Source organism: Carcharhinus amblyrhynchos, chromosome 16, assembly GCF_965287045.1.
Source record: "Carcharhinus amblyrhynchos chromosome 16, sCarAmb.v2.hapA, whole genome shotgun sequence".
Classification (NCBI taxonomy): domain Eukaryota; kingdom Metazoa; phylum Chordata; class Chondrichthyes; order Carcharhiniformes; family Carcharhinidae; genus Carcharhinus; species Carcharhinus amblyrhynchos.
This window is the reverse complement of record NC_137339.1, coordinates 44,223,332-44,367,510: the sequence shown is the minus strand read 5'-3', so window position 1 is coordinate 44,367,510 and position 144,179 is coordinate 44,223,332. Positions and strand designations below refer to the sequence as shown.

Below are 144,179 nucleotides of genomic sequence, written 5' to 3'. Positions count from 1 at the left end.
TTCAGCTTTTAGCATCACTTCGGCACCACTCCCCACTCACCTGACAAAGGAGCAGCGCTCTGAAAGCTAGTGGTGTTTACTACCAAATAAACCTGTTGGACTTTAACCTGGTGTTGTGAGACATCTTACTGTGTTTACCCCAGTCCAACACTTGTATCTCCACATCACAAATGCACTTGGTTACAGGGATAGGGCATGGAGGAAGAACTGGGTGGGATGCTGTTCAGAGATTTAGTGCAGACTCAAGAGGCCATTTGTATCAGACTTGATGAGTGTAGTCACAGTGTGCTTAGGTCTGTACATGACCAACCATCAAGCAGAAGCTGCAGTGAGGGGATGCTCTACAAAGAGCGAGATGAAGGAGAGCTAACCCCAGATGACCTTGCACACCATGGCTGGGAATTTTCCTGCCACGCTCACGCCAAGCTCGGAGATTCCCGTCCGAGGTCAGCAGACCATTACATGGTTCTGTCCCGCCCGCTATGATTTCCATGGCAGGCGGGGCAGGAAAATTCCACCCTATGTATTATGTGACAACACTTCTCATACCTTTGTCAGAACCAGGAGCAATGCCTGAGGTGACTCCAAACAGGTAGTTACAGAACTGTGATATCACTTACAACATGACCTGGAGTTTCATACCAGGGTCAAGACAGTGCGATTAGTGATTGTTAAGCTCAAAGTTACACAAGACCTCTATGGGATCAGATCATTCGAGGCAAATATACTGTCCATCCAGTGCCACCCATAATGCCATACATTGATAACAAAGGACAGTATGAAGGAAGAGATGATTACATTGTCTTCTCTCTCAGGAGGGAGAAACAGGATGAATAGATAAGCAGATATGCCAGAATAGTGGGATTCTCGATTGTGCAAATTGTGGGTCCCCAATATAAATGGAGAGAGGTGCAGGAACTACAGGGAATAGCATTCTATCAATGTGTTTTTGGCGTGTGGCCATCTTGTCGGTGAATCCCACTATCTTGAACACAGCCACAATGTCTTTATTCTGAGGCAGTCTGCTCTTCCCAACATCTTAACAGCTCCGAGAGTGATTGGGATTGCTGCTCAGCAAGAAAGCTTAAGCTCTGCACACTTGGTTCATGTCCTACTCTGACATCCGAGTGTGTGAGGAATTCACATCATGAGCCGTGAATCCAGTGGATCCTGCAGCACAGAATTCGGCCATTCAGACCAGTTGGTCCTTGTTGGTTCTTGGTGAACTCAGTTCATCCAGTCTCACTCCCTGCTTTTTCCCCGTACCCTGCAATATTTCTTTCTTCAGGTGCTTAAACAGTTTTTATTCGAAAGCCACAATCGAATCCGTCTCTACCACATGCTCAGGCTTTATTCTACCTTTAGTTCTTTGACCAATCAGCTTAAGTCTGTGTCCACTGGTTCTGGGCCCTTCCTTGAAGTTAATCATTTCTCCCAGTCCATTTTTGTCCAGATCCTTCATGATTTTGAACACTTCTGTCAAATCTCCTCTCGACCATCTCTTCTCCAGAGAGAACAAACCAACTTCTCCAATTTAGCCACTCAGCCCCTCCTGGGCCCATCCTTGCATTTTTATCTACAAAGTGTGCCCTGATGAAAGATGGGATAGTGGACATTAGATGGAACTACTGCTATAATATTGGAGTTGATCATCACTTCCACGCTGGAAGGTTGGGCTCCAGGTTCTGTGTGATTTTCTCTGCCTCTTTGGAATCAGACTCCTCCATGCAGCTTGCCAGTGATAGGAGGCTCCCTGTCAGGCCTATCAATGCACCCAGCATAGTGGTGTACATGCCCATCAGTATTTTCATGTAGGTCACCTCATCCACTTAATCAACGTCTGTACCTGAACCCTTGAGCTGCCTCACCCTCTGGGAGTTGGCACAAAACACAAACATCCCCCCTGGCCTGGCAGCAACCCATTCATGTCTGCTGTCTCATCACATGCACATCCTGACCCTATTGATGCAGCCAGAGTTCACAGAGTATCTAAGACGCTGACTGTAACCATCCAATCAAATGCAAACTCTTCAAAACTGGTGTTGAGTTGCTCTTCCTCCTGGGGTTAATGAGGCTGGTTCATGTTGAAGATTAGGGTGTCTTAAAACAGGAAATAAGAAGGAGAGAGCTGGAGTGAGAGAACATAAAACAAGAAGTCCCTAGTCCAAACTCTATATCACAAGCAGCATATATTTCATACCAGATAACAAAGTGATGGTGAGATAGGAGTTAAGGAAGGTAATCAGACTGTAAAATAGCATCTTCCAGCATACACTCCACAACACTGGATGGTACAAATTCTATCACAGGCAGCCCCAAAATGAGCAGCACCATCTGCTGAATCTGGATCAGGGAATTATTGTGCTGCTCCTCACTGCTTTGACTGGCTCCTTCTAACTGTGGGCAGCATTGTCTTGCAAGAGAGAGAGAGGGCAGAATGATTTTATCGCACTCTGTTTGGCTGATGTGCCACCATATTTGAATCGCAGGAGCTCCATAGAAGCAGCAGGAGGATTTGTGTGAGGCCGGCATCATTGAAGGGTTTGTGAAGGTGAGGCAGAGCCTCTGGATCCTGGGTGTGAGTCCTGAGTGCCAGAGACTGTGGCGAGGTTGATAGGAGTGCTGTACATTGAGCAGTGTGAGAGTTTGGCAGTGCTGTGGGTACGATCAGTCCTGCCCAAGGTCAACAAACCTTAGGAAGTTCCATGTCCCGTTTCGCTTGCTCCAATTCCTGTGGCAGGCAGGACAGTAAAATCCTGTTTCATGTACCCATACATGATCCAACCTGTTGGAAAATACAGGAAAATAGTATGATAAAATGCAAAGCAAATACTCCTTATTCCAGATAAAAGTTCATATTTTCTATACTTTCATTGGAGAAATAAATCCTTCACACACTTACAGTGCTGTTAGGGAGTTCCAGGATTTTGACCCAGTGATGGTGATGGATCGCTGATATATTTCCAAATAAGAAGTCTAATTGGTCTTCTTACCCCAATCCAATGCCAGCATCTCCACATCATGATATATTTCCAAGCCAGGATGGTGTGTAGCATGAATCATGGAATCCATACAGTGCAGAAGGCGGCCATTCAGTCCATCGAGTCTGCACTGACCACAATCCCACTCAGATCCTATTCCTGTAACCCCACATATTTACCTTGCCAACCTTGCTGACTAGGGTCAATTTAGCATGGCCAATCAACCTTACCCGCACGCCTTTGGACTGTGGGAGGAAACCCACACAAACATGAGGAGAACGTGCAAACTCCGCACAGACAGTGATCTGAGGCCAGAATTGAACCCGGGTCCTTGGCGCCGTGAGGCAACAGTGCTAACTACTGTGCCACCACGCCATCCAGTGGTGAGGATACCACAAGGAGCATGCAGAGGGATATAGGTGAGATAAGTGAATGGGCAAAAACTTGTCAGATGGAATATAAATGTGAAATTCTTGAATAAGAATTATTAAAATTCTTTGGCGGGAAGAATAAAGGAACTCAATAAAAAATAAAATGCTGGAAAAATCTCAGCAGGATTGGCAGCATCTATGGAGAGGGAAATGAGGCTAACATTTTGAATCCATGTGATTCTTCTTCAAGAATGGAGGCAGTTGTTCTTCCTTCTTCCTCCCTGAAGATGTTGATTCTGGCTGGTATTGATTCCTTGGGTAGCAGCTACTCACCAGCGCAGCCATTCTTTGTGTATACTGAGTAGCTGAATAACAACTGGGAAACAACCAAGTGCTCCATTTTCCACCCCCTCATAACACAGCAGTGAAGTTTAGTTAATAGGAGCAGAAATCCAGTCTGGTTCACACAGATACGGATCAAACCCAGAGCTTCTTGATTACCTGGTTTGATACTACACTAAGTAGTGCTTTTAATAAGGGAGGATTAAAGGTACCCGAAGAAACTGTAGTTGAGAAGATATCTAGATTATTAGTGAGTGTCTGTCGAGGGAGCACAATTGATTATTTCTGTAGCATTGTTCTGCTGTTGTTATATGAGTAAACAAAAGCTTCTTGGGGATTGGGAGGCAGAGGCATGAACAAAGAAGAAAGAACAAAGAACAACACAGGACGGGAAACAGGCCCTTCGGCCCAACGAGCCCGCGCCGCCATTTTAACAATGTGCTTTTCCTCTTCCACCCTTGACCCATGTCAATGCTTATGGCACCCACATTGGAAACCAGATTAAAGGGAGAATAATTTAGGGACAATTTGTTACACCAATCAGCCTAAGAACACATCTTTGGGGTGTGGGAGGAAACCGGAGCACCCAGAGGAAACCCACGCATCCGCAGGGAGAATGCGCAAACTCCCACAGATACTGGCCCAAATCCATGTATCTGCACAGCAAATTACCCTCACTAAATACAATATTAAAACAAAAATGAATCATGCAAAGCTACATTATAATCATAAAATGTGAGCTTCTGAAGTCTGAAATTTTTTTTTATTATTAATGTGAAAATATGTTACAAGAAAATTCCTTTTATGTCAATACCACAGCACTTAGCAACCCAAAATCCACCATAATTTTCAAAACACGCATCTCCTTGTGGGTTACCAAAACCTAATTCATGTAGACATTAGACAAGGATCTTTATTCCATTTAACCTGTGATTGCAAGCTGATGCCAATGCTGTGCTACTAAAAGATCTTTCCAGCATTGAGGAGAACCATACTCAATGGGTGAGATTTTCCAGGCCTCCCTTCTATGGGGAAACATACCGCGAGGAGGGAGGGAGATTATCCAGCCCATCCAACAGAATTTTCCGGTCCCATTGAAGGTGACCTCCTGCAATGGGTTCCTCAAAAGAAGAGCAGATGAGCCATACAAAGCACTGTAGATTTCAATGGGACTGGGAGATTCTGACAAGGTATACAGGCAGCGATCCTTAACATGACAGAGGTCCAATGCTGCAATGCTCGTCACGACCACTTGCCAAATGATTGGCCCCGAGACAGCCTCCAGTAGTGTGGGTGGACACCCAATGCCCTCAGCCCTCAAGATCACTGTCACTCTTAATCTTTATACCTCTGGATCGTTCTAGGGCACTGTGGGTAATTTTTGTGGAGTCTGCCAGTCAGCTGTACAAAGCTGTGTCAAGCTTCTGACTGATGCTTTGTTCAGACAGTTGAGAACATTCATTCATTTCAGGAGAAACCTAGTCAGCCTGGCCAAGTGGGCCTGAGGCTTTACTGCAATTACAGCATTCCCCCATATCCAAGGTGCCATTTACTGCACGCATGTCACCAACAAAGTGCCAGCCAGCCAGTTGGACACCTTTGTCAACAGGAAGGGGTTTCACTCCATATTTGTGACCATAAAACTCGGATTTTACCAGTCTGTGCAAGGTACCCTGTCAGCTCCGATGATCCCTTCATTCTAGGCCTTTAAACTTCACGCGGGGCTGCCACTGGAATTGGCACCCACCGATGCCCACCTCCACCGACCCTGCTGACCCATTGCAGACCAGATTCACTATGGCTGCTGCTGAATGGGCAGCCGGTGTAACATTATGATCTTTAATTGATCTTGGATAGGATAGGGAAACTGGGCCATTTCCAGTCCCACCAACCATGCATGCACATCACATGTAAAATTCAGGCAATTGTGTTATTAATACAACTTCCATTAAACATCTTATTCTTCAAAAATGCAATCCACTTAAGTAAAAGCATTCGGAGGTCACATCAGTGCGAAAGAGTCAGCTCACTGAGAAGTGTGTTTTCTTCACCAAAACATATCTTGCATTGAGGCATTACAGTGGCATCAGTGTTAGCTAATTGTAAATGAAAGATTGTGAGAATTAGAGGACTCTCTGAGCATGTAAAAACAGACAAAAGCTAGTTCAGCAAAAACAATTCATTTGATGTAAAGTATTTATGTGGTTGCTGAATAGTTGTCAACATTCAGCCTTCCTATGCCAATGCCCACTTACTGCCAGATGCTGCAAGACTCAAGCAGGGAATTGGCTGAAGATCTGGTAAAATACACAACATGGCTATTTATCCAAGTGACTCTGCTATTTGTATCGTCCAGAGAAAGGTTGACTTTTGATGTGATTAAAAAAAAGCGTGGATGAAATTTGATACCAACCAGGGATGTGGGATGGGATGGGGAGGGGGTAGTGAGTGGTGGGGAGGGGGTAATGAGTGGTAAGGGGAATGCTATTTAATCCAGGGAGAAGATATCGGGTGGAGATCCTGTCACCTTAATGATCCCCCCGAAGTGTCAACAATGGCCTTCCTCCTCAAAAAGGCCAATGGAAGGCTTACGTGGTCATTTTAGAGCCTCATCCTGCTAAAGCTGCAGGGACCACACAATGTGGATAGCCTGCCAGGTCAACAAATCCTGGAGGGTCCACCCATCAATGACCTGGTGGGTGAACCCTCATTAACTGGCATAGTGAATCCAAAAGGAGGGACCCTGGCCGAATCAGACACCCCCTCCCCCCACCTTTGACAACAACCCCTCTTGTTCCCCCTCACTGAGGCATCCCTGGCTGACCCTGGCGATCTGCCTCAGTCACCTGCACTCTGGGGTTCCAGCAATGAAACATTTCAGTACTGGCGATGGCCACTGCTTTGGATAGCGCTGCCAGTTCCAGACAGCTGCCAGCCTCTGACTGGCTGTTAGCTCTCAGGGCACTGGCAACTCTGGCAGGAATGGAGCTGGGCATCTGAACAGCAGCTAGTGGTTTGCCTAATGGGACTTAATTCTAATGGGGCTCCTAGAAATGGTCACTACAGGCTTGTCACTGCACCTCCAGCTGATGGACGAGCCCGCCATTGTGATGGTTAAATTTATCCAGTGTGTCTGATTTTTATCAGTAATGCTTAGTTTTAAGACTACAATCCAACTGGCTGGAAGAGATATTAATTTTCAAAACTAGTCAACATCAAGCTGTATATCAGAAGAAATTCTATAATTTAAAATACACTGCCAATTACTTCCATAATGTTTCTGAATTTCTCAATTAATATTTATTAAGCCATTTAATAGCATTAACCAATGTGAGGCTAAGAATCAAATTCAGAGCTGGTTCTTTATGATTTAATGGATTTGTGCAGAGGATTAGTTTACACGGAGTCATTTTATTTGAACATTATTGAATTTTTATCAAATTGTTCTCTAAATTTCAGTACTGATACTCTTCTCAGATTTTTATGTTCCTGTTTTCAGATTTCATTTTGCACTCTTTCCCATTCATTAGAATGGTTTCAGATTTAAGTCTATATTCAATATAGACTTAATTAATCATGATTAATTAATCACTTTAATTAATCATGATCTCACACATTTTAACACAAGGACAGTGTTCTCATTTGTTATTTTTTTTCTCATAATAAATTATTTTATAAATAAAGCCCCCTTTCAGTTTCTGATCACTGCCTGGACTAAAGGGAAACAACATTGTAAAGTTTAGCCTTCTCACTGAAACATTTGATTAAAATTGACTTTTGATAACATGCCAAGATAATCTAAGAGAAGTTAAGAGGATATCCTTGCTGGTTTTAAAGTAATAATGTAGATGCCGTGATCTGATAAATGGCTGTGTTGTTTTTCTCAGGGCTTATGGTTGCTGCAGCACTCTTGACGCTTCCCTGGAATGTGAGGCTAGCTAAAGTAGCCAACCTTTCCACTGGGCTGTGCTCATTCAATTCAAGATTTAACTCAGCAGGTTCTTGGTTTTTAATAAGTTCCATCTCCCAACTTCTAATCCTTAACAGTGACATTTTGAAAATATTTTTATTTGTGTTCATGCTTTTGTTATGGTTAAAAGTGCAGTGTGCACGAAAAACGTGCAACAATATAAGGAAACCATGTGCTGTCAGCAAAAGATAAAAGATCCTTGTCTTGGGCAACTTTACCATTGTTAGGTTCCTTGTGGGTTACCCTGTGAAAAACAACTGAATCTGTGAAAGAAAATGGGTTTTCATAGTCAGCCATTATTAAGCAGTACAAGTGATGTGCCACTGTAATGGCTCAATCAGAAAAACTTAGTGGAATTTTTTTTTAATATTTGGCTATTACCTAGTTTATAGCAGTTATGGCAACATACTTAAGAGTGTTAAATAGCATTACATTTTATTAATATGTCTAGCAACAGTCTGCACTGACTCTTCAGAGGAGCACCTTACCAAGTCCTCTCCCCACTATGTAAACCTGAATATCTACCTTGGCTAATCCACCTACCCTACACACCTTGGGATACTAAGGGGCAATTTAGCATGATCAGTTCACTTAACATGCGCACTTGGTACACGAAGGGGCATTTTAGCATGGTCAATCCACCTAACCTACACATCTTTGGACTGTGGGAAGAAACCGGAGCACCTGGGGAAATCCCACACAGGCATGGGGAGAACATACAAACTCCACACAGCCAGTCACCCAAGCTGGAATCAAACTCGAGTCTCTGGCACTGTGAGGTGGCAGTGCTTACCACTGTGCCACCATGCCACTGTTATTAGTTCTATTAATATATGAAAGAGTAAGCATTTTTTATAACTCAGTATTGAATATTCGGTGTGTATTAAATGTATGTGATCTTATTCAAGAGTCATGGTCAGTGAACAAGCCCAATTTCAATCTTGTGGCCCAATGAGTTGAAGGAGGGCCACTTGTGCCCATTCACTAGCCTAGGTTGCTCATCACTGATGTAGATCCTCATATATATAGGTTTTGTTGGGGTTTAATCCCAATAACTTCTCACTACTTTTCCTTCACTAATATTATTTACTTTTTTAAGTTCCTCACTCATCATGGACCTTGGAGTCTCACAATTATCTGGATGTTTTCTCTATCTTCCATTGTGAATGCAGATACAAAATCAGTTGTTTAATATTTTTGTCATTCATTATTTTCCAAAACAATTTATCTTGTGAGCCTCGAAGGAACTCATGATACTTATGGCTGGACTTTGACTATCTTGTGTGAACCTCTGCTGCTTGAATGTATCTGCCACATCTGCAGCCTCAGAGAAGGGACAGGTTGGTATTGTCGGTGGCTGTGAGGATGGCTGTTACAATTCAGCCAAGGCTAGTTTCCAGTCACCAGAAACCATTTTTTGGAAACCAAGGAAGAGCCGTTAACCATGGCGTACAGCAAACAAGCCCGTACCCGGGGATCTAGAACAATTGCCCGGGTTAAAGCAACTACTTTCAACTTCCCGTTGCTCACTTCCCATTGTGTAGGCTTCTACTCACTCAACAAGTGAGTTTGTATTCCACAAAGCCCACAGGATTCTGTGAACTCCGGGCTATGACCTAAAAAGCAAAACATGTGCCTGCTTTCTTAGCATCAAATGTCAGTTCAGATAGACAAACAAGGGGGAAAGATAATGGGGGAGGTGGGGATGGGGGGGGGATGTGAATCTAGATGAACAATTGAACTCTCTCTTCCATTTCCTCCCACAATGCCACCACATCCTTCCATCAAGAATATGTTGTGATGAAGTGCTGATTTTCCTGGTATTCCCTGTGCCCAGGAAATGGCAAAAATGGCACAGACAACCTCCCTCATTGGATAAATGAACCCGGTTTACACAATTTGTGACAAGGTTAAGACTGGGGCAGACAACAACCACAAGGCCCATCCAGCTTGATTTGGTGGAGCAGGACTGTAGGAGTTCATGTTGATGGTACAGGGATGCTGTGTTTATGTTACTGGATTAATGAAGCAGATATTCCACTAAGAATCCAGACAGTGCTAGTTTACACGGCAGCTTGAGATTTCAAATTCAATTCAATAAAATGCAAAATAAAAAACTGATAACAGTAAAATTAGTCATGAAGCTGGTGTACTGTCATAAATAAACAACTGATTCACTTAAGTCCTTTAGGAACAGAAACCTATTGCCTTTACCTTGCCTGATTTATATGTAACTCTAGTCCCACATTAAGATAATTAATTGTCCTCTGAAGCCATGTGGCAAGTAGCTCACTTGAGTCATCAACTTCTGGATACAACTGGAAATGGGAATTAAATGACAATGCACCCTGAGAATTAATCTTAAAAATATTCTCATTTTCAATCAGAGTGTTGCAGGCTGCAAATGTTGCAAGAAGCTGCTGAGAAAAAATGACCCTCAGAGGACTGTTTCTACAATTATTTCTGTTATTTTGTTAATTTTGTTGTGACTGTTGCTGAACGATTTTGATCCTGTGGAATGGATTGCTCTCCATTTGAAACACTGAAGTGTTAATATCAAACACTTGTAGTTGAGCATGGTATAATTAAATACAGAGTAAAGCTCCCTGAGCCATGACTGCCGGAGTGCATCCCTTGTTGTACTTCCCTAATTTCTCTAACATGGTTTACCAGTGTAATATCAGTTTTTTTGCCTTCATCTGCCATATGAAAGCTGTAATAAGAATTCAAAGCTAACATTGTGACATTCACATAATGGGATAGAGTTCCTGTGAATTTGTTCTTGATTTAGCTAACACTGTTAACAGTTCTCTCTCTATTCAGGCACTTTGTCCATCCCCTGTTATTATTCGCCTTCTCAGGGTAGCAACCCCTACTGTCCTTGCTTAACTACCATCCCATCAAAATTGTCAGACTGCTTAACCAGCATGCAGCACTGAGCAGAAATATTCTCCAATTTTTTTTATTCAGTTGTGAGACATGAGCATCGCGGGCTGGCCAGCATTTATTGCCCATCCCTAATTGATAGTCAACAACATTGCTGTGACTCTGGAATCACATGTAGGCCAGATCATGAAAGAACAGCAGATTTCCTTCCCTAAAGGACGTTAGTGAACCAGATGGGACAATCAACATTGGTTTTGTGGTCATCAGTAGATTCTTAATTCCAGATTTTTTTTATTGAATTCAAATTCCACCATCTGCCTCAGTGGGATTTGAACCCAAGTCCCCAGAATATTAGCTGGGTTTCTGGATTAATAATCCAGCGATAATACCACCAAGCCATCACCTCCCATTGACATAGCATGAAGTGTGAAACCTTCAGTCATCTCAATAGACTCCACCCTAGCTCCAAGCTCTATCCCTCTCTATGGTTTAGGCTGAGTTAAACTGTGTGAAACCCTGATGTCTGATTTGACCTTAAGGTGAGCTTCTATTCACATATCTGCACCATCACGAAGAGAGCATTGACACCATTGGCTCACATGATGATTGGCATACAATTAAATTACCTTTGATGCTTCTGGTGGACACCCCCAACACACATCGTAACACCCTATCAAAAGTACCATCAGTGAGACTCACACAGGAAGAGGATGTGAATGCCACTGACACCATTTTGGAGGCAAAATTGCATCCATTGATGGCTGACAAAAATCACTGTTGCATTTTGCAGCTTACATCTCCGGAATTCAAATCAATCTCACTGGATGAGTGTCTATGGTGCATCTTACTTTAAAGTGGATTAAAATGAGATCCAGCTACATCTATTATAAATAATTACACAGTTTGGGGGCTGCTTCAAGAATGTAACACACATCCTAAACCAGGTACAATCATGTAGCATGGAAAAAGGCAATCAGCCCTTGTTGCCTACTCTGGCTCTTTGAAGGAGGCATTAAATTAGCCCCATACTTCAATTCTTTCTGTATATTAATACAAAATTTTCCTTTCAAATTATATATATATATATTCAGTTCCCTTCTCATAACAACTTGCTGCATATATATAAAAAAAATTCCCAGTTTCTGGTTAATTTGTCAGTTGTCTTAAACCATGTCCTTTGGTTATTGACTCTCTCTCCTTTAGATATAGTATTTTGCTTATTTTATCAGAACCCTCTTAATTTTGAATACTTCTGTGAAATTTCCCCTGGAACTTCACTGCTGTATAATTATAACCCCAAACCTAGCCAATCTTTCTATGTAACTAAAGTTCCTCAGTTCTGATAAAACTCTGGTAAGTCCCTTCTGTACTGTAATTTCTGCTTAGTTCAAGGTCAAACAAGAATGGGTGTTACAATGAAAATGTCAAATGACGAAATAGTTTGTTTTTTTTCCCTCCTGACTTTATTTTTTTCTCTTCTGGTGTCTCTGGATTAAATATCTCCTTCACTGAGTCTGAAAGATGTGTACTGTTGAAGATATAATGGGAGTTGAGACCAATTGCTTCTGATCATCAGCCTCATCCTTTGTATTTCAAAACCAGTACCTGCATAAGCCACAGGCTCAGGGTAGAAATGCTTAGCAAAGGTTCTGACAATACTCCAGCTATAATACTGAAGACTTGTGTTCCAAAACCAACTACATCCCTAGCCAAAACTGTTCCAGGACAGCTACAAAACTGGCATCCACCCAACAGTTTAGATACTTGCTCAAGTACGTCCTGTCCACAAAAGACATGACAAATATAACCCAACCAGTTCCTGCCCCACTATTCAACACTCAGCTACCAGCAAAGTGACGCAGGTGTCTTTGATAATGCTAACAAGCTACTTGTACTCACCGATAACCTGCTGATCAATACTCAATTTGTGTTGCATCAGAGTCACTCGGGTCCAAACCTCATTACAACCTTGGTCCAAAAGAGTTGAATTCCAGAGGTAAGGCGAGAAGGACTATTTGAAATACCAAAGCAGCATTTGACTGCGCATGGTAACAAAGAACATAAGTCAATGGGAATCAGAGTGACAGACCCTACTGCTGGAGTCATACCTAACACAAAGGAGGATGTCGTTTGAGGCCAATCTTCTCCACCCAGGATATTATTGTAGGAGTTCCTCAGCATGGCTGCCTCTTCAGCTGTTACATCAGTGACCAGCCCATCACCACCTTCTCAAGAACAATTAGTATGGATCTTAAATGCTGGCCTTACCAACTACATGTCCATCCCATGAATGAATGAATAAAAAGGGAATAAAAATAGCACGCTAATCAAGCTCAGTCTGACAAAGCTGGGTAATAATGCCTCTTCTGCACTGACCAAAAAATGTTTGTGCATCCCTCCTCCTCTACCTTTCCATTCAGCAGCACAGACATTCAGAACTATGGAAATAATGGGATGAGATCATACACCTAAATTCTTCTCATTTGCACTCAGTGTTATTTACAACAAGGTAAAAGAAGCAATGTACCGTGTTGGGATCAGCTCATCCCTGTAGAATTGTTATACTTGAAGATGCCTACCGCTCGGACAAAACTTACCCATATATTTATTTTGGGAACCCTTTAATGCTAAGGGAAGCTACTGAAATGGACTTTAACCTGAAGAAAGTGAAGAGGGCCTGCTAATCTTCAAACTATGAACCTCCTTCCTCATGGGAAAGGGACTTTAAAGAAGCATAGTATTCAAGATAGACATGCTTTTGTACTCAATCTCAATGGAAAAGGAGGCGAGATAGGAGAAAAAGGGACCGTAACAGCATTGAAGAAAGTTAAAGTCAAGGGTGAAGGAATTCATCCAATTTGGAGGGTGTTCACAAGATAAAAAATTTAGTCAGTTCAATTTTGTTGCTAACTTTCCCAGAATTCAGAAGTTGGAATCCCATTTCATTGTGCCCCCCACCCTCCACCCCCACCACTATGATCCCATTGAATAACCCGAATGGAATCCTGAATATTTAAATCCTTCATGACCAGCAACAACAAATTCACCGTGTCAGTGTCACACCTGGAGGGATTAACACAACTCTTTTGGTGTGAAGATACATTCTGATTGAAAAGGCATGCCCTGAGCCCTCATGCATTCACAATGTATGACTTCACCAACTGAACATCAATATATCCAATGGATTTGTCATTGAGAAAACTGGTGGGGTTTGGAAGAATCCATTTTGCGTGATAGATCAGGAAGGACAGCGAGGCCAGATGCTATGGTTCCTTGCTGCATCCTTGCATTAAGGAATGGATATAGATTCTCCAGATGCAGGAGGTCTGGTTGCTATGGAGACTGTGAACATGAGTCTCAGCCTCTCAAAGATCCTGACTTGAAGGAGAATATGTTTCTGCCTACCGTGAAACTTTGAGGGTGGATTGTTAGTAATATATTTTCCTCTGATTAAAGTCTTCTGACGAAAGTTCCCTTTACCATTTCCCCAGATTACAATCTGATTCCAACCATTCTATGATTCCTCTGCGAGGACAGCTGTCTGTGTCTTGCTAAATAAACATACCACTTCATCTGAACAAACCACTCCAAAGTCAAACAATGAAGTCAAACAAAGCATTCGCCTCTAGTTATTATTATTTTTTGTTACTGTTTGATAGATGGACTGTAAATTTATGCCAAGAGATGTAGGGTGTTGTTCAATTGCAATAAGAATTCTAGGAATGGGCTGGTCTTTATGTCATGAGCATTGGGAAAGAATGTATGCGAGTTTTTATTGCTTTCTAACTGCAAAGGTTCCCTGGATCAACATCCTACATTTGAGTTGACCTTGAATGACTAAATCATAAGTTTGATATGTGTTGCTAGCCTAAGATTAAACTCAGCTGCATCATTAGTTCTGACCTAAGGTTTATTGGTGGTTGGAGAGCACATTTAATTGATCGTGAATCCCCCAGTCCCAGATTGCTGAAGGCTGACTCAAGCCTATTATGCAAAGTCTTAAGGCCTGTAGTTTGTGCTTCTGAGGAGGAGTTGCACTGGACCACTTCTATGAGATAGTCTTCATATGGTGTCATCTCTTTTACATGTACCCATCCACTAGTGGCATTGCATACAACTCATTTCCTGGAACGAGCTTTACAGTGTTAGATAAAGGCAAGAATGTAAAGGAAATATCTCCAATTAATAATGGACAGGAAGGATAACAGTGAAAAATGCCCCGTCATGCAAGTATGTGAGTTGTAAGAGGTGGCATGCAAGAAAGTTTGGAAATAGAGTTCTAAGCACAGGTTCCAGGCTGTAATGTTAAGGAGCCATTAAAACGGGACCTGCTGTGCAAAGTGACTGTTTCATTTAAGAACTGAGATTGATCTATGGACAGGGCATTGCAGTGTAAAACTGAGAAGAGGACCCTTGCTGCATCTGTCCTCATATGGTTTTGACACTGGCCAAATTTCTTAAAGTGAAAGGACTCTCAGTTGCCTGGTTACAGGTTGGGATTGCAGCATTCTGACATTTTTGGTGCTTTTTACTGCAAACAGCCTGGAAAAGGCACAGCAATCTCCTGGAATGAACTGTGAATGGGCTGCCAAAGTCTGGCAGAGAAAGCACTGGATTGTTTTACTTAAGGAACCTGCCATTACTTTAACCTGCCATATGATCTCATTGATCCCATTAAAACACATTGAATTCTTAATGGATTTGACAGGGTAAGTGCTGAAAGGATGATTCCTCTCAAGGGAGAGTCTAAGACCAGAGGGCATTGTCTGAGAATAAAGGGGTGCTAATTTAAAACCGAAATGAGGAGGAATTTCTTCTCCCAGAGGGTTGTCAGACTTTGGAACTCACTGTCACAGAGAGCAGAGTCCTTTGGCCCAATTTTACTATCATGTTGTGCCCGTTTTTGGACATGAAAACTTGGTAAAGTCAGACATGAGGTGAGTAGCATGATCCAGGCCCACCTTCACGCCGGTTCCCCCTTTACCAAGGCCTGAAAATGGCCGCAATCGGGCTGCGCATTTAAATTGACTTAATGGATTGCACCCCCAACTTTACCGGCACTCCCCCCTTTATCACCGCATTCGCCCATACAGAATTGGTGCGAATTGGACATGTTCCATGAAAGTCCGATTCGGGTGCTCCAGTTAGTGAGGAGGTAAGTGCCGAGCATCCGACGGCTCTCTGCTTGAGATTGGGGGGCAGGGGTGAAGGGGGTCCACTGCCACTCTGCCTGTAATCAGTGGGGGGGAAGTGGGGGTCCGCGGCCACTCTGCCTGAGATTAGTGAGGAGAAAGGGGGGGTCCGCAGCCATTCTGCCTGAGATCAGTGGATGAGAAGGTGGGGGGGGGTCCACTGTCACTCTGCCTGAGATCAGTGGGGATGGAAGGGGGTGGTCTGCTGCTACTCTGCCTGGGATCGTTGGAGGGGATGTGGGGAAGGGGCCTGCGATGAGCCTGGGTGATGGGATTGGGGTGGGGGAGTGGAGGAATAAGGGGTCAGTAATGTTGTGGGCCTGGGGCAATGTCTGCGGAAGCCAGGGGAGATATATTATCCAGCCCGGCAGGATGTGGCAGGAGAGCCACATGCTATCATTGTACAGTTGGAGGTGCCGATTGGAGCTGCAGGATTTTGGGTGCGTTAAGCCCCACCCACAGGTTTGTGCAAAATGTTTTGGAATGGCTGATTTTTTTTCAGGCAAGGGGGTGCCTGAGAATGGGTCTAAAAGTCGGATCTGAAACACTCCCAGTTTCAAGTCTGCCCAGCACTTAGAATTAAAATGGTAAAATATAATTAAGGCTGAGATGGACAGATTTGTGATTAGTAACGGAATCGAGAATTATAGGAATAGAGCAGGAAAGTGAATCTGAGGAATATTGAATCAGCCATGATCCTGTTGAATGATGGAGCAGGCTTAAGCAGGTTTGAGGGTTTGAATGGCCTTCTCCTGTTCCTACTTCTGCTGACTTTATGGCCTTATGCTTTGAATTCCTACAGCAATAAGTTTCCTTCCTGCACTCTGGGCTGTCAGAATTGACATGCAACATTTATAGAACATTCTGTGTGGAGTCAGTTGCACTCTGCACGATGGGAAAGACTGTATTCCTGTGAAGCCATATGTCCACTCCATCTGCTTCTCTCTGGCAAGAGAGGATGAAATGTATTCTGCTGTCTTGGCATGCAGATCCTCAATGACCTTGTGAATGCAACAAACTGGGAAATTTTGTAAATATCACCAGCTTCAGCTTGTAAGTCTGGAAGGAGCCAGGCATTTAAAGACACTTGGAAGCTAATAGCCACTGGCATTGCTGTCCTTCGTCTGCACTGAAGGAAATTTCCCTCAATGTTGAGGTGGGACCATACTTGGCAAAACATACAGGTTAACAATGCCTGGTATCCTGACAGCATTCACGATGCTTTCATTCTGGGGCTGTCCAATGCAGCATCTGCACTTCCGTCACCTCAGCAAACCCATTGACTCCTACAGCCTATTCTCTATAAAGAGTCCATCCCATTCTCCTGGTTTCTCCACCTCCACTGCAACTGTTCTGACGATACCTCCTTTGGACATGACTGCCTTTTTCCTCAACTGAGTATTCTGCTTCACTGTGATTGACAGGACTTCAACCATCTCCGACTCATTTCTGCATTTCTATTCTCACCCCTACCCTCCCAGAACCATGGTGGACTCTCTCTTGTCCTCACTTTTCACCCCACCAGCCTCCGCATTCAACAGATCATTTCCACCAACTCCAGCATGATGTCACCAATAAACCCTTCCCTTTACCCACCCTCCATCAACATTCCACATGATCACACCTTCCATGGTATCCTGGTTCACTCCTCCATTGCCTTAAACCCTTCATCCCCTTTCCATGACCCCTTCCCACAGCAGCTTCCCCTGCAATTGCAGAAGGTGCATCGCCTGCTCCTTTACCTCCTCCCACTTCACTGTCCAAGGATCCAAACACTCCTTTCAGCATTTCACTAACATCTCCTTCAATTGATCTACCTGTATTCTCTGCAGTCTCCTCTACACTGGGCAGATTAAATGAAGGCTGGATAATGGCTTTGCAAGACATATTTGTTCCATCTGCAAGGATGACCTGGTTGCTTGCCATTTCAACGCAGCTCTGTTCTCTGGTGCCCACATGTTCATCCTTGGTCTGCTGGAATGCTCTAGTGAAGCCCAACGCAAATGGAACAACACCTCGTCTTCCAATTGAGCACATTACAGCCTGCTGGACTCGGCATTGAGTTCAACAACTTCAGACAGTAAACTAACCCCCTCCATCTTAAACCATGCCACCTCCCCACTTTTGTAGTTTGTTGTTAGTTGTTTCTCAGCTCATTGGCCCTGCCCCAGTGCAACCCCACCCCACCCCCATTTAGCCACCTGGCTCTAGCTCCCATTAACACCTTCTCCCACCATTAGTATCTATCATCACTTTTTGGCACCGTTATCACTCCCCTTTGCCTTACGTCCAGGATAATTTGGTCCTTCGCTCTAAACAACTCCTGATCTTCCATTCTGCCCCACCACCTTCACCCCTTTCCAATTCTAGAAAATCTGTGTATTTCTACCTTCCTTCAGCTCTGTAGAAGGATCATTTAGATCCAAAACATTAACTCATTTTCTCTCCACAGAAGCTACCAGACTTGCTGAGTTTATCTAGAGTTTTCTGTTTTTATTTCAGTAAGCGAGAGAATGGCTGCTAGGTGATAAGGACTACGCTTTGAATAGATGGTTCATAAACCCCATGTACAACCTATGCTCACACATGCATATAATGAAAGCCATGCAACCAAGTGAAATGTGATATGCAGACCACTTAAGTGCTAAAACAACACTCCTGCAACCCGGGCCACTCTCAAGAAACCCTGCAGTACTCAGCAGAGCACGTATTAATGTTTGTTGTGGCTTGCTATATTCTGCATGATCTTGCCAGTTTGAAGCCACACCCCATTCCAGCTATGTGGAAACCAGCTGAGGAGGAAAGAAGGAAAGGATTTATGATCCATGAACATACTCCTTTATGGCCAGGTTATCTGTGATTGACAGTCACTTGTGATAATGAACTCTGTTGACCAAGATCAGGAAGAGATTGTTGGAATTTTTTGGGCTCGTAATGAGGAATCATGATACCGATGTCAAAGCAATCAGAGTAGACGAAGAATGATCTTTTTAAATTGGATAAATGTACACCAGTGAAGTTGATCCATGCCTCTGGAGCAAGATTAACATAGAAATCCATGATCACTAATTCACGTACTAACTTTGTTAACACTTTCCTTATTTAAATATCTGTAGAAACTCTTATGGCCCAACTTTATGTTACTGGCTAGCTTTTCTCACACTCTAGTTTTTCACTTCTTATCAAACCTTTTTATCATTGTTTGATGTTCTTCATTTTATTATGCAGTATTCAGTTTTATCTGCTGATTTACTCTCAGGATTTGTGTTCCCTGCCCCTTCCTGTCAGAATCTGTTTATCATTTCCCATATTAGTACTGATCTCTCTTGCCTTGTCTCTGCTTTGTGATTGACCACATCTTCCCTTGCCCCCATTTTTTAGTTTAAAGCTCTTTCTACTTTCCTAGTTATGCAACTTGTGAGAATATCAGTCTCATCATGGTTCAGGTGAAGACCATCCCAAAGGTCCAGCCCCCAATTTCTCCCTTGTTGGTGCCAGTAATCCATAAACTGGAACCCACTTATTTGTCGGTTAGGATTATAAACACTGGAGTTTAGAAGAATGAGAGGGATCTCATAAAAGCTTATAAAATTCTAACAGGGTTAGACAGGGTAGATCCAGAAAGAATGTTTCCAATGGTGAGGAAATCCTGAACTAGGGGTCATACTTTGAGGATGAGTGTTAAACCTTTTAGGACTGAGGTGAGGAGAAATTTCTTCACCCAGAGAACAGTGAATGTGTGGAATTCACTACCACAATACCAGAAAGTATTTGAGGCCTAAATATTGTGTGATTTCAAAAAGGAATTAGATATAGCTCTTGGGACTGAAGGGATCATGGGGAAGAGGCAGAATCAGGACATTGAATTTGATGATCCACCAGAATCATAACGAATGCGGAACAAGGTCAAAGAGCTAAATGGCCTACTTCTGCTTCTATTTCTATGTATGACATTACCTGCAATCCTATGTGCTTTAACTTTACATAGTGGTCTGTTATGTTAGACCTTGCCAAAAGCCTTATGAAAGTTTAAACAAATCACATCGCCCAATTCTCCTCGGTCAACTCTATTGGTTACGTGGTCAAAACATTCCAATAGATTCGTCAAGCCTGATTTCCCCTTCATAAATCCATGCTGACTTTGAGTATATCACTGTCTTCCAAATGCTGAGTTATGAAATCTTTGATAATGGACCCTAGCAACTTCCCCAGTACCAATATTAGACTCGTTGGTCTATAGTTCCTGTTTTCTCTCTAGCTTCCTTTTTAAATAGAAGGCTTACATTAGCTACCCTCCAATTTGTAGGAGGCAGGCCAGAACAATAGAACCATAGAACACTACAGCACAGAAACAGGCCTTTTGGCCTCCCTGGCTGTGCTAAACCATTTTTCTGCCGAGTCCCACTGAATAGAACCATAGAACATGACAGCACAGAAACAGGCCAGAGTCTAAAGAATTTTGGAAAATAACTACCAAATGGATCTACTATTTCCAGGGCCTTCCGTAAGTACACTGGGATGAAGGTTATACCTTACTGGAACGTAGTAGATCATTGAACCTTTTCCTGCACTGAACCCACTGATGGTCTCCAGCTGCACTCACTGCAGCTGTTATATGAATCCAGGCATTTTCGGTTGTATTTTTGGTTGTGGCCAACAGGGGAGAGAACTCATCTCCTCTTTTAAATCTCTTCCACCAAAATGTGAAAACTCTGATCAGAAAAATCCTTTGGGAGCTGGACCCACCCTTCCCCTGTGTCTCTTCTGTGTGACATTCTATGAATAAAATTCAGATTACAATGCTTGCAGTCAGCATTAGACGCTTACACGCACTAACCATTAACACCATATCATCAATGATTACTGGTGCAATTTGGTGTGAAGATGGCTCTGCACAAATGTGTGTATCATGTATGTAGTGGCTGTGACTCCAAATTAGCATGCAGTGCTCCATTGCAACCGACAGTCTTATTGGTTTACTTACACTGTTATGCTGTGACAGTGTTGTGAGGCACCTGGTCAAGGATTAACAGAATAGGTGCATCATGATAGATGGACGGATAATTAGGATGGTACTGTTCATTATTCATCCAGCCACTGAATCTCGGCTGCTATCTCTGTGATTGCATAATATGTACACTAGATAATGCTGACAAGACAAGGAGTGCCTTGGATACCACTCCTTGATTTCAGTGGTTCAAAGGAATATATTTTGATTAGGTAATTGGGCGGCACAGTGGCACAGCACTTAGCATTGCTACCTCACTGTTCCAGGGACCTGGGTTCAATTCCCGGATTGGGTCGCTATCTGTGTGGAGTTTGCATGTTCTCCCAGTTTCTGTGTGGGTTTCCTCCAGGTGCTCCAGTTTCCTCCCACAGTCCAAAGATGTGCAGGTTAGGTTGATTGGCCATGCTAAATTGCCCCTTAGTGTCCCGGGATGTGTAGATGAGAGAGCTTAGTGGGCTAACATGTGGGATACCAAGGATAGGGCCTGGGTGGGATTGTTGTCGGTGCAGACTCGATGGGCTGAATGGCCTCCTTCTGCACTGTCGGGATTCTATGTAACAATATCTCCTGTAGGAAAATCCCACAATGGGCCATCCATTTCAGGATCAGCTAACAGTTGGACAACATTTATAGATCGGACACTCACCGTCCTAGGCAATAACATCTCCTCAAAAGCACAAGAGCCTTGCCACTGACAACCTACCTCTCAAATCACCATTATGAAGGCAAGCTTTTTATCTGCATCTGAGTCACTCTATAAAGGAAAAACACACATAAACTGGTAGAATTCATATGTATACTTTATACTTTAGAATTGAGAAAGTGGACGTATGTTCATGGATAGCCATTTTTACCCAGAAACCTTAAAACATATACACGGACAGCACTATTTTATTTAAATAGCTGTTAAATAGACCTTGCCTGTGCCATACACTGAAATAACACCACTGCCTTTCAAGTTCTCTTCACACAAAGAGATCATGAAAGTTTTAAAATTATTCTTTCAAAGGAACTTCAGGAGCATTTATGATGGTATTGTCTCTCCTTATCTCCTTATCAGAAGCCGTTCTTAGAGCTTAGCTCAGCAAATTAGAAAAACAGACTTTAAAAATTTATATTCCTCTATTAAAAGTTCAGGAGTCTTTGTATAAAAATTAAAACAATTGGAGGTAAACTAGAAAGATATTAATAACACATTTAAGAACATAATGACTTGATATCAGATTCACAGCGTGGATAATAAAACCATTTTAACAATTAAATAATAGTAAATAATAAGGACAGATCTGAGAGGAGGAGTTATTCGAAGAGGTAACACGTAGAAGGGTATAACTGTTTAAGTTTCCTTTCAGAAAATTATAAATTTTGCAGAACGGTACTGGGAACCGTCCTAATATTTTTCCAGTTGTTGAGATGTTGGATATCATAGAGCAGACAGCTTGTGTATCCAACAACAGATTCACTCAGGGTGAAACATTACTTTGAATATTGGTGTTATCCGTAACTGAAGTGAGCTGTAGCCTTGTATTTTTAAAGTTCTATTGGATTCAGTATCAGATTGAAGATCTTTTTTTATAGTCAATAAGTACAGTCATAGAATCATAGAAACCCTATAGTGCAGAAAGAGGCCATTTGGCCCATCGAGTCTGCACTGACCACAATCCCACCCAGGCCCTACCCCCATATCCCTACATACTAACCCACTAATCCCTCTAACCTACGCATCTCAGGACACTAAGGCACAATTTTAGCATGGCCAATCAATCTAACCTGCACATCTTTGGACTGTGGGAGGAAACTGGAGCACCCGGAAAAAACCCACGCAGACACGAGGAGAATGTGCAAACTCCACACGGACAGTGATCCAAGCCGGGAATTGAACCCAGGCCCCTGGAGCTGTGAAACAGCAGTGCTAACCACTGTATTACTGTGCCGCCCACAGTCTCTCAGAATACATGTGAATGAGCAACTGTGATACACAGAATCAGTGAAGAGCAATAGCTCTCCATGCACAAGCTATCAGGCTAACATAAACTCAAATTGGTGTTGCAATCCAAAAGGGAGAAAAATGCCAGGAAGATGGTCCAGACTGGGCTGGGTCAGCCTGGCTCAGATTCATAATTTCCACTGAAGAAATGGCCATGGATCTTACCAATGTGCCTGAGCAACTGGTGGTAGTGAATCACTGGTAGCCGATGACAGAGGCAGTGTTGATGTTGGCCTGTGGTGGTAATTTTGTGGAGATCATGCTGTCATTGCACTGAGCACAATGGGACATTCACCTGAGAGGAAATGCAGTGATGGAGTTGCATCATGCCATAGATAACTGAAATAGACTATCCATTACAATTTTGATTACTGGACAATTGGAGAAACAGGTCATAGGGTAGGCCATTCCTTTGTGTCTTCAAAGAAAATGGCAAAGAACTCAGACATTGAAGGAACGAGTGTCTTACTCCCCCACCCACCCCCCTCACCTCTCTCTCTTGCTTCTTCTCTTCATCCAACTTACAATTTTTGAACCCTGTCCTCTGATTTTAACTACTCAGGTGCTGAATAAAGATCAAACAAAAAGAACTCAACCCCATGCTTCTGCCTCCAGAAGAACAGATAAATCATCCATCTGTAAACTTCCTCACACTGGAAGCAGCAGGACCACCCAATTCAGCCTGAAATACCCAAGTTACTAACCTTCAAAAACTGTAGAGCTCTTTAGTTTGACTGGACTCTAAATTACTTAATCTAGCTTTCTTTCTCCACCATGTATTCTTATGTATGGACTTTGTGTGCTTGTAAAAGTGTTGTTTTACTTGGGTTAAGTATAATTAAATACTATCTTCTCTTTTTAAAACCTCAAAAAAACCTGTCTGATCACGTCTTTTATGGTTGCTGCAGGTAAACACGTAAAAGACTCATGGAATTGGCAAGAATATCCTTTGTTACAGTCAAACAAGGAGAAGGAAAAGAGGGAAGCCATTCAACCCTTCCTCAGTGGATTCTAATACCCTGCAAGCTCATTTGAACACTGATATATGCAAAGATGATGGCAGCAAGCTGACCTTGCAGGACCTCAGTCTGAGCTTTCATTGCAGCACCTAGACATTGCGTATCTTCTGCCTGCGCTGCAATGAAAGGTAAGACATCAGCCATCAGACACTGCATTGTGGTTGGGTCTGCAAGTGTGCCAATACTCCTGGCAAGCACTGCCAAACTACAATGGATGGGCTTCAAGCTCTCCACAAAGGCTTCTGTCAAATTGGTTTTGGACTTCTTCATGCTACTTGACATTGACTGCCAGCTTTCTGACAAGCCTGCCAATGTGGCAAGCATTTAACACTATGTACAAATGAACCACCTTCAGTTGACTGCTTCATCTAAGTCCTGGGCAGCAGAGCTTAGTGAAACCTCACCTTCCAGTGAGTTGGAACTTTTGCTATTCATTTATCTCTTGTTCTGGCTGGAACACATTCAAGTCTGGAGTTGAAACAAGCCTATATACTCTATCATCTAAAGTGTGTGTTGTGTCAGTGTTCATGCTAGTGACTCTGAGTGTGAAAGTGAGTGATAATATTTCTTCCCCATCACTGTCTTCCTGCTCTTCCACCTCTTGTTCTTTCAGCACAGTCTGGTCAGGCTGCATTTCTTGTATATCTGAAAGAAGACTGTACAAGTTAAATATCTGCTGAGAGCAGCAGGTGTTCAGTCTTCCAGTGAAAAGCAAGTGGTACAGGCTTATTCCATCTGCAGCTAGTAAGTCAGAAGGGATAATGAGGTGAGGAGAAACCAGGATGTGAGAAATGAATTAGGCTGGAGAGCTTCAGCCCCACCACTGGCTGGGGCCTGGGTCATACTGCCTCTAATGATGGCGAGCCCTGCATTCTCCATCGGGGTGAGGGCATGAGGCCCTGCCTGTCCCCACCTGTTAGGAACTGCAAACTCTGGTTGTGTACCACCTTTTCCTCTAAGAGTGAGACAGAAGTATGTCAATAAGTGGAATCCAATCTGTTTGGATGATGTGGCAGTCTTGGTTGAATAGTTGGATTGTGTGAGATGTGGATGTTAAGCTTGCAGTTTAGCTCACATGAGAGTGAGGTAAAGCTAAGAATGTGTGGTATGAATTGTGATTGGAGATTGTTGATAAGTGAATGATGAGGGTGTGGTGAATTGTATGTGAGCCGGGTGATACAGTTAATATGATGTGGTATTTGAAGGTACAAAGACTGACCTTGGCCACTTGTGTGAGATGATTGAAGTTCTTATGGTATATCATTCAGTCTATTTGGCTTGACAACTGGCATTGATCACCACAGTTATCTGCTCCCAGTACCTTTGTGAGCTATGTCTGGGGGCCCTCCTGACCTCCCCTCTTATCTCCACCTTCTGCACCAAGGCCTCCAGTGTAGTGCAGCATTGGAAAACCTTGATGCCTGTGCTCTCCCATGTGATGTCAACCTTGCTTTTCCCAAGTCAAAATCAGGTGCAGGATATTCCTCCCCCTTAAGTGGTGCAGGCCGGCTTTAACTTGTGCTAGCCTCTCACAATGTTTTCCCTCCTTCTCAGGCAGGCAGCCGCTCAACAGCGCACTTAGCATCGTCCCACACTATAATCATTTAAATTAACAAGCGGCACAAAACGTACATGCTGCCTGGATTGGGAAAACAGGCCCAGGGTAATGCAGCATTGTGAAGCAAAGGCCTGTTTTCAGGCTGTGCACAATTAAATGATGTGGAGATGCCGGCATTGGACTGGGGTAAACATAAGTGTTTACCACATTAAATGGTCAGTGACTCCAGCCAGAGACTGGAATTAGGACTTGACTAAATGCTGAATCAAAGAGAAGTGCGACTCCTTGGAGGCTTCAGCTTCACTCTGATTAGTGAGCATTTGCATTTGATTTCACACTATAATTTTAATGTAGGTTGTAGTGAGAATGCTCTCCCATAAACATAATCCCTGAGCTGGTTCAACTTCAATATATATTGTAACTTTACAAAGCAAAAGCATAAAGAATGCCATGAGCTTTTCAGGAAATGAGTTCCTGTAAAAAATGATGAAATGTGGGTATTTGTGGTCAGATAAAAGTAGAGATACAGAAAATGACCATTTGTTTTATTACATTATTTACTACTGAACACTTAGTGACATACTTGATTTCACACAGTAAGTACTATTTTCCTGAAATCCTTCCAAATAGATTGCAAAACATGTCTCAGTACAATGTGTGATAACATTCATCAGGAGATTAGGGCATGGTTGAAAGGAAAATGTTTTTATGAAATGGCCATTAAGAAGATTAACACCAAATTTGGCTTTTAATTTCTTTGCCTGGAATCTCACCCATTGAAAAATTGCACTATAGACAATCCAATGAACATTGCTCAGACTGTTGAAAATAGGTTGCAAAACTATTGGTTGGACAGGCTTGAACTTCCATTTTGGGAGATACAACCATTGAAATGTCCACGTTGTAACATTTAAAAATTGATCCTATTTCTTCTTAAGGCTTGACTGAGTTTTAAAAGTAGAAGCAGATTTGTTTTAATTGGCTTAGAGTATCTGAAAGGGTAATAGAAGCAGTTCCTGCCATAACATTCGAAGAGGAGTTGCGTTTATACTTGCTAAAGGAAAAGAAAAGGTGAAGAACAAAGGGGAAAGGGCAGGGCAAAGGAATCATTTGGTTTGGATTTGGGTCAGGCAGGAAGCTTTCAAACTTGAACCTAACCCTTTTTGAGCACATCCACTGCTATTTTTAACATTAAGGAGTTGGGAAGCAGGTGATCAAACAGCTCTTTAGAAGCCTTTTAGAAGGTTGCGTATTTCAATTTTCACAAGACTTTTACTTCTAACTAATGTTGACCAGGTTTCCCAGACCTTGGGAAACCCAGCAGGTGAAAGGAAGTGACAAGGCCTGTACCAATCAGGTAAGAACCTTCACAGCACTTCTTGCAGATCAGATTGAGCAGCCATGATTCCTCTAACTCCAACAAGCTACCCTGTAAGCTAATTCACCTCTCATCTCCCTGGTCCTTCCATCACCTGCAAGCACCAAGCTGCTCCAATATTCCCGTGATCACTGATCACTAGCCACCGTTACTCCCCCATGCTGTGTCCTAATCTACCTGTTGCAGCCTGGTGTCACAGGTTCTGCCAGACAGGAAGCCACCTTGTCAATTTGTTAAGAACCTTCCTGGTGTTACTTGTGAGAGTGTCTCAAAACCCTGGAGGATAACTTGAAACATTGGTTCTTGGTGGTGTATATTTGTTTGGAATAATGAGAAGAGCAATTTACAAGCCAGTGAGGAACCAGCCCAGTCAAGTTAAAAAAACACACAAGGAAGACCAATATGCACTATGATTCTTAAGTATACGAATAACTGAACACACCTTGTTATTTAAAATTACTGCTTGTTCCCAAAATGTACCCACATTCTCTGAACCCACAAAGACACCCCTTTTTCACCAAAAACATCAATTTTCGTAACTCTATCAGCCAAATCCAGCCAACAGTTACCACACAATACAGTTTAGACTGACCAAGTTGGGGAAAATGTCTTTTTGTGGTTCAGCGAATGCACAAAGCTACGGCGATGGATTTCCCAGCCTGTTGTGGGCCGGGAGACATAAGAGGAGGTTATGTAGCCGACTCCACGTGTCTCCAGCCGTCACATTTCCAGCATTGTCAGCTCGGCACTGGAAATCAGCATGGAACTGACAAAAATATTAAAATCAGCATTTATATCTTATTAGTGGGCCCGGAGCGGAAGCCTCTGCCCTCCCCCCTTCCCCCTGCCAACAGTGTTTCAGTTCAGCGGGGTTTAAAACAACTCCCCACGAACAGGGAGCTGGTGGCCCAACCCCGCTGGAGTAAAGAAAGGCCATGGAGGCTCCCCCCCCCCACCCCAGGAGGTAAGGTTAAGCTGGGGTGCCCCTTGGGTATTACCAGCCTGGCAGTGCCAGCCTGGTTCCCTGGCACTGCTCAAGGGGAAAAGTGGCAATGCCCAGGAGGCACCTTGTCTCTGTTCAACAGGCACCGAGCATTGCCAAGGGGAAGTGGCCAGGGTGGGGGGCACGTGGGGGGAGGTGTGCAGGACCTTTTGGGGGCCGGTCCTCCAGGGGCAAATGGCGGGGATGGGTTTGCAGTTAACACTCTGCTCTCAGATCAGTGACAGAAAGAAAGCGGTCAGGACTGGCCATTGGGGTGGTGTGGTTCAGCCTGCTGGGAGGGCTCTGGTCTGTGGTGGGGGGGGGGGGGGGGGCGGGGGGGTGACGGACTCCAGGAGCTGGGTTCAGCATTGTGGAGTTGTTGAGGAAATCGGGACTGCTAGGGTGGGGGTGTGTGGGAGATCAAAGCAGGCTAGGTGGGGGGATTGAGGGGGGACAGGGATCGGAGCTGGCCCGGACACATCTGGGATGCCTGAGATCGGGGGATGGGGGTGTTGCATACCCAGTGATGCGGGGTCATGGAGCTGGCCAGCAATCAAGCTGGCCAGCAACCGGGAGGCTGGCAGTGCAGGCTACTGACAGATCAGCGCGTGCGCAGTGGCCCACTCTACACTATGCTGCCGAGCTCTTCAGTGGAAATAAACCCCATCCCCAGTCTTTCAGTGTGATTTATGCTATGGCACACTGTGATGCACAAAGTGTGGGAGATTCATTTTGAAAATCCTGCTGTAAAAGCAGCGGGATTAACTCCAGTTTTTACTTGAATTCCGCACTTAGAATTTTTTTGGGAGATTTCTACCTGTGTCTTTTACAGGAGATTATCTACAATCTGTTGTGGCTCTAAAAGTTCAATGGAACAAGCCTCTGTGATTCTGATCATATATGGAACTGGCCTCCCTGCAGATTAGCTGGAGATGGCTTACCTGGCTGTTGGATGGAAAACTATTCTGCTTCTCCAGTGAAGGTGCTACCAGTTATAACATTCTGATTATTTGATAATCCACCCTATGGATTAAGCTGTCTACAAATCTCAAATCCCTTGCCTTTAAAGTTATCATTTGCATAGCTCCACTGATTTCTGGTAAGCAATCTTTCTGATTATAGCAATTCACACCTCAATTTATCTGGACACCGGCTAATCTTGTTGCTTGTCTGTTATTTTGTTTTCCTCTTCATTAATTTACTTAACTTCCCAAACTTCCAACACAGCTAAGTTGGTTGGTGGGTAGGAAACCTGTATTTCTGGATCTACTGTTCTGAGCTTCCATTTCCTGCTCTGAATGCATGGCTCAATATTCTTTGAGTTATTGTATAGTTCTTTGGAAGAACTGGAACAGGAATGATGGGCTGAATGATCTCCTTCTGTGCTGCCAGATTCTATGACAACCCAAAATTGCATTGTTCTTTTTGTCCTGCAGATGATCTAATGCTATGATTTGGTTTTTCCAACAGGGAGCCAAGTTCAAAAGGAGTGCAGATCAGAGGCAGTATTATAATTCATTTGTTTATCTTTTCATTAGAAAGAGCTGAGACAAGGACATTCCAACTCTCAGAAGCATTTCACTCTGAGGAGATGAGTCATACAGGCCAAAAAGGTCTTGCATTCAACCCAAGCCTGTGCTGCGTTAGCTCACTGCAGCCATAGTTTCATGGGGTGTGCTAAAATTAGCAATGGGACTGTTAGCTACAGAACAGGAAAGATTAAGAAAAGTCCCTGAATCTATGACCATGTTGGGAAGCTTTCTTAAATTGAAGTAGCACTGGGCTCAGCTATGAGACCTCCAGTGACCGCTGACACTCACTATTTAGCTCATGCACGCAAATTGCCAGTAATTGTGGACTTGTGTTATAATATGAGCCAGTGTCTGATCTCCTCGAAGCTATATTTTTCTGGGTTCTGGTTTCAACCACCAGTAGAAACAACCTCCCTGCTTCTATCTTATCTATAACCTTCAGAATTTTATAAGACCCCTTTATTCCTCTAAATTCAGTTGAGTATAGTCTCAGTCTACTCAATCTCTCCTCATAAGCTAACCCTTTCAATCCCAGAATCAACCTCTTGAATCTCCTCTACTCTCCTTTCAGTGCCAGTATATTCTTTCTCAAGTGAGAAGACTAACACTGTATACAGTTCTCCAGGTATGGCCTCACCAGCACATTACACAGCTGCAACATAACCTCCCTGTTTTTAAACTTCATCGCTCTGGCAATGAAAGAAAACGTTCCATTTGCTTTCTTATATAGCAACAAATTTCAGCATTACAGTCTTTCGAACATATCATCCACCCACAAACTTTACAATTATCAAACAACCATGTAAATTATTTTTAATCTAAATAATAATTGACCATTTGTTTTGGGCCCAGATGCCAGTATGAAGAAGCAGAGTTCATATCTCCTTTGCTTAACCGCAACCAGGGGGCTGAAACAGTGGGAGCCAAGGCCGGTTGTTGGTTCCAAGTCAAGGGCTCCAAGTTAAAACTTTTTCAGAGAAAAGGGTAGGTTATAGGCATAGACGGAAAAAACAATTGTTTTGCAATATGGTAATCAAACTGTTAGGGTACATTTATCAAAGATAATGGGTACAGATTACAAATATGCAAATTCAGAAAGAACAGAAAAACATGGAGAAGGACTAGGGACATCTGAAACTCACGTGTTACAGAATTATGAGGACCAGTTAGCTGAACTAGACAGGGTATCTGTAGAGGAACATGATGGGGTTGATTCTGCCATCCCGATGCGCGCGTGTTTTGGTGCATCAGGATGGGAGGATCACGTGTCGGCCATTTTGTGGGATTTGCGCATGTGTTGCTGATGCATGTGCATCTCCCACAGCTGGAGAGGAGGCGCAATAGGGACCATGCTGGGAACCGGCAGGAAGAGAGGTAAGTAATTTATATCTCTTTTTAATTTATTTTAAATGTGATTATTGGGCCTGGCACAGAATTCTCCAGGCCCGATAACATTCCCCATCCCGCCAGGAGCATTTCACTCTGGCAGGGTTAACAGTGGCTCTCCATGTTCAGGGAACTAGCAGGAGACCCCGTCGGGGGCAGTCGGGGCCTCCAGGGGGTCAGGTGGGGGGACAGTGGTGTCCCCAGGCATGGGCATCCTGGCAGTGCCAGCCTGTGCCCCCAGAACTGCCCAAGGAACGAAGTGCCCATGCACAGGGGGCGCATTTGCACTGCCCACCGGGTTTCGGGGAGAACCAAGGGGGTGGGGCCAAGGCACAGGGCTTATGGAGCAAGGGGGTGGAGCTTAGGGGCCAAAAGGTGATTGGTCGGGATGGGGGCTTCAACTGTCACTCTGCATTGGAATCGTTGAGGGCTGGAGGGAGGCCAGCGATCGGAGCAGGCTGGGAGGAGGTACTCTGCTGGGGGGGGGGCGAGGTGGGGGTCTGCTGCCCGGGGATGGGGGGGTGGGGGCTGCCTCCTGTGGGTGGTTATCTGCTTCCCATGCAGAAGTGGGTGACGGGTAGGGGGGGGGCGGCAGGGGACTGCCACTGTGGGGATGGGGTGGGTGAGGTCAGAGATCGGAATGCTCCAAGTTGGGGAAGGGGGGGGCGGGGGTTGGGTTGGGTGGGGGGGGGGCAGATTGGGGTGGTCGAGGCTGGCCCGAGAATGCTTTTGCGGGCCGCTATGGAGCCACAATCGTGCCATCGGGGTGGGGGGAGGTGGAGCGGCCACAGTGCATATGTCCCAGTGATCAAGCTAGTCAGCAAACTGCGATCTGACAGATCGGGGCCACTGTAAAATTCCAGCTGTAGTATCAGTTCAGACAGTAAATCCGATAGTTAACGTGTCCACAGGAAGAGATGAGAACTACTGAAAGAACATCCCACAACAAGAGGGAAAGACGAGGCAGTGGTCGTACAGTATGAGATATCAGGTAGGATGGGGACATTGTTTGACAGATTCTCAAAATATCGGTAAGACTATGAAAGCTCCTAGGAATAGATGATCATGAGATTTTGGAGGCTTCCAATAAATTAGATGAAGAAGTTATAAAATACATCAAACAGCAAGAACTGCATAGTTGGAATGAATTTGGGGTATACATGGAGGTACCAGATAGGAGACAAAGAACTCTTTCTCACAGATGGATTTGCACAGAAAAGGCCCTTCCTGAAAGAACTTTTCAGGCAAAGGCCAGGCTTGTGACATAGGATTTGACATAGGGTAAGCATTCTCCAAGGCGGCCTTCATGACACACGACAGCGCAGAGTCGCTGAACAGAGACTGATAGCCAAGTTCCGCACACGTGAGGACGGTCTCAACAGGGATCTTGGGTTCATGTCGCACTATCTGTAACCCCCGTGACTTGCCTGGGTTTGCAAAACCTCACTTACTGTACTGTCTGGAGACAATACACATCTCTTTAAACTGTGATCAGTGCTCCTTCCACTCACATTATCAGCCACTTCAGGTCTTGAACAGCAGGTTAGGTGTAAGGATTCGCATTCTAATCAGTAATCTCTAAACTGTCTGTGCTTTATATGCTCTGTCTGAGGCCAGAACTCTCCATTCACCTGACGAAGGGGCTAACCCCGAAAGCTTGTGAGTATATTATCAAATAAATAGGTTGGACTAAAACCTGGTGTTGTCAGACTTTTCACTGTGTTTACGCCAGTCCAACGCCGGCATACCCACATCCTGAGGAAGGGATTCAGGGTTGGAAGTCAGGTTTCAGGCACTTTCAAATATGTTGGGTTGGAAATTGGATAGACTGATTCAGGTATCATTTTACATCAGCAAACCTTATCTGGAGAGTATCAGCCCAACCTTAATTAGCCGTGGTAGGATTTCACAAAAGGGTGCGGTGGTTCCTAAGAAAGAAAAAGAGGAACTCCAAAGTTTGATTAGGCAACGGAAGTGGTTACTTTAGACGTACCAGACCAGACGCTAGTTTTGATGTCCTGGAGTTGAGTACAAAAGTGAATGATCCTATAGTGAGAGAACAATGAGAGCAAACAAAATGTTATCCAAACTAAATGCAGAAGTGCATTTTGAGGTTCCTGTTTTTGGGTGATCTGAGGCACCTGAAACTCTGAGTTTGTAGTGATGCATCCTATGCCAATTTGTGATGGGTTTTCAAGCACAGGAGGTTTTATAATATTTCTTTTGGGGGAAAATGGAAAAGTTGCCCCCTTGTATTGGAAACAAAGGCCACGATTCTCCCAAAAGCACTGAATTGGCAGGAAAACTGTTTGAGATCCCGACTGTTTTCTCAGTTCAGTTTCTCACCCGAATCTCCCACTCTGTGCACTGCAGATGTCACAATCATGAATATCGTTAAAAACCCGGGGGGAGCGGGACCTATTTGCACCAGAGTCTGACAGTTCTGGAACTCTGCGCATACGCAGTGGCTCTGATCTGTCAATCTCGATTGTTGGCCAGGCTGGGACTCCGCACAGCACTGCCCCTCCAGTACCCCCCACCCACGGCCTATCGCAGCCCCCACAACAATTCCTGGGCCAGCCCTGAAACCCCCTGTCCCGGAGCACCCTGATGTACAGCCCACCATCCACCCCCCACCCCCCCCCCCCCCCCCGACATCAGTGGCAACCCCTCCACCCCGTCACCCTAGTAGAGCCCCCCCACCCCCACTGACCCCACCCAGGGTCAGACCCCCAGCAGGCAGACCAACCCCACCCCTCAGCCTGACTCAGTCGCTGCCCTCCCTCCAACCTAGGCCAATCCTGTCTGCAGAATGGCAGCGGGACCTCGCCAACCCCACTGATTGCCCCTAGGCCCCTCCTCCAGCAGGACCCACCCCCTTGGCACTGCCCGATGCCCACTGGGTGGTTCCAGGTTACACACTGGGCATGGGCACTTTGCCCCTTGGGCAGTGCTGGAGGCACAGGCTGGCACTGCCAGAGTGCCCATGCCCACAGGGCACTAGCCCCCTGCCACCCTATCCCCTAGCGGGACCAGGTTGTCCTCTTTTCATTCTGGCAGGATCTCCTGCTAGTTCCCCGAACATGGAGATCTAGTCCAAACCCCACCAGAATTAAGTACTCCTGGCGGTGTGGGAGATTCAATTGGGACCGATAAGTTCGCAATAATTGGATTTAAATGACATATACCTATTTTAAAAAGATTCAAATGAGTTACCTGCCTTCCCACTAGTTTCCAGTGTGGCTCTGGGAGATGTGCATGTATTGCCGGCATATGCGCAGATCCTGGAACAAGGCCGGCAACGTGCATCTGTCACTGTGACCTGCCAGAAAAGTTGCAAGTCATGATGGGAGAATCGCAGCCAAAGAAAATAAGGAGAGTGGTAAAAAGCACATTAGTCACCGAGACGCTAAGCCTTGTAGATGCAGTGGATATGGCCTTTTCCCATATCCCAGATATTAACAGAGATTTTGGGGTTAGGGGATTTAGGTAAAATACACATTGACTATCACATTGACAATAAATTCCTTTGGGAAAATGTGCACTCCATAAAAACTATAAACGGGAAAAGGTTGAGGATTAACATAATCAGTTTAAAGCAAATGTTGAACAAAGAGGAAATATCAAAAATTAAATGGATCGATAGTAGCTATCAGTTATTGAATTGTTTAACTAAGAGGGGGCCAGTTTAAAGAAACTTTTGGACATTATTAAGGAAGGGCATATCTTTCTATGAATGGATATTTTTAGGGGAAATAGAGTGTATTTTGTGTTTTCTGTTTTCCTGTGGAAACAATATTCATCTATTTTTTCAAGGAAGGGGAGACTGTTAGGAATGGGTTAACAGGCCTTCCAATTAAATCCTAATTTGATGTCAATTGTTCAGTAGAAGTCACTGAAATATAAAAGGGCTACAAGTAGTACTGGGTGTTCGTGGGTAATTGCGTGTGGAGTTAGATCAAAGAAATAAGTTTGTGAAGAAGCAGAACTCGCGTCTCCTTTACTGAACTGCAACCAGGGAGTCAAACATCTGTCAGCATGCATTGTGGCCCCTGTCTGCCAGCCTCCCGATTGTTGGCCAGCTCAATTGCTGGCCAGCCCCGCGATCTCCACATTGCCGGCCATGTGGTCAATCCCCCGCCCAAAGCCCGATCACTGGCCCCCCTGAACATGCCAGGATCCAGCCCCTCACCTCCCCGGCCCACCCCGATCTCCTGCACTCCCCCCTCTCCACCCATACCCACACAACTGGCAGTCCTGACTCCCCTCCCCCACAGTGCTGAACCACGCCCCCCCACCCCCCACAGCCCCCTAGGCATTGACACTTAATCCCTTGGGCAGTTCCAGGGGCCCAAGATGGCATTGCCAAGGTGGCAATGCCTAGGGGCATCCTCTGGTGCCTGACCTTCTGGAGGGGCCTCGATTGCCCCTCTTCACTTTCGTGTGGAGCTATACTAAACTCCACTGGAGTGAGCTACTATGGGGGAGGGAGGGTGGGGGGTGAGGGTGGGGGTTACCAGGGACAGGCAAGTGGGCCTGGCGATTTCAGTCCGGGGCCCATTAATAGCATTTAAATTAGATTCAATTGAACTGCTGAATACATTAGGCAGAATACCTTAACCAGAAATCCAGCTGCTGGACACTTATGGAGGATCTGGCATCCAGCGGGGAGCCCACAAAACTGCCTCTATTATTTATAGTCATTCATTAACTATTATAAATAACTGTGCCAGTAGTTTGCTGTAACTTCCCAGAACAACTTCAGTAATGATCAGGGAAGCTGCAAGATGTTTAATATGGAGAACAATTTACAAGTGTTAGAATGACCTTTCGAATATATTAAATTGCCACTGGATCCCAGTGTGTCCTGGTCTCTAACTCCTTGAGATCAGATAATTATCTGGGGAAGTGTAAATTTGAAGGCTCACCAATATTGTGATCTTTTAAGATTTTCTAGTGACTTACACTAAGGTTAAAAGTGTCTTTGTGCAAACTGTCACAGGAAAGTATTGCAGTGCTTTGTGATAAACTTGCCATGCTATCAATACATTGATTGATCGATTGTGTCCATCCGTGGGATAGTGAGGCATTTCTGGCTATTATAGGAGACATATTAGAAGTTATGGTACCAGTCATATAACATAGAACATTACAGCGCAGTACAGGCCCTTCAGCCCTCAATGTTGCGCCGACCAGTGGAACCAATCTAATGACCCTCGAACCTAAACTATTCCAATGTTATCCATATGCCTATCCACTGACCATTTGAACGCCCTTAAAGTTGGCTAGTCCACAACTGCTGCAGGCAGGGCATTCCACGCCCTTATTATCCTCTGAGTAAAGAACCTACCTCTGATATATAATTACCACCCCTTAATTTAAAGCTATGTCCCCTCAGTTGGCTCAGTTGGCTATGTTGGCTCAGTTGGCTAGGCAGTTTGATCCCAGTTCCAGCTGAGGTAGGCTTGGGGCCTACCTCCACGCCCAGCCCGGCCCTGAGTAAGTCTAATGGCATAAGCCAGATAGTTTGGTGACCCTCAAATAATTGACAGTACTACCTGGGGAAAACTGATCGTAAGTTAATTAATGGCATGTCACAGTTGAATTTAAACATGAGAATGATGGTTTTCACTTGGTGAGAGAGTGTAAAATGTTTGATAGCAAATGGATTTAAATGAAAATAAAAATCGGGAGAGTTGTAAAATGGTCGATGATTCATCATTACCCATTTTACATTACCGCACAGTCAGAATTTGTATTCTGTGTACTCAATGGTTGTTTTAAAATAAAAATGTATTTTGGTAAATATTATCAGTTCACAAATATCAAAACCATGTTTGTGCATTTAATAACTCACCTCTTATAATTGGGTTTAATCATTAGTAATGAACTCCAATGTTTACATTTTCATTTAAACCAATAAAATCATTAAACAGCAGAAACTTTTATTAACACAGGCATATTTTATTGAGCATCTAACACACTCTGCAGCACATTCAGAAAACCCTTTTAAACCTCATACACCATTCACACATAACCAGGTGTGCTGAATGGTCTCTTATTGATATATTTAATTCATTCACCAGTGAAACAGTAATGAAAAATTGAACAGTTGAAATTTCTTGTGTTGTGGGAAATTCACAACTTCAGAGTCAGAATTGGAGGTTCAATAAACAGTTTTATTTGGACAAAGCTTTGGGAGAAGCATTGGCACTCCACAGTACAGGCAGCCATCTTCTCAATTACACAATGGTAGTTGAGCATCTTTTATACTTCCTAGATAATAGACAGTACAGACATTAGCCGTTAGCACATTGTTACAAGTTGAGTAGTCAGTACGAACATCAACAGTTATACACGGACATTGATAGTTACCACATCATTGTACATAGAGTAGATACATTTTGCAGTTATGTTCTCTATCAATCTTATTATCTACATTTATGCAATAATGTCCCCATTGGTGGCTGATTTCATTATCAAACTCATTGTTCTGGGTCTGCTTTAATCTCAAGTTTAAAGTGCCTCAAGGTCTGACCTGTTTCCTGCAGTAATTTAAACAATACAGGTTTTAACTTTTTGTGTAATGTCTGTGCCCAAAGTCAGTGCCTCTTAATGTTCCTTCCCAGAGTCCACTTTGTGTGCCAGGTAACCATTTTGTGTTCTTTACTTTGATTTCACTCCAACAATCCCTCTTTTGGTCAGAATTATTATTTAATAATCCACAGACCAACAACAGCAGCATTGTTCACAGCTTCATTTTCTCTCTCCTTCCTCATAGTTCTTGGTATCTTCAGTGATTTCCATCATATATTCTTCTTCGATGATTACACTAGCTCCTGGCACAATTCGAGTCATCATTATTTTGCAACAGACATTAAGGCACCCGACAATTAGGCACTAGACAATTACTGTTGCAATGAGAATGATCAGTCCATACATTAAATAGGATCCCCAGGATCCCCCCACTAGCCATTCAAGCCAGCTACTCCCTTTCTTGTGTCTTTGTCTAAAGTTGTCAAGCTGTTTTCTTATGTTGTTAATGACTTGGGTGATGTTACAGGATTCATCTGTGACATGTGTTACACATTTGTCTCCTTTTATTGTGCATGCTCCCCCTGCTGGGCCAACTGGTAGTCTACTGCATATCGGGTTTGCTGTGCATATAATCTTAATTCAGCCATTTCTTGGTTGACAGCCTCCAGTGCTTTTGATGCACTGTTTCCCAGGACTGTTAGTTCACAGATAACATGGTTCCTATTTTTGGCACTAATTACACCTGTTGCCCCCCCCCCCCCGCCCACCCTTAGAGATAGGGCTCCAAGGAACCCGTACCCCAGTGATGATCCCAGTGTGCCCGGGGTTTACCAATCAGCGCATAATTCTTTGCTGATGGCCCAGTTACTATCTTTCTCTGGATATGCCCCTTCTGAGGGCATGGAACAGTGAATGGTTCTATTGTTCCTACTGCAAAAAGGATCGTGTGGGTTGGTGTTGCTGTCATGTAGGTGCTGTTGAAGAGGAATACAAATCCCTTTTTAGCTCGGTAGCACTTAATGTCCTGATTATTGGTTTGTGTATACCGCCAATTGCTTGGTTTACTTGACTCCCCCTTTGATCCCACCATTTGGTAAGTATCAAACAGGTATGTCCATTCGCCTGAGTTGAAATGAGTCCCATTACGCTGTCCACAAATGAGCTGCCTCCCCACGGTTACATTCAGGCATCTCTGCTCGTTACAGGTACAAGTAAACTGACCGCTATTGACCTGATAGCGTTGACGGACACACTGCGTCAGTACCAGGGATCATTCTTTGGGACCAAGGTATATGCACATCCGCATCCCTGCCCCAAAAAACAAAGCAGATAGCTTGCATTATCTGAGCAAGTTCTTCCTCCTACCCCCTGGAGCCCCTGCACACAGGATCTGTGGGATTTACAAGTTCCACGCATCTTCCCTGTATACCCCTTTTATATTTGCCAATTTGTCCTTCACAGGGTACGAATGAGGTATCTGCTGTATATAAGTCATGGGGGGCCACAAATAGGGCTTCTACAGATTGGGCTAACAGATAACATACAATTCGATTCCCATGTAAATGTATATGAGCTTGTAGAATAGGTTATTCTCTAGCCCAGTCAAGTTTACAGTTGCAACAACACAAAGTAATACTGTTACATACGCAGTCTTATACATGTGTGCAACAAGCAGTTATCAAACTTATTACTTCAACTTTCCTATTTTCTAAATATTATATTGCCAACCTGAACACGTCAGTTACTCTTGCTTGTAGTCATCATCTGTTTTGGGGAAAGCACTCTGGTCACTTTTATTCATTCATTCATTTTTTTGTGTAATTTCAGCTCGGTCCAATGTTTCCATACACCTTTCCCTCTTATGTCTAGACAGGCACAAGTGTCTCCACTAATAATAACTTCATATGGCCCATTCCATTTTGGTGCAAACCCTGGTTTTTTGGGTAATGTTTTTACTAGGACAAGACTTCCTGCTGTTGGAATGTCAGGGAGCATTTCAAGCTCTCTCTGTGCATCTTTTTTCTCTTGATTATCTTTTACCAATTTGCACATCCCTTTTAGTTGGGCCATTACTTTATCATTTTGTCTCCAGTCATTAACAGTCCCTTTGCTTGCTCTCTGTGCTTCCCACTTCCCCTTTTCCTCTTTCGAGGTATCCTCATGCAAGTCCCAAATATCTATTTTGTCTCCTGTCTGTCCCATTACTGCTATTGGCAGCTCGCCAACTGCCTCCTGCTCTAAGACTAATTGTGCTGCTCTATCTGTAGCTTGGTTCCCTTTGAAATTTAACCAATCTGGGTTATCTCTTCCTGGTTCTTTCTGCTGCGCTTTAATTTTTATTACTGTGGATTCTTGGGGTTTCTCACTAGCTTTTAGCAATGCCTTGATCCTTTGTTGGTGTTTAATAGGAGTTCTGGCTGTGGTTACGAACCCCCTTCTATCCCATGCCGTCATATAGTCATGTATTACCCCGAATGCATACCTACTGTCTGTATATATGTTTACCTTTTTGCCTTCAGGTAACTCTAGCCCTTTGTGAGTGCCACTAGTTCTGCCACTTGTGCAGATAGATCTCCGTCAATTCTTTCTGATCTGTTTCTAATTTGTCATTTACTACTGCCCACCCTGTCCAGGGTGATTCTTCCACATATTTGTGTGAATCATCGACAAAAAGGGTCTCCTCAGCTGTTGTTAAAAGTATATCCTTTAAAATCCTACCTTCTTCTACGTCCATATCTATATCCCCGCAGTTGAGTGGCTCTCCTTTGCCTAAAATTTGTCCTACTGGGTTATCTCCTGTCTCCCTTATTATTATGACTGATTTGCTTGGAGGTAGGGGGACAGCTTCCCATTTAGCCTTTCTCATGTTTGAAATGGACCTTAACTTTCCCGTGTTCAGCATTTCCACCAAGGTGTGTTTGGTGTGGAGGATTATATTCCCTGTCATTATTGGCTCGCTAACCTTTATAGCCCAAGCGACACAATCTAAGACGGCTATGCATCTTGGCAGTCCAGTGACTACTGGTCCTTCTGCTGTTGAATAGTAACCTATGGGTCTCCTTTTATCGCCATGATCTTGTATTACCACTGCGGAATAGAACCCTCTTTCGTTACTACAACATATGTGGAAGTCTTTATTGGGATCTGGTAATCCTAGCCCAGGGGCTGATATCAGTTCTGTTTTTAACTTGTTATAAGCCTCTTCCTGCTTGGGTCCCCATTCTACAGGATTTAAAGCTGGTTTTCCCCCTTTGACTAGTCTTTGTATAGGTTCTGCTTCATTCGATTAAAAAGAAACACTAAAATCTCTCTCCACCTGGTAGGGGAATGTTTGTTTCACTTTCTGGGGTGATTCAGCAACTTTGGGATTTTCAGCACAGGAATGGCTGGACTTGGCTCCCCTCGCATGACCTGTGCCCACAGAGGGAGCTCTGCTGTGTTTTCTTTAAAGAAAAGCCCTGATGTACAGCTTCTGCCACCCTCCAATTTGCATATATCAGATGTCACACTCTGGGGGTCTGTTCTGCATAGATTTGCGTGGAGCTTTGGCGTGACGCGTTTAGCGCGAGTATAAAAGTTTGCCAAGTGATCAGTGGATATGCAGAGTTGGAACAGAGGGGTGTGAGAAGAGCAGACAACTTTTCAGGGGAAAGAGAACATGGCACAAGGTCAGAGAGCTTCAGGAGCAGAGAAAAAGAAACCTGTTGGAGTGAATGAATGAATGAATGAAGTTGTTGCAGTGAAAACAAGCGTGTGGGGAAGATATTACAACTTAAAATCTTAGCCTTGAGAAAAAAAAATCTGTTGAGAGTTTGATGTTTTAAAACGGTCTGTTACGTTACATATTAGGCTACTAGAAATTGTTACTCTTCAGAAACTGAAGAAGGTGGAATGATTGATACGAGCGATTTTGTTAACACTAAAGTTAGGGATAATCATATCAGGTTTGCGGATTCCCCGTTATTGTAACCGTTTCGTTTTGCTTCTTCAGCTTTGGCAGTGGCTCATACGGATTTTCAGTGTGAGGTCAACCACAGAGACCACAGGACAGCCGATTTTGGTTTCAGCCGACTCATCGTGAGACGGGGGGCTCCCTTCACCATCACCGTGAGTCTGTCCGGCAGGAGCTACCAACCCGACCAGGATCAGATCTCCGTTATTGTGGAAACAGGTAAGGGAGTCCTGTGTGTGTGTGTGTGTGAGAGAGAGGTGAAGGCGACAAGAAGCATTGGTCTCCTGTTTTGTGACCCCCTTTGTTCAGATATCATGGAAATTAAAAGGAATCCCCCCCCCCGTATCCCGAACGCTTTAAAGCCAAACCAAATGCTTGAAAGTGTTGTCAAGAAAGGGAATTTGGCAGCCAAATTTGCGCACAGCAAGCTCCAAAACACAGCACATGCGAAAGTATGACCTGATCAGCCCTATCAGTTGATTGAGGGATATGGGTCAGTTCACTGGGAGAATTCTCCTATAATAATAAAAGCAGAAAATGCTGGACAAACTACTGTTGGGTAGAATTTATATCTGAAAAGATTCTCAGGCCTCCTGTGGTGTGTTTCTCAGTGGAAGGAGGTGGCACGCCATTAGCCGGTGGTGGGATCTTCAGGTCCCACCACTATCATTGATATTTTTCATTGATTCCATCCCTCATTGCCAGGAAATCTGCAGCAGGGAGTGATATCGGTGGGACCAGAAGATCCTGCTGGCATGAAGAGCCAGAAGAACTCTGTTTCTGGTCACTGATGCCATTAGACCTGCTGAGTTTACTCAGTATTTTCTGTATTTATTTCAGATTTTCAGCATCTGCAGTATTTTGCTTCGGGAGAGCTCTCCTGCTCTTCTCCAAGATGGTGCCCATGGAGGCTTTGTGTACAATCGAGAGAGTAGACAAGGTTTTGGTCTCATAGAATCATAGGATCCCTACAGTGCAGAAGGAGGCCATTCAGCCCATTAAGTCTGCACTGTCAATTATCCCATCCAGGCCCCATCCATGTAACCCCATATATTTATCCTGCTAATCACCCTGATGCTAATGATAATTTATCATGGTCAAACCACCTAACCCGCACATCTTTGGACTGTGGGAGGAAACCCACGCAGACATGGGGAGAACATGCAAACTCCATGCAGACAATGATGAGCCGGGAATCAAACCCATGTACCTGGCGCTGTGAGGCAGCAGTGCTAACCAGTGTGCCAGTGTGCTACCCTTTCTCATTTGAATGATAGGTTAATGTAGTTTATTACTCTAACTACTGCCAGTGTAGGGTTAGAAGAGTTATAATTGTTTCAAATTCAAATTTGTTAAATCATCTGATAAAATAGCAGAGAGACATCTGATATGAGCATTTGTACTCTATCCTATCAAAGCAATTTCCACATACCAAATTCCTTCCATTCTGCTCACCTGGCTGTACTTTAGAAGGGTTCTGAGGGAAAGGTAAATACAAAGTTCTCATGTGCACAGAGCATAGTTCCCCCCACTTGCTCAACATGGCAGGGTAGAGAATCCAGGCTACATTATTCCAACCCTAGCTCAAATCCGTGCTCCTATTAGTCAAAGCTCATTGCTGGCAGAGTTGAGGAAACATGTTGCTTGCAATGAAATTATAAAGTTATTGCTAAAGGAAAGGTTTGTGTTTACCGAAAACTCAGCACAAAGTAAAAATCTCTTGCCAGAATTAGCTTATACTGATTATTATGCCATTTTGAACAAAATTGCCAGTGTTCATATTGAAAGGGTGTTTACAGTAGGTGGAGATTGAGATTGTGCCTTCCAATGCCTATGCACTTCCAACCTGTCCTAAATAAGTTCAAGGATTCTGAATGCATTAAAATTCCACAGGAAAATTGAGGATGTGCATCCACTAGAACTGCCGAGCAATTGGGTAATAGACAGAACATAGGGAAATGGAGATGAATGCTGTGAATTCATTGCTTCTCTGTGCTGAATAATATTGGCATATTTGTATCATTGTGAAGTAGCTTGCATGATTATATAACTTCAGAGCCAGAATGGAGTGGAGCAGAGTGCTAAAGACTAACGGAGCAAGTTTGTCTAAGTAGTTTGAGAGGACATCAAGAATGATTCCAAGACTTGGACAGAGAGGATTATACCTCATGTCCAAAGAAATGAATAAGGGGCATACACGTATTCCCTTCTCCCAGCAGTTACTCTAAAGCTGCATTTTTCACTTAGACTTGAACATTGTGCTGAGTATAAGCCCCTAGACCTATAGTTAGAGTTTTAGATTATGAGAGAAAATCATAGACACTTAATCCCTTACAGTAACTGAGAAACCAAAATATATGGTCCCTGTCGATTATTGTGAGGCAGCTGGTTTCAGATATGGTTTGAGATAATTGGAAAGATTGACCAGAAGGGTAAGACAGTTCAAACAATCAAACAAACAATTAGTTGTTTTGTTACCCTTGTGAGCACCAGTAAATTCCTGTACTAATAGGAAATTGGGTGTCTTATCCTGACCAACTGGAGAAGCAAGTGTCAGAGCAATGGTTTAGCCCATGCAATGTGAATCCATGTAATTTGCAATTCAGCAGGAGGCAGAGGACAAGGCAGAGAGATTTTTTTTTGCATGACAAAGTGGGTCACAAAACCAGCAAGTGTTTTTCTCAAAGGCTTGTAAAATGAGCAATATTCAAAGTTGTCAATTATACCTTCCACATAATTTTCCTCTTTATGGAATGAAGACCTTGTGAACCTTCCCAGGTGTTCAGTAACACCCATTTTCTGCCTTGCCGATGTTGAGTGTTCTCTCAGCTTCTTCGGTTCCTCCAGTCTAACCTGGAGTAAAAAGTGTGCCTACGCAGCATAATTCTGCCCAAACCTTTCACCGTTCCTACAGAGTGTCCCAAACATTTGTGAAGAATGTCTGTTCATCTGCCATGCAGTCTTGCATATAATCAAGTAGCCTGTTGGAACTTTTTGGTCCCATTCTCTTCCCTTTTATTTACACAAACGTTTGTTATGCTATCAAAACAATCTAGGCGCCAAGCCCCTCAATGCCTGTTGAAGTAGTCATATGAAAAGTGGTATAGATGAGATGCAATTTTAATGCCTGCATCAAATGCAATTTTTTTCCATTATAAAGACTGAAATACAAAGCACAAGTCAAAAATCAATGTTTCATGTCAAATTCTACAGAAAACGCCCAAATGATTTCTGTGCTGTTAATCCTGTCTGTTGTTTTAATTAACTTAGCTTGTCTGGACATGTTGTCCTTTCAATGTGAGGAATGCAGTGATTGTGTTCTGCACAGTCAGTTTTGATTTTATTTTTAACCATACTTCCTAGAGGGGCTAAAAAGAATTCAGTTATCATGAGCAAAGAAAAATGTGTTCAGAACTCTTCTATCAAAGGTTGAAAATTAACTTGGAAAACTTGTTGGTTGCCCATTGGAAAATTTCGGACCTTGCTTGGGACTGGCTGCGGTTGGGGTGAAGCCAAATATATGTAAGGCCATTGTTAGTTCTGACAATTTTTCAATGGGAAGCCCACCTTGTCAGTGCAAAATATGTTCAGAACTAAATTAGAAATAGAAAACACAAGAGCATTGAGCTGAAATCACAGTGTGATATTAGGAACAAATATATAAGCACATTGTCTGTAATTCCTTTGTTAGCTATCTTAATGGGAAGCATATAGAGGAATTTTAGGTAAATACATGCAAGCTTTTATTTGTACTATCATACCTAGTTTTAAAATTTTGGGCTGAATTTTGTGATCCTGTGATGTTGGGCATGAAGGAGGGGGAAGCTGGGGAGCCACATTGCCACAGCTGTCCGATGCATTTGCACCACTGGGCATGTTTCCTTGGGTGACATGAGAACCAGTTTGCCTGCTCACTGCAGAGAGCAAGACAATCAATTCATACACTGCAGACCACAACTGGGGAAATTTTGTGGCTCTGGCATTTTACCAGTGGTGGAACAGTACCCCAGCCATTTGCAAAGATGGCCAGCTTCATGAAGGTGGCATTTCTGTGGCAAGCTGGGAGATTATTGGGGACAAGAATCTCCATGCCCTAAAGAGGCAACCACCTGAGACCCAGATGCTTCTGCCAGATGGTTTTCTTTTGCTCTGAGGGGCCCGCTGGTGTGGCCCCTCTAAAATTTTTATTTAGATTTATGCTTCCAAACCCCCCATTTGAGAGTCCATTGAGTTCCCTCATAGGGAGCCACCCAACTGCCCTTAATAGGATGGCAAGAATGGAAGAGTCTAATCAGGAGTTTGGCCAATCTCCCTCCATGCAAATGTGGGCAAGAGATCTTTGATTTGTCTTGACAATGGGGTCCCAAAGCCTGTGGGGAAAATTCTGTCCTTTCAGTAAATTAAATGAAAATGATACATTGTGTGTTGAAATTTACTCTTTTGCCATTCCAGTGTCAGTCCATCTTATTATTTTGCATCATCATTTTAACATGTGTACAATAACACTATACTTAGAGGGGAAGTTATACAATTGAAAATTTGTGTTGCAAATGGCTTTTGTGCTAATAATTCCTCGTTTAAAATAAATTGGAATTAATCTTCTATTCATTTTCATCCCAAAGATTTACAGATTACATGTTAACTAATGGTTCTGTAAGGATAGTGCTTTGAAGTCAGAGAAGGACAGGCAAAGCCTAATATTAGAACAGATATTAACAATATTAACACTGTTACAAAATTACTGGGCAGAATGTCCATCACTGTACCTTAAAGTGGTAGATTAGTTGCAAACTGCTCTGGTATATCCAAATATTGTGACAATGTCTAAAATGCATGTTTCATGCCAGCTCCACCTTGGCACTGCTGCAGGGCAGAATTGGTACGTTTCTTAAAAGCAGGATAGATTAAGCTTAATACTCAACAAGTAGCAGCAATCTACAAACACAATAGTTTGGGGACAACATTTCAGATTCACCTGAGTCGTGTTGGTAATATTCCAGACTTGGCTCATTGTTGATATCTCTCAAGCAATAAAAATTGAATATGTGACAAAGGAGTAGATTTCGATATTTTACAATAGCGTAAAACATGTCAGAACAAATCAACAGACTGTCTTACCTCTCACATGATTTTTTAAAATTTCTATTAAAGTCAGTGGAATATAGGCAAACAGCACACAAAGTCAAGATCTACTGTAGCATATCCATCTTAAAATGTCGATGAAGTTCAAAATAAATGATCTAAAAATAGGTGAAGTGTTTAAAGCTGTTGATTCAATTTATCCTCAGTGGTTAATTCTTTATAATGTGCATTGCCAATTCTATATTTAGGAAACATTTGAAGCTTCAGAATAGAGAAAAAGAATCAAGATTGTAAATCGTTGCATTCCTCAGAAAATGGAGTAAATGCACAGCAGATCCTTTTAGTGCATGCAAGTAGAAAGGTCAAGGTGACATTTTGGAGGTAAACATTTGGCAGAACTGAAAAATGTAAGAGAAATGTGCCTCTTGATATGATAATCCGCTCCCTTGCTTTTTTTCCCCATATCCCAGCAATTTATTTCTCCATTGAAAACCTAATCACTTCTCTTTTGAAAGTTACTATTGAACTCCAGCAGAAAGTGTATTCCAAATCCAAATCAGTCATTGTGCCAAATATTTATTCCTCCAGTCGCTCCTGCTTTTCTTGCCTAACGATCTGTAACTTGTAGTTATCGTCCCTTCGACCATTGGAAACAATTTATCTTTTTTTACTCTCTCTAAACTTTACTGTGTACTTCTATCAAACGTCTTCTCTTCTCAAAGGAGATCAATTCCATTTTCTGGTACATCACATAACTATAATCCCACTACCCTGGAACCAGTTTTGCAAATCTCTTCCTGTATTGGACAGATGATGCTAAAGTGTGCATCTGCTATTTTGGGCAGTTGCAGCAGCTGTTCACACCTCATTAAAGTGTGATTCCTCCACTATACAGGTTATTTGCCATTGCAAAGTTTCAGCTGCACTTTACAATCGAGTTTAAGCTTGGTTCTTCACACACTATGAACCCTTGCTGTTGCCAGAATCAGTTCTGGCAAAGAAATCTCACATCAATATCTCAAAAGAGTCACTAAATTGTGGAAGTCTGAAGAATATTGCTGACTGCCACAAGAGAATTTGTATCTTTTTTTGTGAAAAGTTGAAAACTAAAGGATGACCTGTAATGATCATCACCTAAAGAAACAGTTAAAGCAACTCAAAGAACAAAATGGTGCGAAAATAACTAAAGGCAAGATAAATTTACTGTAAAAAGTCACATAAAAATTACGTGTATGAAATCAAAGGAAAATGTCATTCATAAATCTGCCACTTCTCCCTTTTTCTTCTCTTATTTTACAGTTACTAATGTGGGTAAAATTTACACTTAATGTTAGTCTGTTTTATTTGGGTACAGATGCTGACTAGTTTACTGCATTGTTCCAACATTCCCTGTTTCTATTTCCAATTTGTGGCATTTGTTAGTTTTCATTTGTTTTACCTGCACCCTCATTGAGAGTGTTCCCAGTGTGCCTTTTAAAAGCAATAAAAAGCAGGATTCAGCTTCAGGTTCTTCTCTCAATTTTGTGGTAATTTTTCAAAGAATGTGTGAAATGGAGTGCTGAGAATCATTGAATTCAATAGTCAGCACAAGATGACGGAATCAACAATAGTGCATTCGCCTAGTTAATCCTAGAAATGAGTCATTTCAGTTGTACGTTAATTCACGCAATCTTGTCCCCTCAAGTTCAGTGAAAAATCATCAATTTAAAGTATAAATCAGCTTAAATCATCCAAATAGCAAACACAATAATGAATAGAATGCCTTTCATCTTATAATCATTGTGAAGTGCTCAGTTTATGAAACATATTTGATTTATAATATTATTTACACTGAGTTGAAGTGAATCTTAAATGTTTCACTGCTTTTGGTAGAATTTGACATGTATGGTGATCTCATACAAAACTATCTCAACCTGCTGATGAATGATTAAAACATTTGTCCTAACACTCAATTTCTTTTTATTATGACTGTTAGAAATTTATAGCCAAGAGGTATTAGAAAATAATGAAAAAGATTTACAAGAACAAAACCAAAACTGAAGGGTTATAACTCTCTGATTCAACAGGCTTAGACTCTTCTGAAACAAGACTCAGGGGCGATCTATCAGGTGTATGAAGGAATTGTTAACCAAAACCTTTGCTCCAGTTAAATAATGGAATAAATCTTTTAAAGCAAATCATGTCTTCATCAGGAAAATGCAACAAAATTGTGAAATATTTATGACAGCTACAAGACTGACTCTCTTATGCTATATCACAAATTAATACTTCTATTCCCCTATAAATCTACTATAAAAAGAATACAAGCATAGATTTTAATTATTTATATTTAGCTAATGGATCTGCAGGGGTGTTTTTTAGCCATTCATGCTGGACAGGCATGGAGAGGGATCAGAGCTTAAAGCTTGAAGTTCCTTTTTACTGTTATGTGGTTCTTTCTTCTCCTCTTCAAGAGTTCCATAATTTTTTCCTTGGCTCAAAGACATGCAATTTTGCACTGACTGTAGGCATATCATCCAGATTGGTTTATTGCAGCTGCCTGACCTTACGGCAGAGTCCTAAGCCCATGTAACATTTAAAATTGGACTTCTGGCTCCCTTTGTATTTGATTTCTGTCCATTTGATCAATTAGAATGACTTTATTATCATGAATGTGTTGGTACAGCTTCCTCCTTGAAAACAATCACCATACTGTATCCTGCTCACTTTATCACCCATCGTAAACCAAAGCCTTTGTCACAAGTAAACAGAGAAATCCACATACTCAGCCAGGAGCTTAAAAACCTTACTTTCAGAAGTTAGTCATATTTCCCATCAGGTCATAGTGATCTTTTTGATGTTTGGCCATTTTTATATTAGATAATAGCTCGTTGGAGACAGAATTCATTTGGATAGCTGTTGAGAGGACATTTCTGTTCATGGAGGAATCTAAGGCTAGTGACTATGAAGTCAACTAATAAATCTAATGAATAAAATAGTTTAGTAGGATCCTTTTTACCCAAAATAAAGTTAGAATATGGAGGTCTTTTTTATTCACTCATGGGATGTGGGTGTCGTTAGCTGGGCCTGCATTTATTTGCCCATTCCTAATTGTCAACCACATTGCTGTGGATCTAGAGTCACATGTAGGCCGGACCAGGTAGGGATGGCAGATTTCCTCCTTTCAAGGACTTTAGTGAACCAAATAGGTTTTTGGAATAATCAACAATGGTTTCATGGTCATTATTAGACTTTGAATTCCAGATTTTTTTTTCCATGAATTCAAATATGAACATCTGCCTTTCTGGGATTCGAACCCTGGTCCCCAGAGCGTAACCTCCCCTTGGTTTCTGGATTACTAGTCCAATGACAATACCACTATGCCACCAGAGGAGTGGCAAATAATATAAGTGCCTTTAGATAAGTAGTTAAGGGAGGAAGGAATAGAAAGAATATGCAGATGAGGTTTGATGAAATAGAATGAGAAAAGGCTGATGTGGAGCATTGATGATATGGATATGCCGGCGTTGGACTGGGGGTAAACACAGTAAAAAGTCTGACAACACCAGGTTTCAGTCCAACCGGTTTATTTGATAGTAAATTCGCTAGCTTTCGGGTTAGCCCCTTTGTCAGGTGAATGGAGAGTTCTGGCCTCAGACAGAGCATATAAAGCACAGACAGTACAGATTACTGATTAGACTGCGAATCTTTACACCTAACCTGCTGTTCAAGTCTTAAAGTGGCTAACAATGTGAATGGAAGGAGCACTGATCACTGTCTGGAGACAATACACATCTCTTTAACCTGTGATCAGTGCTCCTTCCACACACATTGTCGGCCACTTTAAGACTTGAACAGCAGGTTAGGTGTAAAGATTCGCATTCTAATCAGTAATCTGTAAACTGTCTGTGCTTTATATGCTCTGTCTGAGGCCAGAACTCTCCATTCACCTGACGAAGGGGCTAACCCGAAAGCTAGTGAATTTACTATCAAATAAATCGGTTGGACTGAAACCTGGTGTTGTCAGACTTTTTACTGTGGAGCATTGATACAAGTAAAAGCCAGTTGGATAATATGGGCTGTTTCCGTGCTGTAGATTGTTTGTTTATTATTAACATAATTATGTCAGGAAACTAACAGCATAAAAAAGTTAAATGCTTCCTGATTTAACAGTTTGAAAATAAATTATTTTAGTTGTGGTTGAGCGGAGACATTAAACTGACACATCTCAGCCACTGGTGTAAACAGAACATATTACATAAACAGAGAACAGTCAATCGATTCCTAGTGGGAGTCCCTGCAGTGAAATGTCCTCATTAACTAAATATATGGTTTTAATCTTCTAGTTTGTTGTTTGTTCCTTTGAAAACAAGCCCATTACATTTAAATAAATGTTGCTAACACTCACTAGTACTTGTTTCTACTTGGGTGCCCATTTAGAACTTTAGGCTGCAGTATGAAATAAGCAACACATCATGCGCAAGTCAAAAGCAAATCTCGATAATGTGTATATAACAGAGAATCCAAGATTGCCAGATCAAAGTTCACCCAGTGTTTCATGTGCCCAATATCTCCATTAAAATAGACAGACCAATATGTACTAAAAGTACTGTACACTTATAATGCAAACAATATTCAGACTCTCATGTTTCTCAGCACTTGGATTAGACAGTGGGCTAACTGCACAACACACCTCGAAACCAACTCTTGTAACATACTGGTGTCAGTATGTTTGAAAACATCAGCAGCAAAAAGGTAAACTCACCATATTAGTAAATCCAAACCCTTAAGAAGACTCATATCATTGATGATGCCACAGATTGCATATCAGAAACTGGCATTGTAGCTACAGATCACCAGATCTCAATTCATTGACCATTCACTGTCCCTAGTCCAGAGAGACAACCCTGTCTGAGAGGAAAATGTTGATGTGATGCAGCAATTTGACATTGACTTAGACAATGGGTTTGTCAACAGATCTGTACCTGATCATTCAGTGTTGCTTTGTTTATGGAAATTATTCAATATTTTGATTAAGCAATTTAAATAACACAAAAAGCAAAATGTTATTGTTCACCGAATTACTGAATTCTTCTGCACAGAAGGAGGCCATTTGGCCTATTACGTTTGTGCTGGCTCTTTGAATGAGCAATGCACCCAGTGCCACTCCTCTGGCTTCTCCCTGTAATTTTGCACATTCTTCCTTTTGAGATAATAATCAATTCCTTAGTGAATATCTTGATTGAACCTGCTTCCACCACAGTGTCAGGCAGTGCATTGCAGATCTTAACCACCTGCTAGTGGCTAATATCTTTTCTTTTAATATCTCCATTACTTCCTTTGCCAATTACTTTAAATCTCTGCCCTGGCATTCTCAGTCCTTTCACCAGTGGAAACTATTTCTTTTGATCTACTCCATCCGGACCTGTCATGACTTTGAATACGTTTATGAAATGTCCTCTAAATCTTCTCTCCACCAAGGAAAACAGACCCAACTTCTCCAATTTGTCTACATAACTGAAATTCCTCATTCCTGAGACCTGAGAAAATACTCAAGCTTCTTTTTTGTAATGTCTCTACAATGTCTTCACATCTGTCCTAAAGTGTGGCGCTCAGAACTGGATGCAACTCAGTCATCCAGTTGAGGTTGAATCACTGTTTTCTTGTACCCTATAACCTTATTAAAGTCAGTGATACAATATGCTTTATTAATCACCCTCTTAACCCTGCTCTGCGATCTTCAATGCCTCATGCATATGTACACCCATTTCCTTCTGTTCCTGCATTCTCCAGCTGATTAAAATATTAATTTACAAGTCCATTCATATTACAAGACATTTAATTCAGAAACTCAGATTGTCATGAACTATCATGGTAGTTTAACTGAGTCCTACTTTCACACTGAAAAGTTTGCAAGCCCAGCCTAGTTTACAAATTGGGCATTTTATTCAGATTTACTGTACAAAGAAATAAAATAAAAGAAAAAAATAAAGTCCAATCATTGTTCAACCAATTCAGCAGTAAATCCAGAAACAATTTTGACCAGAGAACAGGGGAAATTTAAAATTCCTATCCCCAGAAGTTGTGGATTTTCTTATATTCATTCTTGAGATGTGGATGTCATTGATTAGGGTAGCATTTGTTGCCCATCCCTAATTTCCCTTAAGAAGGTGAGGTGAACTGCTACAGTCCATGTGACATGGGTCCAACCACAGTACTGTTAGGGAGGGAGTTCCAGGATTTTGATCCAGCGACAGTGAAGGAATGACAATATATTTTCAAGTCAAATGGTGAGTGACTTGGAGAATGTCCCCATATGTCTCCTGCACTTGTCTTTCTAGATGGTAGTTGTCTGGAAGGCACTGCCTATGGAGCCTGGTGAGCTCTTGTGTCTAGTGGATGGTACATGTGGCTGCCACTGTGCGAGAGCGGTGGAGGGGGTGAATGTTCCTGGACGCTTAATCAAGAGTTACTTAGTCCTGTTTGATATTGAGCTTCTTGAGTGTTGTTGGAGCTGGACTCATCAAGGCAATCATAGATAATTCCATCACATTACTAACTTGTGTCATGCAGAAAATGATTTATAGGCTTTGGAGCATCAGGAGATGAGCTACACACTACAAGATTCCTGGCTTCTGACATGCTCTTTTATTATGTGCCTAGTCCAGTTTAGTATCTGGTAAATGGCAACCCCAGGATGCACATATAATGGGGGATTCAGCGATGGTAATGCCACTGAATGTCAAGGGGCGATGGTGGGTGATTTGAAATTCAAGATTGAGATTTTCAGATTTACTTCAGTGGGAAGGGACCAGAAGTAAAAGCATGTAAATAGAACTGAGACACAGATCAGCCGTGATTTAATTCAATGACAGAATAGGCTTAAGGGGCTGAATTGTCAATGTTCCTAAACATTTATAGATCAGCTCTTCAATTTTAGAATGAAAACTGAAAGTACTGGAAATACTCAGCAAGTTGCAATAGATGAGGAACTTGTTCCAGGAATTGCCAGCTATGAAAACAGACAAAAGTATGCCTTAGTGCACCACTAGGTGCAGGAAGAGAATTGGAACTCAGCATTTAGGTTGCATTTGTGTAGAGTGAAGGAGGTTAATGATATTAAATCACAACTATTCGTGAAAGAAGAGATGCCTCTACCCATCAATTGTTCAAACTTGCAATCCTTCACATAAGAAAGGAAGACAAAGTTTTGTTAAAGCCTTGAATAAGATGAAGTTGAGTGAAACTGCAGACCAGGAATAATTTTGTGATAGAGTGAGTCAGTGCTGCTGAAAAGGCAGGTAGAGTATGTTCAAGTGATGGCACATATTACTGAACGTGGACCTCAGGAAGTAACAAGAAAAGACATTCGAGGAACTTTGAACGTCAGGAAATACCAGTAAACCTTGGTGGAGTTACAACCCCAAGGGTGGAATTTCACTGGGATCCAAGTGGAGTAATTTGGAACTGGAGATAATTTCTGAAGAAGGAGGTGTGACTGTGAAATGAGTTGTGAGAGATCAAGCGTAAGGAAAGAAATGGAAAGGTGAACAAGATAAAAGAGACAAAACATAAATCCTGTCTCAGAGAAAAGCAGAACTTTCTCAAGGTGGAAATATGTGGAAGAGAAGTGGCAGTGAATTAAACACGAACAGAAAAAACAAATGTTGCAGATGCTGAAACTCCAATAGAAAATGTTAGAAATTTTCAGCTGGTCAGCATATGTGGAGAGGAACAGAGTTAATGTTTCAGGTCAATGATGACATGCACTTCCACACACACACGCCTAACCTCCCTTTTCCAAGGACTTTACTCTGCATATGTATTAACTTCCCCAATCCTTTGGTTTTTTTAAAATCATCACCAGTCTCTATGCTTGCCTCACCATGATGCTGCTACATTTGGTGCATATTTTGATTATTCATTTCTATTTGCAACTTTTCCAAGTCTGCCCAGGTCACTCTTTCCTCTTTTTTTTCCATTTTTTCTCCCGAGTATAAATGCCAATATTTATCCCTGACATCAACAAATTGGCCCAGGTTCCACTGTAAACATTAACCTTCAATGTCTGCAGTCAGTGTTTGAGGTCTGCTGCATCAGAATGACTCAAGCAGACATTTTAAACAAACAGATATGAAACTTGAATCAACATTAAATCTAATTTTTGTCATGATTTGGCGTTGTGCCAATGCTTCATCTGTGGAGGCAAAATTTGATTGCTGTTCATCCACTCTGAGTCCAGATCAAAACCTACACCAAAACATGGACGACCCCCCAGAAAATTAAGTACCTACATCAGAATATTGAAAAGCTCACGCCAGAACATGGGAAGTTCATACCATGACATGAATATCAAAGCAGAATATGGAAAATCCACAACAGGACCTTTCAAATCTACAACAGAACACATCAAGTCCACACCAAAACATACCAAACTCACACAAGAACATGCCAAATCCACACCAGAACATATCAAATTCACACCCTGAACATGGAGTGCCCACAAACGCAAGGGCAAATTGCACAAAAATTCTTTCTGAGATTAAAAATAAATATCTTTTTAAAGAGACATCAAAAAAGGCAAAGAAAGTAATTTCGGGCATTTTTTTTCGATATCCAATTTGTTTAACTTGGACCACCTGCCTTTCTTTGATGAATAAAAGCTGTGGTCAATGTTTTGTGTGTCAATAGCTGGAATTAAAATAGCTGCAAGCAACCTGCTAACTGAAGTTTGCCTGTATCACACAATTGCTTAATTTGTCATCCAGCTGACTTGAGATTTTACATTAATTTGATATTTTAAAAGGGATCAAGGCAATAACAGCAAAATGAAATCTGAAAGTGAGATTTTCTTCAAGGAAGTATTTGGGGATTATTGGGTGATGAACAGGCCATTGGGTGGTTTTGGGACTGAAATCTTGTCATTCCTATTTAAGATTAGTTTGTTTGAAGCATCGCATGGACAACTTGCTCTACCCTGAATATTGTTATATTTAAAATGACAGCCTGACTAACTGGAAACTTTCTCAACATGCTACATAGGGATTAGGTTAAATTGTATCTATATTCTGTTCAGAATCGAGGTAATTTGAAGAAGCCAGGAAGGATGAGGAACAAAAAAACAACAGATCTGATCTGTGAAAGATGTCTATGACTGTTGCACGCACAATGAATTGCTTTGTGCTTTTGAGAATGTTTGTTATTAAGCAAAAACAGCTGCCATTTTGCACACAAAAACTTCTACAAACAGCAATAACAAACAATAACCATAGAATCCATACAGAGGAAAAGGAGGCTATTTGATCCATCAAGTCTGCAAAGATCACAATCCCACCCAGGCCCTTATCCCCATAACCCCATCTATTTACCCTCCTAGTCCTCCTAAAACTAAGGGACAATTTAGCATGGCTAGTCAACCTAATGTGTACATCTTTGCAATGCATCCACTATTACTGATGTTACTAGGCAGCAGATTTTGCCATGCCACTGGGAAGGCTACTTGCTTTATTTCAATAGTGCGATGAAAATTCTCCAGAACCACTAGGCATTGCCAACATGGATGCTTCTAGGGTTTAAGGTCTCATTTGAGGGATGGTACTGCAAGGAGGATGTATATAATCAAGAGAAAGGCTTGTAAGAAGATGTAAAGTAAAGGGTTAACATGAAAAGTGCATGATGCTAGGGGTGCTGCCTTATTCAGAAAATGATTATTAATCAGGATGGTATGGGGGCACAGTGGTTAGCACTGCTGCCTCAGTGTCAGGGACCTGGGTTTGATTCCAGCCTCGGATGACTGTGTGTAATTTGCATGTTGTTTCTGTGGCTGCAAGGGGAAAATATGTGGCATTATGGTTGGGGGGGGGGGTGGTGGTGGTGGGGGTGGGACTGAGTAAGATGCTCCATCAGAGCAGACTCAATGGGCTGAATGGCCTCCTTCTGCACTGTAGGGATTCTATGAATTCTAATCTGATACAAATTTTAAGAGTCTACCATTTGCTGATCCAGAAGTTAGCCTTTAAAGACCCATTTGCTAAGGTCCTTCCACAGGTCTGTTCATACATTCTCCAGGTCAATCTGGATGTTTGCCATTGAGCAAAGGACAATCCGCTTGTAAGATCATGCCTTTTCCTTCGTGGTTTCAGTATGTCTGCCTTGTAAACACACTGATTACTCCTAGTGGCTAGAACCACAACCTCAGTTTTTGGTGGGGAAAGGCCTAGTCACTGAATTGAATAAAGCACTAACTATGACCTTGTAACTGTAGGCGGTGTGCTCCCTGGTGAAAGAAGCAAGATGCATATGAATTTCTATTTAACATCCAAAAGATGTTTTGCTTCCAAACATTTTATTCTAAATGTCTGATTATTTCTGAGCAAAAACAACAGTCGATAACACTCCTATGAAGCCCCTGGGGATATTTTGCCATTATAGGTGCTTTATGAAGCAAATAGTTGTTGTATTACAGGCTCTGTCAAGCATTGCAAATGTGTTGATGGTTTCCATCATTTAAATCCCAAGATCTTTTACTGCTTTGGAGCATTTCCCAAAGTGGGTTGTTTAGCACAGAATTCAGAAATATATAGAATTTATTTTAGTTGAATTTATCATTGCTCAATTCCGGCCACTTTGGCCTCTTTGCTGCTGATGTTGTCACAGTGGATGTTCAGCTCATGCCTATCCACCTTGTGATCTACTACATCCACCTGAGAGGGAGCAAAGAGAGCCTTAGTTCTAAATCAGAGAGGTAATTACTGGAATTCTCCAGTCTGCATTCCTCATGAGCACTTTGAGCGAGAATGGAGAATTTGGCGCTCAGTCAAATCTCCATCCACTGCATCAGGGCTGGAGAATCCCAGCCACAGATGAGGTTGGAGAATTTCACACAATGTCTCTGAAAGTGCAGCAGATTTTATGCCGAAGTGCCTGAAGTCAGGAACATCTAGCTCAAAGGTAGGACATGGTCACTGAGCCAAAGTCAACGGGTCTGCCAGCTGTATGTTTCCTGCCGGCGGGGGATAGCACATTGTTTGCTAGCAGCAGGATACTCTGGTCCCGCCACTGTCAATAGGAATTCCCAGTGACATCACCTCACGCCGCCGGGAAACCTACGGGCAGGGATGTGCTGCCAGCGGGAACGGAGAATCCCGCCGGCATGAACAGCCGTGGAATTCCAGCCAACATGTTTTATAAGTGCCTGGCTGGACCAAGAAACACCATCAGGTTGTGAGAGAGAGAAGGGAGAGTGAAATCAGCTGATTGGTACTACATTAGGAATAGTCTTAAAGGGTGACATCAGCAATAGTCTTTCCATCTTCTCTGGTAATTGAGATCGCAAGATGGTCAGTAGCTGCTAGTAGACAAAATATGAGAATGGGGAAAGAAATTTGGGGTGACTCATGTGACATGCTGGCACAGTGGTTAGGGTGGCATAGTGTCACAGTGGTTAGCACTCACGGCGCCAGGTGTTGAGTGAATGTCTGTGTGGAGGTTGTACATTCTCTCCGTGTCTGTGTGGGTTTTGTCCAGGTGCTCTGGTTTCCTCCCACAGTTCAAAGATGTATAGGTTAAGTGAATTGGCCATATTAAATTACCCCTTAGTGTTTCAAGATGTGTAGATTAGTGGGGTAAATATGTGGGGTCATGGGAATAGCGCCTGCATAAGATGCTCTGTCAAGGTGTCAGTGCAGACTTGACGGGCTGAATGGCCTCCTTCTGTACTATAGGAGTTCTATGATTTCATGAATCTATGACTCAGCGTATGTAATCATGTAATAGACGCATGGTCATGAATTCTCACTCAATAAACCACTGAGCTTTGCCAAGGTACTGCAAGAGATGTCAATTAGAAGTGAAATGTTTTCTCACATTGAGGGAAGGGAGTTGGTAAGTGAATTATGTTGCAGCAATTCACTTGTATTCACCTCTCAGTTGCAATAGGCCTGAGATAATAATCTGCCTACCCTCTGTCTGGGGAACAATTAACACATGGGAAGAAAATCCAAAGGAAATGCGAGATGGGAGGGGAAATAGCTGTTATTGGAAAGAGAAAATAGAAGCAAGATTTAAGTGAAATTGCTGGACAATAATTTATTTGCAAGGCAAAAGTTATCTTTAATAAAAGCTGACAATCATTAGCTGGTGAAAGTGTAGATCACAATCCTTTTGAGCAGTTATAGTAAGCTCCTAATAGTATCATTTGTGCTAAAAGTGGAATTCATCGAACTCAATAAAATTCTGTCTTTTACCTTTCAGGTTTGGCACCTTCAGAAAGATCTGGGACTAGGGTTCAGTTTCCACTGTCAAGTTCACTAGTTGAAAATAAATGGAATGCTGCCTTCGTAAGAAGCATTGGGAAGGAACTCTCACTGTCCATATGCTCACCTGCCAATGCCAAGATCGGGCACTATACATTAAAACTGCTGTGTACAACACAAGGTCAATCTGCTTCACTTGACCTCGGAAAATTCATCTTGCTCTTCAATCCATGGTGCTCAGGTATAATACTTTTAAATGGATTCTGTTGCAGGCTTTGATGTCAGCCTTCTCCATGATCATAATTTTACTCTTCAAGTAACCAGACCAAGTCACAGAGTTCTTTTAAACAACTGTTTTAATCAGGCTATATCGCTCGGACCCTGAAAAGTCACAGCTCACATTCTGTAGCTAACCAGAGTGCAGTATTCCGAGATACACAAGTGGTCATAGTTCAAATTCGATTGCAAGTAATAAGCATATACCAATCGCAACCACTTTACGCTTGCTTCATTTTAGGCTGGAATTCTCTGGCTGTTCATTCTGGCAGAATTCTCCGGTCCTGCCGGCAGCACACCACTGCCCAAGGGTTTCCTACTAGTGTGGGGTGACAACAATGGAAATTCCCATTGACAGCAGAGTTCCAGAGAGCTGGGAAGCCGGAGAATCCCACCCCACCATATCCAATCAGTGTGAAGGGTTAATACGTCATTGTTTTTACAGGTTATCATAGTCCAGCTTGTTCCTGTGTCTGTGGATTACTCCCTTTTTCCTAATTCCAGATGTCTGATTTAATGAGTTTTGCTCAGGCTAATGGCCTTGGTGCATTTCTGTGAAGGCTCTTATAAGAGGACTTTTTTTTTCATAGCAGCTTGTGTGATTATTAACCCTTTCAGATTCCATTGTGAAATCATAACTGCATGATAATAAAACAGCCCAGGAGATATGTGCAGCAAATGTGGCCTTACTTACATCCTAAGATCAAATTAAAATCGACTGTTAATTCTTAGGTGTCAAATTATAATGGGAACGAGTATCACGGTTAAACATTCTTAGTTCAACAATTTTGAACAATAGTATTATTAATCAATCATTAGTCATCTGCATTCAATTGCTCACATTTCAGAGTTCATTTGTAATGTTTATTGAGGTTAAAAGTGGGCTCATGGGGGATAGAATATTTTTCTTTCTTCGTTAATTATCTTGGGCTGGTACAAAATACATGTAGAATCAGCAGTGTCATTCTGATTCCACCTACTCTGCCTCAGTAGCATTCAAGTGCAAGCTCAGGGCAGGGATCCCTTTCATCTCTCAAGGCCAAATATCTTTCAAGTCTCTTTCATTAGAGGTTCTTAATTTGAGCAGAATTATGAACAGTTCTGAGATTAGGACTGGATTTCAAACCAACATCCCAATTTACATTCTACCTGTCTCTGCTGGCCTCAAATCAAGACCATCGAGAGAGAGAGAGAGCAGTGTTTAAAAACCACAAATACCTGAACTCAGCAGTATCGTCCGAGTGTGAAGATATTTGGTTAACATCAGTAGGTGCTGGTTGTTAAGTTAACAATATCAGCAATATTGGCAGTTGTTATAATGTTGGTAGGCTATTGATACCTTGCCAACTGCTTGGTAATATTGTACATGCAGATCCTCTTGGTCAGTTTCCCCAGGGTACCCCTCACATGTACTATTTATAATGGATATTTGAGACATATTGAATTGAATTGGCTGCCATACAATGCTGGCATCTACATAGCACTCAGAAAGTGACTCATCCTCCTGCCAGCTTCATATTGTGGTCTACAGACACAATTTACTATAACTGTAGGGTGGCTAATCACTGACATTTTTTTAAAATTTCAGATGATACCGTCTTCTTAGACGCTGAGAATCAACGCAGGGAATATGTACTCAATGATCAGGGCATGATCTACGTGGGTTCAAAGACATACATTTCAGACATGGCTTGGAATTTTGGGCAGGTACTGAAAAATGTAAACTTTCTTTGTTAGTGAAAGAAAAGTAACCGATAAGCATAAGGAATGGATGTGCACACATACAAAATGTAGTCATTTCAGTTTTGCTGTTCTTGTGGACTTCTATTAACCTCACTGTATTTTCAGAGCAACCTGCTGCTGAGAAGGTTAAGAGGAGATTTATTGGAGGTGTTCGAAATCATTAACGGTTTTGATAGAGTAGCTACAACAGTTTGCAGTGAAGGAAGTGGCAGTAACCAGAAGATACAGGTTTAAGATATACTCAGATATCAGACTAGGAGTTTTGTTCACGTGCAGCGAGCTTTTATGTTTTGGAATGAGCTGCCCAAAGGATGGTGAAATCAACTTTCAAAGAGGAATTGAATATACGTTTGATGGGTAGAAGATTTCAGCTATAGGAAAAGAAAAAAGGAGTGGAACTAATTGGATAGTTGAATGGTTTCCTTGTATTCTGCGATCATGAGTGACACAGTGGTTAACACTGCTGTCTCACAGTGCCAGGGATCCAAGTTTGATTCGTGGCGTAGGTCACTATCTGTGCGGAATTTGCACATTCTACCCATACCTGTGTGGGTTTCCAATGGGTGCTCCAGTTTCCTTCCATAGTCTGAAAGACTTGCTAGTTAGGTGCTTTGGCCATGCTAAATTTCCCCCTCAGTGTACCCGAACAGACGCCAGAACGTGGCAACTAAGGGATTTTCATGGTAACTCCACTGCAATGTTAATCTAAACCCTACTTTGTGACACTAATAAATAAACTTTAAACTAAACTTTGTGTAATTCTGAGCTAATGTTTACTAGTGATTCCTCATAAATCATGTACATCTAGCCATTATTCTTTGTTTTGCCCGGACCTCTTCACAAAGTCTTGGTGAAGTCCTGTATTGTTGATTTCAACTGCAGCATATTTGAAAGAAGATGCACCTAAATTGCTCAGATCTGAGATTTTGGTTGGATAAGAGATATGGAGCAAAGAGAAGAAAATGGAATTGAGATTTTGAGCAGCGAGCATCTCGTTGAACGGCAGAGTAAGCATTCCACTCACCAATCTACTTATGCTCCAGTAGTCCGAGTTGGAGAAACTTGGTTTGCTCTCACTGGAACTATGGAGGTTGAGGGGTGACCTGATAGAAATCTACAGGATTATGAGAGACATGGACAGAATGGATAGTCAGAAGCTTTGTCCCAGCATGGAAGAGTCAGCTACTAGGTGGCACAGGTTTAAGATGCAAGGGGCAATGTTTAAAGGAGATGTATGAGACTATTTTTTACACAGAGTGTGGTGGGTGCCTGGAACCCATTGCTGGGGGAGGTAGTGGAAGCTGATACGGAAGTGACTTTTAAGGGACGTTTTGACAAGTACATGAATAGGATAAGAATAGGTAGGTAGCGGGTTTTGGTTAAGTTGGGCAGCATGGTCGGTGCAGGCTTGGAGGGCTGAAGGGCCTGTTCCTGTGCTGTAATTTTCTTTGTTTTTTGATATGTTTTCCTTGGATAGAGATTTGTGTAAATTGTACAAGAAAGATCAAGGGACCAATTCTGAGCTTCAAGTAAAAGTTGGTTGGAATTTGCTTTGTATTGATTTAAGATGTACCAGAGTGTGAAGTGCAAGTCGCATTTGATTTCCCCCGTCCAAGCTTATTTGTATAAAGGTTCACAATTAGAGGGAAAGTATCTCAAATGAGTCTAGGGACTCATACCATTGTTGAAGGAGAATGTTTTGTGCAAGTGAAATTAAAGGGATAGCAGTGAACAAGGACCATACCGAGAGGAACAACAGTTTGGAAAACTTTTGAGAGGTTGCTAAAAGGCATCCAACCTATTATCAGTTGTTGCTGCCTGCTGGCAAGTGAAAGAGCAGCCCCAGTGCCTGATATCCCTCTCTCAATGTTGCTAAAACGTAAGAAAAATAGCATGAAATGCTTAAAACAAGAGTTTTCTGCCATGCCATACTACAGCAACGCCACCATAGAATAATTTCATACTATGTCAGAATGTGGGTATGACTAAATTGTGGGCCTCAGCTAGCATTTACATTGCTGGGCACATGCTGACCCCATGCTGCACGAGAGTTGCAGCTCCCCTTAACAACAGATCATGCGCGTGGCCTCTGCCTGTCTCCTATACAGACCAGGAGAAGGCAGGCTTCACTGTTATTATCAAGTAGGCTTGATTGACCTTGGAAGGAATAGTTTTGTCACATCTTGTGAACACAGACAACACTGCTTCCGGAGTCCAAGTCACTGAATGTATTAAAGAAAGAAATTCCTTGATGCATAGGATGTGAAGGACTATGGGGAGAGAGTGGGAGTGTGGCGTTAAGATAAAGAAGGGCCTTCACAACACACGACACACGATAGCGCAGAGTTGCTGAGCAGAGACTGACAGCCAAGTTCTGCACACATGAGGACGGCCTCAACTGGGATCTTGTGTTCATGTCACACTATCTGTAACCCCATGACTTGCCTGAACTTGCTGCCCTGTCTGGAGACAATACACATCTCTTTAACCTATGCTTAGTGCTATCTCCACTCACATTGTCTGCACTTTTAAGACTTGAATAGCAGGTTAGCTGTAAAGACTCGCATTCTAATCCGTATTCTGTAAACTGTGTGTGGCTTTATATGCCCTTCTCTGATCAGAACTCTCCACACACTTGACGAAGGAACAGCATTTCTGAAAGCTTGTGGGTTTCCTATCAAATAAGCCTGTTGGACTTTAACCTGGTGTTGTGAGACTTCTTACTGTGTTTACCCCAATCCAATGCTGGCATCTCCACATTGTTAAGATAGAGAATCAGCTATGGTCGCATTAAATGGGGGAACAGGCTCAATTGGCCGAATAGCCTATCCTGCTCCTATTTTCTCTGTTTCTATATTTTCTTCACTCTCCCATTACTTCCTTCACACAATGCTTTTCAAACTTTAACAAAAGAAAGAAGTTTATATAGCATCCCTCACAGCCTAGGGATGCCCATAAGCACTTCAGAATCAATGAAGTGCTGTCACTTTTGCAATGTAAGGATCACACTGTAGTTAGGTTGCTTCTAAAGAACACTGCAGCATCAGTGGTGAATCAAGCATTCAGATCTCAACAGCCCCCAAAACAAAAGGGGAGTGCTGGTCAAACAACATCTACTAAAGTGAGCTATGTTACTATTCTCAGTAAATACATGGGGTTGGATGTAGTCTGGAGACCACTTGAGCAGTCAGACCCACTGGCATCTCTCTGCAGTTCCTACTCTTTTCTCCAGCTATGTTGGCCGTAATTCTCCAGTCTCACATGCCCCACTGCCACTGCCAGTGAGAGTGGAGAATTGGACACTCAGACAAATCTCCTTTCACCGCAGCAGTCTGGGGAATCCCAGCCGCGGGCGATGTTGGAGAATTCTGGTCAACTTCAATGTTTCTATTGACAAATCTGATGGTGCCAGTTAAGATTGGGGCTACAACAAAAATAAAGATAATTGGGACAAAGGCTTATTAAAGAAAAGCCCCAAAATCAGGTGCTTTCTGCTCCCTCAGTATGATAAACCAAGGTTTCACACAGTGGGATCAAAGTTTAAACTGGGTGTTTATCTAACAGTTACTGACATTAAGCATTCACAAATTTCACTGCTTAAAATAGATGGATGCTAAACATTTTATTATTGCTTCTTGCTTTCAGTTTGAACGCGGTATTGTGGATATTTGTTTGAAACTGCTGGATAACAGCTCAAACTGCCTGGAAAATCAGGACGAAGATTGTTCTCAAAGGCATGATCCAGTTTATATCGGCAGGATTGTGACAGCTATGGTAGGAACTGAAACTGAATGCCTTCTGCTTCTATTAATAGTTTAATTATCTCTGCAGGGAGGAAATTAGCTGTTCTCTATAAATTTATCCATTGTTATCATAGTAATAAATGACCATTGGATGGATTTGATTGTTTCTTTTAGTTATCCTAATTTGGTAAGATATTCAAAACTTCATTACTATAATGACATTTTAGGTTAAAGACAACAGTGAAAAGATTGAATCTGTGGATTTATTCTGAGTGTTACAGCTGAAAGTTGGAAGCAGCTGCACATTATCCCTGTATAAGGGCTGATGGTATTATAAGTGACTTAGTAAACAAGTATTCATTATTGATATCCAAATAGGATGAAACCTTCTTCAAAGCTTCACGATAACTGAGTTGGGTGTGCTGATGCCGTTCCTTGAAAAGAGAGTCTTAAGTTCATGCTCTTCCCAAATTCGGCTGGCATGTGATAGGCAAGTGCACGTCCCAAGGGAATAGAACAAGAGAACATCAACTTAGGTTGTTCTCGGCACTCCTTCCTACCAGGCTTGAGCAGAACAGCTGGAGTCTGAAAATAACTTAAATTGCCAGCCTACCAGAGTTAACTGAAAATATTGAAATGATTAAAGAAAGTGCAGAAACAATTCAGTCTTACAGATTATCTTAACCATAATGGTAATCAACAAAACCAATGTGAGTGAATCTGCACGTGCTGATGCATATGGCCTATTTTGAAATAACTCTCTGCAAGTGGCAGTGCATTAAAAATCCCTTTTATCATAGAATCTCTACCGTGCAAAAGAGGCCATTTGGTCCATTGGATCTGCATCAACTCTCTGAAAGGGCACCTTATTCCTTTCCCTATCACTGTAACCCCATACATGTTCCATGGCTAGTCCACCTAACCTACACATTTTTGCACACTAAGGACCCTATTTTACCATTTTGATTCTAAGTTCTGTGCGGATTTGAAACTGGAAGTGTTTCGGATCCGACTTTTAGACCTGTTTTGAGGTGCTCCCATACGCACTCTGCCTGCAAAAATATCAGCGATTCCGAATCGTGCTTCAGAAACCTGTGGGCAAGGCTTAATGTGTTCAAAACCCTGCAGCTCCAAGAGGAGCCTCAAAATGATAGAATGTTGCTCCCCTGCCATATCCCTCCTGGGCCTGATAATGCCTCCACTTGGCCCCCACAGACGTGCCCCACCCCCACAACATTATCCCTTCACCCTCACGCCACCCAGACTGATCACAGGCCCCTCCTTCCCCCCACCACTTTCAAGCAGATTGATTCCCCCTTCCGCCCCCCCCAGCCAATCTCATGCAGAATGGCATCAGGCACCCTTCTGTTGCACTGATCTCAGGCATAGTGGCAGCGCACCACCCCTTTCCCTCCACAGATCTCAGAAAAAGTGGCATTGCACCAACCCCCACCCCAAAAATCCCAAGCAGAGAGCCATCGGGTGCTAGGCACCTACCTTCCCACTAACTGGAGCGCCTGAATCGGACTTCTATGGAGCATATCAGTTTCAAGCCAGTTCTGGATGGGCGAACGCAGTGGTAAAGGGGGAAGTGCCCAATAAAGTTGGACGTGCAGCCCATTAAGTCAATTTAAATGCATGCAAATGCATTTAAATGACCATTGCGCCCATTTCGGGCATAGTCCCGATCGCGGCCATTTTCAGGCCTTGGTAAAGGGGGAACCAGCACGGGGGCAGGCAGGGATAGTGCTACTCGTCTCATGCCTGACTTTACCAAGTTTTCATGCCCAAAAACTTGATGGTAAAATTGGGCCTTAAGGGTGGAATTTTCCCATCCTGCCTGCCACGGGAAATGTAGCCAGAGGAAATCCACTCAGACACAGAGAAAACATGTCAACTACACACAGGCAGTCTCCCAAGGTCAGAATTGAACCCGGGTCCATGGAGCTGAGAGGCAGCAGCACTAAGCACAGTGCCACTGTGCTGCCCAGTGTGATCTAGTATCCTTCACAAGTATCTAAAACTGATTACTAACTCTTCTCTTATTCTGTTGGGGTCGTGGCTGCCACTTGCAATTGAAACCACGTTTGTCTGTTTTATTTTAGAATGAAGCAAAACAAACTTGTGAAGCCCGTTGATTGATTGTCAGTAACAACTGCTAAGATGTACATGTAATTAGCATTTTGATTAGATGAGTTATTGCAGCAGAATTCTGCTTTGCCTCCTGCCAATACAAATCCACGTGTAGCAAAACAACACTTTGTAATATTCTTATATTTAATTTATTTTCCTTATTACATGATTTATTGTTTTTCCTTATTCAAGCCCATCAAGTCTGCACCAACTCCAATCCCACCCAGGCTCTATTCCCGTAACCCCCCATATTTACCCTGCTAACTCCCTGACACAAGGGTCAATTTAGCATGGCCAGTCAACCTAACCTGCATACCTTTGGGCTGTGGGAGGAAACTGGAGCACCTGGAGGAAACCCACACAGACATGGGGAGAATGTGCAAAATCCGCACAGACAGTGAACCGTTGCTGGAATTGAATCTGGGTCCCTGGCACTATGAGGAAGCAGTGCTAACCATTGCGCCACTGTGCCATTGGCTTGGTAATAAAAAATTGGCAACAAATGAGATAATGGGCACAATTCTCCAACCTCGCCCATGGCTGGGACTCTCCGGTCCCACAGCAGTGAAAGGTGACTTGGCAGAGCACTAAATTCTCTGTTCTCACTGGCAGCGGTAGCAGGGAATGCAACACTGGAGAATGCCAGTCGATGCATATAAATTGAAGCCAAATTTGGTTCCGTCATCCCACACGGGTAGTTTTATGATGGAAGTCTTTGGATTTATCCCTGCCATATTTAGGGCTGCTTGCTGTCAGCCACTGTTTTGTAGCAGCCAGCAGGTGAGTGGGACCCCGCTCCACCCCCACCACCCAGGACCACCACCCCCCCACCACCACACACACACACACACACACACACACACTCCCACACACACACACCATGGTGTGTTGGAGGTGGCCCATCATCTGGCAACAGGAGGATCCTCCAGTCTGGTCAACAGGTTTTCCAGCTGTTGGCACCCCCCACTGCCAGGGAACCCGCATCAGGAGGCTGTTGTTGGTGGGACCAGAATATCCCGCCGGAGGGAATGGCAGCAAAATTTAACTCTTACCTTTACAACACCAATTGTTATCCAGTGGCAAACTGTGTTTTTCCAGTTCTGATACATTGTTTGGTCCAAGTCATAAAATGGTTGAATGCTCCTGAAAAATGTGAATATTAAAACAAAACTATGCTAACATAACCCATCTCAACGACTTTGTTGAATACTCAGTCTAAGGTTTAGAGGAAAGTGATAAGGACTGAAAGAAAATAAGATAAAAGGCACGGGATCACATTCACATTCTTATTGCTTGGTATTAAGCACTGCTTGGATGTAACAGAGTAAAATCTGGCAAGGAGCAATCCATGCCTTTTATAGATCGTGTCAGATTTTCCTTTCATTAAATTACTTGCTGGTGCTTAATGGACCATGGGAGCAAATCTCCACAACACCACAAAAACAGACTTCATAAAGTTTCTAACTAATGATATTTCATAGGGATTCATGTCAAAAATCACTTGCTTCCAAATACCTTGAAGAATAATTGAAAATGCATTATGTTAGGATGAAGCCATTGATTTTTCTCTGGCAATATCTGGAAACAAAGTTTGGAAGAAATTTAGAAATGTTTATTTCCTTAAAGAATAGAGTGGGTAATGTTAAATTGGATCAGATTCACAAGCAAGGCAGCCCCAAGTGTTTTATTTCTTCTATTTATTGAAAACTAATTACAACAAACATAATTGGTTTTGAAGGAGCCTCAAGAGACTGAAGAATTTAATAGTAAAGAGTTGTCACATCTTCTCAAATGACATAGCTTTAGAAAGGCTCAATCAAGAGTCATATTGAATGAGTTCTGCTGAAGCAATAGCTACTAATGGCTTGCTGCAATGCAAAGGTTTATTAAAATGAATTGGACGTAACTGGGTGGCATGGTAGCACAGTGGTTAGCACTGCTGTTTCACAGCTCCAGAGACCTGGGTTCAATTCCTGGCTTGGGTTGCTGTCTGTGTGGAGTTTGTACGTTCTCCGTGTGTCTGTGTGGGTTTCCTCCGGGTGCTCGGGTTTCCTCCCACAGTCCAAAAATGTGTTAGGCTAATTGGCCATGCTAAAATTGCCCCTTAGCATCCTGAGATGCATAGGTTAGCGGGTAAATGTGTAGGGATATGGGGGAAGGGCCTGGGTGGGATTGTGGTCGATGCAGACTCGATGGGCCAAATGGCCTCTTTCTGCACTGTAGGGTTTCTGTGATTCTGTAACACTTCAAAAAAATTAATAAGTTATTAATTGTTATGTGAAATGATCAGGCTCATATTGGAAAGGGAAAAATATACATGTGTAAAGTTGAGGCGGGGGGGACAGAATTTAATGCGTCCAGAGATTACTTTGGAGGAGGGGGAGCGGGAGGGGGGAGCGGTTACCTCCCTGTCCCCCGACCTCCGCCCGATTTGAGTCCAAGGCCCTCTGACAGTAAATAAGAGTCTGAAGTAGGCAATTAATGTCCACTTATGGCCGTTATGCTGTCACTACTGGCATTCTACCCATGGCGAATGTGGACTCACGATATGGAGGGATTGACAAGCAAACGTGTTTGCTTGCAGCCTCATGGCTTGCTGAGATTTCCCATTCAAAGCTACCTAATGCCCCAGCAAGTGTGGCCCCCTGATACCTGCTGACATTTCAACCCCCGTTCTCCATATCTTTCTAGTGAATCCCATCCTGTGATCCCCCCGTCCAAACATAAATGGTTATTCTCAAGAGATAATGACCACCTTAGTCTGAAAATATTACGGAAAACAGCGGAAATATTCAATAGGACAGGCAGCATATGTTGAGAGAAACAAGAATTGACATTTCAGGTTGATGACTCTTCATCGGAAAAACAAAAAACAATTCTATTTTGCTTAATTCTGTTGCAATTAACCAGAGCTGTAGTACATCATTGAAATACTATTTTATATCAAGCTTTTTGGCTACCTCATATAGCTAGCTCCCACATGTTGCTCTATGGGGTGATGATGGCTTAATGGCATTGCCACTGAACTAGTAAGCAGGTGCTCAGCCAACGCTCTGGGGATTTATGTTCAAATCCCACCATAGCTGCTGGTGGGATTTAAATTCAATGAATAAATACTGAGCTAGTCTCAGTAATAGTGACCTCAAAACTATCAACAACTTTGTAAAAATCCATCTAGTTCATGAATGCCTTTTTAGGAAGGAAATCTGCCACTCTTATAGTCTGGCCTACGTCTGACTCCACAGCAATGTGACTGACCCTTAACTGCCCTCTGAAATGCCCTAACAAGCCGCTCAGTTCAGGGACAAATAGGTAAGGGCAGCAGATGCTGGCCTTGTCAGCAATGCCCACCTCCCATGAAAGAACGAAGAAAGATAAAATCTCTAAAGTTGCATCTAATTTTTCCGCAGTTCTGTTTCTTTAATCTGTTTCTTTCTTTTTAACAGGTGAATTGCAATGATGATAGGGGGATACTGCGAGGAAACTGGAGCGGTGATTATGCATATGGAGTAGCTCCAACATCGTGGAATGGAAGCATCACTATCCTCCGTCGTTGGAACAGATGGAACTGTCAACCTGTTCGTTATGGCCAATGTTGGGTCTTTGCGGCAGTGGCCTGTACAGGTATGAAGCAGACTGGGAAATGGGAATTTCTAAAGATATGCATGGCACTAACATGAACATCTAAACAGAATGCTATGGCTAAAGTTGAAAAAAGAATTGAGGTTCCGAGCTACTGAGAACTGAAGATGTATTCACAGATCTCTATAACCTACTCCAGTATCCCACATTTCAACATCTGAAACTCCAATACCTTTGTTAAAAAGTTCAAACCTCAATTACATGAATTCCTTATGAGTTCATACCAAAACATTGAATGTAGTCAAGAGGCGGCTAGATATAGCCTTTCAGGTAAATGGGATCAGAGATTATGGGGAGAAAGCAGGATTAGGCTATTGAGTGGAACGATCAGCCGTGATTGTAATGAATGGGAGAGCAGACTCGAAGGGCCAAGTAGCCTCCTCCTGCTCCTATCTTCTATGTTTCTATGAATTATTCTATTAGCATCTACCAGCTTGTAAGCAATGAGGTCTCACTGGAGGAGCATAATCCGAACTAGTTCACTTGCAGCAACTGGGTGTAAGTAAATGCCTGAATATTGAATGAGCCTTATTTTGACCAGCACAGATGTAAATCTATTTCAGTTTTTTGTGGCAACTAATGCTCATGAGGTGAAGAACAGTAGTGGCGTTGTTCCTTGCTTTTTAAAATATAATTGAATTGATTTCAGTGAGAAGTTATGTCAGCATAAAAATATTAGTTAGCAAATAGTGCTCTTGAAAAAAACTGTCGATAAAAATATGGATGGGAGCTATGAAGTAAAATGAGACGGGGAGGTAGAACTGATAGCTTCTCCTGGTTTCAACAATTTAGTCTTATGAGTTAAATGGTCCCAATTGGCTGGTATTGATGTGATTTCTAATTTAATGTCCCACTGGTGTGGCCTGAACAATGCATTTAAATTATAGCCCGAAGCTCACTTTCTTTCAGACATTATTGGTATTTCGGAGTAATGGAAAAGGAATCTGCAGTTTAACAGAGTATAGATATTTCATTAATTGAATGGTTTGACTGCTTATGTATTTATGTTTTCATGGAGCACTTGCAGTTTAGATGGGAATCACCATTTGTCACGCAATCACATAATAAAGATTTGGTCATTTACTTTGCCAATTAACAGGGGCAGTGGGCCTTTCAGTGTGCAGTATATTGTATAAATAATATACTGCTAATGTCATTTCAAGTCAGCTCTAGATAATTGAAAGCCATTTCTTGGAGTAAAGATAGCAAATTATTTTAATTAAGCAACCTAAATAACAGCAAAGTGGAAATTTGGTGCATTATGTAAATTTGAATTGTTAGATAACTGGAGCTAAGCATAGACTGGATTTAGTTTTCATCCCTTTTCTGTGAGTAATTTTGGTGATTTATACATTACTGTCCTCGGGCAAAGAGGTTTTCTCTTCCTTTAGGCAACTGAACATTCTTTCCTACATTTTGTGGAGAGAAAGTTCTCAGGTTAAGTATCATTAGCACAGGTTGGATATGATGCTCAGTTGAACCATAGAACCAAAGAACCCCTACAGTGCAGAAAGAGGCCATCTGGTCCATTGAGTCTACACCAACTCCCCAAAAGAACATCCTACCGACATCCTCCCTCTGCCCTATCCCCATAACCTTTTACAATGGCTAATCTACCCAACCTACACATCTTGGGACACAAAAGGGAAATTTAGCATTACCAAACTACCTAACGAGTACCTGGAGAAACTCACACAGACATGGGGCAAAGGCCGCATTGATCATAACAAAAGAGGACATGAGCTCTTTTGAGAAGGTGCTGTACACCACAAGCAGCAAGGTCCTTTATATGTAGAGTATTTTAATCAGAACATTGGGGCCCGGCTGTAATACAGACCTGAGTATTATGTGGAGAATCTCTCCTGACTTTTTTCCTGAGTCAGGAAGAGGAGCCAGTAAAGGCAAGTGCACACCTTTGAAGTTTTCTTGAGAAGTATGTCAGAAAGGAAAATGGCAAGTAACTGTGGATACTTTTTGTAGAATACGTAAAGACTTGTAACTCTGTCACACAATGCAGGGCTATGGAAAACCCTGAGTGGATTTGGAGCCTGGCTCATTCAGGAACTTTACAAATAGATTTAAGTTGTACTGCATGTATTTGGGGGCAAAGCAGTGTTTTGGAAAAGCAGTTAGCTAAGGATGTCTTCTTCCATCACTATCTGTGAGAGAAAGGGTCATGAGAGATCCATTTGCGGAGGAGTAATTATATCTCCCCTATTCTACCACTCCAGGTCTGACTATAACAGGCTTCTTGTTTTGTGAATTTAGAGACAGTATGCTTTGGTAATATTGCCAGAGTCCCACCAAGTGCATTTTTAGATTATAAGAAATTAGTCAGCCAGTTTGTCTGAATTTAAACAAAGAGCGAGGCGAGTTAATTGAAACTATTTCCTGAATTTAAAAATAGCTAGATAAATGGCAACCACATATATCACATACATTCTCTGGCCACACATACCAGTGCAGATGGTGGAATAAGAGGGTAGGCTTAAACATATTTTCTAGTTCACTGATCTCAAGATGGCGATTCCAATGCAGCCATTTTGTTCAGTTGTCTTCCACGGTGTAATCGTGTGGAACAGACTTCCACATTTTACTCCCAAAAGGTTTTGGTTTGCAGTACATTGCTCTTCTTAGGATAGTTACTTTGCAAATCTGGGTTCAATACTTTTGAGAGGGAAAGAGAGAACACAGACACAGATTCTTTTCAGTCTTTCAATAGAGCACTTGGGTTTTTGATCTCTGAACCTCCTGGTTTAGTGAAGAATAAAAGCACTGCTGGCTGTATATCCTAATGGAATTTGATGATGCCATTGTTTTTAGAACGGGCAATTGAATTTTGATGTCTTATCTCAGAAAATATTCAGGATAGTATAAAAACCAACAGCAGATGGTTTTTCACATTCCCCTGGGAGTTTGAGTACCTGTTCCTTTTCATTTTCCTGGGTGGAAGGCAAGTTTGTACGTTGAAGTTGGTTGGCAGCCCCCATTGTCTTAATAGGTTGTGTTTCTTTTAAATCCAAGGGGAAAAAATTAGAAATTGTATCACTACTTTACACAAAAAAGCATGTCCTTGTAACATCTCCCAGAAAATCTTAGAGGCAATATTGATGATCACAACATGTGGAACATCAGATATGTTAACGAAATTACCCTAATGACTGAAGACAAGCAAGAACTATCCATGATGGATGAATGGTTGAGAAGGTCAAGTCTGAAGTTTGGGTTGAGCATCAACAATAACAAGGCAAACTCAATGACCAGTCATGGTGACAAATGTATGACGAGTCAGCTCTCAATCACTGTGAATGTATTTCAATGTTGCGATTGAAAATTACCACAAACGGGGATAGCAAGACTGAAATGAGGACAAGGCGAGCAATTTCCTATTCTACAACTTGTAAGCTGAATGAAGTATGGAGGGCATCTATCTGATAATTGGTACTTCTGAATCCTGCCACTGGCAGGAGAGCACCCGGCGTGAATTTAATGCACTCTCCTGAGACAAGTTTGGTGCCAACATCCCAACGTTGTTCCAATTAACTCCAGGCTGCTACACTATGGATCACCTTCCTATCCTGCTGCATAGTGAGGCCCTTAACTGGACAATTAATATCTTGCTATCCCATTGGTATTTACCCATTAGCGGGCAGGGCTCTCCCCATGTGGGAACATCAGGCTGTACATGAAACATCAACTTGTAAAATCCCCGGTATCTGGGTGTGGGAGTTGGAGCCTCCAAAAGGCTGACCAGAAGAAGATTACGGTTCTTGACATAGAATTCTGGTAAAGAGTCATTCAGGTCAGCTGGACAAAGCAACAGAGTGTATCTACCTGCAGACAAATTTGAGTTCCAGCATTTCTAGTTGAAGTGAAGAAGCAGAAATTGAGAGAGTAAAACCACTGAAAAAGGTGAGATGAGAGTCTAGTGTTGGTGATAATGTAAAGTGAAACATCAGCAAGGAACAGGCCAGGTAGAGAAGGACTGGATGGATCAGAAACTGGACAGAGGGAGGAATGACTCATGCAAAGAATTGCAGTCAACAGAGAGAGATGTCAACAGCTAATTGTGGACGATGTCTAATTCTGAATAAGTGAAAGTTTCTTGTAGGCCAGGAGGAGCGTGAGTACACCATGTGATCTCACTAAGAAACATTGGGCCTTTCTGTATTTGGGATTTCCAGCACCTACAGTATTCTGTAAACTTTGGGATGCATTGTGCTTCCCTCCTCAGCTATTCAAATCATGCACTTTAATGCAGGGATCACTCTTTCAGGGACCCTGTCAAAGGAGTCCAGTTGGCTGAAATTCTGCTTTGGCCCAACAAGCCAATTTTCCCTTCCTGCTTTGAACAGGGGTCTGATGGTAAGTCAGCAGATGGAGCTTGGGAACCAAATATTCCATAGGCCTCATGCTGCAAAGGTTGTGTTGATTTTCATCTCCCTGAATCCCACCTGTCACATTGCATCAAACCACACCATTAAAATCACCTTGTCTGCCTGATATTTGGTACCTCTGATCCAAGAGACTAGCAGAAGAGCACCCCTGGGTGAATTTGATGCACTTTCCTCAGACAAGTTTGATGCCAACTTCCCATCATTGTCCCAGTTAATTCCAGACCACAACACTCATGGAGAACCTTCCGACCTGCTGCCTTTTGATGACTATTAATGTCCACTTAAGGACCTTACCTCGCTGCCATTGGAATTCACCTATTGGCAGGAGGGGTACTCCCCACGCGGGAAACTCAAAAAACAAACCCTGTCAGGCTTGCAGACTTCTGGGGGAATGGGGTGGGGGCTGGGTGGGTGGGAGTTTGGTGGGGATGAGGGGAGTGGGAGGCAGGGATGGAGGGACAGTGGTGAACCCAACACAGTGCCTGTTTGAGGCACTCAGCATTGGAAAAGAGAAGTCCACTGAGATTTACAGCCTTGTCTTTGCTACCGAACCCCTTCACCCCACAAATAATAGTACCACCCCAGCACCACCCTCCCAGCACCATCACTCACATGTGGCCTGGGCACCTTAGGAATCCTGTGCCGGTGCTTACCTGCAATGATAGCTGTTAACTTCTGACTGGCCTGCAGCTCCTGGAGGAGTGAGATTTCTGGCTTTGATCCCGGGACAGGCCTGAGGCTGCCCAGTTAAGTGCCTAATTGGCACTCAGTTTGGTGGGCCTTCCCAAATGGAGACAACACGGGACTCTCGCCATCTCTCCAGCCATTGGGCAAAATCCCTACGACTTTGATTAAATACTGCCCGTAACTGAACAAGGCAGGTGAAATCAAATGCAATTCAGGGTTGGACTTGAAACAAATATTCCTCTCAGTTAAGGACAGCGTTGGCAAAATCTCTGAAGCTAAATCTATCACCAGAGAGTAGGTAAAGTAAGTTCCAATAGGACTGCTTCGAGTGCTTTTTACGCATAGCAGCAATGCAAACAAAGGCAGGAAGATTTCATTGTGTCAGTATTTCCACTGATCTTATGAACTCTTCTTTTTGAACCACAAGTAGGGTTAAATAAAACATTTGTGTCATTGTTCGCAGGATCCAGAGGAAAGATTCCCAGTGCCAAGATATTCAGTAGTCAAGAAGAATTGTAAAATTGAACATAAGAACATAAGAAATAGGAGCAGGAGTAGGCCATCTAGCCCTTCGAGCCTGCCCCGCCATTCAATAAGATCATGGCTGATCTGTCGTGGCTCAGTTCCACTTTCCCGCCCTCTCCCCATAACCCTTAATCCCCTCGCTTATCAAAAACCCATCAACCCGCGTCTTAAAAATATTTAGCGAGGCAGCCTCCACCACTTCAACGGGCAGAGAATTCCAGAGATTCACCACCCTTTGAGTGAAGAAGTTCCTCCTCAACTCCGTTCTAAACCGCCCCCCCTTTATCTTGAGGCTGTTCCCCCTAGTCCTACTGTCTTTTTTGAGCGGGAAGAATCACTATATGCGAGAATAGGAAGTGCAACAAAATATATCCTCCTGTGTGAAGATATGATAAAGCCAAGATGCAGCACATGAAGAATTCAACTTTAGATCACTGTGCTGTCAGAGGAAATAATGCTCTGTCATGTTGCATAGCTAGATTTCATGATAATCAGTGTTACTTTTTTGTCAGTTTCATTCCTTCTTCCTCTGTGGCTGGCCTTTACCTTGCATTCATGAATAGCAGTCACTTTGGCACTTGGAGTTTCACGGCCAAGCCTAATGCAGTTTTCATTGTACTACAAGGCTTTGGCTGATGTCACTGGGTAACAATCAGGTGCAGGACTGAGTTAGGGAAACTGATGAATTTTGATTGAAGAACCAGAATTGACTTGCACCATTAAGAAAAAGAGCTTATTCAAAGGTTATCTTTAGCACCTTGGCACAACACAGGAAGAAAGAACTGGGAGTGAGGAGAATTGTGTACTCAGATCAAAGCCAACTTTTTTTTTACCCACTCAGATTTCTGCTTTGCAAGGCACCTAAGTGTCACAGGGAATGATGGCCCAATGTTTTATAAAGCCGGAGGGATCCACACATTTGCCAAAGTGGTCCCTGAGCTCACCACCATCTCCTTAAGAACAGTTAGAGATGCGCAATAAATGCTTGCTGCAGGATGCTTACAATCCCACAAACAAATACAAAAACAAGACTGGGATTTTTCAGTCGCCTTCGCCCCAAAACCAGAAAATCTCGCTCGAGGTCAACAGATGTCTGCTACAATTCCCGTGGCTGGCAGATGGGAAAATTTCCCACAAGATTTCTCTTAGATATGAGAAATATTATTCAACATATCTGGCCCCAGAGCGGGTTACTGTGAGAATTTAAAATGATCCTTTGTTTATTTAAAAATTTTAAAATGTTTTTACTAAAGTCATTATTCGAGTCCATCTTCATTGTTTGTACTTCAAAGAATGTGATGCAGCCATCCTGGAGTCCCCAAGGAGAGTTGAGCTTCCTAGTAATAACAACCATCTGTGGGAAGTTGTTGGTAATTTATTTTAAGGCTTGTGAGTTGTTGCATTTATGAAATATTCTTTAATTCTTCCTCGCAATCTATTCCAATTAAGTCAAAGAATCATGTCGAACATACCCGGAGAGAATGACTGAATATTTAAGTGGTAGCCACCCCAGCCTTTGTTCATGCGAGCTTTACTTGTGGTTCACAAAATTGGCATGAAAATTGGCAGTTGCAGAAAAGAGCAAAATTGTTTTTTCATTAGTCATTGGATGGACTGCAAATGCACATTTGTTGCCTCAATTCTGTGTATTTTCAGGAGTTACTCTACATCAATTTTAAGTTTTGGAGCACACCCATTTCACTGCTGTCTTGAGAGAAACAGGCTTTTGGATGTATATGCAAAGTAGCCGGATATGCTTTGTAGGAATGCAAGTACAGCACTGATGTTAACACAGCACCTGATAAATGATTGAGCTTGGGAAAAGTAAGTCACATTAACCTGTTGCTGGTGACTACAAGTTATTTATTCACCAGATGACAATGTCTGATTTGGCCTCCAGAAAGAGAATTCTAATTAAACTGCCACAGAAGTTAAAGGATTGCTAGGCTTTTGTACTTAGCGATCATTTAGAAATATGTCATTCTGGCACCAGACATTTCCTAGTAGATATGGTCTCTTCCACACTATTCATTTCTCATTCTAGCTTTGTTTCTGTGCATTCCCCTTCCACCAATGAGAATTAAGACATGGGATATTCCCAAGTTTGGAAAAGATAGGGGTCTGATCTCCCCATAGCAGGCGCAAGTGAATTTTCAGAACTTCCTTACATCATTTGGACTTTCTGGGCATTATTTGCAGTAATTCTCAGGCTGTTCACACTATGCCGCCACTGTCAGCGAGAATGGAGAATTTGGCACTCAGCCAAATCTCCATTCACTGCAGAGGGACTGCTGAATCCCAGCTGCGGGTGAGGTCAGAGAATCCAGCCCCTATGTGTTGCATTTGAGTTTCTCCTTATTTAAAAAAAATGATAGTCACTGTAATATCAGGTTTGGTCCAGCATTGTTTGTTGGTTACTCCAATCTGCATTTTTCGATGCTCACATTAAACCATGCAGTTAGCAACCATGATACTGTTTCATTTCCCAGGGGAGGAACCAGCAAGACAACAGCCCTCAAAAATTGGTTTGTTTTTAAAAACAAAATATCTCCTTCTGAATGATAAAATATTGAGCAATGAGAGAAAATCACATCAAATTTAACTGCTGGATTCTTCAACTGTGTGAGTATTAATCCACATGAAGACTGATTATTTTTCCATCAGTTTATAACTGAACTTTAGGATGACCAGGAGATGTCTTGGATTTTGAGCCATGGTGAGACAATCAGCACAGGATCACATTCTGCCAGCTGTATAAGCTCAGTGGAAAGCCTTTTGATCCTACACACAACAAAATCAACAATTTTACCTCAGCTCTTCAAGGTAGACATGACTCGAGGCTTTTATTGTATGTAGCTGATGCACTCGCACAACACCCTTCTCTTTGCCATAATGATCCAGGAATTAAACCCTTTAAAATAATTTCCACTCTTTCCTGTTTTCACGCTCTTTTTCTCATAGGTCTGTTTTAACCCTTATTTATAGTGATGTATTCACTGAAAGGTATCACTATACTGGCGAACCAGATTTCCTGCCAATCATCCATGTTTGGACAGCGCTTGTGGATTTTCCAGCCTTAACCCTTACATTTTAACCTCTATTTTTAATATTTCTCTGAATCTTCAGCAACCCTTTCTGAACTTTCTTATTCCCACGTTTGATATTTTAAAGCAACAAGTATTTTCACCATGGTAGACTCTTCCTGATATAATGAACAGGGGCAAACTTTGAAGAGCTCAGCAGTTAAAATTACAGTGATTTCCTCTTCTCTCTCAATATTTTATCATTCAGAATGGGATGTTCTTGTTTTAATTTCAATCAGTTTTTTGAGGGTCCTTGCCTCGCTATTTTCTCTTCTGGGAAATTAAACAGTGTTTAAAATCTGTCACATTCGTATCATTAACTGCGTGGTTCGATGTAAGTATTTCAAAGCACAAATTGGAATCATCAACAAATGATGTTTGCCCAAATCTGGTACTAAAATGGCTATATTTCCATTACAAATTATGGCCAATGGCATCCACTTGTGATGTAATGTGGGCGCATCTTAACAGGTGGCCCATTCCTGAGCTATTTTGAACCAAGCATGCAGTTATCTTCCTCTCAGTCACTTAGCAACAAGTGATGAAGTGGATAATTAGTGTTGAGTGCAGCCTGACTTGATTATTCCAATCCCAAACTCCATCTGTATGGGACCCATAGTAACATTTCTCGCTTTGTTCTAGTCTTGAGGTGTCTGGGAATTCCCACTCGACTCATTACAAATTTCAACTCTGCGCATGACACGGAGCAAAATCTGAGAATTGACAGCTTCATCGATGAGGACGGGAAGAAGGTGAAAAAGTCAAACGATTCCATCTGGTGAGTTCCAATATTGTATTGTATCAGTTCATTCGGAAAGTGTGATAGAAATTGAAAAACCTGGCACAATCTTTACAGAGAAACAGTCAATGGACCAGAATTTATAAAGATGAGGTTGGGGGGCGTTATTTAACAGCTTCTGCACTCCATGACCTGATAGTTACCTTAATTACTATCTCAAACAATAAAAAAAACCTCTTCATGCAACACCTTTCAAAGAATGTGACACAATGCTACCATCAAAAAGTTCCTGTACTTTAGAATATATATTTATATTTTCATGGTGTTTTTGTTTCATGTCTTCATTTTTGTGCAACGGGACCTAAACGCGCCAGTAAAGCTGGTGAAACGGAGATAAGGGTGCCCTTTTATAAAGGGTGCCCCAATCTGTCCAAGAATAGCCTCGCCAGCCCCACTGCACCACAGAGGACTCAGGGGCTCCCCAGCCCCAATCAATGCTGGCATCTTCCCCCTCCCCACCCTCTTTCCCATCAACACTGGTACCTCCCACTCTCCATGGCAGTCATCACCAGCATTTCTTCTCCCCTTCATTGAACGCCCTCTCCCTCCCCACAACACATATATGTTCCCCCCATGAAGCTCCTAGTAGTGTCCACCCCATCACTACCCTCTGACACAGGTGGTCCTGCCAGGTTGACACAGTGCCAACTTGAGTGCCAGCATGAGCCGGGAGCAGTTCCAGGGCACTGCCTAGCCATGTCCCTCTTCTGACATACGAAAATTCAGTGAAGGGGGAGAATCTGGCGAGGTGGGTCTTTAAATACATTCAAATGTATTTAAATAAATTTAAATCAGGTTTGTACTCCAGTGAGGGGCAGCAAAAATCAGAAATAGCTATCTTGCTGTCAAGATTTACGATTTCCAGTTTCACTGTATCATGAGCTCCCATCGCCAATACTACGGATGGAATAGTCTAATTTTTCAATTCAATAGGCAGCATTGGTATAGTTAGTGTTACAGGGCAGTCATCTTCTGGTTTCACTATCCCAACAGTGCATTTCTGCCCCAAAGTATTGGGCAAGTATCTGAGACATGGGATCGGATTTTCACAGAGTCAGCAGGAAACCAAAAACCATTTCTGATTCCAGGATTCCTGCCTCCATCCCTGGTATCCCCAGTTTTCATTGCTGGTTTCACCTAAGGATGTGGATTCTAGTGGTCAATTGACTGGAGCTGACCACCCTGATCACCTCCTTCCAGTCCCTTCTGAGGGTTGTCCTTGAAGGTCTTCAGGCCTCACGTGACTCCATGGCATCACTCCCCCTTTCCATCGCTAATGAATAAAATTGCTCCACTCTGTAGTTGGCCCTCAGTTTATTATATATCATCCAGGCTGGTCTCTTTCTTCTGCTTTTTCCATCCATTTTAGTGGGAAATTCACTAATCTGCAATCAGTGCCTTATTCCTTGGAACAGTTCTTATCAGGAATGGGAGCACAATGGATATTCAACCTTGGTTTTGTGTCTGCAAATTCCTCCTCCCTGTTTTTATTTCTCCTTGAATGTGTTTCCACAAAAAAAAAGTTCTATACCATTTATAAAAATGAATTTAAAATACTTGCCGTGGTGTTATTAGCCTTCCAATTGTAAGCAATGTCTAAATTGTATTTGTGAAGCTAGTTGGGGTACCTTTACCTGGCAGTGGCTAGCACTGGAAAAGCAGAAACTGAAAAGTGTTGAAGAAACCAAGCAGAAAGTGTTCCGATAGCCTGAACTAAAATTGATCTTTATGCTCTATTTCATTACTGGTTTAAAAATCAGTGGCTCAGATCTTTCAGTCAGCATTAATGCTTTTTGTATTGTATTGATGCTGCCCGTGAAGTGGGTGAGCGGGTGAGTAGGTGAATGGATGAGTGAGTGGATGAATGGATGAGTCAGTGGGTGGGTAAGTAAGTGAATGGATGAGTCAGTGGGTGGGTAAGTAAGTGAATGGATGAGTGGGTGGGTGAATGGATGAGTGAGTAGGCTGGTAAGTAAGTGAATGGATGAGTGAGTGAATGGGTGGGAAGTAGGTGAATGGATGAGTGGGTGGGCAAGTAGGTGAATGGATTATTGGTGAGTGAAATAATTGAGTGAGTGGATAGTTGAGTCAGATTGGGGTAGTTGGATAGTCGATGGGGATGGTGGTTGGTTCAGTTGGATGGTTGTTGTGTTGGATCGGGGCAGTCAAGTAGGAAGGAGGTAGTCAAGTCGTCAGGGGGATGTTGATCTGGGGAAGGGTTGATGTGCGGAGCAACGTTTGGTTGTGGTGCCCAGTTCGGTTATACTGGCTAATCACAGAGTTAGACCAGATGTTAACCAGTGTGACATTTCCAGTGTAAGTATCCAAATATGTTCCAAATATCTGGTCCAATACTCTTAACACTGAGCTCAGTGTCAGAGAATTTGTGGAGAGGCACAGACAGTGGCTATCAACTAATCTGAAATTTAAACTTCCCGGGCACTTTCACACTTGTGTGTCAGTACTTCAGGAAAATAACAAGCTCTTGTTTAAAACAGTCAAATACAGTAAGTTTTAAATATATAACTGTTCATCTTGCTAGTTTTGTATTTAGTCCAGGATGAGGAAAGTCATGTGTCTCAAGTATCAGTGGGAAGTTGCTTTGCTGTCAATGGATTCAGACATTCCAACTGACATATGTGTTTTATTATTTAGCAGCTGAATTCCTCTGCTCAATATGTGCTGCACGTATGATATGAAATCACACTTATTTCACCCTGTTGCCACCACAAAAACAGACATTGACATGAATTTTTGGTTAATAAGCTCAAACGGCAAGATGGGGTTGACCGAGCGTTATACATCTTACCTGATTTTCATTTCCAGCGATATCAATGAAATAAAACATTGGGAGTTACGTGAAACAAGTAGTTGTTCCCGAAATCACATCATCCTCATCATATCTTTCTTCACTATTCCCAATACAACTGGCCACTGAACAGTTCATTTCCATCAAACAGTTCTACTCAGTAAAGTTCTAAACATGTAGGGTAAAGGTTTCCCCTGTACTGTGCTTTGAGACTGTAGGTCTCCAATCACATTACACACTGTGGAGAGGGGAAAGCTTCCTCTCAGAGCTGATTCTAATTAAAAATGGTGCTTGTAAAAATTGCTTTGTTTTTGGAAATGATTATATTTCTGGTGCAGTAGTTTCCTGAGATTAGGACTCATGAAATAGAAACACTAACTTAACTTTGAGTGTTGGAGCTCTCTTGGGAGTCCGCCAGCTGACCCAGAAAATGAGGCCTAGAACCTGGTTAGCTGGCTCCCTTGGCGCATGGAATTGTTGCAGGTATTTGTAAACATTAGAGCCCCATTTGAATATTATAGAGTGAGTGCTGCAGATAGAGCAGAGACTGCCTCAGTAGGTCTTCTCCCTAACCTAGGCTTTATAGAGTACTGTGATGTGGTTTTATTTCAAATGCTGCATGTGGAGACTACTTTTGAGTTGCAAGCCATGGAGATGGTTTAAATCCTGTAGGATTTATTGCAAGTGCAGGGTGTTACCAGCACCACCCGTGCCCCCCACGCCCATCCCTGTGCCTGTCCCCAGGAGCAGCCTAGGCAAGGTGAGGAGGGGCCTTCCGATAGGAAAACTCTGTTTGAACTAGTATTCTTATTTCCTTGTTTTTATTTGTCTTCCATTTTAATGTGAACAAGACCAGATTGGACTAGCATTCTTATTTTCTCATTTTTACTGTTTTCCTCCTGGGCTCAGGGCTGGGGATGGCGGGCAGCGGGTGTGCAGGCTGACTACAGGGAGGTGTTGACAGGTAGAATAATGAAGATCTGCATTGGGACAGCTCCCAGACATTGTCCTGACTCCAGGAATAGAAGAGACAGGAAAGCCTGTTGTATGATGCAGGTTCCCACCAGACTCCCCACACCCTTGTGCCCAGAAGGGGGAAAAAAACACTAAAAATGGGGAAATACAATCAGGAATGTTCTTAAAATGGAACACTAGCAAAAACTGTGAAATAAGAACACTGGTCTGAACCATTTTTTCCTGTTGGGTGGAGAAGACCTAAATCTGATTTGATTTGATTTATTAGTGTCATGTTAGTATACAGTGAAAAGTATTGTTTCTTGCACGCTGTACAGACAAAGCATACTGTACATAGAGAAGGAAAGGAGGGAGTGCAGAAGGTAGTGTTGCAGTCATAGCAAGGGTGTAGAGAAAGATCAACTTAATGTGAGGCAGATCCATTCAAAAGTCTGATGGCAGCAGGGAAGAAGCTGTTCTTGAGTCAGTTGGTACATGACCTCAGATCAACAACAACAACTTAAAATAATAAATTAGTTTATTTTCAAAAATGTGTATGTGCTATGTTGAAGACAGCAAGTCAGGATTAAGTACCGGAGCTTTGGAATGTATGAATATTCTGATGTTTATTTGGGGATCTTCATGAAACTTTCCTTCAGAAAAATTGTTAAAAATTCTTTCATGGAATATGGGCATGGCTGGATAGGCCAGGATTAGTAGTCCATCCCGAAATTCCCTTGAGAAGGTGAAAATAAATGGATGGGGGAATGTCTGTGATGGGTTGCATAGCATGTTGCCTTTAGGTGGACCAAATGGCTTTTTAAAAAATTGATGCAGTTTTAAGGACGTGGTGGGAGGGACATAATTTTGTCTAAGTAGAGAAGCTCCTTAAAAGCAAAGCAGTTCTTAAGTTCATTGTTGAAGCTTTTCACAAACTCATACTCTGAAGAGGAAGCATCTTTTCACAAGCCCATACTCGAAGAGGAAGAAACTTTTCACAAACTCATACTCTGAAGAGGAAGCATCTTTTCACAAGCCCATACTCGATGAGGAAGAACCTTTTCACAAACTCATACTCTGAAGAGGAAGAATGCATGCCTGTAAAATTAGTTTTAAAACTAACTATAAAAATCCAATTCAAAAGGCTACAGTAAGAGTTATTAACTGTAATTATTCTCTGTAACATTGAAGGAATTTCCACTGCTGGGTAGAGTCCTGGATGGCCCGCCCTGATCTGAAGCCTGGCTTTGATGGTTGGCAAGTCCTAGATCCCACACCACAGGAGAAGAGTGAAGGTAAGGGTAGATATCATGGTATGTACAGTATTTTGTGTACTAAGTGCCTTTTACTGTAAAACGCTTAGTTTGAAACTTTCCTTTGGCAAACAAAAATGTTGGTGCCCTGAGGGTGAAGTTCATAGTTCGTCAAAGGGAATATTCACAAGGCTGCGTAATGAATTGCAGATTGTCATCCAATGAACCGGGAATAATTCATCCTTCAACTAAATAGCATGTTTAGTCTATTTGTATCTGCTACAAATTCCTCACCTGCCAAAAGTACTGACAAAAAATGTCCCTAACTAATCCTATGTGCCTCGCTCTTTATCTCGGGTACAAAGCATTCCTTTGGAAATAGGCCAATTTTTTAAAGTTGAGCATTCTGACCTGAAGCTAAAGATTTGCAAGCAAATGCCCTCTGATTGACTTTCAAGCTTTCAGTCGTCTTTCATTATCTGGACTTGCTAATTTAGATTTGTTCTTTTGGGAACACTTGAGCATGTCCTTATAAGGTACAGATGATGTTAGCAGCACAACAACTACATTGAAAATCTCAGTTTAAAAAGACAGAGGGGATGAATTTTATACTTCTGACCAAGTACTCCATCGCTAGTATCTTTAACAGCAGAGGCAACCTAAAATAAAATAAAATGGGAGGCTGGGCCATGTAAAATAAAACGGATGGCCGGCCCACTGCTTTATCACCCGTTTCTGAGCTGTCCCTCATTTTACAGTAAGCACGTCATAGGTCAGGCAGCCGACACGTCCTTAGGCCTAATGAGGCCCTTAAGTTCCCAATTAAAGCTCAGTTAAGGGTCTCTTTCCACCTCCTGGCACTATAGTACAGTGGTACATGCCCATTGGTCATTGTGGGATTGACCCTCTTAATCTCATCACTGCTTTATTGACCTTGTTAATCACATCTTGGTTTGAAGTCCTATGTTTCCCTTGTGTTTGGCTTTTTTGTTTAATGTGGTGTCCCTTTAAGTGGATGCCCCTTTTGTTTAAGTTGGTTTAATTGGTTAACACAAAGTAGGAGGACAGTGGATCCCAATAATTTTTTATTTATTCATGAGACATGGGCATCACTGGGTGGCCAGCATTTATTGCCTATCCCTAGTTGCCTAAGGGCAGCTGAGAGTCAACCACATTGCTGTGGCTCTAGAGTCACATGTAGGCCAGACCAGGTAAGGACAGCAGATTTCCTCCCTAAAGGATGTTAGTGAACCAGATGGGTTTTTCCAACGATCGACAATGGTTTCATGATCATCGGTAGTTTCTTAATTCTAGATTTTTTTTTATTGAATTCAAATTTCACCATCTGTCATGGCGGGATTTGAACCTGGGCCCCCAGAACATTAGCTGAGTTTCTGACTTAATAGTCTATCCATAATGCAACTAAGCCATTGCCTAGGAGAAAGGTGGCCAGCTGACTATTTTTCCTATTCAGGGTAAAGGGCAGGAAGGAGGAGGATAACTTCTTTGGTCCCCTGTGCAATTAAAGGGCACCAACACAAAATGGTACCCATCCTTTGTGCTTCATCTCAGGCCTTCAGTGCCCTTTACCCTAGCCCCTTGTCTTGAATCCCTCTCCGACCAAAAGCACCAGACTTAACTAAGCCTGTTAGGCTTATTGTTTTCTTGTTGGGACTCCCTTGTAGCGACATTACTGCATTCTGATGCTGTTGGGACAACTCAGCCGCCAGCAGTCAGAATGGCTGAGAGTCCTCGAGGGCGGGATTTCCTTTCCCTGAGGGGGTGCAAGCCCTGAAGGCTGCCTCTGGCATATTGCTAACCTGGGGATGCCATTTTTAAAATTGTTGTGCTGCTGACTAACCTCTCTATTGGGCAGATGTACGATCGTGTGCCCTCTCCAGCCCATTTAGTTCACCCAAAGAGGTTTCCAGGAGATAACTATGAGACTTAGATGGTGTCATTCAGATTTGAAAGCCTAATTCTTACAGTCCAACCCAAGATGAGATTCTGTCATGTGATCATTTCTGAACATTTGGCAACATGATTAATGAAGGGTGAATTCAAATTGATTATATATTTAAGCTACAGAATGCTATAAAAGCTTTGACAATTGCAGGTTTTGCACATGTTAAAATATTATTCAAAAGAACAGAATTTGTAATCTACATGGTGGTGATGTTTAGCTTTGTTGTTTGCAGGAATCTATTGCTGTGGACCGGCTCCAGTCAAAGCAATTAAATATGGAGATGTCGATCAGAAATTTGATTGCCCATTTGTCTTTGCTGAAGTCAACGCAGATCACGTGTCGTGGCTAATCCGCAAAGATGGAACAAAAAAGGAGATCACGGTTAACCATCGAGTAGTTGGTCAGAAAATCAGTACAAAGGCTATTGGCACTGATGAGCGTGAAGATATCACAGAAAATTACAAACATAAGGAGGGTAAGCAGTGATCAGACTGGCATCATAATTGGCATCAACATCAAAGGTTATGGGAAATACTTAAACAAGACTAGCAAGCTATATTTAATCATTGTTAAGTAGATAATTGAGTGACTGGACGATCCTTGGATACAGATATGTTACAACAGACTCAAGCGCAGTTTATCAGGAGGATAAGAGGTGGTGAATAAAAAGTATTTGTCGTACAGTTGAAACCATACTAAAAAGCAGATCATTAGCATATCAAAACAGTTAAAGTGTAATTGGGTGTTAATACTGGTGGGTGGCATGGTGGCACAGTCATTGTATGGCAGAATCTCAACTTGGGCTCAGATGCCATAAACTGTAAGAGTTAGGTTTTTAAAACAGAATGCCACCATCTAAATCTCACTGCACCAGGGCCCTTGTTTCGATTCCCAGCTTGAGTCACTGTCTGCGTGGAGTCTGCACATTTTCCTGAGTCTGCGTGGGTTTCCTCCAGGTGCTCCAGTTTCTGAAAGATGTGTTGGCCATGCTAAATTCTCCCTCGCTGTACCCGAACAGGCACCAGAGTGTGGTGACTGGGGGATTTTCATTGTGCTGTTAATGTAAGCCTACTTGTGACACTAATAAATAAACTTTAAAACCTTGGAAAACTGGGATTGAGGAAGGCTGTTTGCCAATTGCTAACTTCAGGATCATCCTTTAATATGCATACCCTTTAGAGTTGATTATACACAAGAGTGTCTTTATCAGGAGTGCTTTCCAAGATCAAACAGCTTCAAAAAAAACTGAAATTTTTAACTTTATTTGTTTTTGTCAAGGAGAAAGAGAAATGACCCTAGGCTAAGGCCACCATTTAGGAGAAAGTGCTGTTTGATCTGCTGAATGTTTCCATTTCAGTGGAGGGATTAGAGGAGCTGAAGTCATTCTCCTTTATAGTAAAGGAAGTCAAGGAGAGATTTAATAGAGCTGATCAAAAATCAATGGTTTTAATAGAGTAAATAAAGAAAAACTATCTTTGTTGCAGGAGGTTTGAATGAACATCAGGTTAACCATTGTTTCTAAATTTGTGCATAACCACAACATAATACCCTTGAAAATTAAAATCATAGCATCCTTAACGTGCAGAAGGAAGTCATTCAGCCCATCGAGTCTGCACACACTTATCTAGGCTTACCCTGTAACACCACTATTAAACTCCCTAACCTATATATCTTGGGACTGTGGGGGGAAACTGGAGCAACGGAGGAAACTCACGCTGACATGGAGAGAATGTGTAAACTCCGCACAGTGATTTGAGCTGGAATTGAACCCGAAGGCTGTGAGGCAGCCGTGCTAACCATGGTGTCACTGTTGTGCCCAAACGTTTAAAAATAGGAATGTTTTATACTTACGTGGGAGGACCAAATCTTTAAGTAGGGAAGAACATTTTGAATTTCTATTAGGTTTCTGTTTTGGACAGAAACTGATCAATTCTGTAGGTACGAGTTAAAAGTTGGGAAATTTTGCTAAAAAAAAATGTTTTCTGTCCTAATGTATCCACAATTAATCAATTTTACAAAGGTTCCAAGGAAGAAAGGGAGTCTTTCACAAGAGCAGACATGAAGAACAAACTGCTTCAAGAGCCAGAGAAGAAATTAACAATAAAATTGAAAACGGAGAAAATCAACATGAATGGAACCAACTTTGATGTCTCTGCTGTTCTCATGAATCACACCTCAGTGGAGAAGAACTACAGGTTGATGCTTTGTGCCCAAACAATTATGTATAATGGGCAATCAATTCAAGAATGTGGCTGGAAAGATCTTTCCAGTGTCACAGTTGGACCGCGTGGAGGTAACGCCAGTTATGCATCTCAGTGTATTTTGACTTTGAGAAAGGGACAAATAATGATTAAAATACATTATTGTGAAGCCAAATCATTACAAGGCCCAGGGAAAGGAAATGGTGCCAACTTCATCTCTAACTCTAAACTGTCATTGAATATGGATGATTAGGCGCCACTCTGATGAAACACCACCAGGAGAGTGGAGAGAGGCTGCAGGTGATTGAAGAGGTTTTTGGGAAGGTAAACAGTGGCTCCCAGGGGAAGTTGGTGAGAGTGGTTGCAGAGGTGAGAGGGGTTTCAGGGATGTTGTGAGGAAGGGAGATCGGTTTTAAACCTGTCAACAAAGGAAACACTCAGCAAACTGGGAGCCAGGAAAACTTGGAAGTCACTGAGTTAATTAATTCCTTGCAAGTCAATGTGGAGTCTGCAGCTTCAGGCTACATAAGTTCACAAACTATAATATATGGAATAAAAATAGAGGATGATATTGTAATGAATACTGTGGTAATAGGATAATTTAATACAGCACAGTTTTATTTCGTGAGAGAAAGACTTGCATTTATGTGTTGTCATATCTGCAAGCTTTTCGCGCTATGAAATTCATGCTGTGAATTACTCAGTGTACTGATTTTGTTAGACAATGGGCTGAATTTTATGCACTGGACTACAGAACTGACAGTAAATCAGAGAACAAAGATATCACATGTATTTTTGCATGTATTTAGTAATGTACCACTATTTTTCTTCTACAGAGAAAACTGAGACTCTGCAGATACTTTACTCAAACTATGGACAATCCCTATCAGAACACAATCAGATTCTCATTGTGGCCCTTGCAATGGACTATGAGGCGGATGAATTAGCGGTTTATAGGAAAGTGATTACTCTCCAGAATCCAACTTTACACATTAAGGTGATGATAACTGAGAAATATGGTGGATATAACATCCCACCGAAACAGTGTTCCATGCATGCGATACCTTATGAAGTAAACAGTGTTTGTAAATTTCTAGATCTTATGCCATCAGTTGGCAAACTTTTGTGGCTCAACTCTGGCACTGGTGAAATCTGGGCATAAAACCAGCAGAATGCTTAAGGGAAATCATAAACAGGCCATTTTGTCTGTTTCACAGACCATTCTGTTGAAATAGGGCTGTAGTTGTTAACATTATAACTTTGCCTTCCACACAAGGCTGGGGTAGTTGGATACGGTGCTGAGCCCCCACACTTCCTTTCTATTAACTTCTAGTACCAAAGAACCTGGCCCCAAATCCATTAGGCCATGGTGATGTCAATACAGAGAAAATCCTCTGATTAAGCAGCGAAATGTTGTTCCTTATTATCAGAAGGCATTTGTGATGTGTTACATATGGTTACACACTCCTAAATAAAGAGAGGAAAGATGTGACTTCTGAGAATCTAATCTACATTCACACACCTTGGTCCACATTTAATGATGGACCTCAGCGTAAAACAGGATTGAGGACATTGCATCTGAGAGCTTTGTTCAAATATATTATTGAGTTTATGTGAGCTAACCTTCAGCAAAGAAATGTGTTCAAGCATACAAATGAGGAAGCCTGCAGTGTCTCTCACAACACATTTTCAACAGTTGCTCATGCATTTGCACCAATTACCATCTATACTTTCTCTAACCTTACCTTTTCTTTCTCATTTATTTTCATATCCAGCCGTATAAAAATTCGCATTTTGCCAATTTCTACCGCACAACTCTAACACAAGTAGGACAGTGTTCAGTTTTACACTGCCGTTTTACCTTCCTTTTCCAATTATGAACATGCACATTTCCTACCAATGACTTCCACACTCACTAGTCAGTGACCCCAAAGCTGCCTTTATAACTTTATTCCTGCTCTTCAAAATGCTATTGATCTATCCCTACTCCAATCATAGTAAGGATAATTACGTGCTACTTACCTTCCATCAATTATTGGCCCCAATACCCAATAGTTATCTACGTAATACTCACATACTCTTAATTATTTGATCCACTACACTGATTTCAAACATGCAGAGAAGTTTAAATATTTGTGAAAGACAAAATTAGTTTTACTGAAAATTTTGCCAAACGCTTCATTGAAAATGTGCTTTCTTGCAGTCCCCCAGCTTAAATCCTGCCAGAGGGGCTTGGGGCTTAGGATTTGCTCCATTGCTAGTATCCTGGGAAAACTGAGCTCCCACTCCCCATTCTGCTGCAACCTTCTGTGTTCCCTCTCTCATATTGTCACAACCAAATGGCCCACCTTACCCTCCTCTGGTATAGCCTAACACTTCCACTTTTCATTCCTATCATGCCTAACCTTCCTTCCACACTGACATCCCACATCTGTGCTGAATGGCAAATATTACCCAGATCGCCCTCAATCAGATGTCATAGTGGATCTTATAAGGGACTGCTTTAAAATAGAAACATGACATATTGTTCAACAGAATAGGAATTAAGATTAAAGGAGCTAAAATTTAAACATTTTGAGCACATAAACCATTGCCAGGGCAGCACCTGGTGTGCAGTTTGTTCTTGTATGCAAAAAGAAATAGGTGTTAGCTGGAATTTTTCAGTGCTCTCACCTCCCCTGTGGTGGGTTTTCCTGTGACAGAAGCATTGGCCAATGGTAGGATCTTCCAGCCCCGCCAAAGTCAATGGCCATTTGCATGGCTTGCCCATTCCACCAAAAGGGAACCCACGGCAGGGGTTGGCTTTGGCAGGACCAGAAAGGTCCTACTGGCTGAAAGAGCAGGAAAATCCTATGTATTGTTTTATTAATTGAAGCAGTTTCTAATAGTTTCATTTCAACATTGTTTATCTTCATGGACAGAGCAAAATATGTCCCCTATTTGCTTCATCAAGAGTAAAAAGAAATTATGCTTTTTCAGATCCTAGGAGAGCCGTTGCAGTACCGAGATCTAATAGCAGAAATTAGCTTTACCAATCCGTTGCCAGAGAGTTTGTGCGATGGTATATTCCTGGTGGAGGGAGCTGGCCTCACTGATGAGCAGATGATTCCATGTCCGTAAGTTGAACTGGTAGTTTTGACCATCTGGGTAAAACTGATTTGCAAGATTTTCTGCTTCTGTCCAAATTCAATGGCTTGACACATAATCAAGGCCAACATTTCAGGGCAAAGGGAATAAATAGTCCACTGTTGAAGGTGCTGTCTTGTGGGTTAGAAATTAGACTGGTTCCCACACTGTCCTCTCATGGGTACAACACAAATTTAAAGAGGAGCAAGGAATTTTTCCCCAGAGTTTCCTCAGCCAACTTAATCTAAAGCAGATTGTTTGATCAATGTAACGTTGTAGTTTGTGAGAACATACTTTGCACTAATATGGTGCGTTTTCCGGTTTGCAGTGCTGACTGCATTTCATTTTACTTCATTGGCTGTGAAGTATTTTGGGAGATTTTAAAGTTATGAAACGAGTTCCTTTTTCTCCTTTTTCTACCAGCCAATTCTTCAACGTTTAGTCAATTAAAAAAAAACACAATTAACTCCACAAAGTGGCTCAGTGAATAAAACACTGTCCAGTATGGAACTCAGTCATGCACTGCCCAGTATGGAACTCACACTCCATGCTATTCTCTTGGCTGATCTGTCATATAATGCTACAAATCACAGTTAATGTTCTTGGAGAATGAATACTTCAGATACGACATCCTTACATTCCCGATTATAGCAGAGGTGTTAACACATTCAAATTAATTTAGTTAGCATATACGATCATTTCTGAGCTAAATTTTCCATTATTAATGACACATCTCAGAATTGTGAGCAACAGAAATAATTTTCCAATTACTGTAATGTCTTCCCTGCTCACATTTTTTAAGATTATTTCTTCATATGGGTATCATCTCCTCAGATTGAGCTATCCAGTCAAATTTAATTTCCCTTCCTTTCAATGATTCTTTCTTTAATTGTTCCTTCTCTAACATTTATCCAAATCCCTTTTAAATAATGTGATAGCCTCTGCTGCCTAGGACAATCGTGATAAAGCATTGCAAACTCTTAATGAGCCTTTTCATGCAAAAAATTATTTTAACTTCCTCTTTTTCTTTGCTACTGATTGACCAATCACTGAAAACAAACTTTCACAACCTGAAAAGGGCAATGGAAGCAGGTTCAATGGTAACTTTCAGAGGAGAATTGGATCAATGTGTGAAAAAAGAATTGCTGTGCTATGGAGAAAGAGCAGGGAAGTTGAATTATAGGAGAGGCGAGGTAGACAGGGACTTTTTCCCTGGAGCATAGAAGGCTTAGGGGTGATCTTATCCATCTTAGAACCATAGAACCCTACAGTTCAGAAAGAGGCCCTTCGGCCCATTGAATCTGCACCGAACACAATCCCACCCAGGCCTTACCCCATATCCCTACGTATTATACCCACTAATCCCTCTAACCTACGCTTCCCTGGACACTAAGGGGCAATTTCTTAGCACGGCCAATCAACTTAACCCACACAGCTTTGGACTTATGAAGGGCATAGATTGGTTAGATAATTAATATCCTTTCCCAAAGGTAGGAGGGTCTAAAACTAAAGGGCGTAGGTGTCCGGTGAAAGGGGAGAGAAACAAAAGGGTCCAGAAAGACAATTTTTTCACACAGTGTTGAGTGTCTGGAACAAGCTGCCAGAGGTGGTAGTAGTAGTAGAAGTGGTTACAATTTTGTCTTTTAAAAAGCATTTAGACAGTTAAATGGCCCAAATGTAGGCAATTGCAACTAGCTGACTGGTTTAAAAAAAAGGGCTGAAAGGCCTGTTTCCGTGCTGTAAACCTTTATGACTCTGTGTGCTCTATTTTTCCATTTTGATACTATATGCTGGGCGGATATGAAACTGGTCCAACTTTTGGACCAGTTCTCAGGCACCCCTGTACACACTATGCCTGCAAAAATATCAGCAAGTCCGAATCAAGCTCCATAAGCCTGTAGGCGGGGCTTAAAGAGCCCGAAATCCTGCAGCTCCGTCTCTAACTGTGGATGCGCAGAAAACAAAATGATAGAACGCTACTCCCCTGCCACATTCTCCTGGGCCGGATAATGTCTCTTCCTGGCCTCCACAGATATTGCCCCATCCCCACAACATTATTGACTCCCTTATCCCCTCCGTCCCTGCCACACAGACTAATCGTGGGCCCCTTCTCTCCCCTACTCAAGCAGAGTGGCAGCAGGCCCCCTTCACCTTCCCTTGATCTCAAGCAGTGTGATCCACCCTCCCTGCACCCCTCTCCCCGATCTCGGGCAGAATAACCCACTTTCCTCCTTCCCTGATCTCAGTCAGAACGGCAGCAGGCCCACCTCGTGCCTCCCCCCCCCCGTCACACAGAGAGCAGAGAGCCAGCAGATGCTAGACACTTACCCTCCTCACTGACCCTCACTAACTGGAGCACCTAAATCGGACTTATATGGAGCATGTCTGTTTCACACCGATTACGCAGTAGTAAGGGGGGAAGTGCTGGTAAAGTTGGGCGTCAGCTCATTATGTCAATTTAAATGTATGCAAATGCATTTAAATGGCCATCATGCCCGTTTCAGACGCGGCCCTGATCACGACCATTTTCACACCTTGGTAAAGGGCAAACCAGCATGGAGGCGGGCACAGAATGTGCCACTCACATGCCCAACTTTACCAAGTTTTTGTGCCCAAAAACAGATGCAACGTGATGATAAAATCAGTCCCTATGATTCTAAGTGGGTCTAATTTGTTTGTCCTTTTAAAGAGCCAGCACTGGCCTAAACTGCCTTACATTGATCCATATTTTCCCTCTTAAGATTGCAAATCAGAGTGGGGACTTTACTTCTTTGGCACTCTGCGACAGCAGTAATGGGTTTAGAATAAAGTAGGTGGAGCTTTCAGGGTACAAATGTCACTCTGTAGAAACAGTTCTGCCAGTGCTAAAACACCAGGTAAAAAAAGGAAAATCCAGATTCCCAAACTCCTGGCACTTGGTTTCCCTGCGCTGTTCTTTTCTCCCCACAAAGAAAATAGAAGAATGTTGTCACATATTGAGACAAAATCCATACAATGATAAGGGTAACAGTGTGGTAGTGCTTAATTTTCTATTGGCTTTTATTTAAAAATACACTCCCAGGATGCCTCAGAACTGTCAAGGTCACAGTTAATTCTCACCCCTAGTTGGCCTGAGGATGTAGTTGGATGACTGCAGCTCTTGTGTTGCTGGTATATCCCCTGGGATATTAAGCAGAATATTAATGTAATAAGTCTCCTGAGGCAGAAGTCCCTTCACCAAAATCCCTTTATTTATAATTCCAACAGCAGTACACAGAATGCTATCAGTCAGCAAATCTACCTTTGGGGAGGGTTGGAGGAACTCACACAGCCAGTCAAATACAAGGAAAGTGCTTCCTGATTGGGCCATCGATTGACTCCTTAATCAGAGAGTTCATACTCCAGTAGGCCAACCTCAATGGCCTGATTGAAGTCATTACAATTCACCACACCAAACTGTTTGACTGGTGGATTGTCTATTTGTCTGGCTTCAGCTGAAGTTGAACGATTACCAACTCAATAATGGATGCCACATATTTAAGTCACTAAATAAAAATATCTGCTGACTTCCCACTTTGTTTGTTTCAGGATACATACAATTGCACCAGGGCAGGAAGTGAAAGTGAGGATTATATGTAACCCTCAGAAATCAGGCCTGAGGAAATTGACCGTGGATTTTGACTGCAACAAACTGAAGGACGTGAAGGGTTTCAAAAATGTTATTGTCAGACCAATGGACAAATAATGGATCTGTCAGTCATCCTCAATAAATGTTGTACTGGAGACAGTGCCTTTAAAAAGAGAAGGGGAAATTGCACAGATTTATCAACAGAGATTTAAGTTTTGCATTCCTCTCCCTGTTCCTTAAAATATTTCAACAGATTAAGCATTTAACTGATAAAATAAACCTCTGCTGTGCAGGTATATTCTATTTCGCTTCATATCATTCTAAGGGCATAAATGCTCCTTACAATGGCTGCATTTGTCCTTGCTCCGTTTCGACTTATTTCAATTGCATTTACTCAACACACACATGATCTGAAATTATGTTACCTCTTAATGGTTCACCACAACTCAATAGATACAAGATTCCTCCTTGATGGTATGACACAGGTAACAGATGGTATTTGACTCATACATTTATATGTGTATTGTAGCTTATAGCAGGTTAGAAAGTAACCAGAGATTGGATCAAACCATTTCACCTATCACATAAAATGCATTAACCAACCTCCCATCCGTTGACTCTGCCTACACTTCCTGCTGCCTCAGCAAAGCAGCCAGCATAATTAAGGACTCCGTGCACTCTGGACATTCTCTCTTCCACTTTCTCCCATCCGGAAAGATACAAAAGTCTGAGATCATGTACCAATTGACTGAAGAACAGCTTCTTCCCTGCTGCTGTCAGACTTTTGAATGGACTTACCTTGTATTAAGTTGATCATTCTTTACACCTGAGCTATGACTGTAATACTACATTCATATCTTTTGTTTCCTTCTCTATGAAAGGTATGCTTTGTATAGAGCACAAGAAACAATACTTTTCACTATGTTAATACATGAGACAATAACAAATCAAAATCAAAAACTGACCAACAGTGGCATCGCTGAGTCAAGGTTCTGGACTTAGCCCAGTGGTAGTACTCTTACCTCTGAGTTGCAAGTGAAGGGTTTAAGGCCCATTTCAGCAACCTGAGTAATAAAGTATAGCACATGGGGAGTGTGGTACTGTTGAAGATGCTTTATATTTGGATGAGACATTAAACTGAAGTCCTTTCTACCTCTTCAGAATGACTTTAAAGATCCCATAGCATTATTATTTTCATGATGTGGAGGTGCTGGTGTTGGACTGTGGTGGCACAATAAGAAGTCTCACAACTCCAGGTTAAAGTCCAACAGATTCATTTAGTATCACAAGCTTTTGGAACACTGCTCCTTCATCAGGTGAGTCACCTGATGAAGGAGTAGCACTCTGAAAGCTTGTGATACCAAATAAACCTGTTGGATTTTAACCTGGTATTGTGAGACTCCTATTATTTTCAAAGAAGTAGCTTATAAATGTGGACTCTTTCTTTACTTTCATCTGAGTCAGCTTCAGGAACTTTGGTTTGTTGGGAGTGGATCACAGTTAAAGATTTTTCATGCGAATATATTTGTCATTTTAATGGCAATAGTACTTTTTCTAATTGACAGGGTGCTCGGCTGCTAATGGCTCTTTATAATCAAATTGTTCAACTTATCAGATTTTCCTTTGCCTTCATCAACATCAGTCTTTTATAGAGGGCTATAATATGTTGTACTGTTTATCTGATCAATAAAAGATGTTGCAAATAATAGACTGGAGTACCGTGGTTTTCTTCAAACTGTTCTGTGATGTGTTTCTCTAATTTTAAATAGATACCTCTTTCTTTTCCATTTGTAAATACTTTCCTGTTAATCCTCAAGCCCATGTCTCTTGAAGAGTGAAGGTAGCAGTTCTATTTAAAGACCTCTGACACTCGTAAACTTATCCTGAAGAGACTGGAGCCAATTGCCTTGTCATCTAAGTCCCCAGTTTCCCCTCTTAATCTGTGAGGCCCTGGAATTTTTAAGAGCGTTTTACTCTTCTCTGTAACTTTGGGTACAGGCTGGCATAATTGCAAAGGCTCTTCCTGGGTTAACTATATTGCCGATCCTGTTAGCAAACCAGGTGCTAGACTTGTTACCAGACCAGGTGCTAGACTTGGAAGTTGGTGTGCATTTTGGTGATAGTGACCACAATTCGGTTACGTTCACCTTAGTGATGGAAAGAGATAGGCATGAACCTCGGGTTGGTAGTTTTATCTGGGGGAAGGGTAATTATGAGGCTATTAGGAGAGAATTAGGAAGCATAGGTTGGACTAGGAGACTACAGGGTCTGGGAACGTCCGAAATGTGGAGTTTTTTCAAGGAGCAGCTACTGCGAGTCCTTGATATGTATGTCCCTGTCAGGCAAGAAGGAAATGGTCAAGCTAGGGAACCGTAGTGCACTAAAAAAGTTGATTCACTGGTTAAAAAGAAAAAGGAGGCTTATGTCCGGATGAGACTTGAGGGCTCAGGTAGTGCACTAGAAAGCTTTAGATTGGCTAGGAGGGAGTTAAAGAGTGAGTTAAGAAGGGCTAAAAGAGGACATGAGAAGACTTTGGCTGATAGGATTAAGGAGAATCCTAAGGCGTTCTATAGATATGTTAAGAACAGAAGGTTGGTTAGGGCAAGATTAGGGCCAGTTAGAGACAGCAGTGGGAAGTTATGTGTAGAACCGGAAGAGATTGGAGAGGCATTGAACCAATATTTCTCTTTGGTATTCATGCAGGGGGACATAAATGTAGCTGTGGAGAACACTGGGTTACAGGGTTGTAAACTGGACAGTATTGCAGTTGATAAGGAGGATGTGCTAGATATTCTTGAGGGTTTGAAAATAGATAAGTCCCCTGGGCCGGACGGGATTTACCCTAGGATTCTCTGGGAGGCAAGAGAGGCGATTGCAGAGCCTCTGGCTCTGATCTTCAGGTCGTCGTTGGTCACAGGTATAGTGCCAGAAGATTGGAGGGTAGCGAATGTTGTCCCATTGTTTAAGAAGGGGAACAGAGACTTCCCCGGGAATTATAGACCGGTGAGTCTTACTTCTGTTGTGGGCAAGGTTTTAGAAAAAATTATTAGGGATAGGATTTATAGTTATTTAGAGAGTAATGAATTGATTGGAGATAGTCAGCATGGTTTTGTGGAGGGTAGGTCGTGCCTCACTAACCTTATTGAGTTTTTTGAGAAAGTGACCAAGGAGGTGGATGGGGGTAAGGCAGTTGACGTGGTATATATGGACTTTAGTAAGGCATTTGATAAGGTTCACCATGGAAGGATTCTGCAGAAAATGCAGATGTATGGGATTGAGGGTGATTTAGGTAATTGGATTAGGAATTGGCTAGCAGATAGGAGACAGAGGGTGGTGGTTGATGGTAAGTATTCGTCATGGAGTTCAGTTACAAGTGGTGTGCCTCAGGGATCTGTTTTGGGGCCACTGCTGTTTGTAATTTTTATAAATGATCTGGATGAGGGTATAGTTGGGTGGATTAGTAAATTTGCTGATGACACCAAAGTCGGAGGTGTGGTAGATAGTGAGGAAGGGTGTCATAGTTTGCAGGGAGACTTGGACAGGTTGCAGAGCTGGGCTGAGAGGTGGCGGATGGAGTTTAATGCGGAGAAGTGAGAGGTAATTCACTTTGGCAGGAATAACAGATGTGTAGAGTATAGGGCTAACGGTAGGACTCTGAATACTGTAGATGAACAGAGGGATCTAGGTGTATGTGTACATAGATCCCTGAAAGTTGGGAATCAAGTAGATAGGGTTGTTAGGAAGGCATACGGTTTCTTGGCATTTATTGGTAGGGGGATTGAATTTAGGAGCCGCAGTGTCATGTTGCAACTATACAAAACTCTGGTGCGGCCGCACTTGGAGTATTGTGTGCAGTTCTGGTCCCCACATTATAGGAAGGATGTGGAGGCTTTGGAGAGGGTGCAGAGGAGGTTTACCAGGATGTTGCCTGGTATGGAGGCGAGGTCCTATGAGGAGAGACTGAGGGATTTGAGGTTGTTTTCGTTAGAAAGAAGGCGGCTAAGAGGGGACCTTATTGAAACATATAAGATGATGAGAGGTTTAGATAGGGTGGACAGTGATAGCCTTTTTCCTCGGATGGAGAAAGCGAGCACGAGGAGGCATAGCTTTAAATTAAGGGGTGGTAGTTATAGGACGGAAGTCAGGGGTAGGTTCTTTACCCAGAGGGTGGTGAGGGATTGGAATGCCCTGCCTGCTGCAGTTGTAAATGCGCCTAGTTTGGGGGCATTTATGGGATCCATGGATAGGTTTATGGATGGAAAGGGATTGGTTTAGGTTAGAGGGTCATTGCTTTTTAACTGGTTGGCGCAACATCGTGGGCCGAAGGGCCTGTTCTGCGCTGTAGTGTTCTATGTTCTATGTTCAAACTCCAATGGAAGGAAATTCCAACAATTGTTCTGACAACATGCTCTGAGTCATAAGAAGTACCACAAAGGTGGTTCAAAAATCAGAACTAGATGAACAAGCCAAAGATCTGCTCGATTATTTCTCTACCTCACAATCAAGTATCTCTACGCTCTTTTTATGAGGGAGGAGGGAGTCACTGTAATAACTATGAGAAACTGACAACCCACAAAGCAGATAAACGAATAGGGGTTTATTTGGGGGAAAGTAACTATATACTAGACAGAAATAACAATGCTTCCTAACTCCGAGACTCCCACTGCCAGAAGGCTCACGTTCCTGCTCTCAATTTGTCACAATTAGCCCGATGGGTCACATGACCCCCAATCACTCATCCCCTTAAAGATGGATGCTACCATACTACCTTTTAAGTCCTTAATTAGTATTTTACACTGAGAACAAAACTATTTACAATATAATGCAGCAAAGGAGAAAAAATTAACATAGGCTTGCATAAAGTACATCAGTCTGGAGACATTGGGGGGGCAATCTTATGAAAAAAATTCTAAGTCCAGGATGAGCGTGAAGACAGGAGAGTTTCTGATCTGTTTTTTGGGTCAGTCTTATGCACTGAATGCATGAAAGAACAGCAAAAACTGTTTCTCGTAGGGGGAGGGGCAGGGCTTAAATTGCCCAAACACTGGCTGAAAGCAGCAAAGGGCACCATTGTGCATCCATAGGTCCCTCTGCCTTGTGAGCGGAAAGACCTATCTGTCAGCCTCTGCTGCTCTTATGGCCTAAAGCAGGCCTCCCCCTCCCTTTCCCCAACCCCCAGCTACTGCGGGGCTGTGACCTAGAGTGGACCCCAACCCCCACCCCCCACTGGACTGATTGAACCCCCCCCAGCCCTCACTCAGAACGATCTACCCCCATGACCCACCGACCACCCAGATCGATCTACACCTGTGCCCCCGACCCGCACCCCCCTCCCCACCCCCTGCATGGACTGATTTCCCCCTCCATCCCCGACTGACTGAAGTGCAGAACGGCAGCAGTTCCCCACCCACCACCACCGATCGGCCCACCCTGATCTGGCCCTGTCCCCCAGAAAGCTGCATCCCCTCAGCCCCTCCCTCTTGGCACTGCCCGGTGAATTCCCATCTTACACTCTTTAAGGCTATCAGGAAAACCTCTGTCAATTCCAAATAATGCCAAGCATTGAGATGATTGCTGCAGTACTGTTGGACTGAGTTTTTGATTTGATTTATTATTGTCACAGTATTGGCATACAGTGAAAAATATTGTTTTTTGTTTGCGATACAGATAAAGCATACCATTGATAGAGAAGTAAACGAGAGAGTGCAGAATGTACTGTTCCAGTCATAGCTAAGGTGTAGAGAAGATCAACTTAATGCAAGCTAATTTCATTCAAAAGTCTGACAGCAGCAGGGAAGAAGCTGTTCTTGAGTCAGACTTCAGACTTTTGTATCTTTTTCCCGATGGGAGAAAGTGGAAGAGAGAATGTCTGGGGTACATGGGGTCTTTCATTATGCTGGCTGCTTTGCCAAGGCAGTGGGAAATGTAGATAGGATTAATGGATGGGAGGCTGGTTTGAGTGAGGGATTGGGCTGCATTCATGATCTTTTGTAGTTTCTTGCGGCCTTGGGCAGAGCAAGAGCCATACCAAGCTATGATACAACCAGAAAGAATGCTTTCTATGGTGCATCTGTAAAAGCTGTTGTAAAAGCTCTCGACCCTTTCTACTTTGTCCCTATTGATGTAGATAGGGGCATGTTTTCCTTTATGCTTCCTGAAGTCAATGACTATCTCCTTCGTTTTGTTGACATTGGGGGAGAGATTATTGTTGCCGCACCAGTTCACCAGATTCTCTATCTCATTCCTGCACTCTGTCTCGTCATTGTTTGAGATTCCGACCCACTATGGTGGTGTCGTCAGCAAACTTGAAAATCGAATTGGAGGGGAGTTTGACCACACAGTCATAGGTGTATAACGAGTATAGTAGAGGGCTGAGAACACAACCTTGTAGGGCACTGGTGTGAATGATGATCGTGGAGGAGGTGTTATTGCTCATCCTTACTCATTGTGGTCTGTGAATTAGGAAGTTCAAGATTCAGTCACAGAGGGAAGTGCTGAGGATCAGGCCAGGGAGTTTGGAGAAGAGTTTTTTGGGAATAATGGTGTTGAAGGCTGAGCTGTAGTCAATAAATAGGAGTCTGACATAAGTGTCTTTGTTATCTATGTGTTCCAAGGTTGAGTTCAGGGCCACGGAAATGATGTCTTCTGTGGACCTGTTGTGGCAGTAGGTAAACAGTAGTGGACCCAGATAGTCCGGGAGGCTGGAATTGATTTGTGCCATGACAAGCCTTTCAAAACACTTAATAATGATGGACATCAGAATCACTGGCTGATAGTCATTAAGGCACGTTACTTGATGTCTCTTAGGGATGATGGCTGTCTTCTTGAAGCAGATAGAGACCTCAGATTGTTGTAAAGAGAGCTTGAAGATGTCTGCAAATACCCCTGCCTGCTGGTCCACGCAGGATCTTAGTACTCATCCAGGTACCCCATCTGGGCCAGTCGCTTTCTGTGGGTTGACCTTCGAGAAAGCTGCTCTGACATTAGCAATCGTGATCCCAGGTATAGGTTCATCCAGGGCTTCCAGGGCGGACGGCATGCTCTCACTGACGTTTTGCTCAAAATGGGCATAGAATGCATTGAAATTATCAGGGAGAGGTGCGTTGGAGCCAGTGATTTTACATGCAGACTTGCAGAATGACAGTCATCCTTCAGACTTGTAACTGTTACTTTAATAAAAAGTTGGACAGTATTTGCATACAGATATTATTATTACTGCACTGACAGTACATTTTGTGTAATCCAGAGAAACATAGGGTGGAATGTTCTGACCTTGCCAGCAGCAGGAAGCTTGATGGGTGGGAAAATTTAACTTTTGTGTGAGGCCAAAAATCATTATCCTGACATTTGAATGAACTTTAGGAATTTTGTTCATGGGATTTTAAAGGCAGGTCAAGCTTCCCAACAAACAATTGGGGTACAGTGGTTAGCACTGCTTCCTAACAGCACCAAGGAGCTGGGTTCAATTCCAGCCTTAGGAGATGTCTGTGTGGTGTTTGCACAATATCTCCATGCCTGTCTGCATGAGTTTCCTCTGCTTTCTTCCCACACGCCAAAGATGTACAGGTTAGGTAGGTTGGCCATGCTAAATGTGCAGGTTTATGGAGATAGAGTGGAGGTGGTGTGCCTGGGTGAGACGCTTTTATCGGAGAGGCAGTGCAGATTCAATGGGCCAAATGGCTTCCTTCTGCACTGTGTAGGATTCTATGGTTCGATAGTAGGATGCCATTTGGCATGTATTAGTATGTTGTGCACATTCATTAAACTACTACCCCACCAGAATTAAGCTCCCCGCAGTCAGAGATTAGAACCTTCACTTTTATGACTGTTTAAGTGTCATGGATCAATCGACCTTCACCTTTTCCACAACTTTGAGGTGAGTACTGCTTTAGCCTTCTTGGTGGTCACTCATAAATTGACTCATACTGAGCGCTGTAAGAACAAACTGCATGAAGGCTAGATAAGGGAGGCAGGCAAAGAAGGAGTAGGGAGCAGTGGAGGCTGAATATGGGAGAAGGCAAAAAAGGAGTAGGGAGGGGAAAAAGTAATTTATTTATTAGTCACAAATAGGCTTACATTAACACTGCAATGAAGGTACTATGAAAGTCTAATTGTCACACTCCAGCACCTGTTTGGGTACACTGAGGGAGATCTTTGCGCCAACCCGCAAATCTTTCAGACATGGGAGGAAATCGGAGCACCCAGAGGAAACCCATGTAGACACGGGGAGAATGTGCAAACTTTATGCAGACAGTGACCCAAGCCGGGAATCAAACTCAGGCGCTATGGGGAGCTTAATACCGGTAGAACAATGAACCACGCTACTCGTATAACCCCATGCCAACTCTTTCGCCAACTTTCTCCAGTTAAGACCACATTGAGCAAATTATACATATTTTTGGGCAGCTATGCTACATTTTAAAATCTTTGAAGCAGAGATGCTAAATTTTAACATCATTGAGGCAGCTGTGCTGAATGTTAAAATCTTCAAGGCGACTGAGCTATATTCTCAACAGGAAATGAAATAAACAAAACTCTTACAGCGCAAAAAAGGTACAATATACAGCTGCTCTGTTCCAAGTGACACTGAGAATTTTATTTCCAGTTTTCTAATGATAAAAGGGATATCTCTTTACCCCTAATGTTAAAGGGACACATTTTCAACTCTGAGAGGCACTTGTATTAAATTTTACATTTGGCCCACTTTCAAACTCCAACGCAATTATAGAACAGACACCTCTTCATATCATTACAGACTGACTCCAGTGCTATTCGAATCCCTTATAGTTAATGGTCACTGCTGCAAGGCTAAAACCGTCCACCTTGATTTTGCTGACCAGTTAAACTAAGCTCTTTTTTAACAACCCCACAACTAATCTACTCGTTGATCTGAATAAAAAATTGCTCCATAGTGCTCCACAACCAGAATAAAAAATTATGACATGCAAGCGACACTTGAGATATCCGGGTCCTCCTGACTACACCACTCTCAAATATGTGTTCAAAATAAAAAGTGGGGGAGCACGGACGTTTTAAATATATGTATATATCAAATAGTAGATGCGGTAGCAGCAGAAATTACATTGATTTTCTCAGGATAGTGACGAATGACAACGGAGATGCAACCTACAATCTACCTCATCGGACTTATCATAACTGCACAGGACATTCCAAGCAAGATGAACTTGTGGTATCCAGGTTATTTATGGTTTGCCCCACCTGGCACGGGTGAATGTGAGGAAGGTGTGTTATGGGTGCACCCTGAAAAGAGTATAATGTTTGGGTGTAACAACCAACGGCTGGGATACAAAAAACAAATAGCAATTCAACCGAATGTTATCCGAGTGTTACCACAGCAGGGGATTGGTGGGAATTTTCAAATAATGCGTGCACTGAAATTGAATATCTGGCCAACAGCCCAAAAAAAGGATTGGAGTACAGGCAGTGGTGCCCCGGGACACTCATAGAGGGGAACTTCTCATTGTATGAAATAAGAACTGCGCTGAAGCCAACCCCATCCTATCCCACTCGATTTGTCCTGAAGCCACCCCCGGACTATGGAATGGATTGATACTAAAACACACAGGGTTCCCTGAATGACAACATCCACCACAAATTGGTATCTGTGGTGGTGGATATAGCTGAGACCCAAATTAAGAGATTATGCCTCCAATTAACTCGCAGACTGTTCCGATGGAAGATAGGAATGGATGAAAGACAGGAAAGATCCACAAGGGAGTTAGTCAATGACATGGCCACAGCAAACGGGACAGGGGTAATGTTGTAGGTAAAATAATACCTCAGACAGTTAGTGAGTCAAAATACAGTGTTTTTTATTTCAAAACTCTGGGGTTTATTCCAGAATTTTGGGAGAAGGAGGACTACAGACTTCTCATAGAACACAAACACAAGTGGGCATTTGTAGATCATGAGTCTTAGTGTCAATCACCATTCCAAGTTTCCCATTCTGGCCAGAACTCCAGGTCTTCCTTCCTTGGTCGTGATACAGCCCCAGATTTAATCATGATTCACAGCCAACTGGCAGCTGCGGTCATGACACACGGTCACGATTCAAAACCTTTCTGCAGCAGTACTGGCATCCCTGTCTTTGAAGTTACTTGTGCGATTGTGACTGTCCCAGCAGGACTCTTCCTGTTAAAAGCCGATTTCGCGAACTGTCATCAGCAGCTGTCAAAAGCCAGCGTCTTGTAATGATGTCCAACTAACACAAATAGGTGAGATTTGCGAAGTCTACAAAATAACAGCCACATTAAACTGTCTGTCTTTATACAAATGATAGTTAAAGCATGTAAGACATGAACAAATAGCTTATATTAATGCCAGGGACAGTATAAGCTAAAGGAGATCAGTCATGATGAAGGGTTATGTTTGTGACATATTCTAGGTACAAAATCCATTAACCCTTTCCCTACTTCAGTAGCAACCATCAATGCCCTTGATTTAGCTGACCTGGACAATAAACTTTGAATTCTGACCAACAGGTTAAACAGACACTGAGTTCTATCAATGAGAATTCTCAGCAAGATGTTGAAGGGGAACTGACTGGGAACACAGCCAGCAGCCACTTAGTAGCTGTGTTAGAAAGACACGCCAAGACAATCAATCAAATTATCGGGGAAAAATTAGAGGATGATGTCCAACAACAGAACCAGACTTTATGTAGTGCATATGGACAATGGATGATAGAACAGCTAAGGGAAAACCTAGAGCAGGTACGCAGTGGACAGGTTCCATCTTGGATTACAGATGAACACTTGGAACACCTATTTACGGGTAAGAAACACTGAGTTATCTGGCTGCCAGATGTGACAGTTGACCAAAGTCTGGTTCAATGACGACTGCAAAGCCACTCCAGGGAAAGCCCTGGGAATGATCTTAGGGCTCCCCATAATCACTGATGACCAAGTCAGACTGAGGGTCTTTGAAGTGAAAAATATAGGGACTATCCATGAAGATATTTGGATAGGGCATGATGGCACTTTACCATATGCAGTGGAGAAAGAAGGGAGGCACTACTCTGAACAGATGTCAGCAAACTGATGAAATAATCGCTTGCCTGTACCCAGTTTACTTAACTGAGCATGCACTGTGTGGCTTCTGAACAAACACTAGCCTAAATTGCTCAGTAGAAGCTTGTAGTCCGGACACAGACATAACTCGGGTGACTTACGACGGAGCAGGGAGATATTGTCTCACCGCCTCCCTGAAACCATATCGGTATGGCACGACACATTGTAACATTGTTAACACCACATCCTGTATCAATCCAGACATACCAGCCAAGGTGGGTCTCATTCAACTAATAGATATTCACAAGAGGGAGAGAGTAGATTTGAATGCCACTGATGAGCTCCGACAGACTCTATGGGAGTACCATGAGAAATATGACACAACCCCTGCCGCAGGAATTGAACGTGATTCAGGCAAAATTGACTACAGCTCACAGAACCTTCACCAAAGTAATACAACAGACCCAAGAGGTGAAGAGGAGAATTAAAGAAATTAAACTCACCTCTTGGTGGGATGACCTCTGGCACTGGGTCTCAAACATCCAAATCCATCTATTTGTTTGTACAATGTCACAGCTGGTGGTATTACTGATGTTGTTCACTCTGGTATACCTAATCATCCTCACAGTCCAATCCAGCTGACGGAAACAGAGGATCACCCAGAGGCAGGATGTAGGGTCCGCCCTTGAACCATGGTCCCCTCTAATTCAGTAGAGCAATGTTCACAGGAAGCCTGCCATTTTGCAATTTGTACTAATGAACCATTGGAAATTCTACTACCAAAATGTGCCTCAGGTCTACGAATACTTTATTGTAATGTTTGTTTGAATGATGGTTTATAATTAGCTTATTGTAGTAATGGTGTTTGAAATATCTGATTGTTTGTATTTGTGGGTAAGTAGCTTATTGTAATAATGGGGTTTAGAATATGTGGCTGTTTGTATTTGTAGAGGGCTATTGTCTGTAGCTTCTGGAATATGTTGTAGGAATGTATTATTACTGTGCATGCCAATACCTGGGCCTTGTTTGACTGTTGAGTGACTGAGAATTCCTGACAGATACTGGTCCTGAGTTTGTGATCCATCATGCTTCACATTCAGGATCAAAGGAGGGACTTTGGCCAATCTGAAATGGCAATGTGTAAAGCATTCTGGGACAATTAAGCAAGAACTAAAATGACAGGCTGCAGCCTAAAAGACAGAGATAAGCAGGCTGCAACCCAGATGATTGAATACACTGGATATGGGTCATCTCCAGAACAAAAGAGATTTTCTGGTCAAACTGGGTTATTTACGAGACATAAGGGTGCCATAACCCCTTATGTGGGAGGGAGGTGTGTGTTCTATGAGCCCCCCAGCACCTGCAGACATGGCCATTGGGAACACACCCAGAGATTGATGTGGCAGCACCCAATTGGACGTTATCGATCAGGTAATCAAGTCCTGAAAACCAATGGGGTAAAAAGGGTGCTGCACAACCAAGAATCTTGGTCTCTCTCTGACCCCATGAATGAGCTACAACACTGGTGACCATTGCCAGCAATGACCAGATGAGGAGAGCCACCACACCCGAGAAGGAAGGAAGACCAGAGCCAGAGTGCCAGACCAGACCAAAGGCCAGACTACACAGAGGACAACCAAGACTAGCAGACAGATAAAGGCCAATATCTGCTTGGGTACTTGCCAGTCATGCAAAGTTGAATCAAGGTCTTGTATTGGACTTGAACTCTAGTATTTTCTGTAAGATAAGTTACTGTTGGTTGGGTGGGTGATTATTGATTGTGTGTCTTAAATAAATATTGGTTGTACTAACAAGACATCTACTCACAGTTAGTTGTCTATCATATAAGGATTAAAACAAACCGTGTGGCAGGCACAACATGCAAAAGTGGGGGTAAGGATAGCAACTTACCCACCTATGGCAGGCTCTGAAAAAAAGGGCATGCTGATTGAATAGAATTATTAAAAAGTATTGGTGCAAAATTGTGGATCGGGATAGCAACATACCGCAAGTTCTGCAAGGACGAGCTGATTACATAGACATTTAAAGATTATCAACGCAAAAGTTTGGGTCAGGATAGCAACTTACCCACATACAGCAGATTTTGCAAGGATGAGCTGATTGCATAGTATCGGGCACATAAAACAGGAAACTAAGATAGAGACAGTTAGTTTCACTGAGACAGTGGTGCAACAATACCGCACTCTTATTAGTTAAAACAGACCATTTAAAAATACTGGAGAATTAAATGGTAGTCAAAAGATGGATAAGTTGTAATATGTAGAAGATACAAATTTGAAAAAAGGAAATGAGTTATACATTAATTTAACAATGCAGAACTTGTAAAAAATAGTATAACTAAAAATAAGTCTCTTTTTTAAAAAAATGGGTTCAAAAGATACAGCTCCAAGGTCAAAAAATGCTTTCTCTGTAAAAATGGCATATTGCCAAAGATTTCTGTAAACAAGCCAAGTTTGAGACAAACAGAAAGTTAACCCATTCAGCCCTAAACAAGATGAACCTTTGTGTTTTAAAATTTGCAGCAATTAATATGAATTGTTAATCCAAATCAAAACACAATAGGGGGAGAACTTCTCGTGGAAATTACACAAAATAGAGTGTGTTGTTAAGTGTGAAGTTTACATTTGCCCCTGTTGGATATTTAGTGATAACAGCGCCAACTAAATTAAGGCTATTCAACAATGGCAGTGACCTAACAGCATTTTGATTAGATTGTGAGAAGTGAAAGTTTAAAATCAGCAAACTATCATGAGAATGAGATAAGCAGTCTAAAACAGAGTACATTTAGGTATAAATCTTAAATATGGGAAAGTTGAAAATCACAACAGACATAAGGTGGGCTCAAAAGAGAATTAGTTCAGCAGAATAAATAAACATTGAAGGAAGTAAACCGGGTGATTGACATTAGAAAGCTCATATCACTAACATAGGAAGAATGTGTTCAAGCACACTACTTTAATACAACAATGTTATTTGAGATGAAGAATGAATAATCAATATATGGTACTACCTGGAATCAAATTGAAAGGTTTGATTTCTGTTTCAAAGATTATGTTATATTATCGAAGTTAGTTTCACAGCAGAGAAGCTTCCTAAATTGTTAATGCAAAATGACAATTGGCGCTCCTAGACTCTGATGGTGGTTTGGATTTCCGGATACATCTAGAGGCAGTGCTAGAAGGACAGAATTGTATCAAATTAATTGATACGAGGACAACTCTATCATAAACAGACTTGAATTTACCAACCATTGATCAATCAATAGAAAAACGTAAAGTTGCTGGGAGAGTTAAAGTCACACTGCTCAGTATACCAACAATTAAAAAAAAAGTTCAAATGTGAATGTGTCAAAATAAAGAATGGAGCATTCTGGGGATAGAGTTACTGTCTTGTTAGAGGCGATAATTGTTGTCAGAACGGGAAACATCAAATGGCACCACATTCAAACTGAATAAATAGAGAAGAAGGAAATGTTGTAGCATTTCTAGGATAGCAGCATTTCAAACAGATTGGGGAAAGAGATCAATCTGGAAAAAAATGGCTGCCTTGAATTTGGGATAAAAATAAACAAGACTGTGGCAGTTTATAGGTCATAAGAACATAAGGACATAAGAAATAGGAGCAGGAGTAGGCCATCTAGCCCTTTGAGCCTGCCCTGCCATTCAATAAGATCATGGCTGATCTGTCGTGGCTCAGTTCCACATTCCCGCCCTCTCCCCATAACCCTTAATCCCCTCGCTTATCAAAAACCCATCAACCTGCGTCTTAAAAATATTTAGCGAGGCAGCCTCCACCACTTCAACTGGCAGAGAATTCCAGAGATTCACCACCCTTTGAGTGAAGAAGTTCCTCCTCAACTCTGTTTTAAACCGCCCCCCCCTTTATCTTGAGGCTGTGCCCCCTAGTCCTACTATCCTTTCTGAGCGGGAAGAGTCTCTCCACCTCTATCCTATCCATCCCATTCATCATCTTATATGTCTCAATGAGATCTCCCCTCATTCTTCTAAACTCTAATGAGTACAAGCCTAGTTTATTCAGCCTCTCCTCATAGCTCAGCCCCCTCAACTCCGGTATCAGCCTAGTAAACCTCCTCTGCACTCCCTCCAAGGCCAAAATATCCTTGCGCAAGTGCGGCGCCCAAAACTGCACACAGTACTCCAGCTGCGGCCTCACCAATGCCCTATACAGCTGCAGCAAGACCTCCCTACTTTTATATTCAATCCCCCTCGCTATGAAGGCCAGCATCCCATTAGCCTTCCTGACCACCAGAAAAGATTCAGGGAGAAGTTCAAGCAGTTAGATGCATTATCACGCAGCTGGAAAAACAAGGAGTAGTGACAAAGACAGTGTTTTCCACTAATTCACTTATGTGGCTAATTCAAAAAAAAGCAGACAGAAGTTACACGTTAACTGTGGACTGCACGTTTCTAAACAGATATGCAACATGGGACAGATCAAATGATTTTTACAGTATCACATGTGGCCAATGGACTTTGGCCTATTTCAATAACAAAAGAACATCAGTACAAATTTGCCTTTATAGTGGAAAATCAACAATACACTTGGACTCGTTTACCTCAAAGGTTTCACAATAGTCCAACTATTTTTCACATGGCACAAATAATCGAGCCTATTAAATGTGCAGGAACCACCATTCTACAATATGTTTGTGAAAGGAGTGAGATAAGTGTTAGGATTGTTCAACCATTGTGGGAATTTTGTGAAAGATTATGCAAAACTAGCAAAACTTCTGCAAGGTTTGATCAACGGAGAAAGACTTAGTAAAGAGAAAAAAAGATTGGAAAGACAAGAAAATACAGGCTTTTACTGACATATAATCAGCCCTAGCTAAGGCTCCAGTTTTAGGATTACCAAATCTCAATGAATCATTTCACATTTTTTGCCAAGAAACTGATGGAATACAAGTACCCGTGATCAAAGTTCAAGCACACAAATGAATCACTAGAAAGGACCAAGAAAGGAATTATAAAGCAGGTGTAGAAGCTAAAAGATTATTCGAACACAAGTTAGAGGAAACCCAATTAACTGATAAAGCTGCTATATTGTTGTTGTTGTTCGTCCATCGTTGTCGATGAGGACCTCGACACCATTAGTCATTTTGAGGCTGGTTGCGGTGTGTCCGAAGATGACGGATCAGGCCAATTCGGGCACGGAATGTCCTGGCACATATTGGACAGATTTGTGTAGACACTGTAGTTGTTGTGCTGGTGGCTCTGGACTTGTGCAGCTCGCGCTTAAGTTGTGCTTCAGCAATGCACCTTGCTTCGTAAGCTTGACGGCCTTTGTGGATGAGGCAGCGCCAGGTAGGACGGTTTTGTGCCAATGTTTCCCAGGTGTCGTGTCAATGTCAAGCGACTTCAGGGAGGCTCTGAGTGTGTCTTTGAAACGTTTCTTCTGCCCTCCTTGTGAACGTGTTCCAGCAGAGAGTTCCCCAAAAAGGAGCTGCTTGGGTAAACGCTCGTCTGACATACGGTCGACATGACCTGCCCACCAGGTCTGTGCTCTCATCAGCAGTGTGTGAACTGATGGTAGACTTGTTCTAGAGAGAACTTCAGTGTCTGGTACTTTGTCTTGCCATCTGATACGTAATATTCTGCAAAGAAAAGTCATCTGGAAATAATTGAGCTGTCTTACATGCCTTCAATACACAGTCCATGTTTCACAGGCATACAGGAGGGTAGTGAGTACCGCGGCACTGTAGACCTTCAGTTTTGATGTTGTGCTGATTCCTTGACATTCCCATACAGTGGAGCGCAACCGACCAAAAGCAGAACTTGCCTTTGCTATTCTGCAGTTAACTTCTGTATCAATAGTCACTGCTTGGTACAGGGTGTTGCCAAGATAAGTGAACTGGTCCACTGCCTGTAGTTTCTGCCCTTTGATTGTGATTATGTGTTCTGTGTACGGTGCATGAGGAGCAGGCTGGTGCATGACTTCAGTCTTTTTAATGTTGATGGTGAGTCCAAAGTTGTCACAAGCTGACTTGCATCTCTGGCTCTGAGCCAGTATAGAAGGCGCAGTCATCGGAAAAGACGAAGTCTCTTAGAACAGTCTCCTTCACTTTGGTAATAGCTTGAAGTCTCCTCAGGTTGAAGAGCTTCCCATTCACTCTGTACTTGAGGCTGATACCAGCAACTCTGTCCTGGAAGGCATCATTCAGCATGGCAGTAAACATCATGCTGAACAGTGTGGGTGTGAGCACACAGCCCTATTTGACGCCATTGGTGACTGGGAATGCCTCAGAGGATTCTCCACCATCCAGCACTCTGGCCATCATGCCATCGTGGAACTGGCATACCATCTGAATGAATTTGGGGGGGCAGCCGAACGTTGACATGATCTTCCACAGGCCTTGTTGGCTGACAGTGTCGAAGGCTTTCGCGAGGTCAACAAAGGTTGTGTAGAGCTCGCGATTCTGCTCCTGACATTTCTCCTGGAGTTGGCGCGCAACAAAAATTATATCAATAATCCAGCGACCTTTGCAGAAGCCACACTGTGACTCTGGAAGCAGGCCCAGCTCCAGTTGAGTGACCAGACGATTTAACAGAACTCTTGAGAGGGTTTTTCCTGTGATGGGGAGCAGTCAGATTCCTTGGTGGTTGTCGCATACTTGCCGATTGCCCTTCCTCTTACAGAGGTGTACGATGGAAGCATCTTTAAGTTCCTGAGGAATGGATCCTTGCTTCCAAAAGGACTGGAACAACTCGATGACCTTCTTGATAAGTACAGGACCAGCAGCTTTGTAGATCTCTGTGGGTATGGCATCTGCCCCTGGGGCTTTGCCACTGGATAGCTAGCTGACAGCTTTCATGACTTTGGCTACTACCAGTGGGTCATCCATGGTGCTTGATGATGATCATGATGATGGTGTCGAGACTAGCACTTGATTTGGATTAAAGTGAGGGAGAGTTGCGCAGCACCAGCCTCACTGTCTCTTCCCAATTCCATCTGGATCCAGTGACAAGGCAAGAGTCAAGATGGCTGGAGATGGGACTAGGCGCAGTGGATAACCAAGATGTCTTCTGTATCTTGTCCTGCTCTTCACGCTCCAAGACACTTGCAGAGACCACCTTCTTGACCATTGGATCTTCCATTGGTCTCGTCCACTCAATCCACTGGAGTCTGTCTTCACGTGCTGGGATAGACATTTCCCTACCTCACCCAGGGCTGAGACCTGTCAGCTACCCTCACCTGGTTTAGCCGGCTTGTCAAAGCTGTTGCCCAGGGTATGGCCACTGTCGCATGCAAACAACCCAAAGATGACACTGAATTAGACATAAAACAGATTCGAGAACAAGTCTCAGAAGAAGAGAAAAATAGGTGGAGGGAATTGGGAGGGAAGAAAGAATGCGATGGAATATGGAGAAAAAATAAGAAAATAATAGCTCTGGATGCAATTCATCAAACACTGAATTTATATCATGGAGTAGCATAACTAGCAGAGATAAAATGACCACCTTAATTAAGAATTGCTACTGGTGGAAGGATATGGAGAAATGATCACCAAATTCTGCAAAAATGAATTGTGTGCTCAAGTAGAACCAGAACAACATTGCAAAATAAAAATGGGAAACCAAGCCAGACCCAAGAGATCATGGAAAAACTTACGAATAAACTTTCACAGAATCTTTACCAAGGAAGAAAGGGAAAATTGATTGTTTAATGATTATTGATCAATTCACTCCGTGGGTATAAGAATTCTCAAGTAAAGACGCAACAGCCAAAACTGTGGCTTTGATATTAGCCAATGCAATCATACCCCAGTGGAAAATGCAATTATAATTGGATTCAGATCAGGGAACTCACTTCACTGGGAGAATTCTGAGAGAAGTATGTAGAATGTTAGGGATTAAGCAGAAATATCACTTACCATATCATCCACAGAGCTCAGGGATGGTACAACATTGAAAAAACAGTTTGGCTACGGCCATATTAGAAGAAGGAAGTAATTGGGTGCGGGTTTTTCCTGCAATTCTATTAAGACAAAGAGCCATTCCGTCTTGAGGAACAGGGTTAACCCCATTTCAACTGAAGACAGGTAGAGCAATGCATCTCCCAGAAGATGTTATGACAGGAGGAAGGGAGTTAATAAATGAAAAAGAAGCAGTTTATCAATGCACAAGAGACTTAATAACCCGATTACACTCCTTTAAAAAAAAGTCATTCAAGAACAATACAAAGATTGGATGAAATTAGCTGAGAAAGAAAATCCAAATTTACCAACTGCAGGATAAAGGGTTATGGTACAACTAATGTCTGACCAAAAAAAAAATTAAGCATGGACGGGAGGGGCCATTTGAAATAATCATTGCAGGAGAAACATTGATGGAAACATGGTCCTAGATGGAGACATTGGACACAACTAAAACTTTACCCAAAGGATTAAATTAGTAAAAAGAATCTGGCTAAATTTGTAATAAAAAGTTTTAGACTTTTTATTCTAATCAGATGGTATAGTCAGGCAATCTAGAAAATGTTTACATTTATGATTATTGATTCTAATTGTGAGGCCTTAGGACCATATTGTGTGTAAAATTGCAGAATTGTGTATACAAAAAAATCAACCACCCGTTGAAGAAAGAAAATATCAGCGAATAACAAGCTAGAACAATCTTTGGAGCATGGTTAAAATAAGTCTGTTACTGTTATTGACATAAACACAATTTGAGTAATAACAAATGGTAAAAAAAAAATTTCTTACATCTTGTAATAATATGTGTATTTTGTATAGTGCAAGTAGATTATCAGGAGTTTAACAGAATACACTTATCTGTATTTGGTGTAGATAGTTATGCTAGAACAGCTGATGTATCTAAATGTTGGGTATGTACTCATATACCAATTATTGCAAGGAAGAGGTTCCCTTTGCTGACAATCCCTTTAAAGTGAGAGGAATTAATAATACGGGATCAATTAACCCAATTGTTCAGGAAACCTAGAGGAAGGATTGTGGAATTTACAAAAGAGTGTTAAGGTGCAGATTTTTTACTTGAATAGATACTCACCTATATTCAATTCAGCCAAACAAGCACCCAATTTGGTTCTAATTGATACAGAATTAGAGGAACGAGGAATCTTATGCATCAAGGTGATTAGGGAAGCATAGATATTGGGATCAGTAAATTAAATCTGCACAGTAGATGTCAGGAGCAAGATTTGCTTTAACCCACTGGAGGATGATCACATGTGTAACATTCAATATACCCAATACTTAATGGAATTTATTAGATTTGTGGAAACAAGACTTACCCAGGGCTGCCCAAAGTTTGGAAAGGAGCTTGTTACTTAGAATATGTAGTTCCACAATTTTACCACACTGGTCAATTACCATAGGAAATTACCAGATGTCAACGTACTGCAGTGGGCATAGACTTTTTCTTTAGAATATTGATGCCGGGATATTTACAAATAAGACTGCCAACGGAATTGGAAAATATTGCTTATCTTAGAAAGGGTAGCTAATGACATGGCTACTGTGTTATCAATGCATACAGTTGTGTTACAGAATCGGATGGCTTTGGACTTCATTCTCGTAGCAAGAGGAGGAACATGCACTTAGATTGGATTGAAATGCTGCACCTACGTTTCAGACATTTCGGAGAATAGCACCAATTTGGTAAATCATATTTGGAAGGAGGTCAAGAAGTTAGAAAAACCAGAACATTCTCTCTGGAAAAAAGAATGGACAACAGGATAGGTTGGAATATTGGGAAAGAACATATTAATCAGAGCTACATATCTTTTTGTTTATTTACTGATGATTATTGTGATTATAATGCTACTCAAATGTTATTGCTCGACCACAAGCCATACTGTTGCAAGAGTAACATTGGTCAAGGAAGAGAAGAAAGAAATGTCAATGACTTCAACTTCTTTAGATTCTCCAACTTATAATGAACGCACTAGAGCATCCTTTTAAAACAAGAACTTTTTATCAATAAAGAATCAGTTAAAGATGCATTAACACATTGATTATAAAGGAAATACTTAACTAGGATAAGGTAGATTACATCGATAGAGTTTTTAGACACAATTTTGGCCTTGTACTGCAGTTAGCCAATACGGCCAACAGGGGGAATTATAGTTGAGAATTCTGATTAATTCCAAATACCCAACATGAGGATAATTAACAGCTAATGTTTTAATATGTGGTTTGAGAATAATACAAAATATTTAAGTAACATCTTAATAATGTCTCTAAGAAATGAATTTGTAACATGCCAGTAAAATGAAAGATGTATTCGTGAAAGATATCAGCACAAGTCAGGCATAAATTATGCAGCAAAATAAATTACCTAGACCAGATGATAATACCAAAAGATAAAGATGTCTTTTGGTATTAGAGGTGGTTTAAACTCGTTGAGAAATGCTGAATCATAAGAAGCCATTTTTGAGAGAGACCTTTCTTGAAATGGACAGATGAATGACTGATCAATATTTGAAGGTGTCAAAATATGATTGATTGAAGGACGTGCCATTGTTAGATCGACAGAACATTAAATGAATGAAATTGCTTTTAATTAATTGCTGGTTAATCTGATTAATCTTGTAACGAAAACTATAACCAATTCTGCTCTTTGGCATGAAATCTGAGATCTTTTGTGAAAGCCTAGTAACACATTAGCTGTGAAGGTGGATCCATTGATCTCCCATTTTGGCCAAAATGAGATTTGTCTTGTCTTAATTGTATGTTTGTCTGAATATTGTTAATTTGTAAAGTTTTTTGATTCTAATATGTCAATGTTTTAATAAAACTAGTTTAAGAGTTTCATGGAACTAAATAAACTTTTTTGTCTTTCTGAAATGAAACGTCTAATGAAAAGACTTAATCTTTAAATTAATCAGGCCATCTAAAAGAATTTCCCACATTAAATATGCTCCCAGAAGTTCTATATGGTGGCTTAGCACTGATTTGATATCAAGAGTCTAGTCAAGCATTGTGAACAGTGCCAATTGCCACAAAGGTTGTCTGCTGAAACCCCACTGAATCCTTGAGAATGATCTGTAGCCTTGAAAACGTCAGCAGGATCTAAGCCCTTTAGAGAATCTCAGCCCAGCTCCGCTACAGTGTCGTAATAGTAGAGAGATGCCTTCACTTGCTCTGTGTCACTATCAGTTGACTCTGTCTACACTTCCTGCTGCCTGGAAAAGCAGCCAGCATAATCAAGGATCCCAAGCACCCGGACATACTCTCTTCCACCTTCTTCAGTTACGAAAAAGAAACAGAAATCTGAGATCACATATCAGCCGGCAAAAGAACAGCTTCTTCCCTACTGCTTCAGACTTTTGAATGCACCTACCTTGCACTATACCCTAGCTATGACCGTAAAAGTACATTCTGCCGTCTCCCCTTTCCTATGGTAAGCTTTGTCTGTATAGCACACAAGAAACAATACTTTTCACTATGTAGTAATACACATGACAATAATCAATCAAATCTAATAGATTAAGAGAACCCAGGGAAGTGTAATCACAAATATATTATGAGATATTGCAGAATAAAGCATTAAATACTTTGCTGGTTATAGTTAGAAAAATAAATTGTTTTAAAAATTTCCTGTAATACGTACATATACATATGAATATCAGAAAACTATTTTTCCCAGCACCAACTCTTCTATCTCTTACAGCCAGTTATCTTTCTTCTTAAATATCCTCTTACCTGCCCTGTTTTCCATACTGCAGTGGATACATTTGGATAAATATTAGTCTTTAGAGTAACTATTCGGAAAAATAGACTGGCACTTTGGATTGCTGATACACAGACCGGAACTGAGTAAGATAACTGGCAGGCATGTGCCAATGTTTATTGAAGCACATTTCAAATCAAAGAATTTTGTAGGCATGATAAGTAGCAGACGGGAGGGGTGATTTTAACTTTAGAGGGGAGCAGGCTGGCAGAGGCTGATTTGCACCATTCCTCACCTCTTGCATGTCCCTGCCAACTGCAGATTCAAACCATTCAGAGGTCCAAGTTCATTTACATGCCAGTTGGAAGCAGCAAGTGCCAAACAGGTGCTGGGTTTCAGCTTGCTCGTTCTGGGAGGATGATAAGCCATCATGTTCCCCATTGAGCTGATTGATAGAGGGAACTGGAAGGCTAGGGGCTGGTGACAAGCTCAGCCTTGGCCCAGCTCTTTTGTGGTCCAAGGAGGAGCAAGACTAGTTTTCCTAGTTACAGCAGAGCAACGTTAGGGATTTCACAGGCTGTTTCTGGACTAGTCGCCAATGGCCCCTTTAAGGCTGCTCATCAGGCCAAGTACAAATGGGTGGAATTGTAACCGAGCTTCAAGGTCCCTTGATTTGCGTTCTTAATGAGGTTTTTTTCAGGCAGTTCCCTTACGGAACATTTGGTAAAGTGACACCAGACAGGGTCGTTGGAAAAACAAAGTGGCAAGTGCAGCATTTGGCATTGCTATTACCCCATTCTCACTGTTGGCTTTAATGCATCAAAGGGCGTCTGTCCAGAGTAAGTTGTAAGACCCACCCTCTCCCTTCCTCAAAGTATTCCTCTTTAAACAACCTTTTAGATCCCACTGTTAACATATGCCTTTTTTTCCCCTGATATCTTTGATTATGTCTTGTGAAAACCTTTGGAATATCTGGATGTTTTTAAAAGTACAAGTAATTATTGTTGCTTTAAATGCTTTCTAAAATAAATCTATTCGTGAAAGAGTGGGTTAGAATTGTATTGGGTGTTATTTTAGCTCCTACATTAGTTTATGTAGATGTGTGTGTGTGTGTGTGTGTGGGAGTGTGTGAGTATGTAGCTATGTGTGGGGGTGTGTGTGAGTGCATGTGTGTGGGGGTATGCATGCATATCTGTATGAGTGTGTATGTGGTGGGTGTGTTTGTGCATGTATTTGTATGTGAATTTGCATGTATATCTCTGGGTGTACATGTTCATGTGTTTGCACATGTGGTTTAGGTATGTTGGTGTATATTTGTGTGTGTGTGAAATATCCCTGTTCATAATTCTATTGACTCCCAAACTTTAAACTGAAAATCCCCTTTTTGCCACACTCCGGCACCTGTTTGGGTACACTGAGGGAGAATTCAGCATGGTCAATGCACCTAACCAGCACATCTTTCGGACAAGGTAAAATAGGATAATCCCATTATTAAAATGTGGAAAACGTGTCTTAAACCAAGACATTATTCAGTGCATAAAAAATAATCAGCTCAAATTCAGTTCTGAGAATTTAAAATTTGAAATGCAAATCACTAATTTCTTCACATTGTTAAATTAGTTTTCCAAGAACCGTTTTTAATGTGGAACAAATCATAATGATGTTCCTTTCCTTGAGAATGCATTTCTCAGAGCAGAGACATTTAATGTAGATTTACATTAGTATTGCAATGAAATTACTGTGATAAAACCCTAATTGCCATATGCCAGCACCTGTTTGGGTCCACTGAGGGGCAATTTAGTATGGCCAATGCACCTAACCAGCATGTCCTTCGGAATGTGGAAGGAAACTGGAGCACCCAGAGGAAACCCACGCAGACACAGGGCGAATGTACAGATTTCGCATAGACAGTGACTCAAACCAGGAATTGAATCCAAATTCCTGACACTGTGCCCTTCAACAGGAACATTGAAAATTATAAGAAGTTTGGAGGTTAGGTGTGGAGAAATGTCCCATTAGAAGGAGGATCAATGACTAGATTACACAGCTAGAAGATAATTATCACAAAAAATCAGAGGGTAGTTAAGGGGGATTTTTTTTATGCGGTTGATCTGGAATGCACTATCTGAAAGAGTAGTGGAAGAAAGTTCTATAGTAACTTACTAAAAGGTGATGATATATATATAATTGAAAGATGTTTGTAAAGATATTGAGAAAGATCGGAGAAGTGGGATTAATTGATAACACTTTGTAAAGGCTGCACAGGCATGATAGACCATCTGTGCTGTATCATTTTCTGATTTCATAAAGTTTAAAGTTTATTTATTAGTCACAAGTAGGCTTACATTAACACTGTAGTGAAGTTACTGTGAAAATCCCCTAGTTGCCACAGTCCCACGCCTGTTCGGGCACAGTGAGGGAGAATTTAGCATGGCCAATGCACCTAATCAACATGTCTTTCGGACTAAGGGAGGAAACCAGAGTCCCCAGAGGAAACCCACGCAGAGACGGAGAGAACATGCAAACTCCGTACAGACAGTGGCCCAAGCCAGGAAATGAACCTGGGTCCCTGACACTGTGAGGCAGCAAAATCATATATGATGGAATCTTAATTCTATAATTGATGTTCTTCTACTGGATGTAATTATTAAGATTATTTTAGAGCATACCAGAGACAAAAATATGTCTATGAGAGTACTGAATGCTCAACTGGGCTATTCTCTAGCAGCCCTGAGACTTGAACTGTCTGTAGTGTTATAATTACTTATAATCACCTCTTTTCACTAAAATATCCCTCTATTTAAAAGAACTAACTATCCCATGAGTTTACGTCAAGACTGCAAACTCATTCTTGTCTAAAATCCAAGCTCCTGCTCACGACACTGTGGTCTCAGGCGACCCAAGCTGGACAACTATCCTAAATTATAGTCTTATTGTATATTCACAGAAAGTCCATTTTACCAGATTGCCAATCAAATTGAGCATACATAGAAACAGAGAGTGGGGCATTCTGTCCTCTAAATCTGCTTTGCCATTCAATATGATCATGGCCAATCTGTTACCTCAATGCCATGCTTCCACTCTTGCCCAATACCTTTTGACACTTTTAGAAATCTATTTTTTTCTTAAATATATTCAGTGACTTGGCCTCCTCAGTGGTATAGAAATTCCATAGTTCGCTACCCTCTGAGTGAAGACGATTCTCCTCATCTCAGTCCAAAATTCTTACTCTGTATCCAGAATGTATCTGCACCCATGAGAATGGCCTCAATCGGGATCTTGGGTTTATGTCATGCTAGGTGTAACCTCCATCATTTGGCCTGGGCTTGCAAAATCCTATTAACTGTATTGGCTTGAGACAATTCACACCTCTTTAACCTGTGATTATCTCTCTCTCCACTCACATTGTCTGTACCTATGAAGACTTGATTACTGTAAAGAATTGCATTCCAACCATTTTCGGGCCATGGTAAAGAGGGAACCAGCGCAGACGGAAGCGCGGATCGCGCTACTTGCCTCGCACCTGACTTTACCAAACGGGTACAACGCGATGGTAAAATTGGGCCCTGAAAATCCAGTAGAAATAATGGATTTGACATTGATGATAGCATAATTAAATGTTTGCTTTTGTTGATTAATATTTGCTCATTGCCCTGCTGAATTAACTCCATTATAAATGGGGCATATAGGAAATACCATTAATGACGCTGAATCATTGTGTAATCTAATTTTGAATACGATAATTTAATCAACAATTCTACTATAACGTGTAGTCACTGTTGTAGGTAGCAAGGCAGAAAACCTTTTCACTTTCACTTAAATAAGAATAATGTTGTTCAAATATTAACTTTAATTCTTTGAAACATTTAGGGAGTGATTTTCCAACCTCACCACGCCTGACATTCGTACTGTTTGCAAAAAATAGTGTGTGGACCTAAAAATCAGCTTTGCACATGCGACAAATGGTTTGTGATCATCCCAGTCCCTTTCCAATGGCGCAAACCGAATTGCACCCAGAAAAGATGCAAGGTCAATTCGTATTTTTAAAGGAGTATTTAAATATGCATGTTCCATTCGCTGCTGGATTCTTCAGCTCCCAAGACCTTCTATCCTTCAGGTGTGACATGAGACCGGAGAGAATCATTAGTGGTCTCCATTTGCAGAGGCCAGGTATGAAGGCCATACTGGGGGGATTGAAGATCATTAAAGCCCTCAGATGGTCAGGGCACAGCTGGGCAGTGCCCATCCATTAATGCCCACATGGCAGTGCCTACTTGTCTCACTGGCAATGTCTACTGGGCACCTGAGTGTGCCAGGGCAGTGTCAAGGGGATGGACCCTGAGTGAGGGCTATGTTGGGTGTCAACACAGGGGGTCTATGCAAGGGGTCTATGCATGATGGCTATGCAAGGGATTGTGTGCAGGTTGGATTGTGTAGGAGTGGAACTGTGGAAGGAAACCAGAGCCCCCAGAGGAAACCCATGCAGAGACAGAGAGATGCAGACTCCGTACAGACAGTGGCCCAAGCCAGGAAATGAACCTGGGTCCCTGGTACTGTGAGGCAGCAGAATCGTATATGATGGAATCTTAATTCTATGATGATGTCGGGGGCCATATCGGGTCATGAAGGTGGATCTATGGGGAGGGCCCCAATGCCCCGATGGGAGATCTGGTGTTCATGGAGGGACAGGAGGGCATTGCCCAGTGCACTTTGAGAGCAGGGCACCCTTACAAATTGGCACCTGATTGCTTTGCAGTGAGCTCACTGATGGGTTTAAGCCCCACCCCCCCTGGAGCAGGTGTGCAACTCATCACTCTCCCAAAAAGTAAGATGAGGTTGGGATGATTGCAACCTGGCCTACGCCTGACAGACCAGTATAGATCACTTGGCATTCTAGCCATTATGACACTTGTTTTTTGATGAGTTTGCCAAACTATATTTGTTAGCAGCAAAATTCAGCTAGGCTACTTCAAACTAACAGCACAACTGTAACACAAACTGAGAGCCTGCGATGTGAGACTTTCCTATGATGTTGTTAGAGCATGTCTATGTTCAACCCATGCTTATCAGTCTGATACTATTTGTATTGGTAACATTTCTCTGCTAAAAGATAAGCCACTGTTTTAGGCAATAGTCCACAGGACCATAAGATAAAGGAGCAGAATTAGACCATTCAGCCCATTGCTTCTGCTCCACCATTTAATCATGGCTGATATAATTCTCATTCCCATTTGTCTGCCTTCTCCCCATAACCTTTCATCCCCTTATTGATCAAGAACATATCTATCTCTGCCTTAAAGACACTCAATGATCTGGCCTCCACAGCCCTCTGTTGCAATGAGTTGCACAGATGCACCACTACCTTGATGAAGAACTTCCTCCATATTTCAGTTTTAAAGGAGTGTCCCTTCACTCTGAGTTTGTTCCCTTGAGTTCTTGTCTCTCATATTAGTGGAAACATCCTCTCCACGTCCACTTTATCCAGACCTGTTAGTATTCTATAAGTTTCAATTAGATCACTCCTCATCCTTATAAACTCCATCAAAACTCTCATATGACAAATCCTTAATTCCTGGGATCATTCTGTGAACCTCTTCTGGATCTATTCCAAGGCCAGCACATTCCTCCTTAGGTATGGGGCATACAAAATGTTCACAGTATTCCAAATGGCATCTGACCGGACTCTATATACAGCCTGGGCAATACATCTTATTCTTGTATTCTGGCACTCTAGAAATGAATGCTAACTTTGGATTTGCCTTCCTAACTGCCAACTGAACATGCATGCTAACCTTACATTACATGACACATTATAGGGGAAGGAATTATTTAAACAGAAGTTGATTCTATGAATATCTTCACCTTTCTGGTGAAATGTGACCTGGAGATTTATCTATTCATCGAATGTTTTGAAATCAGATTTTCAAGGTGCCGTATGGAAGGGTAGAGTTACATATTGCATCACGATGCTCTGGTGCCCTATGTGTCACACAGCCCTGCAGTCATTTGTCTTGGTTGCTTAATTCCTGGAAAGGAAACCAGTCTGGGTTCACTGGCGCTAATCAGACCAGAAAGAATGTTTTTATGAACATGGTTACAAAAAGCAAACAAATAGATCTAAGTATTGCCTAGAATGCAATGATATTGAACAGGTTTGCATATGAAAGGATTTTGAAGTTTCATTTTATGGAACTCTTTATATTCACAAAGTGGTATGATAAATCTATGTACTAAGTTCCCCGGGAAGATGGTGGAGGGAGTTTGTATTCATTAATTCAAGCGTAAATTAGATGGATTTCTTTCAGCAAATAATATTTTGGGCTTCAATGTGTAAGTAATTTGGGATGTTGGGCTGGATTATACACTGAGTGTGCCCTGCACCCCACTCTGGATGAGCCTGGGTTGTTGGCAGACCTCACTTTAACTTTTTGGCCAATGGAATTTTGATTATTATGAAGAGAAATTTCCACTCTCCATCAAGGAGGAAGTCCCACTTTAGGGATCAACTGGCTAATGGTGGATGGCAGCTCTGTAGTACTGACAGTATCACCAGGAGAAAGAGCAACCATGGATAACCCGAGTCCCAGGTCAGTCTGGGATTTGACGGGAGTCAGGTTGACAGGTCCTAGTGAGGGGGCTAGGGGAGCAAGTTGGGCAAGCCGGGATGAGGAACCCTTGAGTGTGGGGAGGGAAACCAGAGGGGAGGAGGGGTTTTCCAATTTGTACCGAGAATATGGAAAAGAGAACCTGCCCAGCTTTCACTGTCCAGCAGCCCATGGAGTCAAGCTTGTTGGCTGCACGTTGAGCATGTGTTTCTTCCGTCATCTGTTAAATCACAGCAGCAGCGGGCTGAAATCCTTAAGTGACATTAATTCTATTAGGGCATAGCACCCTATTTTACAAACCCACCCATTTGCTTTCCTGCTTACGGATAGCAGTTAAATCCAACCCATGATGTATGGTAAGTGTAACATATTTAGGAATAAAAGATGACTTCAGGCCTTGGTTCCCTAGCTTATCAACTTTATTATTTTCCTCACCTTGGACAAAGTTTTCACGTTATTCTTTTTTATTCAAGAGATCTGGGCTTTGCGATTAGGCCCATATTTATTGCCCATCACTAATTCGTAGAGATTGATTGCAATGCTGAGCCAAAATCTCAATGACCATTACATCATGTAATTGGGATGGGAGGAACTGAACGTGATGAGTTTCATGGGATGGGGGTCCTCAATGGGGCATTGCCAAGGTGGCACACTCAAAGCTACCAGGGCACCCACAGAGAAGTAGCTTGTTCTTGTCTATTGGTGGCTCAGTTGAATTCAGTTTAGTTGGGAGAGTCCTCAGTTTCCTTTGTCCACTTGTCAATGGTGACAGTGTCCTGTGCATGGCCTTACTCCGCATCCCCCTCATCCTCAGCGGAGGAGGCAACGCCCTCAAGAGGATCATATCTGTTGTTAATTCGACTCCTCTCTGCTGTGTTAGATTGTGCAGAAGGTTATTGAGGGAATATTTTAGATGGTTCGCACAAAGTGATCTAAACTGCTTGCTCAAATGTTGCCTTCAAGGTTAGACGTAGCTTTTGTGTGTTTATTCCGCCTTGGTGTTCAGGGCCCCCAGTGGATGGCCATTGTCACCCAGGAACCATCCTCAATGACTGAACAAGTAAGACAACTGGGAATGTCTTAGAGGGTAAGAGTCTTGGTAGCCTCCCTAAACCAGTGCATAAGTGTACAGGATTATTTTGGGGTGGTCACACATGATCTACAATTTGAGGGATTGGAATGTCTTCCTGCTCCTGGCTGCAATGAGCAAGTCTTGACAGGATCATGTATGTAACCTTTGACCCACTGGCCTGAGGAAATACTGCATTCACACCAAACCCAACTACTGTCTTGGCCTGGCTTGCATTATTGGTCTGAAATGTTATACTCACCTGCCCTCATGAACAAGGCAGACGCCATCTGCCTTAAGTAATGATGGACAACAGATTACGAAACCTCATATGTATCCCCAGCCAATCCATGAAATGACCCAGTAGTGCAACGACTGAACAGCCCAGTCACTTTTACCAACACAGGCAATGAATGCCCACAATCTCTCCTCCAGCAGCCCACCTAGGTCAACAGCTACTTATCTTCATAAACAAATCCTTCAGATCTCTGATTGGTGTTCTGGCAGGTGCATCAAGCTGAGCCACTGTGTGTAGACACTTCATACTGGGTAATAATTCCTCAAGGATTCAACTACTTTAATGCCCCTATGTGCCCTCCACATCTGTGTATTGACATATTATACAACTGGTACTCCTCAACCTTCCACAGCCCATTCTCCCGTGGCTGCTGAAGACCCTCTCTCTTACTCTCCTCTTGATTGAAAAAGACATTCTCTTGAGTGCAGGGCACCCATCTCTCTTTGAGGTCTTCAGCCCTCAAGTGAGCATCTCTCCTCCTTTGTTGCATTCTTGCCAGTGGGTCAAAGGCTACATACATGTTCCCATCAAGACTCCCTCAGTGCAGCCAGGACCAGGAAGGCATTCTACTCCCTCAAATTGTAGATCATGTGTGACCATCCCAAAAGGATCCTGCACAGATATGCACTGGTTTACAGAAGCTACCATTGCTCTTACACACTGAGACATTCCCAGTTGTCTTACTTGTTCAGTGCATGGTAAAGCCATTGTAGATGGATCCTGAGTATTTCCAGCATTTTCCGCTTTATGTTTCAGATTTCCAGTATCCACAACATTTAGCTTTTGTAAAAGAAATTACACTCTTAGGCATCTTTGACAAGGTCATCTGGGAGTTATGCTAAAAAAAGAAGTGGACAGCTGAAGGAAGAGATACAGTAGACATTTTTGTGAAACCAAGATAAAATATCAGAATGCGGAGAATCAAGTGGTTTCAATTCAACATTCCTAAATGTTCACACGTTAGATTGTGAAAAACATATTGTACTACCCAAGGGTGGACCTCAACTTCAACACACTATTACCATTTTTATCAATGCTATATCTGTCATCACTCTTTGCAGCTTTGCCTCTTTTTGCTGTTATTATAAACTTATTTGCATAGGCTCTTAAAACCCCATTTCAAACATTAACTAAAATAAACAGTTGCAGATTTATCACAGAAATAACCTGAGCTTGCTGCAGGGGTTTTGGGAAAAAATACCTTCCAATCAGTCCTGAACATCAGTTGTTCCATACAGCAATCATTCCTTTTAAGCTACATCTCCCTTCCAATGACAACCCAAAGCCATTGTGATTGGAAACTCTGCAGTTCTTAACTGTCTGTCAGTTACGAACAACAATCACGAATATTGTACACTCACCTCATAACAGTGGATGAGCCCCTGTAGCTCCATGGGACCCATGCCTCTCCTAAAATATTCAAAAGACTGCTCAAAATCCTGGGTCAGACCCCCATACCAGCCTCAACTAGACACCTGCTGTTAGCTCACAGGTTCCCAGCTGCCTCTGGGAAATTTAACTGGCAATGGAAAGTGGTCAGGGAGCCATCCATTCTTGCAGCATTTGTTTGGTAAATTTAGCTCTTCAATGCTGTTCCTCTCCTCACAGATGCTGCTAGAACAGCAGAGTATTTCCAGCATTTTCCACTTTTATGTTTCAGATTTCCAGTATCTGCAACATTTAGCTTTTGTAAAGGAAATTACACTCTTAGGCATCTTTGACAAGGTCATCTGGGAGTTGTGCTTAAAAAAAAGTGGACAGCTGGAGGAAGAGATACAGTAGACATTCTTGTGAAACCAAGATAACAAAATACCAGAATGCGGAGAATCAAGTGGTTTCAATTCAACATTCCTAAATGCTCACACGTTAGATTGTGAAAAACAAGGGTGGACCTCAACTTCAACACACTATTACCATTTTTGTCAATGCTATATCTGTCATCACTCTTTGCAGCTTTGCCTCCTTTTACTGTTATTTTTATAAACATATTTGTATAAACATATTTGCATTGGCTCTTAGTACCCCATTTCAAGCATTAACTACAAAAAACAGTTGCAGGTTTATCACAAAAATAATATTTTTGCTGATCCCTAAATTGAACCACTTGATGTGCTTGAATTTACTGGAGCAGAATCATACAAATAATCTAAATATGCACGGACATCTGGTTAAAGCTGCTTCAAAATGGGACTGTGACTGAAATCAACAGTTTTTACAAAGAGCCAATGCACAGAAATGACTTCTTAAGCTGCCCAGGATAGTTGGGTTGTTCAATATGTTACAAGTGATGCCTTGAGACATCTCATAAGGGCAAATGACTAATCCATTTTCCCCATGCGACGTGGATGATCGAACTGATAGCGTCTGTAATATATATGCATTAGACTCCTAATTATTCAAATCCCAGACACCATTGAAGCCTCCCTGATACAGCGAATTTCCCAATCCTGTTCAGATCATCTGAGAGTGGATTGGATCCAGGATCAAGTCTCATTCTGGGAGCTACAGAGAAGTCAGGTAACATCCTGCCTTCCACTTCACTTCCATTTTAATTAATAATAACTGAAATAGGTGTAAAATTATCAAACTATGGAATTTTATAGCAAAAGTTCATATCGAACTAACATTTTGACATGATCTAATTTTTCATGGAACTTTTTCCAAGCTCCCACCATTACTCTAGTGAAACACAACAGAAATTGGCAAGAATCCCACATGTGCAGTATAGCTATCTACTTGATCAAATATTTCTTCAGAAAGGTCACAAAATATATCTGGCAGAATCCTACATCATCGCTCCTGTTTCTGATTATAATTGTGTGTTACTCTCTGACATTTCTTCTAAATCATACTGCTTCATGACAAGCTATGCAGTTGAGTAGCTCTTAACATACCAACATATCCAACAATCCATTGAATCATTTTTCCAGTTCAATACTGACTTCTGTTATGTGTCTTATTGCTTAAAGCATAATCATACTTTTCAACAGGGGACTATTTGGCATGATGTCAAGAGTGAAGAGAAGATTGCTCCAGCAGCGTCAGAGGTAAACTCAAGTCATATGTACTCGAGTAGCTTTTATGTCACAATAAAAACATTTTTTTTTACACTACTGTAAGCAAATCCAGCATAAAGATTAAGGGTCTTAGCGATTGTTGTCAAAAATTTAACAACATCTGTGGTATTCAAGAGTTCTTTTAAAGATAAAAGTCCTGAAATTACCATAGGCCAGATAACATTGCAACTATGCAGTTAACAGCATTTACTGTTAATTAGATTTGCAACTGAATCCTTGAGTTCTAATAATCTGTACTTTGAAGGTTGTTGGAAGTTTGGTCTGATGATGTCACAGTTAGCGCAAAAGGGCCTCTGGGGCTTGTACACGTGACTTGACTTGGGGCTTGAATGAACAACGCAAGTCCTTAACCAATCAGATTAAAGAATTGAGAAACAGAAGGACTGAGATGGAAGTGTAATATAGATTGGGTCCATTCATTATCCAAACCAGTATAGAAAGAAAGATGAAGAGAAATAAAATAGATTCGATGAAGGAGAGAAAGAACTTTGGGTGTGATCTTACCAAAAAATGGCAAAGTGTTGGTTCCAGTGAGAAAAATGATTCTCTCCAGAGAAAAGAACTGGTTTTCTCTCCAGATCTTACCACACTCCATCACAAAAAAAAAGCAGGTGGACATGATTCACACTGTCGTGTAAGGTGGCGGTACCTCAACACATCAGCAAAGCTCAACTGTTCCAACCTGGCAGTGCCAAACTGTAAAAAGTCTGACAACACCAGGTTTTAGTCCAACCTATTTATTTGATAATATACTCACAAGCTTTCGAGGGGACTGCCTCTTCGTCAGGTGAATGGAGAGTTCTGGCCTCAGACAGAGCATATAAAGCACAGTTTAGAGATTACTGATTAAAATGCGAATCCTTACACCTAACCTGCTGTTCAAGACCTGAAGTGGCTGATAATGTGAGTGGAAGGAGCACTGATCACAGTTTAAAGAGATGTGTATTGTCTCCAGACAGTACAGTAAGTGAGGTTTTGCAAACCCAGGCAAGTCACGGGGGTTACAGATAGTGCGACATGAACCCAAGATCCCTGTTGAGACCGTCCTCATGTGTGCGGAACTTGGCTATCAGTCTCTGTTCAGCGACTCTGCGCTGTCGTGTGTCGTGAAGGCCGCCTTGGAGAATGCTTACCCGAAGGTCAGAGGCTGAATGCCCGTGACCACTGAAGTGTTCGCCAACAGGAAGAGAACAGTCTTGCCTGGTGGCTGTCGAGCGATGTTCATTCATCCGTTGTCGTAGCGTCTGCATGGTCTCCCCAATGTACCATGCTTCGGGACATCCTTTCTTGCAACGTATCAGGTAGACAATGTTGGCCGAGTTGCAAGAGTATTTACCATGTACCTGGTGGATGGTATTCTCACGTGTGATGATGGTATCCGTGTCGATGATCCGGCATGTCTTGCAGAGGTTGCTGTGACAGGGTTGTGTGGTATTGTGGTCACTGTTCTCCTGAAGGCTGGGTAGTTTGCTGCGAACAATGGTCTGTTTGAGGTTGTGTGGTTGTCTGAAAGCAAGAAGTGGGGGTGTGGGGATAGCCCTGGCGAGATGTTCGTCTTCATCAATGATATGTTGAAGACTCCGGAGAAGATGTCGTAGCTTCTCCGCTCCGGGGAAGTACTGGACGACGAAGGGTACTCTGTCCACTGTGTCCTGTGTTTGCCTTCTGAGGAGATCGGTGCGGTTTTTCGCTGTGGCGCATCGGAACTGCCGATCTATGAGTCGAGCACCATATCCTGTTCTTACGAGGGCATCTTTCAGGGTCTGGAGGTGTCTGTCACGATCCTCCTCATCTGAGCAAATCCTGTGTATACGGAGGGCTTGTCCATAGGGAATAGCTTCTTTAACATGTTTAGGGTGGAAACTGGAGAAGTGGAGCATTGTGAGATTGTCTGTGGGCTTGCGGTACAGTGAGGTGCTGAGGTGACCGTCCTTAATGGAGATGCGTGTGTCCAAGAATGCAACTGATTCTGGGGAATAATCCATGGTGAGTCTGATGGTGGGGTGGAATTTGTTGATATCATCGTATAGTTGTTTCATGAAGCCAAAGGAAGAAAATGTCATCGATGTATCTAGTGTACAGCATCGGTTGAAGATTCTGTGCAGTGAAGAAGTCTTGTTCGAACCTGTGCATGAAGATGTTGGCATATTGAGGTGCAAATTTGGTCCCCATGGCTGTTCCATGTGTCTGGATGAAAAACTGGTTGTTGAAGGTGAAGACATTGTGGTCCAGGATAAAGCGGATGAGTTGTAAAATTGCATCTGGAAACTGGCAGTTACCACACATCATGTATTGGTGTAAAGTGAAAAATCAATCTTTTTTCCATCTAAAGCACATTAATATTTCTTGGGTATGGAGGTGCATCTGCTTTTAGTCTGCTGGCAAGTAGTTATTTTGACGAGTGAGTGACCTAGTTTGCTAAGCAATGATTTGTTAGCGTTACTGTACTTGTTAATGAACTTCTGGTTAACACAAGGACTCAGACTGTACATGAAAATCTCTAGGCTGAATTTAATGCAACACTGAGGGAGAACTTTATTGCTTTCTTTTGCGATGTTAATTGCGATCCAGTCTCAGTTGGGTTTAATATTACTTAAGGCTGTGGAAGCACATTATTCAAACTTGCAGATAAAAGCTGTTCTATTTGTTGTTTTTTTAAATTGATTGAGCTGTTTATAAATGTACTTAAACCATATTTGGGTATTGGCTACTTGTATTCCAGTCTGCTGACCATTAATTGTTACGTCTGGCTAGGGTTTTTGGGCAGAATATCTTTGCCCAGGTGGGGTTGTGTGTTGGGCGGTGGGGGGGGGATTACTTTTGTTGCCTGGTGTGTGCTGAGTTTAATAAATTTCAATTGGGATTGAATTGCTTTGTGATTCTAGACTAGGAAAGGAAAAATGCAACCAGGTGAGTGGATCAAATCACAGTTAATGTCATTTATAGCTTATTTTTGGTTTTCAACAGATGACTCTGGTAGCCAGGAGACTGCTATGAATTCAGATGATGTACCCATGAAAGAGGCAAGACCAATACAAGTTGTGTTGGCACAACTGCCAGTTTCCAGATGCAATTTTACAACTCATCCGCTTTATCCTGGACCACAATGTCTTCACCTTCAACAACCAGTTTTTCATCCAGACACATGGAACAGCCATGGGGACCAAATTTGCACCTCAATATGCCAACATCTTCATGCACAGGTTCGAACAAGACTTCTTCACTGCACAGAATCTTCAACCAATGCTGTACACTAGATACATCGATGACATTTTCTTCCTTTGGCCTCATGGTGAACAATCACTGAAACAACTATATGATGATATCAACAAATTCCACCCCACCATCAGACTCACCATGGATTATTTCCCAGAATCAGTTGCATTCTTGGACACACGCATCTCCATTAAGGACGGTCACCTCAGCACCTCACTGTACCGCAAGCCCACAGACAATCTCACAATGCTCCACTTCTCCAGTTTCCACCCTAAACATGTTAAAGAAGCTATTCCCTATGGACAAGCCCTCCGTATACACAGGATTTGCTCAGATGAGGAGGATCGTGACAGACACCTCCAGACCCTGAAAGATGCCCTCGTAAGAACAGGATATGGTGCTCGACTCATAGATCAGCAGTTCCGATGCGCCACAGCGAAAAACCGCATCGATCTCCTCAGAAGGCAAACACAGGACACAGTGGACAGAGTACCCTTCGTCGTCCAGTACTTCCCCGGAGCGGAGAAGCTACGACATCTTCTCCGGAGTCTTCAACATATCATTGATGAAGACGAACATCTCGCCAGGGCTATCCCCACACCCCCACTTCTTGCTTTCAGACAACCACACAACCTCAAACAGACCATTGTTCGCAGCAAACTACCCAGCCTTCAGGAGAACAGTGACCACAATACCACACAACCCTGTCACAGCAACCTCTGCAAGACATGCCGGATCATCGACACGGATACCATCATCACACGTGAGAATACCATCCACCAGGTACATGGTAAATACTCTTGCAACTCGGCCAACATTGTCTACCTGATACGTTGCAAGAAAGGATGTCCCGAAGCATGGTACATTGGGGAGACCATGCAGACGCTACGACAATGGATGAATGAACATCGCTCGACAGTCACCAGGCAAGACTGTTCCCTTCCTGTTGGCGAACACTTCAGTGGTCACGGGCATTCAGCCTCTGACCTTCAGGTAAGCATTCTCCAAGGTGGCCTTCACGACACACGACAGCGCAGAGTCGCTGAACAGAGACTGATAGCCAAGTTCCGCACACATGAGGACGGTCTCAACAGGGATCTTGGGTTCATGTCGCACTATCTGTAACCCCCGTGACTTGCCTGGATTTGCAAAACCTCACTTACTGTACTGTCTGGAGACAATACACATCTCTTTAAACTGTGATCAGTGCTCCTTCCACTCACATTATCAGCCACTTCAGGTCTTGAACAGCAGGTTAGGTGTAAGGATTCGCATTTTAATCAGTAATCTCTAAACTGTCTGTGCTTTATATGCTCTGTCTGAGGCCAGAACTCTCCATTCACCTGACGAAGAGGCAGTCCCCTCGAAAGCTTGTGAGTATATTATCAAATAAATAGGTTGGACTAAAACCTGGTGTTGTCAGACTTTTTACTGTGTTTACGCCAGTCCAACGCCGGCATACCCACATCAGTGCCAACCTGTGCCGGGGGCAGTCATGATGTGGAGATGCCAGCATTGGACTGGGATAAACACAGTAAGAAGTCTCACAACACCAGGTTAAAGTCCAACAGGCTTATTTGTAGCAAACGCCACTAGCTTTGGTGTTTGCTACAGATAAACCAGTTGGACTTCAACCTGATGTTGTGAGACTTCTTACCAGAGGGCAGTGCCCGGCATGATGCTCTCCCCCAGGACAATACTTACCTCTGTGTCCTCGGAGGACCCCCTTGACTGATTCATTTTTGGCCAAACCCTGTTTAAAACATTGCCAATGTCACGTCAGGTCACACATTATACAGAAAGGCATGAGTATTTAGTGAGAGGAGATCAGGTTACCAGAGAATCCCAGCCATGGGCAAGGTTGGAGAATTAAGAACATAAGAAATAGGAGCAGGAGTAGGCCATCCAGCCCTTCGAGCCTGCCCCGCCATTCAATAAGATCATGGCTGATCTGTCGCTGCTCAGTTCCTGCAGTTTTTCGCCTCGTAAGTAATAGTCCTTCCTACCATTTTTCCTACCAAAGTGGAATTCTATTATTTCTTTATTTCTAGATTTATTTATTTATTTATTTATTTATTTCTAGATGGATAGAATTGAAAAGTAAAGAAGTTGATTAGGTCTATTTGCCATCTACAAAAGAACATAAAGGTACTGGAGAGGGTGCAGAGAAGATTTACAAGGATGATATCAGAAATACATGGGTGGAGAAATCAATGAATGATTCACAGGCTGGATAGCTTCTTTTTTGAAACAAAAAGAAGGCTCAGGGGTGACTTAAAGATATTTAAAATTATGAAAGGTTTTGATGGCGTGGATATAGAGAGAATGTTTCCTCTTGTGGGGAAGAACATAACTAGAGGTCATCAATATAAGATAGTCCCCAAGGAATCCAATAGGGAATTGAAGAAACTTCTTTTTCAAAGAGTGATAAGGATGTGGACCTCACTGCTACAGTGAGTGGTTAACACGAATAATACAGATGTGCTTCAGGGGAAGCTAGACAAGCATGTGAGGTGAAGGGATTAGAGGGTTACAATGCTAGATTCAGATGGGGTAGAAGATGGGAAGCGGTTTGAAGGGTGCTTAACCCTGGCATTAACTGGTTGGTCTTTTTCTGTATCATTTATCCTGTGTAACCCTCTGATATCCCAAGCTGACAGTTGTGGTCATTACATTAACAGCCACCTGGCAAAATTTCTGCTCCATTGAGACACTTTGTGTTAAGGGAAAATGGATACATGCAGACAACTCTGCAAGGCTTAGGGAGATAAACTGATCTGCATGAGTTATTTAAAGTTCACCTCCCCTCATCATCCGACAACTCAGCAAGGCTTAGGGAAGTTAACTGATCTGCATGAGTTATTTAAAGTTCACCTCCCCTCCATCACCTTAGGAATGCTGGATGGCAGGAAATGATTGACATTCCAAGGTCATATAGACCATTGTTGTTGTAGACAAATGACAGGAAGTACCTTGGGCCTCATTCCACTGGAAATAACATGTACAGAATAATGTTTGAAGGATAAATTGGCATGGAATAAAATTGGAACATTATTTTTCATGAGTATTCTTGTGTATAATTACTATAATTATAAAATTACAATAATTCACTGTTAAGGTACTGTTCTGGAAGTGAAAACAGGCATTTATGTCGACAGAATAGGTAGGATGGTGAATTAGAAGAAGATAGATGAAACAGTGGTGTCACAAATGGAGAGGATAATTCATTATTCTCAGTCACGTTTCAAAGATGTTTTGTCTATCTTTCCATAGAAAGATTCCAGGGAAACATACAGTTATATATAAGGATTGTGCTTGGCACTCAGGCAAAACATTGAGAAAAAAGATGGTTAGATTGCTAATGTGCTAATTTCCCAAATACTCTAATTGTTAGCACTTTGTTAGCATGGCCTGATAATTGCTAAATGCCTCACACTGATAATACCAGTTGGTCCCTGTAACAGTGGATGGCCTGAGGTCACTAGACAAACATTCCCATGGACTGACATCAGAGTAGGATAAAGAAACACACACACACACACACACACACACTTACTGACAGGTACATACTGAGAACCCAGTTGAGTTACAAACAGTAAGCTGGAAGAACAACTTATGGACAAGTGCAGGGTAGATAGCAGTTACTAAAAAAAACCCATGGCATACGGATTTACAACGTGTTGAGTATTTCAGATTCTTTTATGATTAGCTGTACTTATCACTGTTTGGCTTTATTATTTAGTTTGCTGCAAAGTAACAGTGCTAACTATTTGTATCCAGTTTCTCTAGCTGCTTTCCTGAGTTGTCTTGAGAAAGATTGGGCCCCAGGTTCAAAGCCCATCAAGGCAGATGCTGAAATTTGAATTCAATAAAAAACCTGGAATTAAAATTCTAATGATGACCATGAATCCATTGTTGATTGTCATAAAAACTCAGCTGGTTCACATCCTATCCTGGTCTGGCCTACATGTGACTCCAGACGCACAGCATTGTGGCTGACCCTAAAATATCTTCTGAAATGGGGAGAAGTTAGGGATGAGCAATACATGCTGACCAAGTCAACAACTGTTTAAAAATAACAGGATTTAATTATTTGTATTCAATCTCTATAGCTGCTTTTGTGAGTTGCTTTGAGAATGATTGGAGAAGCACTTATAAAAGATAGGATCTTTTTCCCCGAATTCTACTGTTACAGTTAATTGCCCAGTCACACCATTGTATGAGATATTGGGCAGTATGTCCACAACTCTAAATTGACCTCTTACAGAGGTAACTAACACCACAATGCCCATGCGAATATCTAAGGCAAGAACTGATATGTTTAATAGTTTCTGATCTGGAAGCATCTTTGTGATAGGTGTACTTTGAATCAATTGCCATTAAGATTTACTGCTTCTGCTTATTAATCCTTCCACTCAACCAAGTCTTCATAATATTTGAAATTTGTGACAGAACTGTGAGTATTAGATAAATATAAATGTACATGGAACTCCCCCAGTGGGAAGACAGTGAAAACTATGGAAGTGATTCTCCCATCCCCCCACGCGTTTTTTTAGCGTGGTGGGCTGGGAGAATCACGTGCTGGCCAATTCGTAGGATTTGCACATGTGCATGTTCTGGTCTGGCGGTTTATAGGATAATGGAATGGTTACGGCATAAAAGGAAGCCATTCAGCCCATCAAGTCAGTGTCTGCTGTCTCCCCACTCTTGGCCCTGTGAGTTCTTTCCCTTCAGGTACTTTTCATAAAATCATACACGCGCGCATCTCCCAGGGCCATACATTGACAGCCAGTCAGGACCACGCTGGAAACCAGCGGCAACAGCAGGTTTTTAAATCTTATTTAAATGTGACTATTAGGCCTGGGACTGAATTCTCGGGGTCCGCTAGCATTTTCCATCCTGCCAGTACAATTTCACTCTGGCATGGTCCAGACTAGCTCTCCACTTTCAGGGAACTAGTGGCCCAATCCCGATGGAGTGAAGGGAGACAATTGACTCCAGCCGAGGGGGGTCAGGCTGTGGGGGTGGTGCCCTCTGGGCAGGGGCACCCTGGCAATGTTAGCTTGTGCCCTGGCACTGCCCAAGAGGCAAAGTGTCCATGCTCTAGACAGCACCTTGGCACTGCCAATCAGGCATAGGGCAGTGCCAAGGGGGAGGGGTCTAGGAGGCAGTGCCAGGGGGCAAGGCATGGGAGCAATCAGTGTGTTTGGGAGGGGTCCTGTGCTATTCTGCATGGGAGCCGATCTGGGCTGGAGGGGGGCAGCGATCTGGGCAGGTTGGGGGGTTTGGTCTGGTAGGGGATCTGCCTCCTGTGGAGGGGGTCTGCCGGAGAAGTGGGGGTGTCTGTTCGGGAGAGGGGGAGTGGGAATTGTCATTGCTGGGGGTAGGCAGCTGGAGATCGGGGCACTCCAGAACGGATAGGAGTCGGGGCTGGCCCCAGAATGGTTGTGGGGGCCACAATCAGGCCGTGGGGGTATTTGGCTGACCAGTGATCGAGCTGGCCTGAAAACTGCAGGCTGACAGTTCAGGCCCACTGTGCATGCACAGAGTTTCAGAACGGTCAGGCTTTGGCGTGAATAGGTCCCTCTGTGTGCCCCCCCCACCTCCCCCACCGAGCTTTTAATGATATTCACGACTGTGACCTCTGTATTGCAGAGTGTGGAACATTCTAGTGTGAACTCCCACTGTAAAAAAAACTGTGATTTACACTATTTCTCCCACAAATTCAGCAGTTGGAACTTTTTTGGGAGAATCGCCCACTTTATTTACAGACTAGTCAGAACCGTTCCAGCTATCACAGTACTTCAGAAGTGTAGCCACTGTGCTCTGTGGTATTGTAGGAGATTTCCTGATGCAGTTGTCTTCCTCTGTTGTAATTAGCTTTATGATTCAGTTTATATTTAAGCTGCATTTTGTGGATTTGAATTGATGATGATTATCGTGTTTAAATGTATCCAATTTACATGATTAAGTAAACACCTATCCAGTTTATAGAATGGGGTTGAGTTCCACATAATCTGCATCAGGATAGACCTGAAATCAAGCAAATCTTGTTTTAAATATTAATTTTGGTAAGTACAATGAAGGGACAAATTTACTTACTTGTTTGGGTACACTGAGGGAGAATTTAGCATGGCCATTGCACCTAACCAGCGCATCATTCAGGCTGTGGGAGGAAACCAGAGCACCCTGAGGAAACCCACGCAGACATGGGAAGAACATGCAGACTCTGTACAGATAGCAACTCAACCTGGGTTCCTAGCACTGTGAGGCAGCAGTGCTAACAATTGCGCCACCGTGCAGCCCTACATATCCTACTAATCTTCTGCAAGAAGAGAAAGCAAAGAGTTACAAGTACAGAAAGGGTGAAATAGCAACATATGTGGAAGGTGACATTGAGGTCTGGGTGCGAGGTATCATGAAAATGAAGATGAATGAGAGTGTTGGCTGTTTGGATGAGGATGTGAGGTGGTGTGAGGGGAGAGTTGAATGATTGGAGCTGCAAGATGGGTTATTCTCAGGGGTACTATGCAGAAGAATGCTGAGAAAGTCAGATTGTGGATGTTTACACCTAAAACTGGTTTATCTTCCATGTCTTTATGAGCTTATTAAACTGATTGCTACACTGCTTCCATGTTCTAAAGACCATATTCTGAGCACCATATTCCTGCTGCTAACACCTTCTGGGATTTCCAACCATGCATGAAATTGGCATGCTGCCCCACACTGATGTGAGTTAATCATGTATCACAATCCCCATGCGCGTTGCTGGGTGCTATCCAAATTAGCTTCTTCCTTGGGGGAAGTGCCAGATGACTAGAGAACAACTAATACATTTAAGAAAGGTTGTAGAGATAAACCAGGAAATTACGGACCAGTGAATGTCCTGTCAGTAGTAGGGAAACTATTAGAGAAACATTTGAGGGAGAGCTTCTATCGCCACTTAAAGAGGCAAAGCTTGATCATCAGCATGGCTTTGTTAGACAGAGGTCATGACTAACAAATTTGATTGAATTTTCTGAGGAGGTGACCACTTGTGTAGGCAAGGTCAATGCAGTTGATGTAGTTTTTATGGATTTCAGCAAAACCTTTGACAAGATCCCACATGGGAGGCTTGTAAAGAAGATAAATTCACTTACAATACAGGGTAATTTGATATAGTGGATTTAAAATAAGCACAGTTGTAGGATAATGTGGAGATGTCAGTGCTGGACTAGGGTAAGCGCAGTAAGAAGTGTCACAACACCAGGTTAAAGTTCAACAGGTTTATTTGACAGCACAAGCCACAAGTTTCAGAGCACTGCCTCTTCATCAGGTGAGTGGGAGTTCTGTTCACCGGCAGGGCTTATATAGAGGAGATTCACCAGGATGCTCCCTGGGATGGAACATGTAAGTTATGAAGAACGTTTGTATTGGCTTGGGTTGTTTTGGTTGGTGCAGAGAAGACTGAGGGGCAACCTGATTAGGGGTATACAAGATTATGAGAGATGTGAACAGAGTGGATATGGAGCAGCTGTTCCCCTTAGTTGAAGGGTCAATCATGAGGGACATAGGTTCAAGGTGAGGGAGAAGAGGTTTGGGGAGGGATTTGGGGAAAACCTTTTTTTCCTAAAGGGTGGTGATGGTCTGGAATGCGCTGCCTGGGAGAGTGGTAGAGGCTGGTTGCCTCACATCCTTTTAAAAAGTGCCTGTATGAGCACTTAGCACATCATAACATTCAGGGCTATGGGCCAAGTGCTGGCAGATGGGATTAGGTGGGAGTTCAAATGTTTCTGATGTGTTGGTGTGGACTCGATAGGGTGAAGGACCTCTTCTGTGCCATATGATTCTTTGATTCCATGAATTGGAAAATTGTATGAAGGCCTATTCCTGGAATAGAGGCTCACCTGACAGGAACATGGATCAGAGAATGGGTTCAGAGTTCACAGTGCCCAATTTTTGGCAATCGATATTGATTAATTATTCAAAGACTCTTTGCTCTTTGTTCTTTTTCTTTGTTCTTTGTTCTTTGACTTACTGACTTTCTGTCTGACTTTTGATAAGGCTTCATGTCAAGGGACAGAATGTCACAGTAACCACCTTCCTATTATAATCTCTGTTCACATTCTGCTGTTAATAAAGACCAAGTATCTGTGTCAGATTTTCTGCAACATTTTCACTGAAGCATATTTTAAAATGCATTAATTACTGTTGTTAACACTGGGTGTCATCAGTTGATCTATGAGAGTGCTGAACTTTGAAACTGCTAATGAAAGCATTTAGTGTATGAATAAAACAAAAGGCCACTTTTGATGGCATAGGATATTTATTGAATGATAATTAAAATTGAATAGAGAGCCCTTTTTACTCAGAATAAAAGATACTTTACTCATACAGAACTTTATCATTCTTCTCTTTAATGGTGACATTGGCCAGTAATGGAAGAAGTTATCTATACCTGAGGGTAATGGAAAAGTCAAAGGCTTCCCTGTACTTACGTCAAGCAAGATAAGATGTATATCAGTTAACGGTCAAGTAATTTAAGCAATGTCACAGAGAGGAGCAAACAGTGTTGGTGCTGCACTAATCTATAGCATCAGCTAACACCTGAAAACACAGGGGTCATTTCAGAGAAACAAGGGGACACAGAGGACCACTCCCCTCCAAGTCAACTCACTTCACAATGCCCCTTCCCGGGGCTTCAGGATGTTGGTAGTGACCAGAAGCACAGTGTCACAACATGAGCACGTTTTAGGATTTCACTTGTGGTTTATGAAATTCTGGTTCAGAAGACCTTAATTTTAAAAGTAGGATGGATGTAAAAGCTTGTTCTGGACAACTTATCAGTCATTCTTTTGACAGAAACAATTAGATTAAATCAAAATAACTGAGGGACAAATTAAAAGGGGCAGTCCACAAAAAGAAAGGAAAACACCCGAAACAAAAGACAAAGTAGAAAGGAAACTTAAAACATCAAACTAAAATGTGATTAAAGGTGTTGATAATACACCCCAGCCCCTATGTGTCCGAGGTGCTTGGGATCCTTGAGTATGCTGGATGCTTTTCCAAGGCAGCGAGAAGTGTAGACAGAGGCAATGAATGGGAGGCTGGTTTGTGTGATAGACTGGGCGCCATTAACGACCATATGTAGTTTCTTGTGGTCTTGGGCAGAGTAGGAGTCATACCAAGCTGTGATACAACCAGAAAGAATACTGACCATGCTCTTATTTCTTTTGTTCTTATGTCCCTGTTATTACCTTTGACGTGGATGTGCCGGCGTTGGACTGGGGTAAACACAGTAAAAAGTCTGATAACACCAGGTTTTAGTCCAGGTTTTAAATTGGTTGGACTAAAACCTGGTGTTGTCAGAATTTTTACTGTGATTACCTTTGACAACATTGTCAATCAAGAATCGAGATTGCGCGAAGACCCTGCCTTCACTGCTTTCTGGGAAAGAGAATTCCAGAAGCTAAAAACTGTCTGAGGGAAGTTTTCCTCACCTCCTTTATAAGTGGCAGAGCTTTTAATTTTAAACAATGCCCCCTTGTTCTAGTTGCTATCATGAGGGGAAAGGTCCTCTTAGCATCCATCCCATCAATCTCTTAATGATCATGAGGTTGTTTCATTCTGTATTTCAAGAAGATTAGCTGTCATTCTTCTAAAACCTAATGGAATCAGGCTCAGCCTGTCCAACTTTTCTTTATAAGATAATCCCTTCACACTGGAAATAAGATATGAATCTTCTCAGAACTACTTTTACTGCAATTATATCCTTTCTTAGGTAAGGAGACCAAAACTGTTTCCTTACCTAGTGCTCCAGATATGGTTTCACTAAGGCCCTGTACAGCTAGAGCAAAACTTTCCTCCTTTTATATTCCATTCCCCTTACAATAAGCAACAATATTCCAGTTACCTTCCTAATCACTTGCTGTACCTGCACACTAACATTTTGTGATTCATGTACGAGGACATCCAGGTCCCTCTGTGCCATTGAGTTCTGCAATCTCTCTCTTTTTAAACAATCAATGGCTTTTCTATTCTTGCTGCCAAAGAGGAAGGGGGCGATTCTCTCAGTCAGGAGAATCAGCAGAGGCTGTTTAGTGGCTTCCCTGTCGGGCGCCACAGTATTTTGGAGTCGTCAGCTGGAAATTGGTGTGGAGCTGATTTCCATTTTTAAGGTGGTTTTAAATCCCATTAATGGACCTGGGAATGAAGTCTCCAGGACATCGAGTGTCTCCCTCTCCACCAGGAGTGGTTACCTCCAGCAGAGTTTACTCCTGCTTCCCACTGATGGGAAACAGGCGGCCTGACCCTATTGGAGGGAACAGAGACCATGGACACCCCCCAGGAGGTTGGGGATAAGAGGAAGTTGCCCCTAAGCAGTGCCAGCCTGGCCTCATGGAACTGCCCAAGGGTCAAATTGGCAATTCCCAACAGGCATCTTGGTGCTGCCATTGGGCAGTGCCAAGGGATTGGAGCCAGAGGCAGGCCATGGCCAAAGGATTGTACTTACTCGGGGTGGGGCCTAAGGAAAGTCAACTTGGGGGGGGCGGTAGGAGGTCCCATTGTCGCTCTGCAAAGGGATTGGTGAATTGATAGCAGAGGGAGGGAAGTGGGCAATCAGGGCTGGTTACCCAGGTGGGGTTGGGCAGGGTCAGGGATAAGACATAAGGCCTTGCTGAGAGAGGTCCTGGAGCCGGGAATCGAACCCAGGTCCCTGGCGCTGTGAAGCAGCAGTGTTAATCACTGTGCTACTGTGCAGCTGTGTTGGCTAGATGTATTGTGGTGGGATAGGTTCCATCTTTATTTTACATGTCGTCGTGCAGGAAACATGTCCACCGGGGCACACAAAATTCAGCCCATGAATATAGATTGCAAATAGTTGAAACCCCAGCAATGATCCCTGTGGATCTCCACTAGTTACAATTTGCCACCCCAAAAATTACCCACTTATCTCTACACTCTAACCCGAGGGAGAAAATCCCGCCCTGATTTCTGTCTCCCACTTTTCTTGAATAGAGGAGTTACATTTGCTGTTTTCCAATCTGATAGAACCTTTCCAGAAACTTAGAAAATTTTGGAAAATTACAACCTAAGTATCGTCCTTTAAGACCCTAGGATGAAGTCCAACAAATACTGGGGACTAGTTCTTCAAGTGCCTGATACAGATTAATTACCATATGATCTCTGCCATTATCAACACACTAACTAGGAATTTATTTTATCAAAAATCTAATTGCCACAAAGTACATGCTGCCCTTATCACATATTACAATCTTGCTTTTGGAATGCATGTTATAACAGTTGCAGCATTCTGTCTAGCCTCCCTTTCTAATATATTGGACCACATTTAAGTTTAGTGGAGTGGCAATTGTCAACAACATGTCTCCATTTCCTTCTAATGGATTAACACAATTCAATTATCTCACAACTCATGTACACAAGTGTTAGCTTTCTCAAGCATCTGTCAGATTTTGTTTGTCATGCAATGTTTAATATAAAATACTCGACTTTGAGAGAGACGAGTGTGAAAAGATCATGAAACCAGATATATAAACATATGGAGTAAATAAACAAAACAATTCATTTTTGGTAATAAGACATGACATAATACAGAGCATAACAACAAAACATAACCCTATCTGATGCCCCACGGTTGGAATTATTTGTGGTACAATGTGTACAACAGATTCTTAAGTTTAAGACAAAGGGTGGAATTTTATGGTTCCTCCTACCAGGAAGAGCTGCCATTCCTTCCCAAGTCAATGAAGTTTTGAATCGCTCACTACATTTTATGGCCCCGCATCCGCTGTGATGGAGCCATAAGAATCCCACTCATAAGTCTAAAATATGGGCTAGATTCTCTCCTTTGCTTTTCTAACCATTTGCTCTC

General features: G+C 42.3%; 1 protein-coding gene across 1 annotated transcript; it reads left to right on the top strand.

Moving 5' to 3' along the window:
- The first annotated feature begins 40,730 nt into the window (after nucleotides 1–40,730).
- LOC145353982 (protein-glutamine gamma-glutamyltransferase 2-like) lies at nucleotides 40,731–97,034 on the top strand. The gene is made up of 13 exons (XM_080205038.1): nucleotides 40,731–40,797; nucleotides 41,121–41,300; nucleotides 58,395–58,637; nucleotides 60,261–60,379; nucleotides 64,061–64,189; nucleotides 69,738–69,915; nucleotides 79,268–79,403; nucleotides 84,379–84,482; nucleotides 86,639–86,881; nucleotides 88,427–88,699; nucleotides 89,444–89,604; nucleotides 91,587–91,723; nucleotides 95,301–97,034. The coding sequence occupies exons 1-13, from the start codon at nucleotides 40,788–40,790 to the stop codon at nucleotides 95,455–95,457; spliced, it is 2,070 nt and encodes a 689-aa protein (XP_080061164.1). The 5' UTR covers nucleotides 40,731–40,787; the 3' UTR covers nucleotides 95,458–97,034.
- The last annotated feature ends 47,145 nt before the right edge of the window (nucleotides 97,035–144,179 follow it).

Bases quoted from the DNA above. Each gene is read 5' to 3' on its own strand.
- LOC145353982 (XM_080205038.1), top strand. The intron at 41,301-58,394 runs GTAAGGGAGTCC...TTTACCTTTCAG, and splicing joins CTCCGTTATTGTGGAAACAG to GTTTGGCACCTTCAGAAAGA. The intron at 91,724-95,300 runs GTAAGTTGAACT...TGTTTGTTTCAG, and splicing joins GAGCAGATGATTCCATGTCC to GATACATACAATTGCACCAG.